We start from the raw sequence: 120,492 nt of genomic DNA, 5'->3' as shown, positions 1-120,492 counted from the left end.
GCTATCTGCACTCACCCAGTGAAGGCTTTGGCTGGGTAGATTGGACCAATGAAGTATTACAAACTGGAAGAAGTGGAATGAAGCAATTTAATATTCAGTATTTGCCTTTTTCACACTGCCGCACACAGGGTTGACATTTTCATTTTTTTAGCTATCTGCTGTGACCCAAAGGTCTTACTCCTTGTCAGTCACTCCCAATTTAGACTTCATGCGCATATATGTGAAATTAATATTTTATGCCCCTTTCTGCAATACTTTACACTTATTTACACTGAATTTGCCATTTTACTGCCCATTCGTTCAGATTGGAGAGGTCCTTTCAGAGCTCTTCAGAATCCTTTTTTTGTTTCAACAACCCCAAACAGTTTAGTATCCTCAGCAAACATGGCTATTTCATTGCTTTCCCCCACTTCACAATTCTAGATACCGTAGTTCATGAACAAGTTTATAAGCACAGGTCCCAATACCACAATAAGGGGAGTTCATGCTCACTGGGCACAATAAGGATTGGAGTCCCATCTACAAAGTTGCAGAGTCCTTATCCATGTGATAAGAGGATGGAGTTTGATGTGAGAGTGCTGAATTGAAAGAGTTTTCAACAAGGTTTTCAATGCATCAATGAGAGATCGACATGTATATCTCAGATTACCACTGCCCCCTTGAAAGTGGGGTGGGAGCATAGGCACCACATATGCTGAGGTCCATTTGCTTCCCTGCTCCCACAGCTTGTTGTTGTTTAGTCATTTAGTCGTGTCCGACTCTTCGTGACTCCATGGACCAGAGCACGCCAGGCACTCCTGTCTTCCACTGCTTCCCGCAGTTTGGTCAAACTTGTGCTGGTAGCTTCGAGAACACTGTCCAACCATCTCGTCCTCTGTCGTCCCCTTCTCCTTGTGCCCTCATTCTTTCCCAACATCAGGGTCTTTTCCAGGGAGTCTTCTCTTCTCATGAGGTGGCCAAAGTATTGGAGCCTCAGCTTCACTATCTGTCCTTCCAGTGAGCACTCAGGGCTGATTTCCTTAAGAATGGATAGGTTTGATCTTCTTGCAGTCCGAGGGACTCTCAAGAGTCTCCTCCAACACCATAATTCAAAAGCATCAATTCTTCAGCCGCCTTTATGGTCCAGCTCTCACTTCCATACATCACTACTGGGAAAAACTCCATCGACAAAGACAACAGGCTCCCACAGCACAGGTACATAATTTCCTATCGGTGTGTAAAATTGTCTTTTAGACTTCACTCCCTCTATCCATGTGTGTAAGGTAAAGGTAAAGGGCCCCCTGACCATTAGGTCCAGTCGTGGCCAACTCTGGGGTTGTGGTGCTCATATCACTTTATTGGCCGAGGGAGCCGGCGTACAGCTTCCGGGTCATCTGGCCAGCATGACTAAGCCGCTTCTGGCGAACCAGAGCAGTGCACGGAAACGCCATTTACCTTCCCGCCGGAGTGGTACCTATTTATCTACTTGTACTTTGATGTGCTTTCGAACTGCTAGGTTGGCAGGAGCAGGGACCGAGCAACGGGAGCTCACCCCGTCGCGGGGATTCGAACCGCCAACCTTCTGATCGGCAAGTCCTAGGCTCTGTGGTTTAACCAGTGCCACCCATGTCCCATCCATGTGTGTAGAGAATTGGAAAATGGTTTGGAGCAGCAGGAGACAGGGCCAGCCCTACCATTAGGCATAGCCAGAGGTGCCAACTTGTGCACAAGATTTTGGGTGGTGGTGATGATGCATGCGTGACATTGGGAGGAGCAAAGGGGTAGAGCCAAATATGGAAGCACAGCTTCAATGGCCATTGGTGGCTCCTCTCTGGGCCACCTACTGCCACTGGCTGAGGGCTGCTTCCCCTGTCTTCCCCTTAATAGGGGGAAGGAGGTGCCGCTGGCCACTGAAGCCGTGCCGCACATGGCTCCAAAATCAACCACCTCATCCTCTGCTGCTGGGGGCAGCTTCTTCCCTCCTGACCCTCTACAGCAGGAGGAGGTGTTGGCCATGGAAGCTGCTCTGCGATTGGCCTCGTCTGCCCCCCTGATGGTTCTAAATATGGGGGGATATTGGGGGCTCCAGAAGAGCTGGTCCCCTAGGAGTTGGCACCTACGGGTGATGGATGCTGGGAGTGATGAAGGGTGCCAGCAGCAGCCCATTGGTTGTTCCTGAGCCCCCTGCACATTCCCCTCTGTTAGAGGAGAGTTGTGCCTGCCCCACACCCTCAGGTGCAACGGAGGATGTTATCTTCAGTGTTGAAGTGAGTTTCAGTTGTTTGTCCAGGCAGCTCCTGTATCTGGAATGGGGTAGGGCGCCATCTTGTCCTTTGCCTCAGGCAGCAAAATGTCTTGGGTGAAAGCTGGTGGTAGAGTGCATTCTTTACTTGCAGAAGGTCTCAGGTTCCATCCTTGCTGTCTCCAGTTAGAAGGAACAGGTAGTGTCTCCAAGCCAGAGCCCACCTTTAATGCCAACCAGGTAACTATTTTAATTGTGCAAGTTTCTCTTCCTCGCTACCACATGTAGCCTAGACAGGCCTTTTGACACAAGTTCCAGCCATTTGGGGTTTACTTGCCCCATTTTTTAAGTATATATTATATATTTGCAACCTTACTCCTCCCTGCCCCAACAATGAGCAGCAAAAGGGGGGGGGGGAATGGCGGCTGCATTACACAGGTGACCTGCCTTAGGTCAGACTTGTCCTCACTTGGGGGTTTCTGGTGTGTCAGTTGAAAAGCATTGTTAAGAGCACGGGTAGGCAAACTAAGGCCCGTGGGCCGGATCCGGCCCAATCACCTTCTAAATCGGGCCTGCGGACGGTCCGGGAATCAGCGTGTTTTTACATGAGTAGAATGTGTCCTTTTATTTAAAATGCATCTCTGGGTTATTTGTGGGGCCTGCCTGGTGTTTTTACATGAGTAGAATGTATGCTTTTATTTAAATTGCATCTCTGGGTTATTTGTGGGGCATAGGAATTCGTTCATTCCCCCCACCCAAAAAAAAATATAGTCCGGCCCCCCACAAGGTCTGAGGGACAGTGGGCCGGCCCCTTGCTGAAAAAGTTTGCTGACCCCTGGTTAAGAGGAATCGGGGGAAGATAGGGAAAAAGCTGGGCTGGAAGCAGGTGCAGAAATTAAGAGCAGCTTGTGATTAGAAAGATGGGAGAGGGGTGGTTTTGTGAGTTTATTCTGGAGGAAGGGAAGCTGGGAGAGGGGAGGTAGATGCACATGGCCACCAAGTGCTGGGCAGGAGGTCTCCCGGTGACAATAAATATTGCTGTTTATGCTAGCGAAAAGCTGGGCTCTGGTAGAAACTGATGCTATTTGTGCCTGAAAAGCAAGAACAGATGCCTTTTTGCACTAAAAAAAAAAAAGTCCCCATCTCCTTAGCAGGGGTGATGGCACGTGTAATTCCAATCACGATTGCTTCCCTTTGAAATCCTTTTTCTTTATTTTTCTTTTCTTCCACAAGTGATGCATTTTATATGAGCAGGGATCTAACGTGATTCTGGACTTCTGCATCGAGCGATACCAGCACTGGCATCGGCACATGCCTCTCGCTTCCCTCTCCGCCCCTCACTCACAAGGCAGTAAATGTGACTGCGGTCTGTCTCACCCACACACTGAGAATTAACATGAGGGAGTGCATGTGACAGGAAGCATCCACTGCAGTTTAAAGCTCTCCTGTGGAAGAGGTCAATAAAGCCTATTGTTGCTCGCTTCCCTGTTGGTGGGAATATATATATATATATTTTAAGCCTTTTGGAGGAGAGGATTTATTCCCTCTCTTTTAGACAAGCAAGTTGCAATCTTGTGGTATCTGTTTGCAGGAAGGAGAGGTTCCAAACAATAGCCAGCAAAGAGAGTCTGCCCACTTCAATGAAATCTGATACTTGCATTTTAGGTCCCCACTTTTCAAACCTTCCTTCTCCTCAGCAAGTACAGCCTAATTCCTTCAAAGTTCACCTTCCACACTCTTAAAGTTGCAAACTCCTATGATGCTAAGGAAAAGAAAAAGTGTGTAACAACAAGTATGAAATTCTACTGAAGAAATGACATGCAAATTCAAACCTCTATTGTTCCATTGCATAAAAACAAACCATATAGTACCGGTATATACTGTGCATGATAAAATTCACTCCGACATCACTGCAACTGAAATGTGCAAAGGACAACAGCTCAAGGAATCATAATCTTCTTATATACCTGGAGTTATAACTAATGATAGTCCTACTCAAAGTAGACCCATTGAAATCAATGGGCACCGCTAACAGGTCCATTAATTTAAATAGATCTACTCTTATTTGAACTATTAATTTGACAAGTTTTTTTAAAAAAAAACAGCACAGCATTACCTCATGTGGTGCATTATACTTTTGGGTTTGTCAGATCAGTTGGTCAACTCTTGAGTAGGACACAAACCTCTGTAGCAATCTCTTAAGAGATCACACACACACACACCCCCCCGGATTTTTTGCAATGCGAAAAGTGATAGGAAAATGCAATGGAAAGTGTGGACTAACAGTTGCTTGACGCAACCTAAACTTTGTACCAGCAAATCAGAATGAATGCTAGCCTGATTCTGAGGTGGCAGAAGAGGGGAGACTATCGTGCCCACACATGGGCAGCTGGGTACACTTGCCCCAGGCCTTGGAGGGCCAGGCTGTCCAACCAGAGACCAGCTGCCTTTTTGTTTTGAGTTTATAACTTTATTCTAGCAAGATTCCCCTCCCTGGGCCTCAGAAAAGCTCTGTCTCCACTCACAGGCAGTGTTCTGTTTGTGCAGAAAACTGATGTATGCCTGGCTTAAACGTAGCTTACTGCTCAAAAGAGTTGCATCCATTTTCCCCTCCCAATTTTGCCTCTGGCTCCACCCACCACTGATTAAAGTGGCCCCTGGAATATTAACCACGAGGGCATGTGGCCCTCAGGCTGGAAAAGTTTCTCCAACCATGACATACGCTGTGTGGTATCTGTGACTGGCAGGGCTTATGCGCCATTGCTAGCAAGGCAAGAACACTATGTAAACAAAATTATCCCCACAGAAATGGCTTGTTATATGGTTTCAGGGCGATCTTAAAGGTGGTTATCTTCTATTTTTTAGTGTAACTATAGAACAGCATCAGGTATATGGACTTTAATAATTTTGGTAACCCGGAGCAGGCCAGGAGTAACGTTAAGTGTTGCTGATGACAGCGGGGGCAGGGCAGGGGGAGTCCACAGAAAATATGCAGTTATTGTCTTAAAGCAGGCAACCTCAGCCCTCCAGATGTTTTTGGCCTACAACTCCCATGATTCCTAGCTAGCAGGACCAGTGGTCAGGGATGATGGGAATTGTAGTCTCAAAACATCTGGAGGGCCGAGGTTGAGGAAGCCTGTCTTAAAGCCTCAGCGGTTTATCTGCCTTTTCCATCCCACCCTCCCCCCATGTTTTGTTCAGGCTCCATCTCATAATATGACACAGGAGGAGTTTGTATGAAGAAGGTTCTGGAAGAATGTGCTTCGGAGGAACTTCAGCCCTTGTGGGAAACGGTGGCTTTGTTCGGATCCGCGCATGTGCTCTGCCACAACAGCTCTCTCTCTCTGATTGCAAACCTTTATCCACCCTGCCAATATTGCACATTCAGAAACCGAGGGATTAAATCGATGGCCCCTTCCCTGCCAGGCCCTGGTCCTGGGGGATGCTCCTGTTATGATTTTTCTGCATCAGATGCCACGTCCCTGCTTTTCCAGAGAGAAGCACAGTTGGGGAAACGATGGAAAAGCAATCTGAAACAATCAGAGAACCACAAGTAAGGCTGAGAACGATTACGATTGGAACGTGGGGGCCCTTTCAGCTGCTTTCAGATGAATGCCTCAGGGTTTCATTCAACTACAGAGTTAGACCCATAGAAATCAATGAACAAAGTTAGCCGTGTCTATTTATTTCAATGGGCCTACGCTGAGTAGGACAAGCCTTGAACCCTCAGCCTTGTAAACCATTGGAGGGACGTGAATAATGTTGAGGGGTATTTTAGTGGGTAAATTAGGCCCAACTTGAAACTTCGGCTTGCTTTTCCAATTTTGGGGGGGGGGTGGAGAGAGCTTTTTACTCATGCATTTACACCTCCTTCTGCTAAGGCTGGTTTTTGTGCTTTTGCTCCCCCTGTTTTGATATAGAAAGCTATTTCTGATTGTGTTCTTTTTTAAAAACAAAACAAAAGCCAGCTTTTAAAAATCTTGCTTCACATGTGCAGCACCCTGTGACTTACTAAAAGAGTGTGTTATTATGATGTGTCTCCTCCCACACCACAGGCCCACACACTGGTGCCTTTAGATAGGGGAGTCTTCCTTTGATGTTTTTTAATCTCCCTTTCATCATTGGAAAAGATGTGGCAAGGAAACTTCTTTGTTTTTAACAAAAAGCCCTCACATAGGAATTTATGGCATAGGAATTGGTGCCTGTAAGGAAAGCCCAAGTTTTTGTCCTGATTGCCCTGGTATCACGCGAACCCCTCATGGGGCATCCAAAATCACAGGACCATCATGTTAAATGTCATGTAAATAAAAACTGGAGGGATCTGTTGTGATTTAGTTACGGGGGCCCGGGGTGCAGCATAGGGGGTGTGTGTGTGTGCCAGTGCGGCCATGGCCCCAGGCACACATTTTTGAGGGGGCATGAACCAAGCACACACCCCACAAGCATCCCCAGCACAGCCCGACCTGGTGCGGCTCTCCACCCGCCAAGGGCTGTGTTAGCTGGCCAGGCTCCCCGCCCCCACCCCTGCATGGATGGACAGGCCCTTCTTTGCTCCGGTGGGGGGGGTCGGGTCGCTCCAGGAAGGGCTGGGCTGGCGCTCCCTGGCCGGCGTGTGTGCACGCACCCTCCGGCACGCTTGCCCTTGCCCACCCTGGGCACCACAAACCAATGCTACACCACTGTATGAGGGAGTACCCCAATGTGAAAAGTGAATGGCATCTGTCCGCTTTCATTAAAATCTTCTGCACCACCAAGCTGTCCTTTAAAAGCCCATGGAGTACTTGCTCATTTTCACATTCAAACTTCTGAATCCAGTTCCCGAACAGACCCCCTTTTGTGCTAGGCCAAGACTGGCATCTTTCAGCATGACATGATATCCCAGCAGACAGAGTCAGTGGCAGTCGGATGCATGCCACTTCTGCCACATCTATTTATTGTCCCAGTCTTGCTACTTAGCATCATGAAGGCTCCTGGCTTGAGAGTCAGGATGTTGCCCGAAACTAACAGCTGAAAACATGAAGAGAAAGTGACTTGGTCACCCAGGAAGTAGATGTTTGAACCTGGGTCACTACATCACCCCTGCTTTCATCAGCCACATTTCTGAACATCACCACATGTACACTGAAGGGTTTTGTTTGACTGTCAATAGGTAGCAAGTGCTGGTGTTGGTTAGGCTTTCCCATGGTATTGACTTGAGGCTGAAGAAGTGTTTTGTGGGAAAGAGGCTGTCATGGGCGTAAATCTCTGCAAGTGATCGTGGCTAATTAAACAATCTATGTCCTTTTAAACTGGGGAGGGGGGAATCATTTTTGTTCCTTATTATGTTATGTATTTTGTGTTTTTATGTTGTAAATTGCTCTAAGAACCTCAGGTGAAGGGCGGTAAAGAAATTTAATTAATAATAACAACAACAACACATGCCCATTGCATACCCCATGCTGGTTCTGTATTCGTTCCGGTAAAGACTTGGAGATCTGTTGCCAGTCAGAGCGGACAACACAAAGCTACATGGACAAATGACTGCCTTGCACCAAATCAGATTTCTATCAGATATAGAATAAAAGTGTGCGAAGTAAGTAAATATATGTTTCTGACAATTTTTGTGTGCATTTTGGCCGCTAATTTCAGCTTTTTCTTTCTAGTACAGAATTCAGATTCTTGTTTTTAAGTGTAATACATACATCCTTTGTAATAAGCATTAAATCATTGGGTCAGCCCCACTGCTTAATGCAGTTTTGTGTTCCTCACTAATGGCTAAGACTGCTAGCAATTTCGGTGGACGCAATGTGCTTCATTGCACTGTCGACTCAGCCTCACTTCCGGTCTGTGCTCAGTCCTTTGCAGTTTTTATCATGTCTTCAGAGTAAATTTGATAGGCACAGGAAGTGTCATTAGACATTGAACCGAGAGTCAACAAAAAGGAACTCTTCTTCTAAGAATGGTACATCACTACCCCCCCTCCCGATTTTATACCATATGAACTAACGCTGGTGGAAAAGATGTTTGCTTGTTTCCTTCTCTACTAGCCTTCTCACGCTGCATTGCAGAAATAACAGCACATACACACACACGTTTTTTCTCAACAGGAAAAAAAATGAATTGCACACATTGGCAGCGTAATTATTGATGTCTTCATCCATTCACTGCCTACCAGAACGTTAAGAATTGCCCCCATCTCTAAAAGTCACATTTTGCATGGCTACTAGTTTAGTGTATTTATGGTGCATGAGTCACTGAGCTTTCTCCTGATTGGCTGGAAATTAAACACCCCTGGGACTGTCAGTCAGTTACAGCCATTCTCAGCTTCATTCACAGATTTATTTCGCTTGCACACAGGGAAATTCATTCAGAAAACTTCATTCATAAAAATTGCAACATTCTCTTTCTTTTAATCTTCCATACAAATAAGCTACCATGACCTGGCTACTGAGGAAAACCTACGGATGACTCGAAAGGCTGCTGGAGATGCTTCGCTGTAATATTTCCACTGACTGATGATGAATCTGAAGTCCAATTGTGCCGGATCATAAATCTACGAGGAGTATTTTGCTTATTGTGGTGCTAAAGGATCTTTCAAGAATTACCAGGGTTTTACTGAGAGAAACTGAGTTTCATCTGCAGAATTATTTTAACATGGGATTTTATCACCTACATTTCTGTGAATTGAGAATTTTTTAAATCGCATTTTTCCCCCGACAGAGAAATTCAGCATTAATATGCTAATGAAAAATCTCCTTTCAATGCTGCTGTTCTAGGAAAGGTAGAAATTTAAACTCTCTTGTGCTGTTTTGGTATGAAATAGTGTTTTCCTTTCTCATTTTGAATATATTTAGATATTTAGATTAATTGCAGCCAGGCTTTGACTATTGCTAAAATGGGGCTATGGTAGTGAGAGGTCAAAGCAGAGCTTGCATGCATGCTTGCAGAGCTCTTCAGAATAAACAGCTGTAGTTTTCTCTGGTTTACCTGCATGCATGTGTTTGTGTAAATTTAATTCAGATTTAATTCCAAATAGCCAGATGTCCAGACAGAGCGAGGCTCAATTTATTAAAAGGGAGAAGTCACCTGGGAACCTGACGAGGACACCAGTGACAACCAAATCTGCTCTTTTCTTCTTTCTTTTCAAAATAGTTCTGGTTTGCCTAATTCCATATTTCTTTCTCTTATTTATAAAAAGGCAGCCGATTTAGAGAAGGGTGGGGTAGGGAAAGAGAACCCAGTTGCAGAACTTTGAAGGCTATGAGAGAACGCATTCCACACAGCCTCGGCGGACACATACTATATGTAGGACTGTTGAGAGACCTAGGAATGCTTCACAGGGCTAAGTACAGTCGTTTTAAAAATGAATCCCTCACATCACTGGAGGAAGATGTGCAGAGCCGTCCTTTGCACCTTAAAGGCTCTTCGTCTTCTCATTCCTCAACGCCTAACATCCCAATTGAAGATGTCACCATAGGGACACCGGACAGCTCTCTTGCTCTGTGCACCTTGATCCCTCGGATGGCTAATATCAAGCTGGCCAACCCTTCCACCTTACCAAGCTTCAAGAACTTCTGCCTACGGACTAAGGAGGTACCAAGAATTAAGCTCACCGAATGCCAAACTGTCCCGAGCAGCCCAACCTTGCCAGAAATCAATTTAACCAGCTGCCTGACTGCTTCTTATTCCCGGGGAAACCCAGACAGGCCAACAAAGGCCAAAATAAATATCCAAGAGGACAGTTTCTTGTCTGGCTCTGAGGAATCGGCTTTCATATCCAAACAGGGAAAAGACTTTAGGCAGAGGGGTGAATCCAGTTTGGAGACTGGGATCTCATACGCCGTCCAAGTAAGTTGCTTCTCAAAATGCCTCTTTTTTCCCTTAGTTTTTGACATGGTAGATTACCTGCTATTAAGAATTTAAAAGCAAGACCTGCTTGGGAATTATGTGGGGTGCTAAAAAGCGTTGAAAGCACTTTAGTTAAAAGGATCCCATTCCTTGCAGCTGTTGTGCAAAACAAAACAAAATGCCAGTATTATTATCCTCATGCAGATGTGAAGACGGAGGCTCACGGTGTAGCTTCTTTAAGACCATTTTGTGATGCGAGTTGGTGATATTTGATTTCAGGATTTCCTGGTTTATGGCTCACTTGCTAGCTTTTATCCTCTGCCAGTACATAACCCACCTCGTCTTAAAGGTCTGGGTTGGATTGCAACAGAAAAGCTAGGCAGAGAACCATGCAATGCTGAAGACATTTCCTCTCTCATATGGTGGTAAAAGAAATTCAGATCTCCCTTTTGGGCTGTGTGTATTCACATGTAGGGAAGCAGACTGGAGTTATTTTTAAACCAGGTATGCATATGTCTCAGCTGCGTACACACTACACAGCATGTGCAAAGCACATTGTCTTTCAGAAAAGACTGGGGGACGGTAGCTTCTTAAGGGTTGTTGGGAATTACAACTCTGTGCATGGTAAAAAAACAACAACAGTGCCCAAATTTCTTTGAGGGGAGGAAAGAATGTGCTTTAAAGGTATAGTGTGAACATTTTACGTATGTTTTATATTTGAGATGTGCGTGGAAATGTGACAAACGGCGTGTCATGTGAGAAAACAGTCTCAAGATGCATGACGACCTAAGCCATGAGCTAGTGCGCTGAGGTAGCTGTTTTAAAGACATAGTACAAGGTGTTCCTGGTGCAGACTAGAGCAGCCTGTCATCTGACTTGACCTCTTTTCTGCATAGTGGTATGGGCTCGGCCCAGAAGAAGAGAATAAATTTGTGGATAGGGATGTGGAACCTCTTGGAGGAGTGCCAGTGCAGAGGGCATGTTACCCAAGGAAATCCCAAAATCTACAACACTACAACCACTGGTCACTCAGCCATAGCTAAAAGGGTTTCCTGGGAAGAGGGGCATAAGCAGGGACGGGGAGCTTCTGCGCCCCCTAGATGTTTTGGACTACAATTCCCATCATCCCTGACCATTGGCCATGCTGCCTAAGGATAATGGGAGATGGAGTTCAACAACATCTGTAGGGCCACAGTTTCCTTATACCCAGCATAAGGGAGGAAGGAAGAAGATTGCAGAGGGGGTTGTATGTTGTTCAAAAATGACTCATGAGTCCAGGACTTTTCAAACATTTTGAAGTGGAACTAAGCTGTAAATTGACTTTATTGGACCCACTTGTATCCCTTGCGAGCCCTACCTTCCCCCTTTATAACACTAAACAGGAATATCGCATAAAATACTTGGTATTGAGAAAGTTTATATTTAATTTTCAATTTTAATAGAGAATGCAGCATGTTCCCCTCTTTGGATGTTTCTAATCGACATTTTTCTTTATCGTTTTTGCGGGGGGCAGGGGGCAAATAATATGGGTATTAGGCAACTAGGTTTTACTCTGAGTAGGCCCATTGAAAGTAGACATGCCTACTTTGAGTATGAGTAAGGCTGATTAGAACCCTATCTATTTAAATAAAATTTAAGGATGGTATTATACATGAAACGAAGGAGGGAGTAAGAGGGTTGCTTCCTTCTGAAAAAAAATTGGAGTAAGACTTTGAGTATAAGTAAGACTGATTAGAACCCTATCTATTTAAATAAAATTTAAGGATGGTATTATACATGAAACGAAGGAGGGAGTAAGAGGGTTGCTTCCTTCTGAAAAAAAAAAAGGAATTGAAATAAGGGAAATATCCTGATTGTGCAGCCTGCTTAGGAGCAGATCGGGACCCACAGCTTAAGAATCACTGTGTTTCTCAGACTGCCAGAGAACTGGCATGTCCAACATTTTATCATTAACCCAGAAGATGAAGCCCTCAGCTCAGATCTCCCAGTATCCTGCCTAGAATAAATGAAAATTACAAAACAAAACATAACATATGCCCCAAAACAACTGTCCCACTTGTGCATGCTTGTATGGTCAAAGATGTACAAGCTTCCATTTTTATTTTTTTCAAGTCAGTTCAGGGCAAATACCTAAAGATCAAATGATCTGGATTGTCACCCCTGTGTTTACCATGCAGTTGGGTTACATTCCATCTTTCTGCATAAAATGCACTCGGGACAGCTTGGGCATGTTATGCAGTTGGTGGCTGCACAGCTTGGGACGTGCTGAGCAAAATGTTGATGTGTGATGCCCTTCCATGTGCTCTGCAAACCCTTATGTTCTTGCAGACCCCAGCTAGCGACAAAAAGCAGGCATATTCACGAGCATAGGGAGCTGCCTTACTGCGTTGGACCACTGGTTCATTGAGCTGAGTAGTATTGTTTGCACGTAATGCCAGTGGCTGTTTAGAATTCCAGATGGGAGTCTTTTCCCAGCCCAACCTGGGGGTGTCAGGGATTGAACTGGCGACCTTCTGCATCCAATACAGAAGTTTCCACCCAAGGTACAGCCTTTCCCTTTCTGTTCCTAGTGGCCCCCCTTAGAATCATAGAATTGTAGAGTTGGAAGGAATTCCAAGGGTCAGGTGGTTCACTCCCTGCAGGTCAGTAATGAACACCTACATATCATATTCCTGCATTGCAGGGGGTTCGTAGATGATCCTCAGGGTCCCTTAAAACTCTATGATTCTGTGTTGCCATCAGTTTAGCAGGAAGTTTGGGCTGACGAGGAAGGATGCCGGCACGGTGTTCCCAAGCAGCATCAACCTCATTGCAAGCCTTTTTGTTGTCAAGAAGATGCTGTTTTGTCTCTTCTTCACCCCCTGTGATTGCCACAAAAACCACTGAATGCTATTGGGACTATCACACATTTGAACATGTTTTCACTTTAGTTCTTAGCCCTCCTTTCATTCTGCTTTATTTTATTTGTAGCAGAGCAAGATTCAGTTTTTAGTAGGTCTGGATTTGGATTTTTGAGGTCTCGCTTTAGATCTCTCTGCTGAGCTCAGACCTTTTTGGCCCTGTCAATATTTCACAGTGCAGTCCTGTACACGTCTACTCAGAAGTGAGTGTCTCTGAATTCAGTGAGGCTTACTTGCAGGTAAATGGGTACAGGACTGCAGCTTTGAAGATTCAATTTCTTTGTTATTTTGTGAAGCAGGAATAGACTCGAAAACAGCTTTTAGGGGAAAAGATTGTAGTGCAATAAAGGCAGCTGGTGCTGTTTTGGCTTCAGAATACAAATCAGGTTAAGACAACAAGATATGCCACTGGGCCGAATTCTGCTGACTAGCCTACAGAGGTTTGCATTTTCTGCTGTGCCTATTTTAGCAATGGCCCCATTCACCACTGAAATGTGGCCCCTGAAAGTTTGCCCAGTAAGGAATGTGGCCCTCAGGCCGAAGTATGCTTGCCACATCTGCAGTAAGGGGTTCACTATGAGTAAACACCCTTCAAAACCTAGAGATGGCACCTTCCAGAACTGCCTGCCATTGTAAAGTACATATCAGACAGAAGGAAACTGCACATATTTCAGAAAGGTGTTTGCAGAGCCAAGCGGTCCTCCTAGCGAGTCAAAATGCACATCACTGGGATTTTTCTTTGAAGTGCCCAGATTAGCTAATCCTGACCTAGCAATAGGTTCTTCCCTTGATGGGGGATAGTTAAGATCCTGAGCAAAGCCTGCCCATCTGACTTAAAGCAAAAAACCAGACTGGAAAATGGATTCCACGCAACATGCTGGCCCCAATCCAGAGATCTTCATGGATTGCCATCCGCTGCATGCCTTCCATGATGGGGGAAGAGCTCCCTTGCAGAACAGCTGGCCCAAACTGTCAGCTTTGATAGCACTGAGCACCTGTTACAGCAGGAAGGGGATGCTAGGCATGAATTCCTGGCCCCTAAACAGGTGTTCGCTGCTGATCAGAGCTGACAGTGTTATCTGTCTGTTTGACAAGTGTGGATAGGGTACACAAAAGCATATTGGGTGCATCAACATTGTGTGCATGTGAGCACCCGTTCAGGTGGGCAACCTGCTGAAGCTCCATTTCTGAATGAATATTTCCTCTCCTGGATTGACCTCCTAGCTTGATCAAGGTGCCCAACTTCCATTGTGGTTGCAGAAGTAAATGGGAAAGGTGATACCAAGAGGTTTGGAGAGAATATTTCCTGGTTTATAGTTTGGCTATAACTTAAGGCAATAGCATAATAGTGAATTCTGTTAGCCTATTCTGCTTTTGAGGCAGATTTTCTGCATTTATGTGTTTGTGTGTGTGTTATGGAGGAAGAGACTAAATCTATTTTTCCTTTGAAGTGAGTGCACACCAAGAAGATGATCGAGAGTCTGTTGATGGGATAGAAAGTGATGCCTTAATATGTTCATTCTCAGTCTCTCATATCAGAGGTTAATTTTGAGGCAGCTCTCTGCTCTGGGAGCATAATAATGCTTAGAATTTAATGCTGCAGAAAACCAACTTAAATAGAACTGATTAGAAAGTTGTGGTAGCATCTGGGGATAATTAAACTAATGAAGGTGAAAAAAGCAGGAGTATCAGGAAACGCAAAGTGGCAGGTGCTTGGTGATCAAATGCGTCAAGGAATAGTTAGGGATTTCACAGATAGAAATCAATGTTTCCCTGGGAGAGGCATGAATTATGTGAGAAAAAAGTAATATATTTATTGTTACTTTCATAATTATTAGATGTCATTCTAGTATTTTCCTTCTTTTTTGGTATTTCTCCCCCCTCCCCAATGTTCTTTTGTATTTTGTGGTAATAAAACTATACATAAAAGAACTTCAAACACATTCTTCCCATATATTATTGCAGTAATCTTTAAAACAACTCTGCATAGTGCTGAGGAACTGGGAGGGATGGAGCACATGCTTTGCATAGACAAATGTCTGCTTGGACCTGACCACGCACCACCTTGTCCACTTCCTCAGCCAAAACTCATGCAACAAAAGTGGGCAAGCCAGTCTCCCAAAAAACCTTGCCAGATTCAGCTGCAGCAATAGCGGAGCCCGAGTCTCTCACAATGCCTCACAAACACATCACCGTGGGCTTCAGAGAGCACATAACAAGACACCAGGCCAACTCAAAAAGCGCCCGCTGGATAATATGCAGAGGATGCAATGGAGACTGAGAAGGAATTATCATGGATAGGAACACAGAAAGTTGCCTTATACTAAATAGGACCATTTGGTGGTGGAATTCCCCATCAAATAATTGCACCTGGTAGGCCAGCTGGTCTTATTTGCATACCCTGTTTTCTTCTCTCTCAGTTCCTGGCAGAGCAAAGCCTTTGCTGCACCAGTGGTTTCTTGAGAACCACATTTTCCACTCCCCACCTCTGCCTTGCTTGCCCACCTCCTGCCTACACTCGCTTTCAACTCTTTCCCAATATGAGAGAAACATTTAATACGGCCATAGGCCCATACAGGTAAAAACAACACATAAGTGACAGCTTGTGCCGTAGGGGAAAAAAAAAAAAAAGCAGTCGCTAAAACACCACTATAACAATAAAATACTATAAGATGGAAAGGCATACTACGCCTTAATTAGCTTGTAGTGCTCCTTCTCGTCGCTTTTGGGAAAGGACAGCGACCAGGAACCTAGCCACCTTCAGGGTTGTGTGGGTGTCCTTGTCCTGCAAGATTTGGGCAAGGTGGAATTTTGGTGGGGTACCCTCTAGTTTCTGAATGATTGATCCCAACAAATTTGCCCGTGGCACATTGAACAAGGGGCAAATGAACATAATGTGCTGGAGCGACTCCGGCGTCACCTTATCACATTCGCACACGGCGGGGGCTTGGCCCTTTGAGAATCTATGTCTCAGGACATTGGAGGGAAAAACGTTGAACCTCGCTTTGGTGAAGGCCAGTCTATGGGCAACAGTCGAAAGGGAGGAGAGGTATGATGGAACGCAGTAAGTTAAAGTGATACCAATGTTCTGGGGCGAGCAAACACCTCCCCCCAGCGTATAATTTCGCTGTAAGTCGATGTCATCCAGTCTTTGGCGGATCAATCTTTGAGCAGTGATTTGGTCTAGTTTTAGGGAATCTGAGGGAGAGATTCCATAACTCAGGAGTTTGGCATGAATTCTACTAGTCCAAAGGCTAGAGAATTCATCTCGCCATAAGCATTGGACAAGGTAATGGTTTGGTAATCTATGCCACAATGATAACCAGTAATTGAAGACTTGCTTCCACAGACAAGTTTCTAAGTTTCTTTCCCAATATGGATTCTGGCAGAATATTCAAGCTAGGTTTTTAAAAAAAAAATGCATCAAATTGCAGCTGATGAACAATAAGAAGCTGCCTTCTACTCAAGTCAGGCTGTTGGTCCATCTAGCTCAGTACAGCCTACACTGACTGGCAGCAGTTCTCCAGTGTTTTAGTCAGGGGATCTCTCCCAGGTCTAGGATTGAACCTGGGATCTCCTGTGCACAAAGAAGGAACTCTACTGCGGAACTATGGCCCTTCCCCATATCAAATTATGGGCATTTGAATTTAAAAGTTCCGCAGGCAACAGCGGCAGCCCTGCATTTAGGCAGAGTGAGGTGTCAGCCTCAGATGGTATGAGGGGTGGGAAAGAGCTGTCACCCATCTTATCCTCCACAATAATAATAATAGTTACAGATAGGTAGCTGGGTTGGTCTGCTGTAGTCGAAACAAAATAAAAAAATTCCTTCCAGTAGCACCTTAGAGACCAACTAAGTTTGTTACTGGTATGAGCTTTCATGTGCATCTGAAGTGTGTATCTGAAGAAGTGTGCATGCACACGAAAGCTCATACCAATAACAAACTTAGTTGGTCTCTAAGGTGCTACTGGAAGGAATAATAATAATAATTTTATTATTTATAACCTGCCCATCTGGCTGGGTTTCCCCAGCCGCTTTGGGCGACTCACAACAGAATATTAAAAACATGATAAAACATCCAACATTAAAAACTTCCCTAAACAACTTAGCCTGGGTAAATGCATAGAATCATGAAGACAGAAGGGACCCTGAGGATCATCTAGTCCAGCTTCCTGCAATGCAGGAATATGCCGCTGTCCCATATGGGGATCGAACCTGCGACCTTGGTGTTATCAACTCCATGCTTTAACCAACTGAGCTATCAGCCCGAGGGCCACATCCCCATATGGACAACCTTCTGGGGTCCATATGCTCGTGATGGGCAGGGCCAGAGGCAAAGTGAAGGGAACAATGAGTTTGAATTTCATCTTTGGGTAGAGTAGGTTTGTTTCTACACACATTTGTGTATCCTCTCCGTCCTCCATCCAGGCCAACAAGAAGCATGATCATCACTTTCTAGCTAGGCATAAACACCTAAAAGGGGTTCAAAGCAGCATTGAAGAGGGAGGTGTCAATTTCTCTGGGTTTAGGTTCTGCCTAAGATCAGAACTGCTCAGTTGGGAAGGCTACATACACAGGCTGGAGGTCAGGGCTCTTGTAATCTTAACAATTGAGCAGAAGAAGGAATTTTGGCACCTGCATCCCTGTAGAGGTGAGAAGAGTCTCTAAAGACTTTTTAATATTGTTTTGCAGATGGATGAGTGTATGTGCAAAACAAGGCACTTTCCAAAATTAGAGTATGTAGGCTTATGCCAAATATATTTTTGTCTCTGCTCTGCCATTAGATTCAATATGGGGAGGGGAATCGCACCCAAAATGCCAGGGAGACTTGGGGTGCTTTTCGGGTGACCTATCTCCTGAGCATCCTGTTTTGTTTGCAAGGGAGATTAGCTGATGTTGGCTATTTAATAAGCATCCATTCTGATGGTTTGTGGGGACATTAGATGTCATTGGGTCAAAGCAAGTGTTATAACACACTGTCCAATGCATTTTCATGTCACTTTCCTTATCACAAAAAGTCTGATATGGGGGTGGGGAGAATGATGGCCAAGGTTTGCCAGTCAACTATAATTCCACAACCTGAATTTGCTGGAATGTGATTCAAAATAACGACAGTCCAGAAGCACTTACAGCTCTTCCCCTCCAATCTGACACTGACAGTCCTGGTGATACTCGTCCAATTGTGTATTTTCATTAAGCTCAGTCAGTTCCACAGGAACAGAGGTGAGGAGTCTCAATCAGTCAGGGGTCAGCAAACATTTTCAGCAGGGGGCCTGTCCACTGTCCCTCAGACCTTGGGGGGTGGGCGGACTATATTTTGGAAAAAAGAAAGAAAAAAGAATGAATTCCTATGCCCCACAAATAACCCAGAGATGCATTTAAAATAAAAGGACACATTCTACTCATGTAATAACACGCTGATTCCCGGACTGTCCACAGGCTGGATTGAGAAGGCGATTGGGCCGGATCCGGATCCGGGGCGTTAGTTTGCCTACCCATACTCAGTAGTGCAGTTCCTGGGATTTCTCATGGTTCAGCTTTCAAAGGCAGGTTTCACCCACCACTGCTTGAACCCTAAGCTGCTATGAAATGATGTAACACATAATAATTCCTAGGATTTGGAAGAAAGGCCTGATGGCATAATTAGTAGAAGACTGGTATAAATTCCAGTTTTCTTGAAAAATGCAAATTAAAAATCACATGCCCCTGGTTTCTATCCCTGGTAAATTGCTGTCCTGATAGTGCCTTGCTTTGGCCTTTTTGAATATCTTCTTAAATTTCCACTGGTGTGATTTGCCAGTGTCTTGGAACATTTGCCAGGGCAGCCAGAAGGCTACTGATGTGCTCATCTGGGAGCCTGTGAGTCCGCTTCTATCATCATGTCTTGTGTGAACCATGCAGTTTTCATTCCTAAGGGTCTGGTGATCTCCCCTGGAGCTCTAGAAATTAAATCTCATTGCGGGGTGGCTTCTGGGCTTGTGTCTCTTAACATGCATACATGAATGCATGTGTAAGCCTGCGCATGTTTAAAGAACTTACTTCCCCCCCAAAGAATCCTAGGAACTGCTGTTTACCCCACACAGAGTTATGATTCCCAGCACTTTTACAGTTTCCAGGATTCTTGGAGGTGGAGCACACATTATGTGCTTTAAATGTGTGTTTAGCGTACCCTAGCATGTCACATTTCACTGGAGTGGCTCATTTTGAACTGTTGGCAACAGATTGCAGGACAAAATCATGTTCCCCACCCCCAAACAATATGTTTAACCTAAGAAACAAAGGCTCTCCTGGCTTTTTAAACTGGGGAGGGCAGAGTAAGTCTTATGTGGTGTTCAGCAGAAGAAGAACCTTCCGCAATGTATCGTATGGGGCAGTGCAGAGTTGGGTGGTACATAAGAAGTTGTCTTATTCAAGGTCAGTTTGTGTTATGTCTACTCTGACGGACAGCAGCTCTCCAGAAACAAAGGCAAAGGTATCTCCCATCACCTGTTCTCTGAGCCTTTGAGCAGATGGTTCCAAGGGTTGAACATGGGACTGAGAATGAAAGGAACAGGGTTAACAATTGCGTCTAGACTGCAAAATGTTGGAGGGTATGCTCTTCTTGGAGACAAATGCCCTATTGCAGGGATGGGGAAGATGCAACCCTCCAGATGTGCTCTTCAGTCCCAGCCAAAATAGCCAACAGCCAGGGATGATGGGAGCTGCTGTGCAGTAACATCTGGAGGGCCACCATCTCCCCATCCTTGCTTTGTCACATACCATCACTTTTAAGGGGTGGAAGAAAATAAACTGACCCCCCTCCTCCACCACATACACACACAGCAAGGTCCATCCTCATGCACCCAGGTTCATGCTGCTTCCATTTAATCTGAACAATTTGTGTGTGGACATCAGTAATGCAAATGTGCCATTGCTTCCAAGACATTGCCCCCCTCGCTTTCATTGGTGTCTTACCTTGGCTCAAGACAGAATGCATAAGGGTCCCCTCAGGGCGCTGTCTGGACCAGACATAATCCTGCATAGCTTCAGTGTGGTTGCTATATTTTTGCCTTTCTATCCACCCAAGACTCCCATGAGGAGGAAATGAACTCCAAGTGACTCAGTATTTCTCAAACTCATCTATGATTCAGGAGCTGGGGAAATATATTTTTAGCTTCTCCCTCTCTTTTAGATCCACTGCACCGGGTGCAAACATTTAATTATAATATCCAAATGTGTGTGTGTGTCGGTATACTTGAGAGCACAGGTGTCTGCCTGAAGACCCTTCAGCTCCAAGCCTTACCAAAGAGATGGGACAAAGAGAGAGTGGGTTGCAGCTGTTCCATCTGCTTCCTTTGTAATTACTCCTGATGAGTTGTGGTTTGGCATCCCGTGGGTGACTGACCTGGCAAAGAAGCCCTCCAGATGCGCTTGCTCTTTGGCATTCATTACTGAGTCCCGTACTGAATGGCAAAGTCGCCTGTTCACTGAGGAAATAGATCAGTTAAGCATCGTAGGAGGATGTGGAATTTCACATCGTGCCTGGCTCCAGGAAGTAGCATGATACAGTAGACGCCAGGGCTTTGAAGCTACCAGGGATCTACTGAGGAGGTCAGCTGGATCTAGACCAGCCTTTCTCAACCTTTGGGTCCCCAGATGTTGTTGAACTACAACTCCCATCACCCCTAGCTGGCAAGGCCAGAGCTCAGGGATTATGGGAGTTGTAGTCCAACACCTGGGGACCCACAGGTTGAGAGCAGCTGATCTAGACAGAAACAAAGGTATTTGGCAGGGGTCAGCAATTTGCTGGCTGTTCCAGGGTCTCCAATGATGTCTCCAAAACGTAGATATTTTCTCAAAAAATCACAGTGCACAAGAATACTGTTTGCTGTTCCCGCTCAGTTCCTGTTTGCACTGGCTCATCTTACCAGCACTTTAGAAAAGCTTGCTGGATCAGGCCAAAGGCCCATCTATTGCAGCAGCCTGTTCACACATAACAGCCTTTTTAAACCTAAAGAAAAAAAGAGGGATGCAAACCCTCAATTCGTTCTCAAACCTAAAAACGTACAGTGGTACCTCGGTTTAAGAACAGCCCTGTTTACAAGCTATTCGGGATAAGAACTCTGCAAAACTGGAAGTAGTGTTCCATTTAGTGAACTTTACCTTGGTCTACGAATGGAAGCCAAATGGTGGAAGGGCACCGGTGGCAGGAGGCCTCATTAGGGAAAACGTGCCTTGGTTTAAGAACAGATTTGGTTTAAGAACAGACTTCTGGAACAGATTAAGTTCATAAACCGAGGTACCACTGTACACCCTTTCTTATCTGCAGTTTTCCAAACTTAAATACAATACGATGGCAAACAGAGCATTTTTAAACCTCTCCTACATTGAACATGCTCACATTTCACTGGATGTCAGGACTGGACACCCACTTTCCCCATCTGTTCTGAACAGAGGAGGTAGAAAGAGGTTCTCTCTGTGGGTGACTTTCCCCCCATGGATGTACCTGCTGAAATGCCTACACCATTTTGTGCTTCTATCTCTTTTTTCAGCTCTTAGAGCAAAACCACACTATAGATGTAAGGCATATTCAATGCATGTTTTAAAGCACATGACCTCTCCCAAAGAAACCTGGGAGATATAGTTTCACCCTCACAGAGCTACAATTCCTAGCACCCTTAACAAAATACAGTTCCCAGGATTCTTCAGGGGAAGCCGTGTGCTCTAAATGTGCACTGAATGTGCTTTAAATGTGTGGCGTGGTCCCACTCATATTTTGGAGAAAGATGTTGGCATATGGCTTGGCTTGCTTGCACTAGTCATTTGTCGGGGGCCTCCTCTGTGCACTCTGTTTGCATGCCATGTCTTCTCTTTGCTTTTTAATATGTCCCGCTAATAGTTTCTTGCTCAGAAACTCTCAAGATCCCAAAGCCAGCCCTGTTATCTGTGGTGAATACAGCAGAATCTCAGCACTACGCACCTCAGAGATACAGCCCTAGGATGAGTCATAACTCAGTGGCAGAGTACATGTTCTGCATGCAGAAAATCACAGGCTGAATCCAAGCATAGCTGTCAACTTTTCCCTTTTCTTGTGAGGAATCCTATTTGGAATAAGGGAATCCAAGTTATCTGTAGCTAAAAGCAGCTGGTGAAAGAGTCAAAATCAACATTACCGGGCTATTCAGACCAGTGATTTTATACATTATAAAGCAGCTTCACAAATAAAAAGGTTTGCTGAGTTACTCCAACTTAGCACAAATGGGATGCCGTTAACATATGTTTTGTGGTATATGATGAACTTCTCAATATAAGTTGCTGCTCCTACTGAAAGATCCTGATAAGTTTAAAACAGCAGAATCTCTTGTTCAGGTACTTAGTAGCGTGTACTAAGATTAATAGAAATTCTATGGATTACATAGTGATCCTGGTTTTCTTCTATGGTGTCGTGATTTGATATTTTTAATTGGGTCTGTAACAACTGTAAAATTTAATGACCGTGCAAGGTTTGTTTCCTTGACATACAACTAAATTTGTATAATGGCAAGTGGCCATATCAGATTAAGTGGGTGATTATGATGATGACGACACATAGAGCCATAGAATCATGGAATTGTAGAGTTGGAAAGGACCACAGGGGTCATCTAGTCCAACCCCCTGCAATGCAGGAATATTTTTGCCCGATATGGGGCTCGAACCCACAACCCTGAGAGCCTCTTGCTCTACCAACTGAACTATCCATGCAAATTACTAACCTAGTATTTGATGCCTGTCACTAGACTAAGCTAACGTGTCACCCCTAGTTTAGAGAAAACAATAATGGCTAACCCCCCCCTTTCTAACTTAAAACCAGAATTTCTCTGTTTTTCATCAACTTCAGTGCGTGCCCCCAAAATATCTGTTAACTAATGTTATGTTCTGGTCCAGTGCTTTTTTTCTGGAGGGATGCAGGGGTACACATACCCCTAAACATTTTGTGAATCTCTGTGCTTTTGTCCATTTACTGTATTTATTTTTCCCAATTTGAACTATAAAATGGTGGTTTTCTTGAGTCAAAATGAGAGTACCCCTAAACATTTTTTTTTAAGAAAAAAAGCACTGGGTCCACACCTCCCTCCTTTTGAAGTGGAAGAATTGAGGCAAGGGAAAACATCAGATAAAATTCATTCTTTCCCCATTGTTATTGATTTTTTAAAAACATTTTCACCCTACTCTTCAGCCAAAAAGCTGTATTTTATAGCTTTCATCCTATGCTGAACACGTACCTCTTTGCCCTGGCCTTTGATACCGGAGAGAATTTTAAGGCCCACCTATTCTTCTGATTGTATTTGTTTTAACTGATTTCAGTACAGTCATACCTTGGGTTGAAGTAGCTTCGGGATAAGTATTTTTGGGTTGCACGCTGCAGCGGCCTGGAAGTAACAGAGCGCATTACTTCCGGGTTTCGCGGCTCGCGCATGCGCAGACGGTCAAAATGATGTCATGAGCAGAAGCGGCAAATTGCGACCCGCGCACGCGCAGACGTGCAGACACAGGTTGCGTTCACTTCTGGATGCGAATGGGGCTCCGGAACGGATCCCGTTTGCATCCAGAGGTACCACTGTACAGTGCTACCTCGAGTTACAAACGCTTCGGGTTACAAACACTTCGGGTTACAAACTCCACTAACCCGGAAGTAGTACCTCGGGTTGATAACTTCTCCCCAGGATGAGAACGGAAATTGCGTGGCGGCAGTGGGAGGCCCCATTAGTGAAAGCGTGCCTCAGGTTAAGAATGGTTTCATGTTAAGAACGGACCTCCGGAATTAATTAAGTTTGTAACCCGAGGTACCACTGTATTTTATTTTTGTACTTTGTTACTCACCTTGGGACCTTATGATGAATAAATAATGCCACTCCTAAAGTGGCTTATAGTAATCAGGCGTAAAATCTAAAAGACACGACACACAAGGAAAAGGGGATGGGGAGGGAAGAGAAAACAAGAAAACTCAAGCACCAGTTCTCAAATTTACAAAGGTCCTATAAGAACGGCCGAGGAGGAGACAAAAAAAGCTGCCATCTCAGCAGAGCAAATGGAGTGGCCCTGCTTCCCATCTTTCCCTGAGCTGCAACAGTCTGGTGATGACTGATAGAAAAGCAAAGGTCAGATAGTGTCTCTGGGATTTTCCCCAGGACCCTCAGACTTCCTCAGGGCCATTGGTGTTCACCCCACCTTGATGCCTTCCAAAACCAGCCCTACACATTTTTCTCAATTCCCTTCCTATTGAAAACTACAGCCATTAATAGTCCCAGGAGCTGGAGTCACCCATTGACGTTTTTTTTTAAAAGCCCAGATCCTAAGAGATGCTCCTGTATTTAATGTATTATCCCTGTTCAAGCTTTTAAGTGAAAGTGGCTTTTGTGAAATGCTGATAAGATTAACTCTGCTCAGGATAATTTATGGCAAAACCCCTGGTATTGATTTCTCTCTCTCACCCTCCCCACCCCAACCTTGCAGTTTTTTGCTCAGCGTAGCTTCCCACACAGATGTGTGCAGCGTGATCTTACTCACAGTCATATGATCTCAAACTGTGACTCACCTACTCCTCCGAATCTTTGGCTTTATCAAGCATGGCGAAGCACAGCCCTGCCAGTTTGCAAGATTTCTGCTCTTAACAGAAAACAGAGCACAGATATAAATATACTGTTGCCTCCCTTTCATAGCATAGATCATACACGTTCTTCAATGGATAAATGATCTCAAGGGGAATTTTTCAAATATTTGATTCGAAAAGCCTCTTCATAAATACCCTCCCCCCCTTAAAATCTACATCTTAGACTTGGGAGCTAATTGCAAAATTATATGAAATGCATTGCAATTTCTTTGTTTTTACATTATATATGATGCCATATTAGGGATGGGAACATTGATTTTGTTTGCATCTAAAGGCGACTCCATCCATATGGAAACTACACACAGCCATCCTTCAGAATTTACGCCAATACAGATTTTGCACTACAATTCTCCCAACTGACTTTTCCCCCTTTTCTTTTCAGAAATGCATATATTAGGGGAAAGTGTGCATAAGAATGAATATATTAGAAAATAATAACATACAAATATGCATTAGATTAGGGAAAATTGCTTACAGAAATGTATGCATTAGTCAACGTTAGGAATGGTGAGGTCTAATTCTGGTTCTCCCACTTTCTCATTTTATGATCCATAAATTCAGTTTTCCACGTTTCTGCAGCAGTTATCCATAGATAGATAAATAGATAGATATAATTCTCAAGAACATGCATCACAATTTTAGTGTGAATTTCTCCTAGCACACACATTTTTGTATGCAGTTTTGACTAATGTACACATTTTTGCAAGCAATTTCCCTTAATATAATGCATTTCTGTATGCTATTTTCACCAATAAATTCATTTTTATGCACACTTTTATGCACTTCTGACAGTCAGGAAAAATGAGAAAACATTTGTATTTACCCAAGCGTTTGATGGCTGAAATACACTGTTCTTGGCAACCCTGAAATCACTGGATAAGGTTATGTTTTCAACTGTAACTGTTTTTAGAATGTTTTAATTGCTTTTAGAATGCTTTTTTATTGTCTTGTTTTGAATGTGTTTGCTACTCTAGGCTCCTTCAGGTGGAAGGGCTGGGTATAAATTCCATAAATAATAAGAAATGGGGAGATTTTGGAATGAGTTATGTATTTCTGTGCTATCATTTTAAATTAAGGAGTATATCTTTTGAACGTTTTCTGATTGAAACTTCTTTCTCTTTATTTTTCTAGATAATTTTTAAACAGCTGTGATTTCTCTCTCTCTCAATATTTACTCTAGTATATGGGCTGTATTGAAGTGTTGCAGTCAATGAGATCTCTGGATTTTGGCACTCGGACACAAGTTACCAGGTAAGTGGTTGAAGTTTGAAAATAGCAGCTTACTAAATAGTAAATCCTTTATTTTGCAGGTGGAAGTGATTGCTTTTCAGTGACTTTTTAACATAGTCCTTTTTGTTCTGTTTGAGGCTACAATATCAGCTCATAGGACCGGCCCTCTCATGAGGCGAGGTGAAGCAGTCACCTCAGGTAGCAGATCTGGCATCTGAGAAGCACACTGCACACCACCCGATTTTATTTAGCCTCCTATTCCCCTGCTGGTTTCCTGGGCTGTCCTGGCAGCTCACAAAGTTTATTTATTTTATCAATAAATAAAAAATGCAGCCACGCGCAAATATTATCACGTGGGAACTTGCACATTCTTATTTCTACTGTAATTTTCAAGAGGGTAAGAAAAGCAATAATCCTTTTGGGAAAAGTGGGAGAACTGGCTTTTAAAAAATCATTACTACAGTCTAAATGAATGAGAAAGGGGGCCTTTTTGTTGGTGGCTCCTGGCTCTGGAATCTCTCCCTAGGGAGGCCTGCCTGGCGCCCAGGTTCAAAATTTTCTGCTTTCACGGGCCTCTCAAGATCTAATTTTAAGTCCCTGTGGTACAGTTGATAGTTGTAATATATGAACGTATCTGATAGCTGTTTTTGTTCCGCACTGTATGCACTATTTTATTGTGCCTATTTTGTATTTAGGTCTTTATGTTGGTCATCTCGAGATTATTGTGGTTGTATCAGAGCATGCTTTTATTTTCTTTTTATTTGCATTACACCTAGAGAAGATATTTTATGAGATATGTCTCATAAGTATATATAAAACACCCTGCTTTCCCTTAAGCCCTCTGGGACACCATTGTGAGTCTCCCTCTTGGGACTAATATCAACTTGGCTGGTGGGGGTGGTGGAAAACTTTCATGCGGTCTATGGGGGAAAAGAGTTTAATCAGCTATTTACATTTTAAAATAAAATAAATTGCACCCTTAATTGCTTCCATGCACTTAACATCACAACTAGCTTGGCCCTTAAAGGGAGGAAGAGAATCAGTGGTAACCACAATTAATAGCTGGCTAGTATGCCGATCCAAGCCTTGGGTAACCTTGAAAATCTCATTAAAAAACTTCTGTTGTACAGATTTCTGATATGCTTAGCCATATTCTGTACAGGCTACATATGGTTCTGCTTCATGCCATGCCATGGAAGATTGTACCAAAATTCTATTTTTTCCCCCCCTCAGACAATTCAACATTAACTTTATGCCATACGTACATCTGATGGATTCCAAATTGTGCTGTAATCTTTGTGACATTGGGCTTATCAGCTCCCCAGAGGTTGTGAATGATGATTTCTGAACACACAAACCTAACCTTATAATAACGCAAACACCTCTTTTTCCAGTGAGACACAGTTTGGGAACATACATCCTACTGCATATCATAGTAGAACATTCAGAATTGATCAGAAAGAATGAGAGTTTTCAACTCTAGATCAGAGATTCTAATCTATCCCACTATATGGGTAGTAAAAACTCACAAATATTGTCTCCTTCAGCCAAATCATCTAATGCTTCCCCATAGTTAAAACTGCATAGCCATGTATTAGATTAATGTTAATAACATTCCATGTTTTATTTAGCTGAAGGGGTTTGTTTCTGGAGTTACCGTATTTTTTGCACCATAGCACTCACCTTTTTCCTCCTAAAAAGTAAGGGGAAATGTCTGTGCGTGTTAAGGAGGGAATGCTTGCGGGTGGCATGCCTACGGATTTTCCTCCTCTAAAAACTACGTGCGTGTTATGGTCGAGTGCGTGTTATAGAGCGAAAAATATGGTAATTTCAGGCTGCCAATAGTTAGCAAGTATCAGGAAATAAAGCAGCACCTCTATTTGTCGTCTTGATGTAGGTTTTATGCATTTCCAGTATATAGTATGGTCACCGGTTATACCACATGGCGTTATGTGGCAGACAGAATGTGTAAAAGAATTCAGGCATGCCCAGAAATCTGATGGAACAGAAACTGCACCAAATGTTTGTGCTCTACTGCATATGTGATGCACAAAAAAGTTCTTTTCCACAAAAAATGCAAGCAACTGATGGGGCAGGATGGGAGGAAAGCAAGTGGATCAGAAGAAAAGGACTTGTTGTCAACATTAGACAACTATCCCAAGAATAGGAATTGAGAGAATCTGTCCGTTTCAGTTTCTCAGTTTTTCATTTTTCCCAATCTTAAATTCAATTTTCATTTCCACATTATTTTGCTTTCTATTTTTTAAGAATTCTGCATGAAAATTCACCAGCATTTTAGTGCAAATTTCTCCTAATATACTCCTAATATACATATATACTCCTAATATACATATATGTATACAATTTTGCCTAATATGCACATTTATACAAAGCATATAGTGCACTAATATAGTACACTTTTGTATGTTATTTGCAGCAGTATATGCATTTTTATTCACACGTTACCCGAGTTACATGCATCTTTGTACACCTCACATGACTGGAGAACTGCATTGCTAAATTCAAAGGAGTGCAGATTTTGAAGGGCGGGTGTGTTTTGGTCCCCATATTGTTTGGAATGTGTGGATGAAGTCTGTTCACTTAAATGGGAAGTGAAGGAAATTTCTACCTCGTCCTTAACCAAGAGGGATCTGTTCAGGCATCAAGACATGTAGCTGATGAAGCTGAGTGTCCACATTGTGATGTTCATATGAACCCCACTGAACAGATACTGAATGCCCCTTTTGATGTAGATGAGGATGTACATCTTCTTCCAAGACTTCTAGTTGTCGTAGATGCCTGGTTGCATGCAACTAGAACTGGCTTCAGAGGCTGACATTTACAATGGGCACCAGGCCATTTGAATCACTGCCCTGTTTTCTTCTGTTTTTGCATGCATGGTCTGAAAAAAAAAACCAGTCTAGAAAATACGTTTGGCTGCCCTTTTGTCTCTCAAGTTGCCACGCAAAACATATTATTGTGTCATGGGCCCTGCTTATATCACTACTATTTATCAAAGTGATATTGGAAGGGAAATGATGTTCAGTGGTTGGTGTTGAATGCATTTCGTTTAATAGGCTAGCAAGTCTCAGGCTTCAGCTTAGAAAGCTGCAAAGAGCCTGTAGCTAGATATTATTTCACTAATATATTGTCCACCACCAATCATACGAATGAATATCATAAAATGTCTCCATTGAGCAGGAAGCAATAAAGACAACCCAGGGTTCCCTGAAGGCTATTTAAGCATGAACTACACTGTTCTGTATGTCATCTTGAGACGTCTATAACTTCCTCTGAAAACAGATTTTCTGCTGTACAGTGCTTACAAGGAAGCACATATGTGGTATTCCTATGTTAAATCTAACATTGGAATTAAGTGCTCCTGTGTTTCACTTCCACATGTTGGAGGGGGATCTTATATGCCTTTCTTCTGAGAACAGGCACGCTTTCCTAGACTCTGGTCAGATAGGAGTGTGTCTTTCAAGATTCTAGTTTTTTCTTTGCTCCCCCCCCCCCAATTGGTGAAATTGATAGTGGCATGAAGGATTCTGAGGCAACAGCTTGTTCATATTTTGACTTTTGTGCCACACAGCACAATTGTAGGAAATTGTCAGAGCAGAGACATCATTCAGAGGATGGCAGAGGGCAAGCAGGTTTCTCTCTCCCCCCTTTTTCAGACCACATGTCATTAACCTATATATCTGATCACTGTGAAGAATATAAAAAACACCACAAAAGCTCTGAAAACAGTTGCTTTAGAAAGTTCATCTTCAATACACCCAGGAGCAGACCTTTGGACCTCTCTGTGAATTTCTTGTTTCTTCTGAAACCTAAAACATTGTGTCTGGGTGAAAACATACACACAAAATAATGAGGGAGCAGGATCAGGAAGAAAAAAGAAAGAGGCAAGACTTCTTAAAAAAAGAATTGCAGACTGATAGGGAACTTAAGATTAGAAAGATACGAAACTGAAATTGACATTCACCCATACCTAACTTAAATCATGCAACGGTGACAAAGGATGCTATTTCACACCGAGGACATAGCACAGCAGTGGAAGGCCCCCGGTGCTTCGTAGGGCACTAAACCCTGCTGGCTCAGCTGCCTTAAGCGCACAGTTTGCTTGTGTCCAAACTTAGGTGCAGGGGCCAGCAGTCTGGCAGGAAAGGGAAGGGTCATCACTGAGTAGCAGAGCATCTTCTTTGTATACAGGATAGTCCCAGGCTCCATACACAAAATCTCTAGGTCTGGCTGGGAAAGATTCTCTCTTTGAAATCCTGGAGGGCTGCAGCGAAGTCTGTGTAGGTCAAGTTGGGTGATGCTTGGTAAGGTTGATGAGAGTTGTAGTTCAGCAATATCTGGAGGCCCAGAGGTTCCCAATACCTGGTGTAAACAATACTCAAGCTAGAGGAACCAATGGTTTGATTCTGTAAGGCAAAGGTAAAGGTACCCCTGCCCGTACGGGCCAGTCTTGACAGACTCTAGGGTTGTGCGCTCATCTCACTCTAGAGGCCGGGAGCCAGCGCTGTCCGCAGACACTTCCGGGTCACGTGGCCAGCGTGACATCGCTGCTCTGGCGAGCCAGAGCCGCACACGGAAATGCCGTTCACCTTCCCGCTAGTAAGCGGTCCCTATTTATCTACTTGCACCCGGGGGTGCTTTCGAACTGCTAGGTTGGCAGGCGCTGGGACCGAGCAACGGGAGCGCACCCCGCCGCGGGGATTCGAACCGCCGACCTTTCGATCGGCAAGCCCTAGGCGCTGAGGCTTTTACCCACAGTGCCACCCGTGTCCCTTGATTCTGTAGGTAAAGGTAAAAGGTAAAGGGACCCCTGACCATTAGGTCCAGTCGTGGCCGACTCTGGGGTTGTGGCGCTCATCTCGCTTTATTGGCTGAGGGAGCCGGCGTACAGCTTCCGGGTCATGTGGCCAGCATGACTAAGGCGCTTCTGGCGAACCAGAGCAGCACACGGAAACGCCGTTTACCTTCCCACCGGAGTGGTACCTATTTATCTACTTGCACTTTGGCGCGGTTTCGAACTGCTAGTTTGGCAGGAGCAGGGACTGAGCAATGGGAGCTCACCCCGTCGCAAGGATTCAAACCACTGACCTTCTGATCTGCAAATCCTAGGCTCTGTGGTTTAAGCTACGTTTTTGCAAGAGTTGCATCTGTTAGAAGGCCTGTGTCCAGGGTTATCCCTTACCACCTGCTAGGAGATATTACATATACAGTGGTACCTCGGGTTAAGAACTTAATTTGTTCTGGAGGTCTGTTCTTAACCTGAAACTGTTCTTAACCTGGAGCACCACTTTAGCTAATGGGGCCTCCTGCTGCCGCCGCGCCACCGTAATACGATTTCTGTTCTCATCCTGAAGCAAAGTTCTTAACCTGAGGTACTATTTCTGGGTTAGCGTGGTCTGTAACCTGAAGCGTATGTAACCACTGTATTTTGGTGTCTGGGGTGCTGGATTAAGGAGGACGAGGTGGGGCAACACCTGTTTGCACATTCCACTGCACTTATGGATACATATCCAATATACACAGGGGTTCCTAGTCATGCCAGTGGTATATCTTGCTTCCAACCAAGGAATCTCCTTTGTCAGATAGGAGCTGGTGCCCAAGGACACATAGTGAAGGATGGCATCCCTAGCAAGAGACAAACAATGGAAAGAAGAATCCAGTGGTTAGGGTGGGCTAGATTTCTTTTTCATTTCCAGCATCAATAAAGAAGATGCAGAAATGGGTTGAAGACTGTGCCTAGTTATTAAAAGAGGCTTCTGCATTAAAGCTGAAGCAATGCCTTTGAAAATGAATTGTTACAAGCTTAAGTCATTAAAGCTCCCATTCAGCCTTAATGGATTGCTCATACTTGGGAGTCGGAAGCTTTTTGCTGTTGCAATTAACTTATGCATATCGTTAAGTTTGCAACAACAACAACAAAGGATTGCATACCCAACACTTAAATAAACATTTCACATTTGCTTTCTACCATACAGTGGTAGAAGCAAGCTCTATCTCATTCTGGAAAGCAAAATGAAGTGAAGGTAAACATTCAGCTGCCGCTTACACATTGGAACAGTCCTAAATAATTTTAAAACTTCTTTGTACCGTAGTATATATTCTTACACTCCACCCCAATCTCCATGAGCGGTGTGAGGTTCCAGGGGTTCCAGGTGCTTACCCAGGGTTGTGCTTCTGTTGGGAAGATCAAGGCACAGCAGTGGCTAGCGTCTTTAAGAAGTATGGTTTATTAACATATTTACACCTAAAGGTAAAGGTAAAGGGACCCCTGACCATTAGGTCCAGTCGTGGTCCACTCTGGGGTTGCGGCGCTCATCTCGCTTTACTGGCTGAGGGAGCCGGCGTACAGCTTCCGGGTCATGTGGCCAGCATGACTAAGCCGTTTCTGGCGAACCAGAGCAGCGCACGGAAACGCCGTTTACCTTCCCGCCGGAGTGGTACCTATTTATCTACTTGCACTTTGATGTGCTTTCGAACTGCTAGGTTGGCAGGAGCAGGGACCGAGCAACGGGAGCTCACCCCCTTGTGGGGATTCAAAACACCGACCTTCTGATCCTAGGCTCTGTGGTTTAACCCACAGCGCCACCTGCGTCCCCCGCGTTACACCTAGACGCTTGCAATTGGGGGGTATGGAGTATCATGGAACAGGGCAAGGCTGGCTGCCTGGAATCCTGAGTAGAAGCACTGTAATATACTATTGCAAGTCTCACTTGTATACAACTGCATGTAAGAAGGGCTGTCTACACACAATGGTGGAGTCAAGAGAGTCAGTGTGTGCATAAACTCTACGTAGATGTTAACCTGATCATCTTTTGCTTGAGGAGAGGGCCTGCCACTACAGTGCCAATTCTCTTTCTTTCCGTTACATGTATATTTCATGCATATAGCTTGAACAGCTGCATAGGACTGCATAGGACTTAATGCACAGACTATCATTGCAACCTGTGGCACTTCTACATTTTAATACCTGCTGTGGATACCCTAGGGCAGGCATAGGCAGACTTGGCCCTCCAGATGTTTTGAGACTACAATTCCCATCATCCCTGACCACTGGTCCTGTTAGCTAGGGATGATAGGATGCCTGCCCTAGGCCTAGTATAATATACACCAGTATTTTTTACAAGTGTCACAGAACCAGATACAATTCAGTATGTGTTCATTGCAGTGCAATTCTATAAATGTCTTCCCGGAAGTGAGCACCATTGATTTCAATGGGGTTTACTCCTGGGTCAGTGTGTTTGGATTACAGCAGTAGAAATGCTTGGACATAGGGCACTACTATAATCCTTTCCGGCTAGTCTCAGGGACATGAGAATACAGTGGTACCTTGGGTTACATACGCTTCAGGTTACATATACTTCAGATTACAGACTCTGCTAACCCAGAAATAGTACCTCAGGTTAAGAACGTTGCTTCAGGATGAGAACAGAAATCGTGCTCCGGCAGCGTGGCGGCAGCAGGAGGCCCCATTAGCTAAAGTGGTGCTTCAGGTTAAGAACAGTTTCAGGTTAAGGATGGACCTCCGGAACGAATTAAGTACTTAACCCAAGGTACCATTGTATCCAATCTATTCCTATTTGGGACAAATCTTTGGGAGCATAACACTTGTAAGCAACAACTCTTGGTTCTATGTTTCGTACTGTGTTGTTTTTGTAATAGAATTTGGAAACCAAAATAAGATTTAAAAGTTAGCGTGCACTCGATCTGGCTGTTATCCTTTTCTTAGTACACAGTTCATGATTTTACTAAATCGTTTGGTTTGGTTTCTCTCATGTTCTGTCTTGCTGATAGTAGTTTTGGGACCTTTACGGGATAACAAAGTTGGGATCTGTACCTTGTTGGATAGCTACATTAAGCCTTGAAAGCAGCTAGACAAAACTGCTAGGGTTAGAAGGCATCTGAAATTGTGGGGCTAACTGGATAAGGCTGATTTTATCTTGATGATTAGCCTTTCTACTTTGTCAATACATACAATCCCTTTCTGTTCTGTGGGTGAAGGAAGGGCCTCAGATGCTTAAAATCGAATCTTCAACAGCATTCTTGTTCACTTACATCAGCCCACCTCCTTGCTCCCAGCCTCATTTGGAGAAACAATAAACAAAGTGGGCCAGTGTTCGTTGCAAGATTGCCTCTCCTCCTCAACAAAATTCTTTTTCTAGATGGTCTAGAAGACCGCAGGCTCCAGGGCTGGCAAGTTCCTTGACACCCAAAAGAACTTCAGATGCTTTTAGCATGAAATGGCTGTTTTCATGCAGTTTCAGGGCAATAAAAGTAACAAATTCCTCATATGCTGGATAAAATCAAATTGGTTTTACGATTTCCACCTCTGTCAGGCTCAGTCCAACACTATATAGACAACACTATATAGACCTCTGTCAGGCTCAGTCCAACACTATATAGACAATTTAAACAGCTGGGGGAGGGCAGAACAGAACTGTGTCAAGGCTTCAAGGCTAATCCATAAATGACTCAGAGAGGATCACAACCCCCACCTGACCTAGAGACAACAGGGTGTGTGTGTGTGTGTGTGTACACATTCAAGGTTTCCCAAAGTAACCAACACATCAGCTTCTATGTATGTATGCATGTGTCTGTTTGTCTGTCTGTCTGTCTAATTTTGTAATTTTGCAATTTTGCAAAATTTTGTAATTTTGCAATTACAAAAAGAAAACAATACAAAACAGTTAGAGTTGCCCTTGGTAATTGCAATATTATTGTTCTTGCCTGAAAGTGATACCAGTTGACACAAAATAGAGCAGTGGTAAAACAAGCTGTGTTTCCTTAGCTGATCAATGGGATACATTGCTATATCTTAATAGAGAAGTACAGAGAGGAATTTAGTGGCAGTTTCTCTTCTTTTCTTTTTTAAAGTTGCTTTTCATGAAGGGCTTATCCACATGTAGTTTTTGCCCCACTCTTTCCAGGCACAGGTCTGGAATGCTTCAAAAGCTGTGTCTGAGCACTCTTCTTTATTTTTTGGTCCTGGAGCTTTCCCTGCGAAAACCAGCACTCTTTACAGCTGAAGGGCAACAGACGACAAGCCCTAAGTCCATATGTGTCAGTAAAGGAATTCCATTTCTCTAGACAATCAGGAGTTTCACATCACCTGAGATCTTTGCACAAAGCTCTGCTCCACATTCTGCCATTCTCTGAGATTAGGGCGGTAGGATGTGGACAGAGCCTTCTTGGTGGTGGTGGGACTTATGTGTTGGAACTGCATTCCCTAAGAGGTGGATTTAGTTATTTTGTTAGATTTCTCACTAAAAAGTCCCAGGGTGAGTTGCAACAATATTAAAATAAATGGTGAAAACTAACCTCTCCTATCAGGCTTTCTGTGAAGACAAAGCTACTGTTTTTATCCCTTGATTGCTGGTGCTTATTCATTTTTACAGTGATATCTTTTGATCACGTTGCTTGTGGGGACAGCTTCAGGGTTTGAGGTGGCCCCTGTGCAAAGTGCCCTCTGGTGGGAACCATCTATATCAGTGGCCCTTTTTTAGTTTACTTTGTGGCACTGCTGGATGACTGGGGCCAGGAGCTACCATTTTGATTTTCTACACTGCCCTAATGTAGGGTTGCCATACGTCCAGAATTTTCCGGACATATATGGAATACTGCAGCCGCCGCAAGCAATGTCTGGCTGGAAATTGACAAAATGTCTGGGGAAATTTGGACATATGGCAGCTGATGTTGGGCAGTGTCGTTTTTGCCAATTTCCCTCAGAAATAGCTCAAAAACGTCCAATTTCTTTGCGATTTTGCAACATCTTTGGATTTTCAATTTTTTGAAACATGGCAACCCTACCCTAATGTAATACCACTTCATGGCATTGTGAACCCAGAAACTTTTTCAAAGGGGTCCACAGGGGCCCTGGCAGTACCCAAGGAACCCAAGTGCTGATGGCAGGATGGCTTGATTGTACTTCTGTTGCCTTTTTTATTGCTTTATGCTGTACTTTTAACTATTCTTTATACAACAACACTTTGGCAGCCAGGCATCCAAAAAGCAACATAAATGTTGACATAGCATCTTTAGTAGATACCTTCTGCATTGTTAGGCGGGCCTTTATGTTAAAAAGCAAATACTTTGGTATTATTGGTGCAGTGCTACGATTCACTACCTGATGACTGGTATACATGGCATTGTGATTGAATGAACTGCTCCCAGGAGGTTAAAGATGAACCAGAGGTTGTGTCTGTGCTGATTTTTTGATTTTCTTTTAAGATCACGGGTACCAAAGCAACTCAGATTCCATGCCAGGAAAAGCAGTACCCTGCAATCTATATAAATTAAACACGTTTGCATATTTTATCTTTATTTTTGGATCACTTGGCTTCTGCTAGTTATAACTGCCTCGGTCCCCTGCAAACCTTATGTAGCCAGCCCTCTGCTTTCTGAAATATCACTGTGCATAGCTTACATTTCTAAGCCTGTAGTTCCTGAAGCCATGAGAGCTAGAAATGGCATAACAGCCCTATAAAATAGGCCAGTATTACCTCAGGATCACAGAAAGGAGAGAGAAAGAGAGAGGCGTCTTACTGAGAGGAGAGATTTGAACTCAAGACTGCCTAGTTCGTGGTTCGGTCTTTACGTTAGGTCTCTTGAGATGGCCAAAATTCCTTAATAGGGTAAAGGTTTTGGGCTATTCAGCAAAGCATTTTCCACTGGACAATATAAATAATGGGGACCACTTGGTAATAAACTTTGACCTCCCACTGGGGGGAAAATTACTGGAGTGGGTAGCTGTTCCTGAAGTCCTGCTATTTTTTTCACATTCAAGAATGAGAACCCTTGTTATTGTATTTGCTTTGGACTTATTCATTCTACCCAGAGGGTCTTTGGGCAAAGCAGCTGAGCATTCATTTATTGCCAAATTTCAGTTTGCCCCTCATTCCCCCCCCCCATTTCATTCATCTTCTCAGTGTGCTTTCCTTACATAAGAGGCCAGTCTGTTTTATTCACTGTTGGCCCCTTGTATATGCTTGGAAGAGGAGTTCCTGCATCCTTATAAAGGCCAATTTAGTAGCTAGGAGCTTGGCAAGAACTTTTTCTCTGATTAATTGTTCGCGAGAAGGGAGTTGAAATGAATTTAAAATAATAATAATTTACTTATATGCTGCTGTCCTGCTGCAAGGACTGAGAATGGCATACAGAACATAACCATAAAATCATACTATACAATCAATTAAAAAATGCAAGTAAAACAGTTTCTAAGAGCAATATCAAAATGCAATCAGCTCTTAAAGCTAAGAAAAACACAAACATAGCAGCAGCAGCAAAGTTAAAAGTTGTTATATAGTAAATCTGCTACAAGCAACAATAGAGTCCACTGAAATAAAAGTGTATTCAGTTTCTGGTAAAAGACAGTGAGGGAGCCTGGTGAATATCATTTTGGAGGACAGTATAATGTCGTGACAGCATCACCAAGAACGCTCTGGTGGAATCTACACAAATATAAAAACCCCTTTCCCCAATTTTATTTGTATTGGTCATTGAAACTCTGGCCAATGTAATTAGAGAAGATGGAAATATAAAAGGAATAAGCAATAAAGGAAAAGAGAAAATGAGCTTATTTGCAGATGACACCTTACTGACAATTGAAAATCTGTGGGAAAATATGCAGGTGTTAGAGGCACATTTGGGAAAAAAATGGAGAAATAACAGGGTTGCAAATTAATTGGTCCAAATCAGAGATGATGATATTTAACTACGATGAAGATGAAAAGTGAATTTTTTTGAAGGAAATAAAAAAAGACATAAAATTAAGAAATATCATAAAGTACTTGGGAATAAATATAACAAGAAATTTAGAACAGAATTTTAACAATTTAAAGAAGGAAATTAAGGAAAAGCTGGATGAATATAAGAAAAAAGCTTTCAAGCTTTTTTTAAAAAAAGAGCGTTTTAAAAAATACATTGAATTTTCCATAAGGCTCACCATTGCCATCTTGTGTCACATTGTATATTGCACTTAAAACGTTTTATTTGCAATTGTATACCTGAATCCTCTGTTTCTTGTGCTCACAAGCAGGGGTTGGACTAGATGACCCATGAGGTCCCTTCCAACTCAACAGTTCTATGATTCTATGCCAAATCTCCTGAGGTGTCACAAAGAGCAGGGCCTCTGACATTTATCCTAATTCCCGGACAAACCTATATGGGAACAAGTAGTTCTCTAGGTTACCTGTTTCTAGCTGCTGAGGGCTTTAAAGGCTAGAGCATGGGTAGGCAAACTAGGGGCTGGATCCAGCCCAGTCGCCTGCTAAATCCGGCCTGTGGACGGTCCAGGAATCAGCGTGTTTTTACAAGAGTAGAATGTGTCCTTTTGTTTAAAATGCACCTCTGGGTTATTTGTGGGGCATAGGAATTCGTTCACCCCCCCCATATAGTCCGCCCCCCCCACATGGTCTGAGGGACAGTGGACCGGCCCCCTGCTGGAAAAGTTTGCTGACCCCTGGGCTAGAGTCAGCACTTTGAACAGCCCAGAAGCATAATGGTAAAGGGACCCCTGACTATTAGGTCCAGTCGTGGCCGACTCTGGAGTTGCGGTGCTCATCTCGCTTTATTGGCCGAGGGAGCCGGCGTACAGCTTCCAGGTCATGTGGCCAGCATGACTAAGCCGCTTCTGGCAAAACCAGAGCAGCGCACGGAAACGCTGTTTACCTTCCCACCAGAGTGGTACCTATTTATCTACTTGTACTTTGATGTGCTTTCGAACTGCTAGGTTGGCAGGAGCAAGGACCGAAAAGCTCTATAACTTTGGAATAATCCCTCACAAAAGCTCAACAACTTTTGGGTAACATCCTAAAAAAAGCTCATCAACTCCAATCCTAAAAAGAAATGTCAGCACTCATGTTCACTTCATCAAATCCGGCCCTCTTTGAAAAAAGTTGGGCACTCCTGATCTACTGCAAATCACTCAGAGATCTACCAAGATATCCCAAACTGGACTGCAAGAAAAGCTATTCCACTCAAACACTCACCCTTTGGATTCACAGAGTCAGTGGCCTTTGGCAAGGCTAACTCCTTTTCTCCTTGCATAACTGTAATGAGGATAATTAAATGGTACATTGCATGCCAAAACAGAGATTCTGACTGATCTTATATCAGTGGTTTCGTTGTTGAACCATGGCGGCATCAAGAAGGGGAATGCAGCTTGTCATTTGACTATATGGTGTGTAATTTGTCTGTCTTTGATGTAGGTCATTAAGCGTGCAAGTGCTTTATTAGCCATCTGCTTCCCTCCCCTCCCTTCCCCCATCTGGACACAGAATCTTTAAAAGAGACATTCACTTAAATTTGGTTGGAAAGGAAATCTTATTAGAAGTTTAGGGTGTTCCCCTCTCCCATTTCTACCCTGCCTTGCAACAAATATTTAAGGCAGCTTGAAATCAATCACATTTTCAAAATCTTCACAGAAACCCTGCAAGGTTGGTTATACAGATAGATTGTGGTTTGTTCTCTAGGCTGTCTATCGAGCTGCTTGATTAAACAAAGATTTGAGGCTGGAGATCCTGCATCCAGTTCTGCCATGCTTGCTACTAAACAACCATGGCTTTGTGAAAAGTAATATACGGTGAAATCCATCCCAAACTGGAAGTATTTTCATAGAATCATAGAACTGTAGAGTCGGAAGGGTCTCAGCCCCCCACAATGCAGGAATCTCAACGAGATCATACATGACAGGTGGCCATCCAACCTCTGCTTAAAAACATCCAAGGAAAGAAAGTTCAGCACCTCCTGTGGGAGTCTCTTCCAGTGTCAAACAAGCTCTTATGGTCAGAAAGTTCTTCCTGATGTTTAGTTGAATTCTCCTTTCTTGTAACTTGAATCCATCTGTTTGGGTCCTAGCCTCCAGAGCAGGAGAAAACAAGCCTATTCCATCCTCCATATGACAGCCCGTAAGATATTTGAAGATGGCTATTATATCTCCTCTCAGTCTCCTCTTTACCAATCTAAACTTACCCAGGTCCTTCAACCATTCCTCATAAGGCTTGGTCTCCTAACCCTTGGTTATCTTGGTCACCCTCCTCTGCATACACTCCAGCTTGTCAATATCCTTCTTAAATTATGGTGCCCAGAAATGGACAAAATATTCCAGGAGTAAGGAAATGAATGCTTATCCCTTTCTTCAGATGGGTGGCTGTTGCTACAAATCATACATTTATGTATTTATTTTTTCATAAACTGTATATGCTGCAGAAAAACATCTCAGAGACGTTTCTAACAAGGAGTGAAATCCCCAGAATTACAACAAAGGTAGCTATGTAGCTTTGATTTTTATATGATAAGCAGAGACAGAGTACAAAGTAAACACACAACTGCTTTAACACCACACTGCGTCACTACAAAAGCGCAACCAGTTTGGGAGAGGATAAAGTTTGCAAAGTGGAGTGGAGGAATTTGTTTTAATGTTCCTTCGCATGACTTGGACCAGCTGTCTTCCTTGTTTCCTTACCCCCTACTGCAGCTCCTGGTTGCTTGCAAGAGGCAGGGGGCAAGCTCAGTGGCTGCAGCGACTAGTTTCTTTAGCACTGGCACTTGGGACAAATGTCCCACTCGCCTGAAGGCCGGCCGGCCATACCCTTGTAAGTTACTAACAATTATTTTCTGAAAGGTGGTTGTGCTGAAGCCAAAAAAAGGGGGACTTAAATATTGAAAATAAGTATTCACTGTCTGAAGCTGAAGCTAAGGCTGCATAAATAAACCACATTGCTCAATCATCAACTGTCTGTGCTATTTGTTCTTTCTCAAAGGGAAGCAATAAGTCGGCTGTGTGAAGCTGTACCAGGAACGCAAGGAGGCATAAAAAAGAGGAAGGTAAATATGAAACTCCTGGAAATTTACCATTTACTAGTACTTGCTTGTTTTAATATATTTAAGTTGAGCAGGCATCGAGCAAGCAGACACAGGCTAATCCCAAAGCAGCAGCATTTCTAAAGCAACAGCAATACACCCAAAGGTGTAAGACTCCTCGTACTTGCTGCTTTCAGAAACTTGTTGTTGTTTAGTCGTGTCCAACTCTTCGTGACCCCATGGACCAGATCACTCCAGGCACTCCTGTCTTCCACTGCCTCCCGCAGTTTGGTCAAACTCATGTTGGTAGCTTTGAGAACACTGTCCAACCATCTCGTCCTCTGTCGTCCCCTTCTCCTTGTGCCCTTAATCTTTCCCAACATCAGGGTCTTTTCCAGGGAGTCTTCTCTTCTCATGAGGTGGCCAAAGTATTGGAGCCTCAGCTTCACAATCTGTCCTTCCAGCGAGCACTCAGGGCCGATTTCCTTAAGAATGGAGAGGTTTGATCTTCTTGCAGACCATGGGACTCTCAAGAGTCTCCTCCAAGCACCATAATTCAAAAGCATCAATTCTTCGGTGATCAGCCTTCTTTATGGTCCAGCTCTCACATCCATACATCACTACTGGGAAAACCCATGGCTTTAACTATACGGACCTTTGTTGGCAAGGTGATGTCTCTGCTTTTTAAGATGCTATTTAGGTTTGTCATTGCTTTTCTCCCAAGAAGCTGGCATCTTTTAATTTCATGACTGCTGTCACCATCTGCAGTCATCATGGAGCCCAAGAAAGTAAAATCTCTCACTGCCTCCATGGCTTATTCTTTTCCTAGCCAATTCAGCTCCCTCTTGGGCAAGTGGATGTGTACATTCTAGCAAATAGGAATAGTTGCTATCAGTGAAAGACGTATTGTTTTATATGCCATGCTGCATACAAACCTAGAGAGAAAGGGCCATTTTCTTTATATTTGTTTATTTATTTTACAAGCAATTAAACACTAAAATATTGTGTAACAATGGCTGTAACTATACGAACATATCTGTGCTTCTAATGAGATGGGCAATTACCGTATTTTTCGCTCTAGAAGACGCACCAGACCACAAGACGCACCTAGTTTTTGGAGGAGGAAAACAAGGAAAAAAATATTCTGAATCTCAGAAGCCAAAACAGCAAGAGGGATCGCTGCGCAGTGAAAGCAGCAATCCCTCTTGCTGTTCTGGCTTTCTGGGATAGCTGCGCAGCCTGCATTCGCTCCATAAGACGCACACACATTTCCCCTTACTTTTTGGGAGGGAAAAAGTGAGTCTTATAGAGCAATAAATACGGTAATCAAGGAACATCCACAATGAAGGTAAACCGTCTTGAACAACAGCGTTTGCATTTACTTTAAAGTGCTTGTTATTTGATTAGCAGCCACTAGCAATGCTGAACTATTTCACCAGCATTTTATGCCAGGCATCCCTGTAGAGGGAAGAAAAAAAGGAGAGTAATACACAGCCTGAGTTTCTTCCCCTACATGCCACTGGCAACTAAATTCAATGTTAATACTAGAAATATCAATGACAACTACATTGGGACTGGACCACTTTGGCTATCCCACGTGTCCTCATTGCAGATGGAAGAGGTTTGTCTGCTCAGCTATCCAGACCTCCCCAGGTAGCTTGGGCCCCAAAAGAAGTCGTCCTCAGCTCTCTCCTCCAACACTATGGCAATCACCTCTTCCATCTTTCACAAACACCCCAGTAGTATTTGTAGCTCGGCTACTTCTAAAGCAAGTGTGGAGAATCTGCCGCCCTCCAGATGTTGTAGGACTACAGCTCCCATCAGCCCCAGCCAGCATAGCCAATGGTCAGCAATGATGGAAGTTGTAGTCCAACAACATCTAAAGGTTTCCCCCCCTCTGTTGTCAAGGAAGGGCAGAACTCTAATTTGTTTCATCTTTATATTTGCATCTTGACCTTTCCTTCATCTGCTGAGCTGGCCTCAGTAGCCTCTACTGCAGTTGAATATGCAGCACTACACAGATTGCGTTTGGCTTTGTAGAGAGGGGGCCACAATACCTTCCATATTGTTGTGCCTTCCCAGTTTGTCCCTGGGTACCACTGAGCCCCTACGTATGTTACAGGCGGCTAGAAATTCTATTTTTGCTACACTGGAATCGCAACGTTTTGAGTACCTTAAAGTCCCCCTTTCCATGTACCATAAACAGCATAGTTGCTACTTGCCACCAACTTCATGGCTGCTTTCATGCTAGTTCAGATCCTTGTAAGTTCCCCCAGTTGTTCCTTTAATGCAGTGGTGGCCAAACTTGGCCCTCCAGCTGTTTTGGGACTACAACTCCCATCATCCCTAGCTAACAGGACTAGTGGTCAGGGATGATGGGAATTGTAGTCCCAAAACAGCTGGAGGTCCAAGTTTGGCCACCACTGCTTTAATGGTATGTCTTGCATCTCCCAAGGGTCCTGGTGTTATAATGAATACCTTGTAATAATTAATTCATTTCATTTCTCCTTGGTTACAAGTGAAATGTGAAGACTAACCTATAGGCATTTTCTTGTCTTTTTAGCCTCCAGCTAAATTTTTATCTCCAGTGCTTGGTAAAAGTAACCTTCAGTTTTCTGGCATGAATACAAAACTGACCATCTCAACAACCAGCCTCACTCTACTGAACATTGAGACCCAGCAGGTAAGCTGGCACATTATTTTACATCAGGGTGGGGAACTTCCAGGCCTCAATATATTTGTGGGCCACATCTCCTCTGCAAGCAGCCCTCCTTTTTCATGCCCTCCTTGAATGTTTTTGCCTGGCCAGAATTTGCCCTTGGGCTATAATCATGCCTCTGAATTACTGGTTGGAAGGCCGGTGCTTTTGTGTGGTTGAAACTAGCCTACTGTTGCTTAGCCCCCAGTCGTGCTACAATTCCCAGCACCAATAACAAACCACAGTTTCCAGGATTATTCTGAGGGGGAGGCATGTGTTTAAATGTATGATGTGTATACAGCCAATGTAACTTAGCCTGTAACTAAGCCTAAATGTGTATTCACTAAAACGACTATAGATTGCTTCTTTGTTCTTTCTATACAATGTAACTCACTGGTGATTTCTAGCTGCGTAGCACCTTAGCATAGTTAATTGTTTTTAATTGCTCCTAACCCCTTCTTTGAATTGTTATACTTACTGTTGTTCATTTGAGATTGTGAGCCACTTGGGACACCATTTGGGAAAGTGGCATACCAATAAACAGATGACGACAATGATGTTGTTGTGTTTTCCCCCCCAGATTATTGCGAATCACCACATGCAGTCCATTTCATTTGCTTCTGGAGGTGATCCTGTAAGTACAAACTTCTAAACTTCAAGAACCTGTTATAACACACTGTCTGTCAGTTGTCTCATTTCATATGTGACCCGTTTCCAAGTTAAATTGTTCCCTATCTTTCTAACTCTTCTGTGATTCTGATTAGGAGAAAAGGCTCATTTTAAATGATAACTGAGGGATTTGTTTCATTTGGAAAAGCTTGCAGTTTGCTTTTCCTTGACCATTAAAAACATAATACTTTGTTGTCACTCTGTTTTAGGCCATTTCCAGATGTTTATTCATTCATCCTGATTTGTTTGTGAGGAGATTAGACTAAGTTGGCTATTTAATGAGCGTTCATTCTGAAATTTTTTTTGCTGGGAGGTTAGATGATGTTGCATCAAAGCAAATGTTATCCTCCACTTGCCAGTGCATTTCCCCTTCACCTTTGTTATTGCAAAAAGCCTAATTTCTTGAAGAAATAGGTTTGTTGAGCAACTGACCGACTATAATTATGCAACCTGATTTTTGTCTCTGTTGAATCCTGCCCGAAAACAGCAACAGTTTGGAAGTATCCTTAAATATCCCTGCTTGCTTTCTTGTAAAGTGGGGTGGGGGGTAGGAGTCTGCTGTAAAATAGAATGACCACATTGTAGTGGCTTAAGCTCATTGAATAAAATTTCTTTCCTTTTTGGCTTCGTGTGTTTTAGGATACAACAGACTATGTCGCCTATGTTGCTAAAGACCCCGTTAATCAAAGAGGTAGGCGCAATCATTTCCAGTAATGCTGCACATATAAAAAATAATAATTTCCACTCACTTTCCATGTACTTCAAAATGCTGCCATGAGACGACCATACTTTGGAGGGAGACCCAGATACAAATGCTAGAATTGAAATGATATATAATAAAAAGTTAAAGGACCTCTGGACGGTTAAGTCAAGTCAAAGGCGACTATGGGGTGCGGCGCTCATCTCACTTTCAGGCCAAGGGAACCAGCATTTGTCCACAGACAGCTTTCCGGGTCATGTGGCCAGCATGACTAAACCACTTCTGGCGCAGCGGTACACCATGACGGAAACCAGAGTGCAGGGAAATGCCATTTACCTTCCCGCCACAGCTGTAGCTATTTATCTACTTGAACTGGCGTGCTTTCAAACTACGAGGTTGGCTGGAGCTGGACAGAGCAACAGGAGCTCACCCCGTTGTGGGGATTCAAACTGCCAACTTCCGATCGGCAAGCCCAAGAGGCTCAGTGATTTAGACCACAGCGCCACCCGCGTCCCAGTATATAATAAAGACATGCTAGTTTGGGGAAACCAGTGACTTTAAAGTTTTGTGATAACTTTAAACAGCAATTTAACACTGTTGTGGCAAACGGCAGGACTCTTTGGGCAACCTCACCCATGATGCCTGGTGATAAGGAGAGACCCCTTCCTCAGAACCAGGCAGAGCATGCCCATGCTGCCACTATGTCAGGAGCATGCAATCGTGAGGCAACAGGGAAGTGGCTGGGGAGGTGAGGGAAGAGGAGTTGTGGTTCAGAGGAGTTGTGAGGGAAGAGGAGTTGTGAGGGAAGGGTTCAGAGAAGGACAACCAAAATGATCAAGGGGATGAAATGACTTCCCCCCAGGAAGAAAGTTTGAGTGTTTTGGATGGTTTTAAAAGAAAATTAGGTCCAGAACCGAGGGCCTTCTAGCGGTTCCCTCACTGCGAGAAGCCAAGTTACAGGGAACCAGGCAGAGGGCCTTCTTGGTAGTGGCACCCACCCTGTGGAACGCCCTCCCACCAGATGTCAAAGAGAACAACAACTACCAGACTTTTAAAAAGACGTCTGAAGGCAGCCCTGTTTAGGGAAGCTTTTAATGTTTGATGCATTACTGTATTTTAATATTTTGTTGGAAGCCGCCCAGAGTGACTGGGGGAGCCCAGCCAGATGGGTGGGGTATAAATAATAAATTATTATTATTATTATTATTATTATTATTAAAGATAAGGCCATCAATGACTATTAGCTTTGATGGCGATGCTCTGCCTCCATAGTCAGAGGCAATAATTCCTCTGAAATCCAGTTGCTGGAAACATCATGAGGGAAGAATGCTCAGGTCCTGCTTGCAAGTTTTCCACAGGCATCTGGTCAGCCCCTGTGAGAACATAATGCTGGGCTAGATGGGCCATTGGCCTGATCCAGCAGGCTCTTCTTATATTGTTATTTATGTTCCTGGAAATTAGCAAGGCAACAGAAAATATAATAAGGTGACTATGCAAATCAATGTTTACATTTGCACCTGGAGTACTGTCTAAATGACTCCAATGATTCCAAATATATCAGACGTGGAAGTGAGACATCCAAAACAGTTTGTCGCATAATACCCAGGACGGAATACCTCCTGTCCTGAAGAAAAGCTAAAAGAATTAAAAGAGGGGAAAATACCAAACACGTGGAAAGAAGCTTACATCACTTTAATTCCAAAAAAAGACACTGACGGCTTTGAGGTTAAAAATTACAGACCCATTTCATTATTGAACAATGATTATAAGTTATTCGCAGATGTGTTGGCTGAGAGATTAAAAAGACTCTTAAACAAAATAATTCATAAAGACCAAGCCGGGTTTTTACTGGGAAGGCAGCTAAAGGATAATGTTAGAAATGTAGTAGACATTATCAAATATCTAGAAAACAGAATTGACAAACTAGCTGCATTGATTTTCATCGATGCAGAAAAAGCGTTCGATAATGTCTCCTGGCGATTTATGAAAGAAATTTTTTTAAAAATGGGAATTGGAGAAGGGTTTATAAAAGGTACAGAAGCCATTTATCATAAAAGAATTAACAGTGCAATTCTATGCAAGCTAACTCAGAAGTCACTCTGTATTCAATGGTGCTAACTTCCGGATGAGTGTGCACAGCACTGTGGCTTAAATCTTGAACATAGTAGAATTTACTCCCGAAAGTCTGAAGTAACGATTAAAACCCTTATCTCCCTAAAAGTATTCTCCAGTATACCTCCAGAGCCAATGTCTGTACTTGGCCTGAGGAAAGATGAACTATGAAATTCACAAGGAAACCACTGCCTCAAAGAATTAAGCAAGCTCTAAAGAGCAAACAGATATCAGTAGAGAATGATGTTTGCAATTGCCAGCTGATTATTCCAAGCTCCACTTCCATCTTCTGCCATTTTGTTAGTGGCTCCACCTCTGCACTGCTATTTTGTAATTGGTGGGCTTAAGGAAATTTCAACCCTCTCAACAGATTCCCGTTGGAAAGTTTGAGAACTTAGGTTAGATTTGATTCCTTTGTTGTACTACTCTGGAAACTGTTCTAGATAGATAGATAGATAGATAGATAGATTCTTTATTGTCATTACACACGTGCAACATTGCACAAGTGCAACGAAATTGGATGCCATCCCTTAAAAACAACAAAAGCAAAACAACAACAACAACCAACTAACCACATTCCAGCCACACCCACACCCATCAATCTCCCAGGTCACACTATCGAGTTACAGCATTCAAAAGGGCCACAGCTCTCGGGTAAAAACTGTTTTTCAGTCTATTTGTCCTTGACTTGATGTTTCTATATCTCCTGCCAGAAGGCAGTAGTGCAAACAGACTGTATCCCGGGTGAGATGAATCCTGCAGGATGTTGTTTGCTTTCCTAAGACAACGGGAACCGTACAATTCTTCCAAAGATGGGAGAGGTTGACCAATAATCCTTTGTGCTGTGGTTATGACCTTCTGGAGCACCTTCCTCTCCCTAGCTGTACAACTGGAGAACCAAGCACAAATACAGTATGTAAGAATGCTCTCTATGGAGCCTCGGTAGAAGGACACCAGCAGTCTCTCACTCAGATTGTTCTTCTTTAAAAGTCTGAGGAAATAAATTCTCTGCTGGGCCTTCTTCACCAGAGCAGTGGTATTTGCGCTCCAAGTCATGCCCTGATCGATAGTTACTCCCAAAAACCTGAATTCCGCCACCCTCTCCACCCGTTCCCCATTGATATGCAAGGGCTGAATGTCCGCCTTTTTTTTCCTGTAATCCACCACTAATTCCTTGGTCTTAGCCGTATTAAGAGCCAGATTGTTCTCTCCACACCAAACACAGAGCCGCTCCACCTCGTCCCGATAGGCGGACTCATCCCCTCCTGAAATGAGCCCTACCACCGTAGTGTCATCAGCAAACTTGATGATTTTGTTGCTGGAATAGGTGGCTGTACAGTCATGCGTATAGAGAGCATAGAGCAGGGGACTCAACACACAACCCTGTGGTGAGCCGGTGTTAAGGCTAAGGGCTGTGGACATATGTGACCCTACTCTAACCCTCTGAGAACGTTCTGACAAAAAATCCAAAACCCAGAGACAGGTGGAGTTGGAGAGTCCAATCGCCTCTAGCTTGGACACCAGTCTATGGGGGAGGATAGTGTTAAAAGCTGAGCTAAAGTCCACAAACAGCAGCCTCACATAACTCCCCTTCTAACCTTCACTTCAATGGAACTTTTACCTGCACAGCACTCTTGATAATCAGACTCCTAAGCCTTTTAATATATGACAATGATTTATTTGTTTTCCACAACTTTTCTCTGTTTTTTTTTTTTTTAGCCTGCCATATACTGGAATGTCCCAGCGGAATAGCCCAGGAAGTCATAAATACCATAGGGCAAGCTTTTGAGCTCCGTTTCAAACAGTACTTGAAGAATCCATCCACTTTGATTGCTTCCAATGAAAGGTCAGCATGGTGCTGGGAAATAATGTGAATATACCTGCTATTTGCATGCTGATTTCAAGGGCCTTGCAGTGTATCTCTTTCTCTCTACATCTCTACTGTCCCATACCTTGTCATTCACCAAGAGAGCATTATGTCAGGGCTGGGAACACTCAGGCCTGGGAGCCAAATGAAGCTCTTCTCATTATCTTTTTTTTTTATATATAAATTTTTATTGGTTTTCCAACATAAATTAAACACATTACAATTCACAATACATAAACAAACAAACATATAAACACGTATAATTTCATAACCTCTTTTTCATAAACCTTATTTCACTGACTTCCCCATGCCTCCCTTTTCTGCATCCCTATTTTAAAATTTTCTTCAGCAACCCCTCACTTCAATTAACTTGTAACTCACTTTCTTTAATCCTTCTTCTCTTACCCAGTCATTTACAGCTGTAATTCTGTTTTTTTTCATTACCCTTGACATCTTAGCACTCATTAATTTTATAACAGTTCTTAAGGTAAACTTTGTATTTCTTCCAATCTTCTTCCACCGTCTCTTTTCCTTGGTCACGGATTCTGCCAGTCATCTCAGCCAGTCCCATGTAGTCTATCACCTTCGTCTGCCATTCTTCCAGCGTGGGTAGTTCTTGTGTCTTCCAATACTTCGCTAAAAGAACTCTTGCTGCTGTTGTAGCATACATAAAGAACATCCTATCTTTCCTTGACACCAATTGGCCTACCATGCCCAGGAGAAAAGCTTCTGGTTTCTTATGAAAGGTGCACTTAAGAACCTTCTTAATTTCATTATAGATCATTTCCCAGAAGACCTTAATCCTTGGGCACGTCCACCAAAGGTGGTAGAAAGTACCTTCAGTTTCATTACATTTCCAGCATTTATTATTGGGCAGATGATAGATTTTTGCAAGCTTGACTGGGGTCATGTACCACCTATAAATCATTTTCATAATATTCTCTCTTAAGGCATTACATGCCGTAAACTTTATACCGGTGGTCCATAACTGTTCCCAGTCAGCAAACATAATGTCATGACCAGAAGCTCTTCTCATTATCTAGCCCCAGGACACACTGCTTCCTATAACCAAGATGCAGTCCTAAAGGTAACCTAAAATAAAATCCCATAGAAAATAAAACTCCGAGGAAAAATCACAAATAGATTGTAAATTGTGCAGAAGAGCACACAGTTTAGTGGCAGAGTCCATGCTCAGTGTGTGGGTTCTAGGTTTGTGCAGGTTCTAGATTCAAGCCCAACATACTCCTGGTAATAGGATGTCCAGCAGCGCTGCTTTGAAACACTCCAGCCTGTAGACCTGATGCCAGTCACAGTAGCTAACACTGTGTTTGTTGGATTAGTGGTCTGGCTCTGTATAAGGCAGCATTTGCCAAAGTAGTGCCCTTCGCATGTTTGGGACTATTACCATCATGTTGGCTGGGGCTAATGAGAATTGTAGTCCAAAATATCTGGAGGACAACAGCTTGAGAAAGGCTGGTGGTATAAGGCATGACTTATGAATAAGTTGAGTGCTCCGCACTTATAGGTGAACAGATGTGAAATGTTGTCCATCTATTGCTCTGCAAATTGAATGGCTGCTTCTCCAGCCACGGTGAATTATATAATTAAATTCTTGAATTATATACCGGTACTCCTAACCAGACTACTTGAACTCTGTCTCTTTCCTGTTCCCGGCCGTTTATAAAATTATATTCTCATTATAAATTAAAAAGCAGGATTCAAGATTAGCTGCATTGCATTTTTACAGAAAAGACACAGCAAAGTTTGTTTGTTTTTTTTGCCCCTGGGGGGAGGGGGGTATCCAAACGGACGATTTTTCAGATTTCTTGGTTGCAATTACGATGTAATTCATTAATATTTTGCTGCAGTTCCAACTGCAGCAAAATGCTACATTTATTTATTTAAGATGTTTATCTGCCACTTTCAGAAGGACCTCACAAAGCAGTTCATAAAAGATTGTTTAAAACTTTGATTTAAAAAAATGTTACCATGACATTGAAAGACATGAATGGGGAACCATTGTCATCTTAAGGGCCACTTTCACTTCTGGGCAAACTTCCAAGAGCTACATGCCAGTGGTGGGAGGGGCAATGGATGCAAATTTTATTATTGTACAGTAAGCTACAGACATTGACACAAACCTCTCTGTCCTCCATCAGAACAAAAAGAGGCATTATTAGAATACCATATTTTCACCAGGCTAAAACACTTAGAGTAAAAAGCAGGTTGAGTGAAGGGTGTGGTCAGAGTGGGGATAGAGAGGCATAGTGGGCCATATTTGGCTCCCAGACCTGAGCTACACCACTCCTTTTGAAAGACTCCACCACAGAAAAGGCCCACTTAGAAGCTCTACAGTCTCAATTAAAAATTGCTGTATAGACCTGACTGAACTTTAAGAAAAGCCTGGGGAATCGCACCCTCTGTGCCATCATCTCAGACCACTCGGTGAGTGAGCATAACAGGGGCTTTTGGGTGGTGGTGCCAGATGTTTGGAATAACTTTCCTACGAAGTTCCCACGAAGCTATGATGTATATCTGTCATCACATTAAAACTTTTCCTTTCGGGGGGAGTTCTTTAAGGTTTAATTTTATGGCTGCTTGGCTTCTTTGTTTTAGATGTATTTCTTGCCTTTGTTTCTGTTGTGAAGCCATTCTGGGAGTTCCATTAGCAGAAGAGCAGAATCTATATAATAAATACATTGTCAATGCATTCACTGGTTGATTTAATTTAATGTAGTTTGAAACTACTTGCAGCTCATTTTATGAGACACATTCGAAAGTTGTGCATTTTGTAATGTTGATTAATTTTGAACAGAGAAGTGCTTAATCTTGGTGGATCCACGTGGAATATTCAGGATAAGGAAGATCATGAATACTATAATGAAATCCCAGGGAAAGAGCCTCCTGCGGGTGGACTATTAGATGCCAGGCTGAAAGTACCCACAGAACAAAGAACTAAGTGCCCTGTGCACTATGAACAGCAATATTGTCCAGTAAGTGTGTTTATTATTGATAGGACATTATTATTATTTAACATTATTTAGACTTCTTGATTGCTTGTTACTCAGAGTTTTCCAGGCAGCTTACAACACACTGAAAACATAGATGCATAATACCATAAAAAACAGAACAAGCAACTGCTGTAACAGTGAAAGGAAGCTTGGCAGCACACTAACAATAATGACACCATTTCAGTCTATCACATTCCTGGGGGGGAATGCAAGTATTCCCCTGGTGCTGAAAATAGGTCAATGATGGTACCAGGTGGACCATACTGGGGAGAGCATTCTGCAGATGGGGAGCCACAACTGAAAAGGCCCTTAACAACACACCTTGCACTGAAATTTGACTGTATGAGAAGAGATTTCTTTAATTCCCTAGAAATAACTAGAACAGACTTTCCCAAGTTGGTGTCACCCAAATGTTTTGGCTTATAGCTCCTCATTATCTCTGGCCATTGACCATACTGGCCGGGGCTGATGGGAGTTGTAGTTCAACAAGCTGGGGAAGGCTGCACTATGTCAAGAGTGACATTTGAGCTGAGCAAGACAGGTAAACTGTGAGACATTGCTCAGATAGAGAGATAGGACTTGGGAGGCTGTCTGAGGCCCAAGCGTTAACCTAGATAAGGAGAAATGCAGGTGTTGCAGTCCATATCATCTGGAGGGCACCCGATTGGAGAAGTCTGGGCTGGAGTCTCAAGCCAAGAAATCAGCAACGGGGGGAACCTTCTAGAGCAAGCCAGCAAAGATAAAAATGTCAGACTCTTGATATTTATACCTTACTTGACCAACCCAGAATCCAGTGGCGGACCTATATTTTTTGGGTCCTGAAGCTTGAACTGTCATGGGGCCACCTTCACAACCAGCCACAAGGTCTGGATAACCACTGTTGCCTTCTTCAGTGAGGTTGTTCCATGACAGATCACCACACCTTTACAACATCTGTGCTGCTGACTGTCCAACTTTGGGATTTTTGAAATATAAAGGTAAAGGAACCCCTGACCATTAGGTCCAGTTGTGGCCGACTCTGGGGTTGCGGCGCTCATCTCGCTTTATTGGCCAAGGGAGCCGGTGTACAGCTTCCGGGTCATGTGGCCAGCATGACTAAGCCGCTCTGGCGAACCAGAGCAGTGCACGGAAACGCCATTTACCTTCCCGCCGGAGTGGTACCTATTTATCTACTTGCACTTTGACGTGCTTTCGAACTGCTAGGTTGGCAGGAGCAGGGACCGAGCAACGGGAGCTCACCCCGTCGCGGGGATTCGAACCGCCAACCTTCTGATCGGCAAGTCCTAGGCTCTGTGGTTTAACCACAGCACCACAAAAAGTCCGTTTCAGTCCTGCCACTCCAGTTAGGTCTACAAGATCCAAAGTTTTTAAGCCATGTGGACTGAAGTTGCTTCTGGGGCCCTTCTAGGATTAGGGGCCCTGAAAGCTTAAGCTTCATTAGCTTTGTAGTAGATCCAACTGTTGCACTGTCTAAAGAAGTACCATACTTTCTTTCATCTTTCTTGGAACTTACAGCAGTCAGCCACTTTGGATGAGACTTTCTCTACTCCGTGCATAATTTTACAAACCATCCTCGAGTCCTCCCTGACCTTTTTTCATAAACTAAAAAGCCCCAAATGTTATACCCTTTCCTCATAAGGGAGTTGTTTCAACCACTTGATCAAATTGGTCGCCCTTTCCTGAACCTTTTCCAGCTTTTGCCGTGAGGACAGCACCAAAGATAGGTGACATGTAATTTGTTAGGCAAAACTATGTGTGTGTGTTTTCTACAAATGAGCTTCATAGGATTGGATTTGACTGGACATTAAAAAAGCAATGAACACCCTATATGATTAATTTCTGCTTCTTTCAGACTGGGAGCCCCAAATCCACAAATATTTATGAAAACTGCCCAGAGGAGAACAAGGCAGTAGGTAAGCCACCTGTGGATTCCCAAGACCTAAGTCACAAACTGCCCTCTTCATGGGGGAATGGAAAATGTAGAATCAAGCTCTGTTCTGCCTTTGGTCAAGCCTGCCTCTGCCTCTTCTTCTCCTTTGCTGAGGGTGTTTCAGAATTCCATTAGAAACAGGGGTGGAAATTGCCACAATTCACATGTCTGTCTGAGGTCAGTAATTGAGATAATGCAAGCAAATACGAGACATGATTCTTTGGGGGAAGTAATGAGCTTTTAATGTGTGCTTTACAGACAGAGAAACACTGCCTGGTTAACAGAGTGCTTCAGGATGGAGTGGGGAGGGGGGAAAGAGAGTTTCTTCAGCCTTCCACCTAGGTTGAATGAATGAGTGGTTGGCAAAGGGAACCGGGAGGGCTCTTTAGCTATGTCTTTCTGCATTAACTGTTGAGTGAAGTGGGGTGGAAAACTGAGGCAGGTACAGGCAGAAGAGGATGTATACTCATAGCTGTCAACCGTCCCTTATTTGGCAGGAAACTCCCTTATCCCAGTGCCGTGTCCCGCTGCTGTCCCTTATTGATGATGTCCCTTAAATTTCCCGGGTTTAAAAGGTAGCAGCTCCTCTCCCTCCCTCCCTGCCCGCCAGGGAGGCTCCATCTGTGTTGCTTGGCTGCATTGCTCACCCAATAAGGAGTCTAAGAACGACTGGGGGGTGGAGCTTGCATGCCTTGCGCCGATCAAATTGGCCGCATTGCCTGGGGACTCGCCTTTGCTCAGCACTTCCCAGCGGAGAGGTGAAGGTGGTTTTCCTTGCTGCATCCCCTTTGCCGGGTTGCTGCGCTGTGGGAACCACCACCTGAGGCTTCGTTTGGCTGCTGGCTGGGCTTTCTGCCTTTGGCTTGGAGGGGCTCAGAAGTTGAACATACCTGTGCTGGGAAAATCCCTTATTTTGGCTGCTGATCCCTTATTTTCGAGGCTGCTTGTCCCTTATTTTCAAATCTTTAAGTTGACAGCTATGTTTACACTCCTTGCCAAGAATGTGGCATGTGAACTAGGCGTTTGTTTCAAAGTGCCCTGGAGCACTTTTCTACACAATCACCATCACAGGGAAATGTCCTGAGAGAACCATAACACTCCTTTGCGTTACATTCCCAGAGCCGTCCGTAGGCATCAAATGTTTCAAAGGACACAATGCAGTTCTTCTTAAGTTTCCAGTATGATATTTCATAGATAGGTCTCAATGGGCCCCCATTTCCAAGGGAGCCCACCTTGGCCACTGTTACCGCTGCTCGTTCACTTGCACTCTCTCTAGGCACAGTCCTCACAGCCACCCAGAAGGAAAGCGAAAGGCAACAGAGGGTGCTGCTTCACCTCCTCACTCTTGTTTGCATACTGAGAAGGAGCAGGTGAACCAAGGAGGAACAACAACATGAGAAAGTAGTAGTGGGGAGCCATCGGAGTCGGTGCCATCGGCAATGGCGGATTCCCTCTAACTCGGAGGGAGATAGCTCTACGGAAATCGGGTCTTGCCGCTGCGGTGAAGCGGGGACCCTTCAAAAAACCACAGGCGGGTGAAGCCTGTGACCGTGGGACTCGGCGGGCACCTTCAGCGCCCCCCCAATTTGCAAAGGAACCCAGTTACGGGCTCCGGAGCGAAACGGGGTGAGCGGCGCGGTGCTGAGAGTCAATTGCTTCTTCTGTGGAGTGAAGCCGCACAGCTGTTGTCGGAGAGCGCTGACTTTTTTCCTGTGACAATTCGGCCAGCAAAACAACTACCGTGAGGAGGTTGAATTTAAAGATTTGAAAATAAGGGAAGAAAAAGCACTAATTTGGTACCGAAAACGGGAAGGTGTAAACAGGAAGTCCGCCTTCTGTTTCTTGTAAACAGATCAAAGCAAAGACTATTTAAACTAAGACCTGGAAAATCGCTTTAAAAGGACTTAAATCCTAACATCAAGACAAAAGATCTCCCTCCCTGAATTGCAGGAGAGGGGAGGGAAGAGGGAGAAGTATTTTTGCCTGCAAAAAGAGAGGAAAAAGAAACAAAGACCACCGCTTAATGTTTGGGAACGGGCTGTCAAGTGCTAATAAGATTGCCGTACTGTGAATCGCGCTGTTTATGGACATTGTAACCTTTTGACAGTTAACTCTGCAAGAGAGATACTTTTGATTCTGACTGGCTTCTCCGGACTTTAAGGAACTGTAAAGTAACTGAAATTGAAATTGAAATTGAAACGGTTGTTTACTTTGTTAAATGGGGGATTTGGAAAAGTTACTTTAATGCAACAAGAATTGACTGTTACTGTGTCCCCCTAGAGGAACTTTGCAATTTACAACTGGCCAGGGAAGTTACAACTGGCCAGGGAATTTTCCACTCCAAATTGGCCAGGGGAATTTTCCACAGCAAAACAAACTCCGGCCGTGGGACTGACCTTGAGCTTCAGATAAGGTGTTATGGCAAACTTGCCTCAGGAAAAAACAACAAGATATGGGAAAATTCGGCAGTAGCGAAGAGCATCAGCATCTGGCCCTTCTGCACCATCAGGGGCAGCACCTGTTCAAGTTGATCCAAAAGGAATGGCATCTGAAGATGTTTTAGCTGTGGCATTAGGCAAAATTAATGAATCTCTGGAAAAACTGAGTAAACAAGTAGCTGAAGCATCAACTATAATTGATCAGAATACTACAAGCATCAATAATTTGGGACAGAAGATGAATTCTAACACAGAATCTATTGAGAAATTGCTGCAGGAATCTACTTTGACCCGAAAGACAGCTGAAGAAGCAAAGGAAAAAGCACTGGCCGTAGAGGAAAAGATACCACCAATATGTAGGCAACTTGAGGACCACAGATCAATGTTTTCTATGATTGAACTGAAGGAAAGACAGACAAATTTAAGGATCAGGGCGGTACCTGAACTTGAGAAAGATAACCTAAGTGACTTTCTTATGCATGAATTTGCAGACTTTTGGAACTTAGATTCAGAGAGAATATTAATACTAAAGCAGTCTTAATATTTGTAGATGCGGAGAAAGCCTTCGACAATATTTCTTGGAGTTTTATGAAGAAAAATCTTCAGGGGATGGGGGGGTTGGTCAAGGTTTTGAAAACGGTATAGGTGCAATTTACTCAGAACAAAAGGCCAAACTAATTGTTAACAATGTGGTGACAGAGGAATTTAAGACAGAGAAAGGGACACGACAAGGCTGCCCAATTTCCCCATTGCTCTTTATTTCGGTCCTGGAGGTTTTGCTAAATATGATCAGAAGGGACCCTTTGATTAAAGGTATACAGGTCGGAGCTAAACAGTACAAATTGAAAGCTTTTGCAGATGACTTAGTACTGACGTTACAGGAGCCAGAATCTAGTACTAAAAGAGTATTAGAATTGATTCAAGAATTTGGTCATGTGGCAGGATTTAAGTTGAACAAGTTAAAAACTAAGGTTCTTGAGAAAAACTTAACACCGATTGAGAAAGAGAGGTTTCAGAAGGAGACAGGTTTAACATTGGTTAAGAAAGTAAAATACCTGGGGGTTAACATGACCGCTAAGAACTTGAATTTATTTAAAGACAATTATGAGAAATGTTGGTCAGAAGTGAAAAAGGATCTAGAAATGGTCAAATTTGAAGCTTTCCTTGTTAGGTCGAATTGCTGTTATAAAGATGAATATATTGCCAAGAATGTTATTTTTGTTTCAATCATTGCAAATTTTGGACAAAATGGACTGTTTCAAGAAGTGGCAGAGAGACATTTCTAGATTTGTCTGGCAGGGCAAGAAGCCCAGAATAAAATTTAAAATATTAACTGATGTAAAGGAAAGAGGTGGATTCGCCCTGCCAGACCTTAAACTCTATTATGAATCAGCAGCATTGTACTGGTTGAAAGAATGGCTGCTTCTTGAGAACACAGACATTTTGGATTTAGAAGGTTTTAATAACGTTTTTGGGTGGCATGCATATTTGTGGTATGACAAGGTTAAAGCACACAAAGCATTTAAAAACTATATTGTCAGGAAAGCATTGTTTAATGTCTGGATAAGATATAAGGACCTACTTGAAAATAAAACCCCAAGGTGGTTGTCACCGATGGAAGCAAAGGCCCAGAAAAAGCTCAATATGGAGGCCAAATGGCCAAAATATTGGGAAATTCTGGAACAAGAAGGAGACAAACTGAAATTGCAGAGTTTTGAGAAACTAAAAGATAAAGTGCAAGATTGGCTTCATTATTATCGAATAAGGGAGGCTTACAATTTGGATAAAAAAATTGGCTTCCAGGTGGAAAAATCAAAATTGGAAACAGAACTGCTAGATCCAAAAACTAAGATACTTTCAAGAATGTATAACTTGCTGTTGAAATGGAACACTCAGGATGAAACAGTTAAATCTGCTATGATTAAATGGGCACAAGATGTTGGACATAACATTATGTTTGCTGACTGGGAACAGTTGTGGACCACAGGTATGAAATTCACAGCGTGTAATGCCTTAAGAGAGAATATTATGAAAATGATATACAGGTGGTACATGACACCAGTCAAGCTTGCAAAAATCTATCATTTGCCCGTTAATAAATGTTGGAAATGTAAAGACAATGAAGGTACATTCTTTCACCTTTGGTGGACATGCCCAAGGATTAAGGCTTTCTGGGAGATGATATATAATGAAATGAAAAAGGTATTTAAATATACCTTCTTAAAGAAACCAGAGGCCTTTCTCCTGGGCATGGTCGGCCAATTGGTGTTAAAGAAGGATAGAACTCTTTTTATGTACGCCATAACAGCAGCAAGAATACTTATTGCAAAGTATTGGAAGGCACAAGATTTACCCACTCTGGAAGAATGGCAGATGAAAGTGATGGACTATATGGAATTGGCGGAAATGACTGGCAGAATCCGAGACCAGGGAGAAGAGTCGGTGGAAGAAGATTGGAAGAAATTTAAGGACTATTTACAGAAACACTGCAAAATTAATGAATGTTAAAATGTTGTCGGAATGAAATGAAGCGGTTTTAGCAACAATGTTAAAAAGGAGTATGTAAAAATGATTTGTTAATAGATGAAAATATAAGGTTATAATATGTTAAGATAAAGAACTAAGATAAAAACAAAGAGGGAAAGGATTTGCTGAATTAACTACTCGAAATGGAATACAAAAAAGGGAGGTGTGAGGAGGTCAGGGAAACAAGTGAATGAAAGGCAAGATATTGAAAGATGGACTTATTTTTTACTGATTTTTCTTTTTTCTTTTTTTTTCTACTCTGTATTTTGTATTATTTGCTTTCTTTTTTATTTTCTTATTATTTTTGTAATCTTTTTTTGAAATTTGAATAAAATATCATTTTTAAAAAAAGAGAAAGTAGTAGTGGGTCTGCTGCAGGGACGTGGGCCTCAGCAGATTATATCTGACGCCACCCTTGGCTTGCTCTACTTGTAAAGGCCAGCAGCTGTCAGGCAACATATAACGCTTATAACACTAAGGCCACAACTTCCACATTTCACACAAATTCAGGCAACAAAATTCAGCTGATTTTCCTAGATAGGAGAGGGAGATCTGGAGCAGAGATGGAGATGAGACGCTTAACCCTTTCCCCATTCATGATCTTATCGTTATATCCCCTTCCAGAAGCTGCTTTGCTTTAGAAAATGTAAGCATCAGGGGCTTTTTAGATCTGTGTGTGTATGTAACGTAAGGGAGCCAGTGTGGTGTAGTGGTTAGGAGTGGTGGACTTGTAATCTGGTGAACCGTGTTCACTTCCCCACTCCTCCACATGCAGTGCTGGGTGACCTTGGGCTAGTCACACTTCTCTGAAGTTCCTCAGCATCACTCACCTCACAGAGTGTTTGTTGTGGGGGAGGAAGGGGAAGGAGAATGTTAGCCGCTTTGAGACTCCTTAGGCTAGTGATAAAGCGGGATATCAAATCCAAACTCCTCCTCTTCTTCCGCCCTAAACGATGATGTGTGCCGTGCTTGTTACAGACTTTCTAAATTTTGTAATAGATGCTGTAATTTTAATATTGCTATGTGAGCCACCTGGAGGATTTCACTCAGTGACGGGCCTTGGGGTTTCAAATTTCCGCAGCGTACTTTGTGACACCAAAATTTGGCACCCCCACCTTCCGTTCTACCTAAGTTGCAGAGCCCCCAAGGTTCTATGCAATCAAACAAGTTGTGCTACCCTAAATCTGTCTCTGTTCCACAGGGATCATAAGATGATAAATGCATTTATATGCAAACTTTACCCCAGTATATGTATCTTTGTACATACTGCTTGGCTGGTGAATTGCATTTCAAAAATCAGAGAAGTGCTAATTTCAAAGGAAGGTGGATTTCAGTTACAGAATATTTCAGAAAGTACAAATTATGGTTCACCTCTAAATGCAAACTGAATCAAATGTCTTCCTCATCCCTACTGAGTCTGGGACATTATACATTCTCTTCCCTATTGTGGTTCTGAGCTGATGGGATTATAGTGGTAGAAATCAGTTCACAACATCATAGTTCGATATTGGTGTTTATGTAGGATAGCCTTGTATGCTAGAAATTCATTTTTTCATATGTGCTGAAAATATTATATAAGTAGGCCCACGATTTTTTTTGAACATGTCTTGGAAGAACGCATTTGGAAAATGTCAAGTGTTTTACTAATGTTTATTGTGAAATAAAGGAAGTCTCTTTCTATTGCAATTAACTGCAGATGGCTGCACTGAACAAGGGCAGGGAGGAAAGAGAGATGCTTCACTGCTGAAAAATGCAAGCAAAATGGATCTTTTTGACGACCCTCGATATATCAACACTCAGAATTTGCAGACCATGCCTAGTACTACCAGAAGCTGCAGTGCGGAACAGACCTGTGGCAGCCCTGTTCACCATTCAAGTACGTTCATATTCCTACAGTACATGCCATGAGGCTTTAAAAGAAATGTGAATCCTTGCAAGCCTTTCAGGCTTTTTGAAACCTGCTAAGCATCTGTTCTTGATATGAGACTCAAGATGAGCAATGCCAAATTTAGCATTAATGAAAACAATGAGCAGTAACAGATGACCATTATTACTCAACACACAGTGTACATATACCCTCTTCATAAGCTGGTGCTTCCACTTCCCTGCTTCTCTGGATTTCTGCCCTTCTACACACAGGAAGCTGCCTCATATCACATCCATCTACTATTTGTTCTATTTATATCCCATCTTTCCTCCAAGGAGAAACTGAGTACCTGGTTCTTCCCATCATGTGATAAAACAATCCCATGACTGCAAGCACGGGGCAAGAATCCTAACAACCACGACCCCTGGCTTCGCATTACATCTGAGCCATGGATTGTGGTTTATTTCACACCAAGCAAACCTTGATTGGTAAGCTAATAATAAGCTTGATCTTATTATTGAGGTTTGTTGGGAGTGAAACAAACCACTGTGGTTTGGATGTCAGGAATAATGGTTTGTTTCTCCCCAGTACAAGCAGGGAACAGTGAAAAAGGTGCCCTCCATTTACTGTGGCCAGTCTCCTGTCCACACTCCTTACGTTTACTAGTTACGGTAACTGTTTAAATAATAACAATTGTGCAAGCCGCTACACTACCCTACAATTTAAAAATCCTTTTCTCATTGTTGAAACTATTCCCCAGTGAACTGCAGTGCAATAACCTTTTCCCAGTTGGTTGATAGGCAAATATTCACAACAGTCAATAATAAAACTTGTGCATTTTCTTTTGGTTTCCATTGAGTTTTACAGCAGGGATGGGCAGAAGAATGTAGGCTGTGGATCACTGGTGAATTTCTGGTGGATTACTGTCACCTGCTGATTGACGGCATTCTTCCAAATCATGCAGCCTAGACCAGGTGTATCTTAGCTGGATCGAGTAACACATATTTTAAAGCAAGAGTGCTTGGGGACATTTTACACAAGTTTGTTGTGTCTTCAAAGCTAAAGTGTCTTAAGTTTGCTTTGTAAAGACATCACTGAATGATGGGAATCCTTGTTCAAAAAAGCTAAGTGACACGGAAGTCTTTTTTTTTAATAAATATTTATTGGTATTTTCAGCATACATCAAAAACAAAAATAAACAAAATAAAGACAATACAAAAAATTCAAAAATTAACAACAATTAAAAACACATAAAGTTTCAATTACTTATTTTCTTTAACCTTATTTCTCAGACCTCCTCACACCTCCCCTTCTTGTATTCCAATTTAGATTGTCAGTTCAGCAAATCCTTAACTTATTTCTCCACTTTAACTTAAAAATTTGTTCTAACATGCTGTTATTTTACTTTTCTTCTTTCTTCCATTTCCTCAATTTATTTTTACAAACCTTATTTCTATTTATTTTAAAAACCAATTTTACCTTGTCCAAATTTACACATCAATACTTATACCTCATTAATTATTCTTAAACCTTTTTCCTAAAGTCGACCAAAATTTCCCTTCCACGATTTTCCCAATTTCCATACAACTAGCAAAAATATAAAAGCAAAGCAGATTATATTTGTATACCCTTTGGATTCCCAAACTCCACCCACCCTTTTCCCGGTTCCAGTCCCCAACCAATATCCATCAGTCTTTATGTTATTTAGCCTGGAGATCTCACGTCCGAGGCCCTTATATCTCTCTCAGTTCCTTTCTGCCGGTCTTTTTGATAGTCCTTGGTACTAAACCCCAAATCTCGGAGAGGCTCCGGCCCAACAGGATCCATATTGCTTCCAGCCAGACCTCCATACTTAAAAACAAAGCCTGTGGGGTACTCCAACTCTTGTTTCATACTCCTTTCAAATCCAAATGTCCCCAAAGCTCCAACTTTCACCTTCAGCAAATTTGTAATCCTCAGGTCTTCAGATCTCCAGCAAAGGAGATCTCTCCATTTTTCAGTCTCCAATTCAGGCCGGGCTTTCCACATCAAATTTTTATTTTCCTTATTTGTCATCATGTCAGGCCTCAAATTGCAACTCTCCTTTGGCTTCTGCAGAATTCCAGCTCCTTCTTCATTTTCTTCTAGAGCAACATATTGCTCCATCTTGTCAAAACTTTCAGTTTCATCTATTTGTTCAGTTAAATGGGCTTCCTGTTTCAAGTCCTTATCAGGTTCAACACTGTTATTCACTGTCAAGCATAGTACTGAAACCTCTGTAGCCAAAACATTGAATTGATCTTGTAACTTTCCCAAGAGAACAAATGCTCTGTCCAACTCTGCTTGGAATTTCCGTCCTCCAGCCATTCTTGTAATGTAATGTCACTAAAACCCCTCTAGGGGGATTTTAGTTCCTTAATATTCCTTTCAGCTCAAAACCAAAAGTCCAGTTATTTTGTATCAGCCCTTCCTTATTTTCAGCAAGTTATAACAAATAAACCAGCAGAAGCAACAGAAACAAAGTTCTCTTTTTCTGGCTGACAACTAACTGTCTGACAGCTAACTTGACAGCTGTCAAACTCTTCAGTGTTTCATCAGCAGGCTTTCTCGCGGGACGCTCCCGGGTCTAGGGGAGGGTGAAATTTCAACTCCCAAAATTTATCTTTTATCCTCCAGTAAATCTTCTTATAATGTCAGAACCGTGAAGTTAAAAACTTATACTAAAAAGCAAAAACAAATTCTCTCGACCTTAGCTAACCGGTCCTTTGCTTTAGATTGTTTACAAAGAGGGGGGGTGGACTTCCTTTTTAACCCTTCCCCGCTCGTTCCTGATCCAAAAAAGAAATTTTAAGGTCCCAATCTCCGTATTACTCACGGGTTGATGTTTTAAAGTCCAATTGATCCAAGGAAAAAGTCAGCACTCTCCGTCAATGGCTTGCGGCTTCACTCCGTAGACGAGGGAGTACTCTCAGCACCACGCCTCACCCCGTCCCCGTTCCGAAGCCTTTAAAAAGGCTCCTTCACGGATTGGGGGGGCGCAAATGGTGCCCGCCGAGTCTCTGTGTTCACAGGCTTTCGCGCCTGTGATTTTAGGGGTCCCCGCTTCGCCGCAGCGGCCAGACCCAAACTCTACGGAGCCGGAGGGAATCGGAGCTCGGAGGGAATCCGCCATTAAGCGATGGCGCCAACCCGGAAGTCAATTCATTCTTGTAGGTTTGGGAAGGGCTGTTAGAGGCAATAGGCCTCTGAGTGTCAGTCGCTGGGAATCCCAAGAGGGGACAGTGCTCTGGCACTCAGGTCCCGCTTTCAGGCTGTCCATAGGCTAGCCTCTGTGAGAACAGGATTCTGCACCGCATGCTGCCTGATGCAGCAGGACTTTTCTTATGTTCTCATGATCATGTCTCTTTACTGGTAGTTTATTGCATGCCAATGGTGCTAGTTTGAAGCACTATCTAATGCAGACCTGTACATTTCCTTCGCTGCTTTTTTTTAAACTTTATTCCAAAACCGAAAAAGAATTACAAACATCAAATTCAAAATCCATATTCGTTTTGTAACCTAAGCCTATTACATAGTTGACTAGATTAAAATATACCTAATTGCTATAGACTTCCCTTTGCTATATATAAATTCTATGCAATTAGAAATATTATATTAGAATTTTTTATAAATTCCCCTATACTCCCCACTACCCTTCACCCATGTGTGATCTCAATATTTATTTTTTTTGCTTCTTCCATCTTGTTGTGTTGTTGTAGTTTGATAATTATTCAATTGATTCTTTTATTATTCCCTTGCACATTATCTATTAATATTTTACACATTATCTATTAATATTCCAGTTCCGGTGCTAGTTTGAAGCACTGTCTAATGCAGACCTGTGCATTTCCTTCGCTTTAATTTCAGAATCATTGGAAGAGGTTGAGCAGAACCTGGCAAGTCTTGGAAGCATTGCAGGCATACAGCAGCAGCTATGGAATGAAGAATGCTACCATGGAAAGTTAACCAGGAAAGCAGCAGAGAGCCTCTTAGTGAACGATGGGGATTTTTTGGTGCGTGAAAGTACGACGTCACCTGGCCAGTATGTTTTGAGTGGGCTACAAGGAGGACAAGCGAAGCATCTGTTGTTGGTGGATCCTGAAGGCAAGGTAGGAACATTTAAGAAAATGGATGTAGTAATAATCACTAGGAGGATCACTGGGCAGGTGCAGAATGCCAGAAATAGCATTGTCTGGTTTTGTTCCCTGGCAACTGGTATTTAGAGGCATGCTGCCTTGGATCCAGGATAATAATAATAATTTATTATTTGTACCCCGCCCATCTGGCTGGGTTTCCCCAGCCACTCTGGGCGGCTTCCAACAAAGACCAAAAATACACTAAGATGTCACACTTAGTGTATTTTCCCTGAAAGCTTCCCTGAACAGGACTGCCTTCAGATGTCTTCTGAATGTCAGGTAGTTTATCTCTTTGACATCTGATGGGAAGGCGTTCCACAGGGCGGGTGCCACTACTGAGAAGGCCCTCTGCCTGGTTCCCTGTAGTTTTGCTTCTTGCAGTGAGGGAACTGCCAGAAGGCCCTCGGCGCTGGACCTCAGCGTCCGGGCAGAACGATGGGGGTGGAGATGCTCCTTCAGGTATACCGGGCCGAGGCCATTTAGGGCTTTAAAGGACAACACCAACACTTTGAATTGTGCTTGGCAACGTACTGGGAGCCAATGTAGGTCTTTCGAGTAGAACATGGGTAGGAAACATGGGTAGAACATGGGTAGGAAAACTAAGGCCCAGGGACTGGATCTGGCCCAATCGCCTTCTAAACCGGGCCCACGGACGGTCCGGGAATCAGCGTGTTTTTACATGAGTAGAATGTGTCGTTTTATTTAAAATGCATCTCTGGGTTATTTGTGGCACATAGGAATTCGTTCATCCCCCCCCCCCCCCGCAAAAAAAAATATAGTCCGACCCCCTACAAGGTCTGAGGGACAGTAGACCAGACCCCTGCTGAAAAAGTTTGCTGATCCCTGCAGTAGAAGCAGACAGCAGGATGTAACAAGGTTGGGTGACATTGCTCACCTAGCTTCCCAGTGCAGAGGTTCCTGCCAGTAACTGAGAGGGGAGAGGCAAGGTGGCAGGGAGGGTGGTGCAACGGAATAGCAATAGCGTGAGCATCTGATTGGCTCCGCTGCTGCACCCACACTGCACCAACCTCCTTGCCATCTAGCCCCTTGCCCGCTCAGTGCCCAGCAGCGACCACTGTGTTGAGAAGCTGGGTTAACAAAGCTGCTCCAGCACCACAAGGCACACACCAGCTGCTACTGGCATGTAGCATACAGCAATCAAAACTCCGGCTTTTAATATTTTGCAAGTGGAAGAAAAGCTGGGGAGAAGGCAGGTGCAATATGGTGGTTTGAGATGCAGAACCACCTTAAAGGTAAAGGTAAAGGGACCCCTGACCATTAGGTCCAGTCGTGGCCGACTCTGGGGTTGCGACGCTCATCTCGCTTTATTGGTCGAGGGAGCCAGCGTACAGCTTCCGGGTCATGTGGCCAGCATGACTAGGCCGCTTCTAGCGAACCAGAGCAGCGCACGGAAACGCCGTTTACCTTCCTGCCAGAGCGGTACCTATTTATCTACTTGCACTTTGAAGTGATTTCGAACTGCTAGGTTGGCAGGAGCGGGGACCGAGCAACGGGAGCTCACTCCATCGCGGGGATTTGAACCACTGACCTTCTGATCGGCAAGTCCTAGGCTCTGTGGTTTAACCCACAGCGCCACCCGCGTCCCTGTAGAGCCACCTTATTGACACACAATTGAAAAACTAACGTTTGCCTTTAATTTTTTTGCTGTCTTTTCTAGGTTAGAACCAAAGATCATGTGTTTGACAGTGTGGATCATCTTATTCGTTACCACATGGAAAATAAATTGCCAATAATCTCTTCTGGAAGTGAATTAAATCTGAAGCAGCCTCTGAGGAAGGGGACCGGACACCCGCAATATAACAAATAATTAGGTTGGCTTACGCCATCCTCAAGACAATTCCTGCTTTCTTTTTCCTAACAAAACTTCAAGTGACTATTCTGAAACATGGATCCTAGGAATCCAGCTCTGCAAAGAATAGATGATGCCTCTAGATGCTGTTACACAAGACTTTGTGCGTGTGTGTTATTTACTTGCCAGTGTGTTTATCTACTTTACATCTATACAGTCCCATCTGGACAGCTATAACAGTTTTACCTTACGGAAATAAAACCCTGGAGAGCAAGAGAGAGAGGAGATACCAAGCACCAGAATCACTTTCTAATGATTTTTAGAATCAGTATGAAATATAAAAGCACAAGCAAACGATCACAAGCAAAAGCAAAACTGACTCGAAGAAACTGGCTGGAATGATAGAAATATGTGCCTTTTAACCAAGGAGGTGTGGGGAAATAAATAATCTTTATACTGGATTCTAAAAAATTTAGTTGATTAATTTGTCTAGGTATACAAGATATGATTGCCAAAAAACAGAGAGATAAAAGAACCCACAGGTCAATTTGAATAGAACGATAAAACAACAACAACGACTTCCATTATGATACTGATCTTTCTTTGAGGGCTACTCCAAAATTCACAGTTTCGTTAATCAATTTCAGTGAAATGTAAGTATGCTTTGGAGAAAGACTACAGCTTAAGAAAGGTATCAGATTCATTCATTAGTAGTAATAAATAATAATATCCCTAAACTTTTTAATGTTTGTGCAACGTTTGCTAAATCTAAGTATGTAAATTAAGCATAATTTTGAAATGGAAGCTGACACTGGGTTAAACTTAGGTTTGCTTACTTTTCAAAAAGCCCTTCTATGCCTTTAGCAGCAGCACTACATGTTAAGCGATAGCTGAAGCTTCATTTGCAGGTCATGCTGCTGTTTAAGAAAAGAAGAGATGGACTTAATGGATGGTAAGCCTAGTTAGATGCTAATATTTTTGAGAGTCTCAAATATGATTTTACTAATAACGCCAACAAGTATCAGAAATAACTTTCACTCTCAAATTCCATTGTACGTTTACAATATAGAGAAGCTACAGGAAACAGATTATATGTTATTTTGCAGGGGGACCTTTTTAAACTGGCTACTTTCCTTTCCTCTTTTTAAATTTTGCATGCTCTGTATTTCCCCTTCCCTCTGCTCTTTTTCAGCTCCACTAGATTTCTTTTGTTCCTAAAAGTTAAGAAACTAAGTTTCTTAGAAATAAATATTCACCCCGCATTGTCTCTGTACCCGTTGTCAATCTGAAGTATTATGTAAATTAGCATATACTGGAGCAATTCTGTACTTTATAACAGAGAGACCAAGTAGTGTGTTTGGAGTTTTGAAAAAGAAGACTACACTCTTAAGCACACACATCTAGGGAGTAATATTTACTGAACTCAGCGGCCACACTCAGATGTTCTAATCCTGACTTGATAAACCACTGCATGCTTGTCCATGGCACTCGTATATATGCTGGTTTATTAAGCCAGGATTTGATTGTTATGAACCTGGTCACTGGAACTTACTTCCAAGTGCACATACTCAAGACCACACTGCACATGGAAAGGATAGTTTTCTCAGGGTATATTCCTTTTTATATATTAGCACAATGCCACCAAAATCATATTTGTAAGAGCTGAACAAGTTGGCAGAGCAATAGATGGTGATTCTCTCCTAGGATGCCCAACAATGGATATATGAAAGTCTTAAATAAGGTTAGCTTTTAAAATAATGACATTTAAAAATAAACTTTGTCTGTGCAAATATAGTCTACATGTTTTGTTTCTGTTCTTTTTACTCAAACTCAAAATCCATTTATTGTGAGGACCATGCCTGTGTACAAACATCAACACACTGTTCACTCAGTTTGTCACAATGCCAAGCTGAGAATCCCAACATTTTACCAAAAGGCTTGCAGCATAAGATAGCTTGTTGGTGACTACACTGCTCATGGCAGTTTTGGTGTATAAAGCCTTATACAGCTTGGGACCAAGATACATGAAAGATCATACCATCCCTTACAAACCCAGCCAATCACTATGTTCTGAAGCTGAGGGCCTCCTGAATGTCACCAGGAGGTCTGTTCTGCACAATTTGGGAATCAGACCTCTTGTATTCTGGCAACTACACTCTGGAATGTTCTCCCATTAAATATTAGACAGGTGTCACCTTTCTGGCACCCAATGATGCTTGGGGAGTGCTGTTTGGCCCAATGGAGCCTTCAATGCAGGGTTCCTCAGGGTTAAATTTTAATCCCTCATGCTGTTTAGCATCTACATGAAACTGCTGTGTGGGGTCATCTGAAGTTTTGGAGTACGTTGTCAGCAATGTGCTGTTGAGACACAGCTCCCTTACATCTGTAGGTGTGGCATGGGATGTGCTGGACCATCGTCTTGCCTCTGTAATGGACTGGATGAGAGCCAATAAACTGAAGCTCAATCCAGATAAAACAGAGGCACTGTTAGTGCGCAGTTCCTTAGACCAGATGGGTGGGGGGAGGTTTGCTCTTGATGGACTTACACTCCATCTACAGGAACAGTATATAGCTTGAGAATACTTCTTGATCCTTTGCTGTCACTTGAGGCTCAGGAGGTCTCAATGGTGCAGAATGCCTTCCATCAGCTTGAGCTGGTGACCCAACTGTATCCCTATCTGGACAGATATAGCTTAACTAATGTCATCTATGCTCTGGAAACCTCTAGGTTAGATTGCTGCAATGCATTATAAATGGGGCTGCCTCTGAAGACGGTTTGAAAACTTCAGCAGGTGCAGAAATCAGTGGCCAGGTTGTTCACTGTGGCAAGACTGTTTGAACACATAATCCTGGCCCAAATGTACTGGCTGCCAATTAATTTCCGGGCCTAAATCGGAGTGGTTTTTACATATAAAACCTTAAAACAGCTCAGGACCACAACACCTTAAGCCCACGTCTCCCCATATGAACCGCCTCAGACCTTGCAATCATTATCCGAAGCCATTATTTTTGTGTTCCGTCCACAAGAGGTCCAGAGAGCAGCAACTGAGCCTTTTCTGTGGTGGCCATGGGCAAATAAATAAAAATACTTAACTAACTGACCAATTGTATCACAGATAGCTCAGTTCTGCCCTCGCCCATGGTGTTGGCTCCCCATTTGTGGCATGCTCTTCCCTAGAAGGATGGCCTGCCACTTTCGTTGCATATCTTTAGGCACCAGGCAAAAACATTTCTCCTCTCCTAGACCTTTGGCTAATCAAAACCATCTACGGCCTTTTAATATGGGGGGGGGGCTTTATTTTTGCTCGTTACTGTGTTATGTATTTTTTGTCTTGTTATAGTGTAAACTGCTCTGTGATCCTTGGATGAAGGGTGGTGTATAGAAATATAACAATTATTATTATTATGATTGCTGGTCCTGATCCAACAACGCGCTCCTTCTGTGTCAGATGAGCAGGTGAATGGGTCCTGAAGGCAGAACAGAGGATGCCCCCCGCCCCACCTCCAGCCCCGGAATAATTCCTATTTGGAAGACAGCCGAAATCCTCCCATTTGCCAAAACCACACACTCAGCTCCCCTTCCAACAGGCAGCCTGCAATGTGCTTAGAGCGCAGCCGCAGCCGGCTCTGAAACTGTCTGGTCCTTTGCGCTCCTCCCGATTGGCTGAGACCTCCATCCAACCGCCGAGCAGGTTCCTTTTCCCGCCGCCAGCCGCGCCAGCTTTCAAACAAGGAAAGGCTTCGCGGCGCAACCGAGCTTGGAGCAGAAAGAAAGGAAAAACAAAAAGCAAAGCCCGCCTCTTCGCCCACCGCCTACCGGCTTCTCTCAAACTCCCCCGCCTTGTGGAAAGGCTGTCTCCTTGCCTATTGGTCGGCCTTTCTTTCAATCATCCAAAGAACGGCGGACAGGTTCGGTCGTCACGCGGAAGAGAGAAGGGGTCGCTTTTAGCGGCGTGGGGACGGGGGAACAGGTGAGGCGTCTCGGCTGCCCGTTGAGTGGGGGGGGGAGAAAAAGTGGGGGGGTCGCTGCTCGCTCGCTCGTGTAGGAACCCGGGGCGGGGTTCAGCGCGGCGGCGGCGCCCAGGGAGGGGTGGTGGTGGTTGGGCGTCGCCATGGAAACGGGGCGCCTCGGGCCTAGACGTCGAATTCGCAACTCGCACCCCGTTTTCTGACGAAGTTTTTTTTAGAAACAAAATGTTTTAAATAGGCACCTGTGTCCTTCGCTGTGGTAAAGAGGGACGCTCTTGTGCTAAAACTGAGGAAGCTTGACTTGGCCGCTTACCTTGACTAGCTCCCCTGTCTAGGGTTGCCACCTTTGTGGCAAAATGGGGGGCGGTTTTTATTTTCTCATCTGGTGCTGAAGCGACTTCAAAGCAGTCCAATGTGATCTGTTGCAGCCTATTCTCTGGAATACATGTCACACACGCGCGCACACACACATGGATTTTTAAATCTGTGCTTGGCTACTCGGAGCTTAAATACAGTGGTACCTCGGATTACATACGCTTCAGGTTACATACGCTTCAGGTTACAGACTCCGCTAACCCAGAAATAGTACCTTGGGTTAAGAACTTTGCTTCAGGATGAGAACAGAAATTGTGTTCTGGCGGCGCGGCAGCAGCAGGAGGCCCCATTAGCTAAAGTGGTGCTTCAGGTTAAGAACAGTTTCAGGTTCAGTACGGACCTACGGAATGAATTAAGTACTTAACCCGAGGTACCACTGTACATGACTTTTCACACACCCTTTCAAACACAGGCATTTGGAGAGGATCCCTAACTTGGCAGAGAGAAGACCTGAAATACAGGGCAAAACTGTATCAATATAAGACGCACTGGACAGGTGGCAATCGTACCATTGACCTGCCTAAATAGATGTGGGGTTGCAGCTTCGCAGCATAACCTGAGATGCTCCAATGGCAGAATTCTAATTCGCCTCAATAAGGCACACTTTTGAGCAATACTCATTTACAGGGTTGTGCTGCATAAAGGTGCCGTTCTATGTAGTGCTTTAGAAGTAGTTCTTGATACGTTTTCAAAAGAACTTCACACATACATTGCTTGTTAACGTTTTGGGCTGCTTTTCTGATCGTTCAAAGTGGCTTGCAAAACAAAAATGGCGACCAGGGATTGCAGAAGATGCTTGACAAAAGCCCAGTTGGAAGTAAGGAAGTATATATAATTCTGAAGTTAATGGAGAAGGCTTTCCCAGAGATGGTTAAGAGGATTGGTCAAATGCATGGAGGATACAATAATAATAATAATAATAATAATAATAATAATAATAATAATTTATTATTTATACCCCGCCCATCTGGCTGGGTTTCCCCAGCCACTCTGGGCGGCTTCCAAAAGAATATTAAAATACTGTGATACATCAAACATTAAAAGCTTCCCTAAACAGGGCTGCCTTCAGATGTCTTCTAAAAGTCTGGTAGTTGTTGTTCTCTTTGACATCTGGTGGGAGGGCGTTCCACAGGGAGGGTGCCACTACTGAGAAGGCCATGATGGCTCTGTTTTTACCTCCACTGTTGGAGATGGTATGCCTCTGAATACCAGCCGCTGGGAATCACAAGTGGGAAGGGTGTTGTTAAGCTTTTGGGTACTCCTTGCTGGCTTTCCCTGGGCATCTGGCTGGCCACTCACAGGCTGCTGGAATATAATGGACCTATGGCCTCATCCAGAAGAGCTGTTCTTATGTTGTTATAATTTGAAGGAATAGTGGGAGCGTCACAAAATATTTCCCGCTACCTTATTCACTCAGCAAGGTTTCAGTCACTCAACACACAATACATTTCCCAAGCTAATCTTTCTGAACTTAGGCTGAGTAGGGCTGTCCATTCTTTGAATTTAGGTTCATGGATTCTAGCCTCTCTCAGGGTCTTCAGGGAAAGGAATTTTATTTCAGTTTGGAGGGTCAGAACCAAAAAGGTTGGCTAACTTCTCCTGGTCCCGTCTCCTGCTAGTGTAACAGGTAAACTCTGCAAGCCATCAATTTACACATTCTTTTGCAAACATTGCTATGCAAAGCAACTATAAAATAAAATAGCGTTTTATATTCATAGGTTGGATGCTTGAGGCTAGCTTTTTTAGACTGAAGAGTGGAAGAGTCTGGGTTGGATCTATAAAAATGCAGCAATCAAACATCAAGGCATTTCTCAATCTCTCAAGTACCAATTGAGTTTCACAGAACTCATCAAAAGCATAACAGATGGGGCAAAATAATAATTTTGTTAGCAAATCTTGAGATTAATTTTTAAAGAATAATATGCAGAGAATAAATTTAGAGGTGACTGGAAGGTTTAGTGAGGTGTTTATTTGAGACTAAATTGGTCTGTTTTCAAGGTTATATAGGGAGTTGCTATTTGTATCTGTCTGGTGATGAATTACAGTACCACAACCATATTCTACTTCAGAATACCAAACCTCCTAAGCATAGTAATGTAACTGAACAAACTTGGCACTTGAACTGCAAGTAGGGAATGTTATATGAAAAATTTGGGATGGGGTAGGATGGAGGGGGTTAGTCTTTAGGAAATAATAATAATAATAATAATAATAAATTTTATTTATATCCCGCCCTCCCCAGCCGAAGCCGGGCTCAGGGCGGCTAACAACAATCAAATAATCAAACAATCAAATAAACCAACATTCTAAAAATATTTCATTATAAAAATTAATTAAAATCAAGTTAATGGCAACCATTCAACAAAACTCTGTGCAGGTTGCCAGAGGAGGGAGTCAGGCTGCGCCCTGACCAAAGGCCTGGTGGAACAACTCTGTCTTGCAGGCCCTGCGGAAAGATGTCAAGTCCCGCAGGGCCCTAGTCTCTTCTGACAGAGCGTTCCACCAGATTGGAGCCGCAGCCGAGAAGGCCCTGGCTCTAGTTGAGGCCAGCCTAACCTCTCTGAGGCCTGGGACCTTCAGGATGTTTTTATTTGCAGACCGTAGGTTTCTTTGTGGGGCATACCAGGAGAGGCGGTCCCGTAGGTACGAGGGTCCTAGGCCGTATAGGGCTTTAAAGGTTAAAACCAGCACCTTAAACCTGATCCTGTACTCCACCGGGAGCCAGTGCAGCTGATATAGCACCGGATGAATGTGGTCTCGCAGCGAAGACCCCATAAGGAGTCTCGCCGCGGCATTCTGCACCCGCTGGAGTTTCTGGGTCAGTCTCAAGGGCAGCCCCACGTAGAGCGAGTTACAATAATCCAGTCTGGAGGTGACCGTCGCATGGATCACAGTGGCTAGGTCAGGGCGAGAGAGATAAGGGGCCAACTGCTTAGCTTGGCGGAGATGAAAAAATGCCGCCTTTGTTATAGCTGTAATCTGCGCCTCCATAGAGAGGGAGGTATCGAAGATTACACCCAAACTCTTAACGGACGGTGCTGGCACTAACTGCACCCCCGCAAGAGATGGGAGTTGCCCCCTCAATCCCATATCGTCCCGTCCCAGCCAGAGGACCTCTGTCTTCGAAGGATTTAACTTCAACCGGCTACCACGTAACCATCCAGCCACAGCCTCCAGGCATCTGGTCAGTGTGTCTGGGGCCGAGTCAGGATGGCCATCCATCAACAGATAGAGTTGGGTGTCATCGGCATACTGATGGCAACCCAGCCCAAAACTCCGAACAAGCTGGGCGAGGGGGCGCATAAAGATGTTAAAAAGGTGTAACATAGGCCAAATGGCTGCTTATGAGCAGGCAACCAAACATTAACTCCTGTTATGTTACTATGCTGTTATGTGCCTTTTGAAAGCTTTTAGGGGTTGCGTTGCGTCCACGTTGCCCCAGAAATCCCCTCCAACAACCACTCCTTCACGGAAAACCCGTGGAGCGTGTCCGTCTTGGTGAAGTCAGTATCGAAGAATTTTTAAGTAACAAGGCTCTAACAAATTCTGGCTATAATGGCAACGTCGCTTTAGGATCGGTGTCTGTATGTTTGAGGGCTCTTTTCCTCTTTCACTAAAGATTATTATTATTATTATTAATTGCAGTTGTGTAATTTTTGTTTTCCCCACCACAGGTGAAACAAGAAACATTATTGCAAACATGTCACTTGACTTTGACAGCGCAGCTTTGCAAGTACAACATGAAGATGAAGAATATGACCAGGAGGACTATGCTAGGGAGCAAGAGGTGAAAACTAAGAGTTGCCAAAACTTCATGTTTCTTATTCTCTCCCCGCCCCCAACTTTCCTTTTTTCTTATGCTGGGGTAGATGACTTGTTCAGCACTAAGGACCACATTGGAAATGATTTAGAACATATTAAGAGCCTGATGTACCAGGCCGATGACCCATCTGGCCCAGCAGTATATCATAAACAGTTCATTATATAATTCACGAGGAAGCCTGATATATATAGAGAGAAATTTTCCCATCTCTCATGAAATTAAACTTGTGGGCATTCAATGAAACTGAATGTTGAAAGATTCAGAACAGACGAAAGAAAAGTACTTCCTCACACAGAGCACAGTTAATTCTGAAATTCACTTCCACAAGAAATAGCAACAGTCACCAACTTGGGTGGCTTTAAGAGAGGATCAGACAACTTCATGAAGAACAGGTCAGCTACTAGCCAAAATAGCTCTATAGCTGGTGAACGTATTTACATCAGCCAGCAGCTATCTTGTCTTAAAATCATCTGGTTGAACTTTTAAGAAAGTTTGAAAGGGAAGAACATAATATTGAAAGGAAAGAATAGCCTCGGCCCTCCAGATGTTTTTTGGCCTACAACTCCCATGATCCCTAGCTAGGAGGACCAGTGGTCAGGGATGATGGGAATTGTAGTCTCAAAATGTCTGGAGGGCCAAGGTTGAGGAAACCTGCTATATATGTACTTTCTCTAAGCCATGCATAATCTTTACACTTCTAGCATGCCCAAATGTTGTAGCCTTTCCTCATAGAAGAGTTGCTCTATGCTCTTGATCATTATGGTTGTCCTCTTCTGAACCTTTTCCAGCTCTACAATATGACTGACCTAGCATGTCTGCTATACAGCTATAATGGCAGGTCCAACTTGTATAGTTGTTGAGCTTTTTCTGTGACTTTCTTATTCTGGGATTGGGCTCCACCTCAGAAATCTATTTTCTGTTAAGACTAATACTGTTGTCTTGGAAAGACATTTCTAGTGACATCATAATCTTCTTGAAATTACACCTGAGTGTCTCATGATGTCACCGAAACAGCTCCTTATTAGTGTGGCTGGCTGTTTAAAAAAACACCTTTAAATAAAGTGCTTTTGTCATTTGCTATTTCTTAAGCTTCTGTACATGTTGGAGTCAGCTGTTGTAACAGAACTGTGAATTATGCCTTCTCTTATCTGGAGTATTTAGGAATGTGGGTGCCTCTCTTGGTTATGAAGAGAGATTCTGCTGTTCTATGCAGCACTTCAGTATGTGTTTCTTATACATTTAGTTTAATTTATTTAGTGTTTTAGGGTGCCTGTTGCACATGTAACTGATTTTGCTGTGTATCAGTTTTCCCTGAGAGTTCTGTATATTTTGTGGAGAGAGAGAAAACACACAAATCTGCTAATTTCTAAATGGAGTTGTGTCAAGAGGGCTTATAGGAGAACTATTGCTGGTTAATTGTATTGCAGCAAGATACTTGTATTGATTTGGTCCTAGAGAACCAGAGTGGCTCTTACACCACCATCAGCTGACCAGTACAATCTCCTGTCATTGTTGCATTAATGCTAAATAATCAGCATAGAATTTGTTTTGCTTCTTGTCTAGTTTGGTCATTAAAGGGGGAAAGTATTCCTTGCTGGATATGCTTCCTGTCCCACTTAATACACCTTGCAATTGGCTTTCACAGTATCACAGCTACAGTATTTATCTCAAACTAGTAAGCTAGGATAATTTGCCAGAATGCATTCGTGTTCAGATATCAAATGGAATTCACCAGACCCTTGATTTTTGTTTTTTTGAAGCCACCTTCTATGGCTTTAAAAACTCCCAACTTTCCCTCCTTTAGGTATGCTGATTACTAACTGAATTAATTCCCTGCCTTCCACCGGGATGGTGACATGCTTCCCTAATTTTTGCAGAGGTGTAAACATGTTTATGGGCTGTACTACCACTTCATACTGCAAATGGGGACTGACTTGGTTGGACATTTTTCTGTATACCCCCTATCCCAAACCTGTGATATAAGCATGCCAGGAAGAAGGGGACCATATGGCAGTGGTGAGCAAGTCTAGAGGCAAAAGCGGGCATGACCAGTGGGTGTGATTTGTTAGCTTAATGTAGCAGACTATTTTCCAGCCACAGCAAAGTGAGAGGTATACACACACACTGTGTATTTATCAATCTATATTTATATCTTCATTCAGGAGGGATTATAATAGTAAAGGGCACATTCCAGCCAGGCAACATGCTTGATGGTGGGGAACAGGGCCAGGAAGAGACTGCTGCTTACAAATAGTCCTGAGGGCCAGAAGGAGAGAGCTGCATTTGGTCTCTGGCTTTGAGATTCTCCATCCCTCGTCTAATCCATAGAGCAGGGTTTCCCAAACTTTTGTCTCCAGCTGTTGTTGGACTACAACTCCCATCATCCTTAGCTAGCAGGACCAGTGGTCAGGGATGATGGGAACAATAGTCCCAAAACAGCAGGAGATCAAAGTTTGGGAAACCCTGCATAGAGATGATCTGAAATCCTTGTACAACAGGCGCAATCTTTTCTCCTTTACAACAGTATAAAAATGCAGCCCTTCCTCTCTCCCTGCCCCTCCCCCAGCAAAAATTAATCAATGTCTTAGGCATCTTTTGTATTCCCACTTCTGGCCTTCTGTTGTCTCACGTTGGTCAACTCACATTTTGCTACTAAAATTATTCACCTCTCTTGTCATCATATTCCTTAAATCCCCACACTGACTTCCTATCAGTTCCCAAATCCTGTGCAAGATCCTCAGTTTTGCTTTCAAAACCTTCCATGGCCTTGCTCACCCTTCTCTCTCTGTTCTTATACCTTGACTTATCCAGTTCCAGCATTCTCCGCTCTCCAAAGGTTTCCTGCTCCCCTCCAGGTGCCTCTTGTGAGAGGATCTTTAGAAGAAACTCATCGACTTCACTTCAGTTCTGTGCAGTACTGAATCCCTAGTCAATATAGAAATAGTAATTGTAAACATTGAACAAAAAGGTGTTGATAGTGTATAGCTTGGAACGTCTGAGAACATTTAGATGACAATTTGATAACTTTAGAATCTTGATTCCCATGCCAAAAAGAAGAAGTATAGTTTCCCTGGTGGTTTTGGTGCAGTCTTACTTATGTGGTTACCCCTTGATTTGTAATATAGTAATCACACTCTAAAATATGAGAGAGGCATTTCTCCTATTTGCCTGTTATTCTTTTTGTGGGCTGATGCTTTCCTCTAATAAACAAACGTGTATAGTTTTAGGATGAAGTTTGCTAGTTTTAGGATGAAGAAAAATTGGGTATTTAATTTAAAACACCATAATCGCTTATGTTGTGTACAGTTTTCTAGTAACGTGAAAAAAAGAAAATGTACTGCACAGATGTATCAGTTGAGATCCATTCTAAGTACCAAAACCTCACTGAAGGTTTGGAAGAACAGGTGCACTCTATACAGGATTCCTTGCTCCAAGTAAGTAAAGAAAGTTTATTTTAGTTAGTTGCTGAAAAGTAACTTCCTCAACAAAGAAATACTGGGGAAGGGTGTTGCCATTCTTGTAACGCAGTTATATAGTTCTGTCTAGACAGATTCTGTCTAGAAGAGCAGCGACTCCTTTCTGAAGTCAGCAGCAGTTGTGGGTGTTCCTTTACCTTTGATAAAACCCCACCCTCCATCAATTCCGGGAGCAGAGCAGGAGGCAGTATTCAGGCCAGGAGGATAGGATAGCTTTTGTCACACACCTCTTCCCTCAGGCAGGCTTGCATATCAATATAATGTCATGTCAAGACAAACAGTGCAACATTCAAATCAGCTACCTGTCTTGGCTTCTCTAAGTCATCAAGGAGTTGAGGTGGAGAACTCTGTGTGTGGGTGTGAGAGACAGACAGAGGGCTGGGGGAGAGTTTCGCACCCTGTATTCTGAGAAATGTGAGGAATGGAGTGCTAGAATAGAGGAGGGATAAGCTCATACAAATGGGACGCGGGTGGCGCTGTGGGTTAAACCACAGAGTCTAGGACTTGCCGATCAGAAGGTCGGCGGTTCGAATCCCCACAATGGGGTGAGCTCCCGTTGCTCAGTCCCTGCTCCTGCCAACCTAGCAGTTTGAAAGCACGTCAAAGTGCAAGTAGATAAATAGGTACCGCTCCAGTGGGAAGGTAAACGGCGTTTCCGTGCGCTGCTCTGGTTCGCCAGAAGCGGCTTAGTCATGGTGGCCACATGACCCGGAAGCTGTATAAAGCGAGATGAGCGCCGCAACCCCAGAGTCGGTCACGACTGGACCTAATGGTCAGGGGTCCCTTTACCTTTACCTTTAAGCTCATACAAAGAAACTGGTGATTGGGTAACCTATCGCTCCTGATTATTTTCAAGTAGTCACTTACAGGCATTGGGTCCAGAGTGTCCAATCTGAAGACAGTCTTTCTATTCCCCCAAGGGACTCTGATCCAACAGAGACATCTGCTGCATCCCACAGCACTATCTCCCACACTTTCATAGGGTCCCCAAACCTTCCAGAGCAGATTCTTGCAGTCATGGGGGTGTAGTATAAGGAGATGCAGGGGCAACTAGTAGCAACAACGACAATAGCTTCCTTCTCTGAATTCTGCCTACGAAGCATCCATTTAGCAGAGTTCTGCTGCAGCCACGTCTGTATCCAACCTAATTGTCTGAACTACAATCTTACAGATATATTTCCGATGTGCAACTTTGTGCTGAACAAGTTGATGAATTCTAATCTTGCTTACTGTTTTAGGTAGCAGCAAAGCATGCCCCTCAAGGGCATCTATGTGTAGGTTGTGCAATAGGTCAGCTCCCATAAATGAATGTGTTACTATGGTTCTATTCCATCTTACCTGCCTTGTTTATGAGAATGAATATCTTTCATACTTTTTGTGCAAATGTTCATGGCCCAGCAGAGAAAGAATAATATGTGCTGTGGTGGCAATATTATAATGGTATGGCGTTTTCAGAACAATGTAGCATGCCTTCTCCTCAGTTTAATTCCTTTGATATTGAAGGCGCCAAAACCTCTTTCGCTTAAGCACAAGTCGAGTTAGTGGATATGTGCTCCATAGAATCAAATAAATATAGAATTGTAGAGTTGGAAGGGACCCTGAGGATCATCTAGTCCAACCTTCTGCATGTTTAAGTAACTATAATAAGTTTTATTTCAGTTGCAGCAGCTATTAACAGACCTTCCCCATGATATGCTAGAAGACAGCGGAGATCACCTCTCTGATTACAGTACACCCGAGGACCATGAACAGTAAGAAACTTGACTCTCTTTATTATCCTCCACCCACTCCTGACAGTGTTGAAATTTTCAAATGTCACTCAAAGTAACTGTATGAGCAACATCAACTGCCTGAGTAGGAGGCCAGGTGAAGAAAAAAGTTCAGCTAATAATATATATATCACAATAATGCTACATATGCTCATGTGTTTCCTATGGCTCCACGTGCTTTCTTTATAGAGTGCAGAAACCCTGGGATCAGGATGCCAACAGATGGAACGATCATCCAGTTGCAACAAATCCACCAAGTGTAAGTTAATACGACGTATAGTAGACCAGATTGGCATGCTTGCTTGCCTGTTTATCTCTGCTCAGATTTGCAAAATAATAATTTATTCATGTTGTCTTTCAAACTTTTCTAGCTGTAACATAGCTAGTACCCAGTTGTGCTAACTAACTTTATTCACAGGACTATGAACAGGGTCAGAATTTGTATGCTGAGCGCTTTTTATATGACCAAGGCAACTTCCAAGGTGAAATGCATGGCAGTGACTGGTCAGAGCATCACAATGAAGATGAAGATAAAAGCATGTATGAGATTTCTGGCAGAGCTAGTGAGGATGGATCTGATGAAGTGTATCTGGGAGGAGATGGGTTTAAAGCATCTAGCCACTACCAACAAGACAATATATATCACCTTCCAGAAAACTTTAGGCCATACACAAATGGTCACCAGCAAGAGTTCAGTAAGCAACACAGCAAAGCAGACAATTTCATTGATGCTAAGAAGGAAAACTTGAAGGTATGTAGACTCTTTGAAGCTGCTATTTTGTTTTCTCATTTCCTGATACTCATCTTCCAAAGTTGTAAAAACTAGTGGCATTGCAAGAAAACTACAACCTCAAGATTAAGTCAGTTTGTAACTTTCAAACAGCAAATCTGGCACTTCTGAGTTGGGTCTAAGCTCTGTTGAAATCGTTAGGGCTTATTTCCAAGTAATGGTTTCCAAATTAAGGTCTTGGGGTACTACATTTCACATAGTGTTTGAGCCTGGTATCAGAAACAAATAGAAAATACAGGAAGTGTTTTCTTTTAAGTTCATGGGTGTATAAAGAGGTGTGGGATATAGCTATTAATGATAAAGTAACATTTATCATTAAGGTAAGACAAGGAATACGCAGGAGAAATAATTTTGAGGAGATATCAAAGGTGTTTGTAGAATTTGTACTTTTAAAATGGAAAGGGGTCAAACCATTGCAAGAGGTGTAGAAATTTTGGGAGGTTGGATAGTTACAATGGAATGGCCTCGGTGGTGGGGTGCATACTTTTATTCTTATTTATTTATGATTATTACTTTGTAAAAAACAACAACAGAAAAAAACAAATAGAATAAAAAATAAAGTACATGGGTGATGAGAGGCAAGGAGTATGAATTTAGTCATATGTATTAAAGGGAAAAGTGGGACTTATATATGCTTCCTTTATATGTGGCACTATACAGTACATGTATATTTCATAATTGGGTATTGGAAGTCTGATAACAAATGTAAGAAGCAACTTTTAAAAGAAATTATGTTTTTCTGTTGTAGTTGCAATGTGGCACTTCAGAAACAACTGTGGAGCCTTACAAAGTAGTATATAAGCCATACCAGAATAACATCCAGCAATCAGTCCCTATTTCTCCAGATGCAACAAGAAGAAATGACGTATTTGAAGAGATGCAACAAGAATTTTTGGGTACTGGTGAGGGTAAGTTGTTAATTACTCTAAGAGTTGATGTTCTGAGGGTTGCAGATGAGATATCCTTATAGACGGTGGTGCCCTGTGATTTGCCTAAGTCAGGGACATGTGACTAGTTGATCTATATGTGCTTTCCCCTTTAGGCTTCTTCAGTTTAGTCTCTGCCTTCTCCTAAAGTGGTTGTATTTCCTCTGCTCTGCTCTCTTTGTCTGTGTTCTGTGCTGGCTTCCTTTCCTGCTACCTATCTTTGCCCTTTTCTCTTTATTGCTCTTTTTCTGAAGTATATTCTAAAAAACAACAACCCTAACTTCATTTCCTTCTTTACTGTCTTCTTTGGCTCCCAACTGGAAAAACCTTTGCAGCGATGAAGTTGCACACACAAGCTGGTGAAACAGTCTCTGAGCTGGTGGCTGGATCCATCCTAGCTAACCAAATGCACACTGCCAATAGTAAGGGGCGCAAACAACTTGGTCAAGCAGTGAAGCGACACACACCATAAACTGGCTAGTGCTCAGGGCAGTCAGTCTAGCACGAAGACACTTCACAGTCACCATTTGCCACAAAAGTGTTGGTCCTGACAGAAGACACAACCACAAAAGCACACCTAGAATACCAAGGGGTTGGCAGATCACACTTGCTCCTAAAAGAGGCACAAGCTTTCCTTATCTTTGCAGAAGAAAACCTGGCCTTGATTGTAGCACAGCACAGTACAACAGACTACCTCATCAGACTATATCTAGCCAGCAGAGTGAAGACTGAACAGGCATGCCTTTTCCAAAATCCAGGCCAATATTGGACCTCTCTCAGGTTGAGAGGCAAAGACTCCAGAAGACTGGACGAGCTACACAGGTGATTGACACAATTCTGGCCTCCAGAAGGCGTCAACTAACTGGATTTATGAGGCCTTTTGTGGGGAGCCTTTTCCAGATGGTGCCATAGAAAGCGGATGAGCAAACTGGAACCTGGATTCAGAGTTCTTGCAGTTCCTATAATCTGGCATGGAACAGAACCTCAAGCCCAACACACTGAGACACCAAGTTTCTGCACTAACTTCAGTGCTATCCCAGGTGAGCCACAGGTCTGTTGGCCACACCTACAAGTGAAAAGGTTCCTCAGAAGGGCAGCACTCCTTCGCTGACCAACAGTTCACAGATTTCTGACTTGGAGACTACACATGGACCTGAAGGTGCTAGGTCAGCCTCCTTTTGAACCCACCAGATTGGTTTCTCTGCGCCTACTCTCCTTAAAAGTAGCATTCCAGGTAGCATTACCTCTGCCAGGCGTTCAGGGCTCTCTCAGTGAAAAAAGAACTGTTTCACAAGGACAATGTGATTCTTCATACAGACCCTACATTTCACACAAAAACCAACACCACTTTCCACGGTACCTAGGAATTTATATTTCTATCCTTTTTCCTGTACGTCTCCCACCCTATAGAGCAATCTTGGCACATGCTAGATTTCAGAAGGGCAGTTAGGACACACATCGAAAAAACAAAGCGCTTTGTATCATTTCATCCTATCATAGCAGGGTGAATTAAGGGTGGGTGTGGGTGTATAATATGTGGGAGTGAGTGAGTGTGTGTGTGTGTGTGTGTGTGTGTGTATATATATATATATATATATATATATATATATATATATGTGTGTGTGTGTGTGTGGGTGGGGGGTGTGGGGGGTGTGTGTATACACACACACACACACACACATACACATATTCATTCTAGTCTATGAATCACAACACCTGTAGGCACCCAGGCGTGTTACTGCCCACTTGACAAGAGTAACAGCTATTTCAGCAGCCCTGCATACTCAGGCCAGCATTTACGTTTGCTCATCCCTACAAAATAGAGCTTTGCACCTTGGCAGAGGTAGCCCTTTTATTAGGTGTGTATTGCAAGGTGTACTGCCTTCACAGTGAGCAGCTTTCAGACATTTCCTACCCATAATAAACACAGGCTCTGATAGTTGCTGCAGTGATTGGCTCACTATTTGCCAGCAGAACAAAAAATTGGTTACACCCTGAAGGAGCCTTCTCTGGCAGATAAACCAGCCAGCCATGAACACACCCTTCAAGCAACATGCTCACAACAAGCCTCACAAGACACGTGCTCAGACCGCCCCGCCCTTGATCTTGTGGAAGGCGCTCTGCCTTTCCATCATATGATTTGTGTAAGATTCATAAACAAAAACTAAATGGGAACTAGGAAGGAAGAAGTCTATATGAATGGTCAAATTGCAGACAGCCACAGAGCTATTGCCTGGTGGGTTGAGTTCCCTCAATTTATTTTAGTAATTAATATACCACTTAAATGCCAGAATGTTGTAGGTAAAGTTGCTTGTCCAGCAGCTGTGGGACAGCAAAGACTTCATTTGTGGGGTTTTTGGAGTTTAAATATTCGGATCCCTGCATATAAGCTTCATAGTTGGCTCTGCCATCTAATCGGGGTGGGGGGTGGGGATCAAAAGGAGAAGCAAAGATGCATTTGGCAAAACTTCTGATATTTTTATCAAGATATAATTATCCCCCATTAAAAAAAATATGGCCATATTTCTATTAGTTGAGGAAAGCATACATATTTTAATATCTGATGTTTGGAAGTTGTATCTGAATTGACAGATTCTCCAGACAACATGCAGATTCTGCAACTTCAGGTTCTTAATAAAGCAAAAGGAAGAAAACTGGAAGAACTTAATAAGCAGCTGGAAGAAAGAGCCCAGCAGATTAGGTATCTGTCTCATCAGCTTGCAGTTGTAAAAGGTAAATCTCTTTGCCTTGGGGAGGAACCTGCAGAGTTTTGGTTTGGTTTGTGAGGATTCTAGCTCCCTTAGAAATAAAATATTTTCTTCTCTGGCAGTGGTGGGGAGCCCCCTGCCCTTAGGCCAGATTAGATCCAGAAGGAATCCTGATTTGGAATTTGAGGCTCTTTTCCCCAATTCACTCCCACTTGAGATTATTGACCGAGATCAATTGCATTCTTGGCAGAGATGTGTTAGAAATTTGGGAAATAACAAAGATAAAATGCCAAAAGGGGACCAGATATGCAAGAGTTAGTATTGAAGTGCCTATTACAAATAATAAACAAGGCAGCACACTGTTATTTTGCTATCATTTATTGTCCGAACTGTAATTTGTGTGTTCATTAAACTACACCAATCTGGACCCTAAAATTAAATTACTTCATTAGAGACAAATTGTGTGTTCATTCTTTCCATGCTGATCACTGCATTTGTATTAATGTTTACAATTGCGTGTGAGCAGGGACTGACTATTTCAGGGGGAGGGAACAGGATTCAACCAGTGGGCAAGATCGTTTGGTCTCCCCACCACCCATGGGCCATTTTGTCAGGTAGACATTGTAGTCCTTTCCCCCACCCTCTCAAACTTAATCTAGCAGTTTTAAATATTTTTCTTTCTTTTTTAAAAAAGATGAAAAAGATGGCATGTGTCTCAGTCTCCAGGAAAGTCAAAAACTCCATCAAAATGCCAAAGAAAGGGAAATTCAGCTTGAAGGCCAAATAAAAGCTTTAGAAACACAAATTCAGACGCTAGCTGCCAACGAGGAGCAGGTACGGTAACTATTACAATTCTCATAGTTATTAAAAGATTTGCCAAAGTACTGCAACATTTCAGAATTTTGTTGGTGATGTCATAAAGAAAAGAGCCGTCACTCATATATAGTAGGACTCAACTGGATTAGGATTGTTTGGAAAGATATCAGAGATACTAAAAGGGGAATTGTAGGATACAGTCTGCAACTAAATCCAATTATAATGTTGTTAGATCATATTAAGCAGCATACAAAGAACAATCAAAGGGTTCTTGTATCTCATTGTTGATAGCATCTCAGATAAATCTTGGAGAAACAGTAATCATCCAGAAATTAATCAGTGACTAAGAAAAGTGTGTGACATCATGGTCTTGAACAAAACTACATGCTAAATTGCTTTGGGAAAGAAGTATGCAAACAGTCCAAATTTTCAAGCAAAACTGGCCTTTTATTATGTATTAGCATTTTTAAAAACTTGATTATTATGGATATTCTTAGCCGAATATAGTTGCACAATACTTGCTTCGTAACATAATATGGCATTCTATTTAAGAAGTTGAATACTTTGTAACCAGAGAGTTTATGTCAATAATTTTATTTTTTTTAAGGTGGCTAGAGAATCATTTTGAACTAACACATGTTCCTGTTTGATTTTTGTTTGTTTTTGTAGCTGATCAAACAGTCTAAAGTTGCAGAAGTTGCAATGGAAACCATGCAGCAGCAGCTCTTGGAACTTCGACGCTCTGACACCCTCCAGCGTGCAAGAGAGCAGCATGAGGCGATTGTTACAGCACTCAAACAGAAACATGAAGAACAAGCCTTGTCTTTGCAGCAGAAACTGGATGCTAGGAATATAGCATTCCAGGAGCAGGTCAGATTGAGGTTTACAATATTGAAAATATCACACAGTGGGCATGAAAAGTTGCGATGTTCTGCTTTTCCCATCTGACAAAGATTCTAAATACCAACTCTCCATTTGAAAATACACTTGGAAGGGAAGCATACAGAATGCATGGGAACTACAAAACCACAGAGCTCAGTTGTCTTCAGTGGCTTTCTCCTTTATTTTAGAAATTGAAACAGATGGTGGTAACTATCCTCACTCCTTTGACTTCCAGTCATGGACCTGCTTTGACAAGATTCTGTAATGCTGAAGATCTAATTCAGCAAATCATTCTTAAAAAATTGGGGATCACTTGACTTCAAATTGTTTATACTCCAGCTTTCTTTCCTGCCCCACTGCAATTAGAAGCACAGCCTTTTTTCTTTTTAAATTGGGCTGCAGTTTCCCAGGGTCACCACCAGAGGCCCCTGAAGGACATTGTTCTTAACGTTGATAAATGTCAAATTATCAAAAGCATCCATCTTTGGGACTGGTTCATACTTCCCCACCTTCATTTTTATTTACTAAAGAAGCGATTTAAAACCTTAAAGAGACTTTACCGACTGACATAACAAAAGATATGAAATCTGAGAAGGGGGTGGTCTAAACTTAAAAAAAAAGCTTTAGGCATTCCTTTAAATTTTTTTCTGTTCCTGCCTCTTTCTACACCCACATGAGGAAAAAAGCCACCCTCCTGGCTGAGTGCTGGAGGCACCATTTTGAAGGATGTGGCTAAAAAGAAAGTTGATTCATCCCACAAAAAGTTCAAGAGGCAATAGCAATAACTCTTAAGAGTAGCTTCATATATCAAGCCAGGAGCAAGCTGTCCTTGCAACAGCTCATTTAAGAAACCAGTTTATTGGACTAAGTTTGTGATACCTGAACCATCCTAAAGCCTTGTTTCAATTTTTCTTTTCCTTCCTCCTCCCTTAAAAAAAATATATCACTAGCGAAGCAGATTATATGATGTATAGGTAAAGGTAAAGGGAACCCTGACCATTAGGTCCAGTCGTGACCGACTCTGGGGTTGCGACGCTCATCTCGCTTTATTGGCTGAGGGAGCCGGCATTCAGCTTCCGGGTCATGTGGCCAGCATGACTAAGCCGCTTCTGGCGAACCAGAGCAGCGCACGGAAACGTCGTTTACCTTCCCGCCGGAGCGGTACCTATTTATCTACTTGCACTTTGACGTGCTTTTGAACTGCTAGGTTGGCAGGAGCATATGATGTATAATCCTATGCAAAAGATATTCTGGAAAATATGTAAAATATGATTGGATATAATATACCATTGTGTCTGTTACCCAAAAAAGAATTTACATCTTAAAATAATAATAACAATCAGAACATGGTAGTTTGGTGGTGAATTGCTAATTGAAGCAAAAATGTTATTAGCAGCCAAATGACATACTTAAGGAATCTCAACTGAAGGAGAGTGGATTAATTAAAAAAAAAAAAAGGTAACTGGTCATGATGTCTACGCTTACTGTGATGTACTGTTTAAAGAAAAAGTGAGAGCAAAAACCAGCTTGAGAGAACTTGGTTCCCCTTAAAATAAATTATGAAGAACTATAGTTTGGAACTATTTAAACTTTTCCACTGCTGGTATAAATCTGAGATCCAGAAGATGAATTAAATGGCTTACAATGGAATGAAAAAAACAAAATGTCTATACATTTTTTCAATTGTTGTGTTATTTAATTGAGAATATGTAAATAGTTTTATGTTTCTGTGTTCCACACACCCACCCACACCCAAACCCAGTTGTGAAGTATGGATGATTTTAATATTAAACTTGATTGGGAACAATGTAGCCTATATGGACACCCATTCTGGTGTGTGTCTGTGTTGCTTGCTATTTGTGTTCAAAGACATTTCTCTTTAAATAAGCTTTTGATTCTATTGCATAGCTGTTTTGCCTCTTATATTCTTGTTCTGTGATGCTGCTTTTAGTTTGGTAATTGTGTTTTAATGTAAGCTTATTTGACTCCATTTTGGAGGGGGAAAGTGGCATATTTTTTTGTATAGGTATTGATTGGAAACTTTTTATACAATTCTTTTATCAGTCAGAACTTTGCTGCCATCTAAAGGAACATGTGAAACAACTTGAAAGAACTCTTGAGGAAAGCAAAATGGAAAAAAATGAAATTATCAGTCGGCTCTCAAGAAGTCTAGAAGAAAGCCAAAACCAGTGTGCAAATCTGCTGCAGACAGGTTTGTCATATTTGCATTGTTTTGGCGGCAAACATGAATGAAGATCTGCTCAAGTTTTGAATAGGTATTTGCCTGAAAAATCACAATAGTCTCAAAACAGTAACCTTTAGAGTAAAGCTAGGTGCAGATGAAGAAACCATTTGTCAGTTCCTTCAGGACAATAGCTTAATGCTATTCTTAAGTATCGGCTGAGCATGATAGTTATTGGTTTTTCAATTTGTTTCTGAGGAACTCCAGGTTTTCTCAATGGAAACAGCAACTATAACAGAGCTCTGGTAACTTGTGTATTTGACATCGCAGAAAGCTATTGAGTCACAGCTGCAGGTGATTAATGGGCACATTCTAGGAATGCATTCTTGGTTTGTGTAGGGCAGGGGTAGTCAACCTTTTTATACCTACCGCCCACTAATGCATCTTTCTTGATGGTAAAATTTCCTTACCGCCCACCAGTGCTTGATGGAAGGAGGATTCAGCTTGTGCTGTAGAACCCCCTGCCACCCACCTAGAATCCTGAAACACCCACTAGTGGGTGGTAGGGACCAGGTTGACAACCCCTGGTGTAGGGTGAAAAGTTGGCCCAACAAGCTTACCTAGCGAATCCTACAAACACCATACATGCTGCGCCCTAGAATCCTCTGAAAAACACCTAGGATTCCATGGCAAATGTACAGGTATTCCTTGGCCAACAAATCAGTGGTAAAAAGAGTTATTTGAGAGGTAGGAATTAAGAAAGCCCCTCATAATACGTAAGTAATCCTGGATTGCTCATACATTATGACGGAGCTCATACGGCACTTTATTTGATTAGGGTGCCATCCTAAAAAAGACTAGATCGGATACCTAGGTGGTGAGAGGCCTCTTGCAAGGAGAAAGATGGAAAGTTTCAGCAGAATAAAACTTCCTTTTAAGCGAACCTTGCGTAACAAGGTAAATAAATGATGATGAGTGTGGCAGGTGATACTTAAGTGACATAAGCCCTGCCAACTCTACACTGAAAAATATTCCTGCTGGCTGAAGAAATACTGTGAAATGCCTCTGTAAGTGACATTAAAGATACCACTGTATACATTTAGACATCTTGTTCCTTTAAAAAAAACCCCAAAAACTTAACTATTTTACCAAGCCAGCCTTGTTCATCCTGTTTTTTTTGGCAGAGTTTCACAGTTTCCTTCAGCTTCGGGCAAGCTAAAGAAAAGCAAACATTGGACATGTCTTATGTACTCATCATTACTTTTATTTTAAAGTGCAAGGAAAAACTCAAAGGAAATAAAGCTGCCACAGTCTCAAAGGCTGGAAAAGATATTTTTTTTTACAAAACCACACCGAGAACTTGAGTAACTTCTATTCACATAGGGCCATAATGTCCACATCCTCTCTGTAGTAGAAAAATCCAGCGTTTCAGTGCATCTTTAAAAGGGTACATTTAAAAATGCTGCTACCTGATTATTGTTTCTAATTTGAGTTATTAATGTATATTCTTCTTAATGCCAAAATAGACCTTAGTCAAGGTCACTTGACAAACCCCTCCCCCCCCCGCCGTTCTTACTGTATACTCACGATATATTAATTCCAGCTCTTTCTTTTCAGGTTTGGTGAAGGAGACAAATCAGTTACGTATGCAGCTTCAGCAAGCCCAGTCTGTCCAGTTGATAAGCAATGAAATGAATAAGGCTCTGCAGGTTGGTTTATTATCCTGTTTAAATACTTTACGATTTTGGCCTGGGCACTATTTCAAGGTGCTTACCTACTAAGCTCTAAGCAGCATGGGGTCCAAATACCTGAAAAAAACACTTTACCCTATACCAGCCTAGCTATGTCTTCAGGTGTCCAGGGGAGGCTCTTCTCAAAACTATCTTTACTGGATATGTGACAACAGGGGAAAGAGCCTTCTCTCTTATGGTGCCTTGTTTGTGGAACATTCTCTCCATGGTAGTGCACCTGCCAGTAGCCTTGAAATGCTTTTGTTACCTTCACTGATTTCCCAAGCTTTTTATGCTGCATTCTATGCTTGTATGCCCATATGTTGCAGTTTGCTGCCCTGATATTTTTTAATGGTTTATAAACATTCTAAAGAATAGTATGTTGGTGTATACCGAGATCATTGTGATGTTGGAGACTAGACTGAACGGTTTATTTTTACTGTCACTAATTTCAGCAGTCCTAAATTCATTTACTATGGAGCTTGCTGTTGAACCCATTGAGGATTACAACGGAGTAAATATGCGTGGGATTCCCCCCCCCCCCGCCCAGTGTGCAAAATACAGGGTAATCCTTATCCCATGTGTTCTTTCATCACACCATAAGATTGTTTCATTTTATTGGTGGAGGATGATGTAAGCAGACATGACAAAAGCCCCCCCCCCCGTGCATTCATTGTTGAACTGGAGCTTTAGCTTACTTTAAAATTTCCTTTATATTTATTTCCTAGCGGAAAAATGGCACTTAATGACACATCTGTAGTGAGAAGTGTGCTGCCATTAAGAATATGAATGAATGAAGTTTTATTACCCATCAAAGATATCTGTGCGTACTATAGGGTCACCTCTTGCATTCAACCCATCTTCTTGAAATCCAGGAATCAAAGGAGTCTTTCCACCAGGCATTTGCCCTGAATTCTTGGAGACAGTGTCATTGAGTGTCATATCTGGATTCTTCCAGTAATCAGTCGGTTGTAATAGACAGCACTCAGACACTTCCAGAGTAAAGTGGCCCAATGAATGTCTGTCAGTCCCTGAAGCTGTTTCATTGATAAATTCCTTTGATCAGATACTACATGGTGCCCAACATAGGGGAAGGGTATGACAATAATATATATATCTTACCAGTTTCACTTTATTTGGCCCACAGATCATCATTGTCACATATAGGTATTTTAAGAAATTAAGCAGATGCTTAACTGCACACTCAGCTATGACTACAGTCAACAACCATTTTGCCAGGGGCTTCTGTTCCTGGCCCCTGTGCGCATTGTAGTGTGTATAAGCGAGTCTCACTCCCGCTCCACCCTTTTAGTGACGTGTTTCATGACATTTTTTGTTATTTCTGGGTTTGGTGCTGTGCGCAATTGCACATCTTTTGGACTCACATTAATTGGTCATAATAATTGGTTAAATGTTAGCAGGCCTATATTCCTAACCTATTCTGGATTTGTTTATCTTCCACCCCTCACCCCTGTGTTTTAGGAAGAGTTAAAGGAACTTAAAGAAGAATTGGTTTTATATGAATCTGCTGCGAAACATGGTGTGTTTCTCAGTGACCCAGGTGGAGAATTGAATGTAGACATGACTGAGTCTTATGTAGATTTGGGTATTAAAAAGAAAACTGGACTTAACAGGTACTGGGTGAACAGCTTTCTAATCTGAAAATGACTAATAATGAAATATTGTCCAAATAATATCATATTTCCCTATTATGTTTTAAATTTTAAAATTTTAAATCTCACTTTCACATGGGGCTTGCAGTAGTCTGCTATCCAAGGGACTGTTCAAGTCCATATCTACTTAGCTTTAGTAATTCTGAAGAATTAGTTGTTGCCTTCCCATTTCCTGGACCCCTAAAATTATTCCTCTTATTAATGTACCTGTGTGATACATGTTTTCGTTACATATTTAAATTGTACTTTTAGGTAAAATACAACTGTTACTGCTTTCTTTCTATTCGTTTTTCTTCTGTAGATTATTACCAAAGTAGCAGTGGTTTTCATAAGAAAAGAATGGACTTGTAATAGTTGTGTTTAAGATTGATGTAAAGATACAGTGTAAACCTTCATTAGTAAATTTAAGGCTGCAATGTAGTGTGGTGTTAAGTCTTTGTTTTTAAGCCAGCATAAAAATATGCAAGCTGAAGGTGTACAGCTTGAGCTATATTTGTGGTGGTAGAACCAAAAATTTAGGGCATGTTTATTGGGTAGAACCAAAAATTTAGGGCAAGTTTATTTGGTCTTGTTTATTTTGCAATTTATAAGCCACGATAAAATAAAAATAACAGTAAAACAATGAAAATGTTCAATAAAATAATAGCACTATAGCAAAACAAGATGCCAGATAGCTACATGATAATCTCTAAATGGTACTCCATTTAGGAGGAGAACTATGTACCCCACCCTGTGATCCCTGGAAGATAAAAGGTGGTATATAAATGCAATAAATAACTAAAATAAACTGGATGGTTATTACTCTCCTTAGGTAAAAAACTGAATGGCTAGCACTGCTATAATCAGTTATGGGGAAAGTTGAAATAAGGCCCCAATGACAAAAGCCAACTGGAAGGGTAATCCGCATATCCTATAATATCTACATGCAAAAGTGAATTTGTGAGCTCTTCATTTGTCGTTTCAGTAAGCAGGTGCCTTAAACTCTTTGATAGTGAGTCCATTTTAAACTACTCTGTTGCCAGTTATAGCATCCTAGAATTGCAAGGCTAGAGCTCTCTGCAATGAATAGAATACACAGTCCAAGAACCAGATACCAGGTCAACTTCTATTGCCGCTTCAAAGCAAACCTGAAAGGCAAAGGATACATACAGATAAAACTGTTTGCCTCATCCTACTTGTTTATTTGGGAGCAAGTCTCACTGAAATGGAACTTTAGGATGCAGCCTTAGTACATAAAATAATTCCAAGTGGCTCAGAATCTCAAAGTCTCCCAATAATTATAGGCTACTAATGCAACTATCCCCCCCCCCTTTGGTAATGTTCAACAGCGCTGCACTGACTAAAGAAGCAGCTAAAGAATTTTCTAAAGATGAGATCATCTTACAGCTGAAGATTGAACTAGAACGTTTACTGAATAGTAACAAAACAAAGAGGAACCGCATTTCTCGGTTACAGAGTGACCTTGATGATTACCAGAGAACAGTTGAAGACCTGAAGGCGCAACTAGTGAAAACAAATGTGCATGAGGTTTGTTTTAATTGTGGGGTGCGTTTTGAAATATTGATATACTTTTAAGTTTTCTCTTTTCAATTGGAGTAACGAAACATCCTATAACTACCAATTGCCCAGGAAGTCAAGAAACATGTGATAAACTTCTGGGTAATTCCTATGACCCCAGGTTCCTCCTTTTCCTGTCTTCAGCCAGGACTGAGCCTTTTCTCATACATCCTTTCTTTCAGCATTTCCACCATGCCCATATTCTTCTCTCTATTATTACCTGTTTGAAGATGGCTGCTATTGTAGTTGGAGGCAATGCCCTAGGTCAGAGCTTTCCAAACTGTGTCGTGACACATTAGTGTGTTGGCTGCAGTGTGTAGGTGTGTCGCATGAATTGCTCCCTGGGCCTTGAAAGGGGTTAGTTTAACCCCCAGTTTGCTAGTAAAACTGAATTACTGTGTTGTGAAATGATGCATGTCTTAAAAGTGTCAACAGCATGAAAAGTTTGGAAAGCTCTGTCCTAGATAATATTACACAAAGAATAAAACAGGTGATTTTCTTCATAAGAAACTGATGTCTGCCCTTTTGGTAGGAGCCAAGTTTTATTACAGCTATATGCACTGACCCTTTTGTTATTTTAATTTCCTGTGCTTAGCTTAAAGCACACTCTTCGTGCTGAACAAGTGTATGAGATGTTTTTGCTTACATGAGAGAGTTGCTTAAGAATAAGATGGAGTACTGTAATTTTAAGTTCTATAACTTGGTTTACTGGCCTAGGATAAAATGGCTAGAATATGATAGTGCTGGCTGATGGGCTGTGCTGGATATGTTGAAACCTTTGCCTTGATGCTGAAACATATTTACTTGGAAGTACAGTTATGTGAATCATTTAGTTGCTTCTTGTGCTGCTTGGACAGTTCTTGGACCTGGAAAGTCATGTGGGAAACACTGACAATAGTTATTCTTCTGCCAAAATTGCCCAGCTGGCCCTAATATTTAAAACTCCACAAGTGTGCCCTACTTGCTATAGCATCCATGTTGCATTACCTGCCATACCAAATAAAACACAGACACTTACATCAGGTTTTTGGATAACTGTGTTAGGACATAATTTGACGGCTTTGTGCTGTGCTCTGCAATCATGGCTTTGTTCCACTTAGCATAAACCTATTGTGCACCAGCCAGCAAAAAGAGGCACGTATATAACACACAATCCTATCTGGATCTAGTTCCAAGTGAGCTGTGTTTTGGTACTCTCTGTGCTTTGTATTTTCTTTTTCTTTTTTTGCCAACAACTTGCATCAGGGATGGTTAGCATGGCGATCCAGATGTTGTTGGACTAGTTTCCATCAGCCCTGGCCAGCACGACCGGGGATGCTGGGAGTTGTAACCCAACAAAATCTGGGGGTCCACAGGTTAGCAACCCTGGTATGCATAATTGACAAATTCACCTTGTGAGAGGTAAGTGTTGCATGTTGGGGTTACATTTTTACTTTTTCACTTTTGGAAAGTGTTGGGCTTCATGTCTGATTCATTTCAAATGTTCCAGTGTTAGCTTTCGTCCAGATGACATGTACTGAGTGGCTTCACAAATGGCTGTATGAAAAGTTTATCTTTGGCATCTCTCACAAAGTTTTTCATTACCTGACAATTTAGCAGTCCCTAGTCCCTCCCTCCCTTTTTTCTTTCTGGTATTGGTACTTTAAACTGTTGTGTCATCTAGGAAAGGGCAGTCTTACCTCTGATTGGGGCAGCACAGAGCTATTTTGCTGTATATGTATGTGTATATGTCTGGACTCATTTTCCCCTCCTTTATTAGCCCAGAGGAAGAAATATAGAGAATCTACTTGATCCCGTACAGTCTAATGTCTCTGAAGAAATGCTGAAGCTCAAAAAGGGAAATCAGGATTTGAAACAAGAAACTGAGGTGGGTTTTCACCATGTCAGTTTTCTTTCCATCTAAGGATAGGATGCAATGGGATCACTCAGAAAATGGCTTACATATGTTGGAGACCTGAGAGTGGGAACACATACTGTTGCATATATATCTTGATATTGAGAGTAAAGGGATCCTTATAAAAAGTCTAGACAAAAGTGAGCATGGTAATTTGCTACAGTACCCACACTAAAGTAAAATGAGGGAGGGGAGGATATACCTATCCTGAAGGAAGCAGAACCTAAGTTAGGGGTCCTTGCATTTTGTTTGAGAGTTATGCTCTCCCCGTCAATAACCTGTACCAGCAAGGCAACAGCATCTTTCACCCATTCTTTGGTCCATGACATCATTGAGGAGCAAAGAACTCCTGTTGGAGCTTTGAGCTGCTCAGCTTGAAAATCTGAGGTTTTAAGTACTATTTTGAGCCCATGTATCCTCATGGAGAAGGAAGAGGTCTTTTTCAACATGTGAGTGCTGCAACAGCTTTATTCCTTTGTGCCATTGTCCCATCCTACAAGTTCCTTGCCCATTTTGTAGTTGAAAGGACACAGTCCTCATGAGAAATGACTAGCTGGTTATCTGTATGTTTCCTGAATCATGGCTTTATCATTGGAAGAAGACTATTGTCTGTAGAAAACTTTCGCACAGGAAGTGATAATGTATGCTGGTAACACAGGATTAGTCTGCTGATCTTACTATGAGGTCAGAATATTTATTGATGCCTTCCAGGTTACATTTAAGATAAGAACTATTCATTGAGGAGACCCCTTTTTATATAAATTTATGCCAACTGCACGGATACTATGATCTACAGAAATAAACCATAGTCAGAGTTCAGATTGACACCCATTGTTACATTACTTTGTGATGTCACTGCAGTATATGTTTTCTACCCCACATCATTGGCTGCCACTGGCAAAAGGAAAGATGCACACAGTGTTAGAACACACATGTTCATACCTGTTTTGGGAGAGAAAAGAACTTTACACAGGGATGCCACTTTCGGCAGTGTTACCCATAAAATGTTTCTCTGTAAAGGCAGGACATGTTAATAAGATGTGAGCATTATTCAAATTTAAATTGACCTTTTATCATTATTCCTTTCTTATTTTTTGTTTGGACAGAGCCTTAATGCACGTATTCGGGAATTAATAGAAAACCAAGAAAAACTGAAAAATGCAAATCAGGAGCTATGTAGTCAAATGAGACAGATGATTCAGGAGTCTGATCGGGATAAGCAAGAAGCTCTTGACAGGTAATGTGGGGGAGTGGGGAGCTAACATAATGTCCTTTATGTGCCTATAAATGTTACTTTTTGATTTTCTCTGTTTAGGAGATAAAGAAGTAGAAAACAGGTTGGCTCGGATTCTGTATTTATTAGGACTTGTCCGTACTAGTAGTAGCCAAGGAGGTGAGGATTAGCTTTCCATCTCCAGCTGCAACCACCAGGAAGATCACTCCTTTCTCCAAACAAGCAGCCTTGAAAATAACTTTCTGTTAGAGCTAAGAGAATGCTTTTTCAAGTCTAATTGTGACATGTAATTAAGCTTGAAAGGAACCTACTACTGTAGCCAATGGAAGCCTTCCTTGAAGCCTGATCGTGACATCAGACACAGTTGAGGAGAGGAGAGTTAATTCTTACCCCCTGAGCTTTAACCACCCCAGAAATTGCGCGCGCGCTCTCTCTCTCTCTCTCTCTCTCTCTCTCTCTCTCTGTGTGTGTGTGTGTGTGTATGCATGCATGCATATGCTTGATGGGTTGCAGGCTTTGTTTGTTTTGCTCTTTGTACGTGTGTACAAAATCATTTCTTAGGCTTTTTCCTCTTCCTGTCTCCTATCCCCAGATGTGAAAGAACCTATCAGCAACATTATGAAAACATGAAGAAAAAGCTTTGTGAAGAGCTTGAAGAAAGGCATGCTGCAGAGAAAGAAAAACTCACCTATGATTATGAAATGAAGATTACACAGTTAAAGTGAGATTTGGTTTTGCCCTGCTAAGTTAGACTGCCCGAAACTGTTTCACTTTCAGGCTCACTGTTTTATTAGAAAAGAACTGGGATTTTTTTTATCTTTTAAAATGCAACTTGTATGTGTTTCCAGGACTGTCATTGATGAGTTGAACAAAGAGATGCTCTCAGTGAAGGAATGTTATGTCACTGTCTGCAGAGAGAGAGATGAGCAGGAGGCCACTCTGAAGGCAGAATTTGAACAAAAGCAGCAACTGAAGGAAGAGAAGGTAGAAGCCGAAATAATCCTAAGAAAAAAATACTCCAGAGATGGTGATTGCATAGCAACTATACCAGATTTGGTTCCCGAACAAAGGCAAATTCTCTCAGCAATTTGTGTTAAGTAAAATGTTTGGGAATGCCTGAATTGATGCAGAACAGACATAACACTGGCTGCTCCTTAAGCATAATTAAACTATGGAAGATAGGCCACATAGGAATGTGTACTCTTTCCCACCTGTCCCTTCCTCCTCAAGCATGAATCACCCCTATCCTTCTCTTGTTGGCATTTACTGTGACATTATATCTGCATCTGTCTAAATATGGTAGCATATTAATTAAAGTTAGAAAGCACTTATTGAGGTGAGCTATATTTCACTCGGACGCGGGTGGCGCTGTGGGTAAAAGCCTCAGCGCCTAGGGCTTGCCGATCGAAAGGTCGGCAGTTCGAATCCCCGCGGTGGGGTGCGCTCCCATTGCTCGGTCCCAGCGCCTGCCAACCTAGCAGTTCGAAAGCACCCCCAGGTGCAAGTAGATAAATAGGGACCGCTTACTGGCGGGAAGGTAAACGGCGTTTCCGTGTGCTGCGCTGGCTCGCCAGATACAGCTTTGTCATGCTGCCCACGTGACCCGGAAGTGTCTCCGGACAGCGCTGGCCCCTGGCCTCTTGAGTGAGATGGGCGCACAACCCCAGAGTCTGTCAAGACTGGCCCGTACGGGCAGGGGTACCTTTACCTTTATATTTCACTCACCTTAAGTGCTTTCCAGTTTTAAAGATGTTAGAGTTTTGCATACATATAATGATTGTGTGAACATATTACCAAGTTAATGTATTGGGTGCTTGCAGGATCCAATCCTTAAAATATATAATGACGACTAAAGGCTCATTTGTGGACCAAATGGAAACCCTAAGTTAAATAGTTTTATTTCTCTTTTCCAATACAAATTTTATATGTTTCGGATTGTGAAATCATATATAGCCCCTTACTCACATTTAATCGTTGTATATCAATCGTGTTCAGTTCCTGATTTCTGACTCTGGCAGAAACTCTGGTTCCATAGCTTTTGTATTTTGTATCTGAAGATGCTCTTCTCCATCAGAAATGTAAATATGAAAGATGGATTTTGTTGTACTGAATAACAGTGAATGGAATTTTTTTTTGGCCTTCATCCTACTTTCATACGGAAGTTGTCTATAAAGGCATTTTGATTTGTGATCTTTCTTTATGGTAGTATTTGATTCCAAAGCACTATCAATGACCATTTCTTTGCAGAATAATAAAAGTGTGTACACACTTCAGACAGCTCCAAGGTGCTTAGAAACTTTGACAGTGGTGTTTCAACAACAGAGAAAACTAAAGGCAGGGTTAACAAGTTAAGGGCAGGCAGGCAGGGTGGATTTGATTTAGATCAAATCGATTTAAATCACGATTTAAATCACTAGTCAGTAAGACTTGATTTAAATCACTAGTCAGTAAGACTTGATTGAAATCATTTTTTAATTTTTATTTATTTATTTTTAGTTATTTACTAATCTTGTTAAATTTTTCCTAGCTCAAGAAACAGTTATTGAAGGAAAAAGAAGACTCTTTGAGCAGGCTGAGGGCTGAACTAGAGGAAGAACACAGGAATTCCATTGTAACAGCCAAGAGCCAATGGCTGAAAGAAAAAGAATCTGATGTGAAGCAGCACATTGAAAATGAAGTGATGATAATCAAGACCCTCTGGGAGAAAGAACAGAAAGAGGTGTGCTGGGGTTTCTACTAATACAGTCATACCTCCGGTTGAAGTAGCTTTGGGATGAATATTTTCAGGTTGCGCTCTGCAGCGACCTGGAAGTAACGGAGCGCATTACTTCCGGGTTTCGCCGCTCGTGCATGCGCAGACGCTCAAAATGACATCATGCGCGGAAGCGGCGAAACGCGCGCACATGCAGTCACGTTTTACATTCGCTTCAGGATGCGAACAGGTCTCCGGAACGAATCCCGTTCGCATCCAGAGGTACCACTGTATACAGTGAACTGCTTCTGGGATGCTATTTATGCAGACACTGAATAATTCTTTGGCTTTTGCAGAAGCTTGCCATTTGTTCCTTGCATTTAAAAGGATAGTGCTAAAATAGATTTGTTTCTTTGTTGTAGTTGGTGGCAACATCCTTTTCTAGTACGTATTCATTTCTGCGTTCATTTCCAGCTTATTTTTTCTTAAGTGATCAAGGATCTTACACACTGTTCTGCTGTTACATTTGCTCTCAGAAAACATTGGCTTAATCATTTCACACGTGGCAAGTGAATTTTTTTGAAGGCGAGGTGCTCTTCTTTCTGCTTCTAATGAAAGAAAGAAAAACCTAAGCCTTGATTTCACTTTGATTCTTTTGGAGATTGACAGTATGAAATTTAGCTTTTATGTTTGATAGTTGATTTAGATGTTTCTTAGTGTGCTCTAAAAAAATCCACGTCATTTGTTCCATGTAGATCAAAGACAGAGCTATTCAGGAAGTTGAAAAAGAGTGGCAACATAGACTCGATCAAGCTTTAGAAGAAGCAAAGAGGCCTGCAGTGGAACTCAATGATTATTGCGGCCAAACAGAGTTGTTAACCATCACAGATGAATCACTGGACCAAATGATTGCCGAAGCAGTTGAAAAACAGACACTACTAATTCAGGAGGCACTGCAAGAAAAGGAAAAGGCCCTGAGAGATTGTGAAGCAAGGCATCATGAGAGCATTGCTAGTCAGGTAACAAGCAAACACAACATACTGCTTTGCCCCAAATATGGCCAAAGCATGTGCAAGAAAAATTATAGTTATCATAATACACATTTTCTTAATATTGCCACGCTAGAGTTGAATCAGTGTATACTAGGCACTGATTAATAAGCAGTTCTAAATCATGTATTTTTAAGCATGTTCTTAAGATGAATCTGACTGTATACACTTTCATTACCTCAGAGTTCAAAACCTTTATATGATAGCTGGTTGTCTAGCTTTTAATGTGCAAATTAGACCATAACACTAAACAATCAGATTGATCTAGATTGAATCTGTGTGAAGCCTCAGGCTTGCATTCTCCCATTTTCTGGTTCTCTCTCCTGATTTTGAAGTTGGCTTGTATTGAAACCAACCACATCTTACATGGGGAAAGGGTCAATATCTGTTGCTTTAATCCTGGGCACAGTTGGGCTACTTTATATCTCATTGATTTCAGTGAGTTTAAGCACCTGCACAGACAGATTTGTAGCTGAAGTCCTTTCTCTTCATTCTGTGATTAGTTGAACATGGACTGAAGCTCCACTTACCCATTTGTAGGTGGAACTGGCTCTGACCAAAGCTCGTGTCAGGTGGCTGCAAGAACTGACTGAGCTTGAGGAATACAAAGCTCACCTGAAGGTAGCCAAGGAAAAATGGGAGAAGGAATGTGAAATCAGCACAGCAAAACAGGTAGTGGAGAATGACTTGCTTGTGATGGGCAAAACTTGGTTTATTTTTCACAGTAGGTTCAAACTGGAAAAGTTGCAGATTTGAGCCCACTTGATCAGAAATGTACGTTTGGTGGCCTTTGGGCACCAAAACTTTCTGCTTTTAGCTTAGCATATGTCCATGCCATAGGTGAATCATGAGACACAACCAATCACATAGATATATCCCTATGCCAACCTTGGAGGTCCATTCATGGTAAGTGACCAATGTTCCATTCTGCTTTCAAAAAGAGAGATATGATAAATTTGTTAGTACAGCTAATGAAATTTTCCAAATTATTATTTTTTTCTTTTCCAAATCATCTAGTTTTTTTTAAAAAAATCCAGTACAAGTTCTGCTTACATTATTTAATTATACTGAATTCAAGCTTGAGTGCCACTGACAATAAGAGTGGCATTCGCCTTGGTACAAGTGCTAGTATTCTCAAATAGGTTAATTTTGACTGGTGCACAGGTAAAGCTGTCCAATCTCCTAATGATGTCTATGTGATCTAGAGGACCATTCAATCTGCTGCTCCCTCGATATCAGAGATGGGCTTGCATTGTGCCTACACCTATATTAAAACACTAAGCATAGTTCTACCTCTAACCATGACTTTGTTTTGACACTTAACTATGGTTTGGGAGCATGCCTGTGCAAATATAATCGTAATGCTAACAATAGTTACCAGAACTGAATGAGGGCGGAGAAAAGAGAGGAGCATGCAAGCTTGTGTGCACTCCTGAGTTCCTAGCCATCATTAGGACACAAGGCAGGGTTCTGTCTGCACCAAGCCACCTGTAACCTTTAGAACTCTCAGATAAATTTGTCAGGATATCACTGACGGGCCATCATGTGTTGCATTCTTTAGGTGTCACTGGCTCTTTCAGCTGCTGAAGAAAAGTGGAAGAAGGAACATGAGAACACTGATATAGCTAGAGTAAGGACCAAAGAACTTGAAGATAAGGTATTTTCCCTTAAAAGGGAACTAGAACTCAAAAGAGAAGAAATCCCTGCCATCATTAAAGCAGAAGTGGCAAAATCTCGGACTCAGTGGAACAAGGAAAAGCAAGAGGAGATTCTGAGGATTCAAGACCAAAATGAAAAAGATTACCACTCTTTTTTATACGACCATAGGAATAAAATCAATGAGGTGCTTGCCAAAGCAAAAGAAGACTTTGCAAAGCAGAAGAAAGAACTTCTAGATCAAAAAGAGGCAGAACTGAATATGTGTCTGGGCAGAAAGCAACAAGAATGGGCAGCCGGAGAAGCCAAGAGATTCCAAAATGAGATTCGCCAGTATGAAGAAAGGATTCTGGTTCAGGTGGAACTCCTCTTAGATGACATGCACAAGAACTTGGTCAAATGTTCAAGCGAAGAACGTGCTCAGCAACTTAAGTGGACTGCTTCTCCTACCATTCAGATCAATTCCCAGTTCAAAGAGAAACTGACATTTTGTCTGCAAAAAGCATACAGAGCCACTGTCAGCGCCGTTCTGGAAAAAGCCAAGCAAGAATGGAATGAGGTAACATTTATGCAACTTTAAATGAAAACATGTGGGGTTTCATTTAAAAACAAGCTACATTTTGGCTTTCACACTCTGATTATGGACAAGTTTAAGCAAAATAGGGAGCCATGTATTTTTTTCAGAGTTGGGGGTGGGGAAGGATGAGGACCAATTGATGTGGAAATGTTGTAGATAATATAGAATTTGTTAACTATACACATAAAGGGGGAGGATAAAATAGATTTGTGCAAGTATAGCCTTGCCAGACTTGACTCAATTTGTTTATTTGTATTTAGTCATCACACTATTACAAAACAGGTTTCACAGAATGAAAGTAACACAAGATAAGCAATAGAAGTTTAATTCAGACTTGGATAAACTTTAACATAAGCAAGTTTAAAGTGCTGAATTTCTCGTAGTTTACTGCTTGCCCCTTTAAAAAGGGGGGAAATGTTTCTCTTGTTAAAAACATTCCATTTTAATACTGCATTTTATAAAAAATGGGTTTAAAGAAAATGAATCTGTGCAAATCTGGAAAAAGTAAAACTTAAATGAATAAAATCCAAAAACATACTTAAAATTTTGAATTTCCCAGGCAGGATACAGAATTCTCTCCTAAAAACCCCCCCTCTCATTACTGTCTTCACAGTTGTATATTTATTTTGTCCATCTAGTGGATGAATTATTGACTCATGGTCAAACCTCTTCACATCTCTCCCTAAAATTTGTCACAAGTATTTCTCTCTCAGTGCATTATATAATGATACAAGATCTTCAACCCACAATAAACTACAAGGACAGGTATGTTCAGAATATGGCATGTTTCTGAACCTTCCTTGAAAAACAGGAAGACATCAGATTTAACTGGGCTTTACAAATTAGATATTTCACCCGTCACCATTTATATCAACACTTGTAAAACGCCTGATTTTATGGTGAGTGGGGTATATGTATGTATGGAGGGGTGAGCCTGTAGAGACTCCTAGGGGCTTGAGGTACATCTTTTCACTCAGACACATTTGTATCCTAACCACCACACACCCACCCCATGGAACCCTGAAGTGGGGCACAAAATGCTCAATTGTGGGTGGCAAGTTTGGTTCTCAGAGCAAGTGAATGGTTGCGATTTGCTCCATTAAAGACAAAGTAAAGGATTCCTTCAGGAGTACCATTTGGTGTCGAGACTAAACCCGTTTCCCCCCTTGACAACCCCAGCTTTTGGAAATGCCCATGGGTCCCATTGAGGCTTGGCCACCTTTTGAGAGCTGCATGCTAGTGTGGACACATGTCACTCTCACTGTATGTCATTGGTGTGCATTCATAAACACTTGCCACACGTACAGCAGAGCACTTCTCCAGCACACATCTAGATGCAAGGTACACCACACCACACCCCCCCCCCGATACAGACATACAGTTGGCTACTCTCACTTTCCTGTCCTTAATTGGTGAGCTCATTGATGAACTAATTCAGGTGGTCCTGACACCACAAAACAACCATTTCACTAGGAGGAAAAACAACACACACTTCAGACAAAGAAAGCACAGACAAAAAAGGCAAGGAAAAATGGCAATTCCTCCCCAGCTCCCATCAGTTCTGCAAAAATTGGAAGGACAGGTACCCTGGGGGGGGCACCACAGGGTTTGTGGTGTCTTGGGGTACTGCGGTCCCCATAGGCACTACAAAGGGGACTCTCACATTAATTACTCACCCCATTTGAATAACAGTTTTATTCAGTTATTACCAATTTGTTGATCTTTATTGAGGAAGCACTTTCGAATAATTTTTCCATTGCACGCATTAGATTTAATTGCTTTTTGTATTTTTAATTATGCATGCTGCTTGTGGCAAGCCCTTATAACCACTCCACAAGTATAAATTGCTGTCTTATTCCTTAGTGAATTGGATAAGTGAATTTAATGAGCATCCCCACCCCCTTTCCTCCTCTTACTCATTGTTAAATTCATTAAACACCCCTCATTTAATGAAAAGAGCAACTGCACCATAAATTCCTTATACAATTCTCCCCATTATTCATTATTGAATTCGTGTTTACGTCAAATAGGTGGTGATGGTGGTTGTTTTAAGTTGCCACTCTGGCCTGCTTTCCATCATTTGCTCTCTTGGCTGCTCCCTGAATAGATTGTATTTATCCATCAGGAAAGGGATGCAGGGGTGGCGCTGTGGGTTAAAGCCTCAGCGCCTAGGGCTTGCCGATCGAAAGGTCGGCACTTCGAATCCCCGCAGCGGGGTGCGCTCCCGTTGCTCGGTCCCAGCGCCTGCCAACCTAGCAGTTCGAAAGCACCCCCAGGGCAAGTAGATAAATAGGGACCGCTTACTGGTGGGAAGGTAAACGGCGTTTCCGTGTGCGGCTCTGGCTCACCAGATGCAGCTTGTCACGCTGGCCACGTGACCCGGAATTGTCTCCGGACAGCGCTGGCCCCCGGCCTCTTGAGTGAGATGGGCGCACAACCCCAGAGTCTGTCAAGACTGGCCCGTACGGGCAGGGGTACCTTTACCTTTACCTTTTTATCCATCAGGAAAGTTATAGCCAAGTTCTTCAGTCTTCCTATAACTGGCTCCCAGCTGCTCCCAGAAGAGATTGTCTCTCTTTCACAGCAAAGCTATGTGAAGGCTGTAGCAAAGTTTTCGGAGTACAGTGGTACCTCGGGTTAAGAACTTAATTCATTCTGGAGGTCCGTTCTTAACCTGAAACTGTTCTTAACCTGAAGCACCACTTTAGCCAATGGCCTCCTGCTGCCGCTGCACCGCCGCTGCATGATTTCGGTTCTCATCCTGAATCAAAGTTCTTAACCTGAGGTAATATTTCTGGCTTAGCAGAGTCTGTAACCTGAAGCGTATGTAACCCGAGGTACCACTGTACTGCAGAAGTGTTCTCAATAAGGAAGCTGAAGGAGCTACCGTATTTTTTGCTCTATAAGATGCACCAGACAACAAGACGCACCAAGTTTTTGGAGGAGGAAAACAAGAAAAAAAAATATTCTGAATCTCAGAAGCCAGAACAGCAAGAGGGAGTGAAGGCAGCAATCCCTCTTGCTCTTCTGGCTTTCTAGGATAGCTGCGCAGCCTGCATTTGCTCCATAAGACGCACACACATTTCCCCTTACTTTTTAGGAGGGAAAAAGCGGGTCTTATAGAGCAAAAACTATGGTACTTTGGGGTGGAGTTTTTGGAGCTTTTGGACATTGTAGCCACACTGAAACTGACCTTAAAAGTTACGTGTTTGCTGGCCCACATTGAGTGGTCTACCTAATAAGGTCTTATACCCTGTTTTGAAAAGCACCATGATACAGAAAGATATAACAAAAAAGGGATTATTATTGTTCTCTTTCCATCTAAAGAAAATATAAAGTGAGTACTACATCTACCATTGAACTCACAACAAGAACTTTAAATAGATTTTATACATATATACACTTTTCATCCTATTTCCCATCATGCCCCAGAGAAACAAAAGTTTAACACAGTTTAAGAGTGGTTGAATATTGAATAATATAAACACCAGTGGAAAGACAGAAATTAAAAGCTTGATTGAGCCATTCTGTAGAGTTACATTGATTTGCCTGATGTCACTGAATTCCGCGCACTGTCATTGCATTCCAAACCTCTTTTGTTGTTGCTAGGATGAGTCCACCGATGCTGTTACATATGAATGTAATCTCAAGTTTAACCTGTGCTGCTCTTTTTAGTTTGGGGAAAAAACGCAGTGGTGGCAGTTAATGATATATTCTGTTGTGGGGGTGTGGATTATACTTTACTATAGTCCCTCACTGTAAAACCTCATTCCACCTGTTCCCTGATCAATGATGATCAGATAGTATTTGGCAAAACCAAGAAGAACAGAATATCAGCTTTAAAAGAAAAGGGGGTGGGGGGAGAATGGAGCACCAGGATTTTTTACAGAGATGAGGAATGTGGGGGCCTTTTTCAGTGCATCATTACAGAGAAGATTCAAGAGTGGGTCACCCTTAATCACACTCCCCTCTTCATTATTCCGACTCCTGTGACAGCCATGACTTTGTATTTAGCTGTTAGTCTTTCTCCTCTCTGCAAGGTGAGGGATTCTTCAAAATGCTGTGGAAATTAAAAATTGTTGAACTATGTCTATATGAAGAGCCTGCTCTGTTCTGCAGTAGTGAGACAATATTTGGACTGTTTTCTTTCATTTGTTGTCATGAAGCCTTGCAAACAAGTTTTATTTCCTTGCATATACTGTTTTTTCTCTCTCTATAAGACTCACTTTTTCCCTCCTAAAAAGTAAGGGGAAATGTGTGTACGTCTTATGGGGCGAATGCAGGCTGCGCAGCTATCACAGAAGCCAGAACAGCAAGAGGGATTGCTGCTTTCACTGCGCAGCGATCCCTCTTGCTGTTCTGGCTTCTGAGATTCAGAATATTTTTTTTCTTGTTTTCCTCCTCCAAAACTAGGTGCGTCTTGTGGTCTGGTGCGTCTTATAGAGCGAAAAATACGGTACATGAATATAAATCTGTCTATATATAAAGACAGATATAAAAACTCCACAAAGGGTTTCTTTTCTTGCTAGAAATATTTTTAAAGCTGAAGAGGAGCATTTAAGCTGAGTCTAAGAATATTGCCCAATCTTTGAATGAATATAAATATACCATTTAATATGCTTCTTTTAAACAGTGTGGTGCAATAGATACTTCATGGTCTAGCCCTTAGAAAGCTAGGTCCACATTCCTGCATAGCCATGGAGCATGTTAGGTGGTCTTGACGACTAACTTTACCCTAGTCTTTTACAGGCTTGTGAAGATAGAGAATTGCAAAATACTTTGTACACCTAAATAGAAATTGTTATTAGTGGCTCTCATTTGGAACTTGAATTTGTGATATCTTTTCAGAAACATGAGGTTCTGGACTATAATTTCAAAGACAGCAGTGAAGGAGAGACAGGAGACAAAGCAAGACCTTCCATGTACAGCGTTGGACAGCAAGTAGAACTACAAAGGATGTTAAGGAAGCAGACACCTTTGCAGGAATCTGAAATGGGTATTGATATTATTTCCTTCTGCCTTGCTTTAATCTTGATATTGGTTTGTTTCTTTGTAAAATAACATTTTTATAGTAGCAACTGGATATAACTGGATATAAACAGCATTGTACAAATACTGTAATACTGTAATCCTGACAGCCACCTGCTGTTGCCCTTCCCTCTATTTCAGGCATAGGCAACCTTCGGCCCTCCAGATGTTTTGGCCTACAATTCCCATGATCCCTAGCTAACAGGATCAGTGATCAGGGATGATGGGAATAGTAGTCAAAAACATCTGGAGGGCTGAAGGTTGTCTATTCCTGCTCTTATTTCCTTATCTGATGGCATCACGCAAATCCTCTGATTTCCAGAGACGGGAGTATTCCATGCACAGACCGGGCTTTCAAACCAAAGATTATTCCATGTTTCAAAGGAACCATGATTCTTCTCCCTCAAACCCTCTCACCCTCTGAGAGGATTTGACAGAAGTTGATAGGCTCTCAAAATCTACAACAAGCGGACAAAGACATTTAGATAGCCTGACTCATTGTTTGTCTCTTTTCATCCCAGATTTCAGGGGGATTCTAGCACTTCCAAAGCCAAATTGTTTAAAGCCTGCATTTCTGTGGCCTATGACACTTACCTAAACCACACAGCATGAGAACACTCTCTTGTAGAGCAACAGCTACATCTTTTGCTTTCTTCAAAGCTGTCATGTGGAAATTGCGTACCATGTTCACCATACTAGACATTGATGCATCAGTGGAGGCCGCTTTTTAGAAGAAATTTCTGATCTATTTTATTTTTTTTCTGAAAGGGAATTCTTGATCCTTCTTATTTACAAAATAGGAATCAAGGATCAGCAAAAAGAGAGCCAAAATCCACGAATGTGGTTTTCCCCCTAACATAGCATTTAGTAAACTTTCATACTCTTTTAAAAAAGCAAACCCCTGCTATTTGATCCTTAATTATTTTCAAAAACTTTAACGCTTCATATTCCTACTGTGTATGATAATTTCCTCCAACATTTCCAAAGTTTGTATGCATGAATGTTTTGAAATTTGTTTTATCGATCACCATTTTAGTTATATACCACCTGCGGATTAATTTGCAACAATTCTGCTAAACAGCCTTATTTTAAAAGAACTAGCAGCCTCTTATGTGGTATTGCTTCAGAATTCTAAAGCGTGGGGGTGGAATCAGTGCAGCTTTGAAATCAGTGGTTAAAATCACTACTATTTTGAAAGGTTTATCAGCTATCTTGATTCAAAATGGCACCTAATTGTATCCAAACATAAATTGAAAAACTTCTCTTTAATCTCAGGAACCATCATGCAAAATTTGATTTGACAAGAGGTGTCCAAATGTAGAAGCATAGTTCTCAAGATACATGCTTGTTCTGTAAAAGTGCAAAACACTTCCAATATTACTTCCTTTATCTTTTTACCAAATTCTAGTTTTACCGCCCTATCCCTTTTCTTTTCCTCCTTTCTTTCAGAAGTTTTCATCGCTTCAGCTAAGGTCCCTTTTATATCCTCTCCATGGAACAGAAGTAGGGAGGAACCTTTAAGTGACCAGGCTTAACTGAAAGATTGGTGAAGTGTTCTCTGTGTATTAGATACTTCATTCACCTCAGAACAGAAAGAACCTTCACAGTAAATGTCAAAAAATCATTTTTCCTTCAACAAGGAATCTATGCTCCTCCAGATGCTGTTGGATTCCAATTCTGATCAGCCCTAGCCAACATGGCCAGTGGCCAGGGATGATGGAAGCTGCACTCCTACAACATCTGGAGGGCCATAAATTCCACATAGCAAGACCCCAAGAAGCTGGGAAGCATAGAATAAACGTGACTCTGGTTGGTCTATTTCCTTCAACTAAGTAAGATATATAGGTGCTAGAAATCTGTTGTAACCACACAGAGGTTCCAGAAAAATATAAGAAAACAGTAGTTTCTGGCCTCAAATACAATGACTACCAATCCACGTTTTCTAGTTTTCTTAACTTTTTGTGTTGATTAACTGCAGATTTGAAATACAGGAAAAGAGATCCCTTGTCCCGAGAAGACATTTGTTGTGAGCACTGTCGCCAGCAGCTGGAAAGAAAGGAAAAAGAATGTCAGGATTTGAAAAAGAAACTTGATAAAGCTTGCAAGCACCTCCAGCTTGCAGTCAAAGCAAAGTCAGAGCAGTTCCAAGGTTTGTGTTCTTATTTGTCAAGGTAGAATTATTATTGGACTATACCAGTGATGGCCAAACTTGGCCCTCCAGCTGTTTTTGGACTACAACTTCCATCACCCCTAGCTAACGGGACCAGTGGTCAGGGATGATGGGAATTGTAGTCCCAAAACAGCTGGAGGGCCTAGTTTGGCCATCACTGGACTATACCATCTCCAGCCAACACTGGGTATAATAGGAGTTGCAATTCACTGGAGTCATTTTCATAGAAGTGTACATCCCCAGGTGGATGAGGTCCTTTCTCGGGTGCCACAATCCAAATCAAATAAGTTCTAAGACTATGAAAGAGAAGACACAAGTTGATAATGTTGCAGTGTCTTTTTAGAGTGAAGTGTTCAAATCTTCTTCCCTCACATTCCCACTGCATGTTCCTTCTGTAGTATACCAATGGTTCTATTTGACATAAATTTGAAATTCCTGGGCTGTATGTTTCTATAGGGTTTCCGTAAGTTTTTACTCACTTCTATATAGAATTCTGGCAATGGTGCCAAATTAAGATAACAGAAAAATTCCACACTGATTCCTATTTAGATACCCAGTTAAATTAACAATTTGTAATATTTTTGTTCTGTACTTTTAGAAAATGAAAAAATTGTAGAGGCATTAATGGAACAAAACTCCACAATGAAGGACAAACTTGATGATTTGAAGTTGGCCAACGGTCCCCCAAGGTAGTTAAGAAAAAAAGAGTGAACTATTTATGGGTGCTTGAAACTTCATACTCAGTTTGTGTACTGTGTTTTTGTGTGCTTATAGATCATCGTCGGAGGGGAGTGTCTCAGGCCCTTGTTCCTGTGATGGAAAAGCCTTGGAAGAAATGCGTTGTCAGTATATTAAAGCAGTGGGCAAAATTAAGAGTAAGTGCTAAAGAAGTTCCTAGTATTTCAGTAACTAGTTTCCCCCATCTGCATGCTTTACAACACAGTAACTGAGGCAAAGGAACACGGGTGGCGCTGTGGGTTAAACCAGAGAGCCTAGGACTTGCCGATCAGAAGGTCGGCGGTTTGAATCCCTGCGACGGGGTGAGCTCCCTTTACTCTGTCCCTGCTCCTGCCAACCTAGCAGTTCGAAAGCACCTCAAAGTACAAGTAGATAAATAGGTACCGCTCCGGCGGGAAGGTAAATGGCGTTTGCGTGCGCTGCTTTGGTTTGCCAGAAGCGGCTTAGTCATGCTGGCCACATGACCCGGAAGCTTCCTCGGCCAATAAAGTGAGATGAGTACCGCAACCCCAGAGTCGGCCACGACTGGACCTAATGGACCCTTTACCTTTAACTGAGGCAAATTACCAGTAAGATTGAATGGCTGCAGTGTGGGTCCCATGATCCCCTGTCTTTTCTGCACAATGTGTTTCATAAACATTGATCTTTTGTTTGTATTATTGAATATTCACTTCTGAAACTCCAGTTGCATATCTCTGGAGCATACATTCTTTATTTAATTTATACCTTGCTGTTTATAGGTGACATGCTTCGTTACATACATGAAAGTAAAGAGAGAGCCGCAGAAATTATTAAAGCAGAAGTTTTAAGAGAACGTCAAGAGACAGCCCGGAAAATGCGCAAATATTACCTCATTTGTCTTCAGCAGCTTTTGATTGATGATGGGAAGCCTGATGGGTGAGGTATTTCTAATTGTATTAGTTGAGTAGACAACATTTTTCATGGACTTGTGCTTGAGATCCAACACTGAGTGAGTCGGCTTGTGCTCATTTAGCAGGACTTTCTCTTCCTTTCCTCTTGCCTGCACCGCTTGGCCTCAGCCTCAACCCCCACTCCTATCTGCTTTGGAGATACGCGGTTTGTGCAGGGAATGCAGTTGAAAGGGAAGTCTTGCTATGCCAGTGGAAGACCATTCTGTTTGCAGATGGACCCCATTGATTGCCAGCCTATATTAGCATGAGCTACAGAGGAAGCGAGTTAGAGGTCTGCACAGCCTAACTTTATGGGAAATACCGTATTTTTCCGTGTATAGCACGCCCACCATGTATAATATGACCCCTATTTTTTTTGGACTGCAACAAAAATGGGGGGGGGAATTGCCCAAAGTTGTTGAGCTTCTTTTGGGGGGAAATTGCCCAGAGACGTTCAGCTGGGGGGGGGGGCGCCAATCACTCTGCAGCCTTGCAGCAGCAATCAATCACACATCCAATCGCTGTGGCCAATCTCCTGCTGGCTGCTGACACCAATTGCCCCCCGTCTCCACTCTGCTATCTGTGTATAAGATGACCCGCAATTTTTGCCTATTAGTTCTAAGGAAAAAATATAATCTTATACATAGAGAAATACAGTATTTTTAATCTTGCTTATCAAGAATGGTATTATCAATGGCAATGCTCTCCAACCAGAAAATTCTGCCAAGCAGAAATAGGTAGCTCAAAGCGCCTGTGGGATTTACCAAAGTCACTATCTTCCTTGCTCTGCACGAGAAATCCTCTACTTTCTGCTTTTTGGCTCATTGATTATATATAGTGCTCAAAGCCTCACTCTCTTTCTTTTTGTCCTAACCTCAGATGGCTGGAATGGCCCTTGTAATTTGCTACTCTAAAACAGTTGTCAATCAGATTAGTCCTGGAAAGGGTGGACTTTTAAGACCTCTTACTGGTTTTCCTGCAGGCCTGAAAAGAAAATAATACGTGCTGCTGGCAAACTTGCTACAATGGCTAAAATATTAGAAACACCTGTTCGTAATGCATCCCAGAGCAAAGTTACCCACTCAGGTACAGTAACATGAAGAATGCCTATCTCCTGGTTTTTTATACATGTCATTTGCTTATGTAGTGAGAGAAGATGTTTGTGGTCTATAGTACCTTCAACTGTGCCTTCCATATATGTGAAGCACTTTAAACTCATTGAGGGAATTCTTTTTAAAATATATGTGTTTGTTGATTTTTTGAGGATACAGCTGTAAAAACTTAATAAGATGTAGAACATCTTCGATGTTAAGAAATAAATATGGACCGATGGGTCAGAGTTTACATAAAATCAAATCAGATCAGAAGCCATTATTGGCAACAACAACAAAATCAGTTGATTGGGGAAGGGGATAGTCTGAGATGTGTCTAGGCCAAGCAAAAAGAGTCTGGCGGTGGAGGCAAATACCTGCCCTGCATAGTGATGCACGAGTCGTTGGAGGTTTCTACAATACACTGTTGTTGGTTATAAAGAAACAATTCCTCCTAAACAATTACATGCTTGATTTTAATTTCTTTTTACTTTCCATTCCACCTTCTGTAGCCCAGTCACAAAATTCCAAGCTGCTCTCTGAGGTTGAGAAACCTCAAAGAAATTATATGCAACAAGCCTCGCCAACCCTAGTAGAAAACCAAGTTCATGTCAAAAAAACCAGTAACCCAGCTACCCAGAAACGTATACCTTGCAGCTTACAACAGCAGCTCGATGCTGAAACCCACTCAGTTGCAAATTCCCATACCCAAGTTGGTGGGAGAGCTTTTAAACAGCTGGATGATGCATCACTTGGTGCTGTATCAGTGGTGGCATTCAATGAAGGCGAAAACGTAGACAGAGGTCAGTGCCATGCAGTCAGTGATGCTGCGTTCCAGAATCGTTCCTCACGGATTTCTCAAGCAAAGCTCCAAAACATTCATCCAACTAGCGGAACAGGAGATAGCTCTGACTCCAGAGCAGCTTGTGTAAGATTTAAGAACCTAAATGAAAGACCAGTTGTTACAGAACTTGGATGCACTCAGTCTTCTAGGCATCAGAAGTCAACTTCTCAGAAAACTCAAGTCTTTGACATTCAGGAAACTCCAGAACGGGATGAAGGATGCTCTTCTGATTGGAGCTTGGTCAGTGAGACTTTACACATGGATGTGTCTCTGTATCCTCTTCAGAAAGCACATTCCAGTGCACCAGGAGAATCCCACCCCAAGGAAGATAGTTCTGGTTTTTGTCTACAACCTGGTGGCCACAAAGACAAGACAGGTGTTACAAAGAGCCGAGACATGGGCTGCAATGAAGGCCATCTGGCTATGAATCCTAGCTGTGTACCATCTTTGAATGTGAGCAAATTAAGCCCTGCCGATCCCTATCTGAGTGGTGCAATGTGTTCAACAGCTGGGAAAAGCTATAGCCTTCTGAATTCAAGGAAACAGAAGCAAGATGTTTTGGCTTTTCAACAAGATAGTGGCTTTGACAGCCCACAAATCAACTTTGATTAAGCATCATGGACTCTCTGGACAGTCTCACAAAAGAGATACTTAAAAATATTTAAATGAAAGCTGTGGAGGAAGCCTGTTGTGACAGTCTTGTGAGTGTTTTTTTCCAATTCTTAACTTTCCCTTTTCGACTGTTACATGAACAGACCGATCATAAATATTTATGCAGGTTTGGGATATGTCTTAGCTATCTGTCTTAGACTGTGTATAGTGTGTGTGTGTGTGTGTTGTGTTTTGCATATGAAATCATCTATTTTTATACCTCAATATTAGTGTGCAGTACAGTGCAAACTTTTTTAATTTATATGGCAATAAAACTGACACCTTGTGATCCGTATGCACAATTGTCATAGAACTTTCTTCAAAGTTGGGGGTACCTTTCATTTATTTAGTACATTCATCACCCTTTTCTCCAGAGAACTGGCAGACATAGAGTTCCAGGGCAGTCTTCCAGCTGGCCAGTAGCCAGACCCAAACCCACTTAGCTTCAGCAAAGTTAACTATGTTATACACCTTCAGACCATGCCTTGTATGTGTGAAATGCCAGGACATGGAATCTTAAACATTTCCTTTCAAATATGTAATGTAAAAAAACACCTGACATTAGGAAACTCCAATACCTAGAGGCACGTGAGTGCTATTGGGTTTCTCTTTCCAGAAACAGCACTGCTATGATGTACATGGAGGAAACTTCCTCAGGAAGCAGATCCTGGCCATCAATTAAGCGTTGAGGAGATGCCCAAAGTTCTTGTGATGAGATTTCATTTACGGTATACCTAAGGTCCAGTTTATGTGTCTGTGTTTTTGTCACAAAATGCCCAGCAGTCAGCACCAAGCTGCTTTATCATATAAACAACAGGGTGCTTAATGGGAAGGCAATGTGTTTAGTTAGCTGGTTTGCACAGAACATTAAACCATTGTGTGTGTGTGTGTGTGTGTTTTTAAAAAAACTGATTTAATGTGACTATGAGTGTGGTGGTGCACAATATACAGTGCTCACTTTACTCCTCCCCTACTCCTACTTATGCCATACCAGTGGGAAACAAGGCAAAACCAAGTGGTATGCTAAGGGAAAAACCTGGGCTTATTGCTTGGAGAGTTCAAGCATCACGATAAGCTTGTTTCCCAGTGACTCAGCAGAAGCAGGGGAAGAGCACAGCATTAACTACATGCATCAGCACACTGCTAATTTATGCTAAACCATAGTTCATTGTAAATCTGTTATATTGCTAGGTGCTAAGTGCCTCTAGCGGGACGGGTGTGGTGCTGTGAATTAAACCACAGAGCCTAGGACTTGCCGATCAGAAGGTCGGCGGTTTGAATCCCCGCGACGAGGTGAGCTCCTGTTGCTTGGTCCCAGCTCCTGCCCACCTAGCAGTTCGAGAGCATGTCAAAGTGCAAGTAGATAAATAGGTACTGCTCCAGCAGGAAGGTAAACGGCGTTTCCGTGTGCTGCTCTGGTTCGCCAGAAGCGGCTTAGTCATGCTGGCCACATGACCTGGAAGCTGTACGCCGGCTCCCTCGGCCAATAAAGCGAGATGAGCGCCGCAACCCCAGAGTCGGCCACGATTGGACCTAATGGTCAGGGGTCCCTTTACCTTTAAGTGCCTCTAGCATCATATCAAAAACCTTTTGAATGGGACTTTTTCTTCCAGGTGTTTTTCACAGAACAGTAATTTATGTGTTTCATCTCATACAACGCCACTTTTCCAGGTACTTCCAGCATGAAATAAGTGGCATAGAAACCTATTTTTTATGTGCCTTTAAGCAAATTTGATCACTCAGAGTTGATTCCTCTCACCCAGTGTTGCAATGAGGACTACCATTGAAGTTTGTGGTGTCAAGTGTGTAGTTAAGGATCCAGAAATTATGGTGTATCTGAGCTTTGCTCCCGCCGTGCAAAGAAGGAAGGGCCAATGAACTAGTCTGTGTCAGTTGTTGACATTCCTCTGTAACTATAATGGAAAAGAATCTGCAATAACCCTTATCAAATTCCTAAGCAGCAGAATGGTTTCTTTAACAGAAGTTGACACACAACCAGTCTTAAGGAGGAAACTACATTATAAAGATCTAAACCAGTTTCCAGGTTCCATGGTACAGATGTACCTGTAGAAATTAGTCGCATCTGGTTATTACAGGTATATGCTTCAGTAAGAGGAAAGACATTCACAGCAATGCTGCCATTATTCAATCAGTGTTTCTTTTTTATATTAAAAAACCCAACTGCAGTTCTCTCTCAATCGTTTGGTGCTACTAAAGCCACTAACTGGTGTGAATATAGTTTGTTCAGTTAAACTAAAATGTGTGAGGTTTTAAAAAATGTTCATGGTTTAATGGTACTCTGCTCCCACCTAGTGGTTTCTTGTGTGGATTCTTTGAAACATAATTCCTGAAAACGTTTGAACAGTGCAAGTAAGTGATGGTGCATAACCAATTTCAAAATTTGAATGCTGCAGGAAAAGGAAATAATCTGGGGCACCATCCACCCCATCACATGTGTCTGCAACTCCATCTGACTTTTCCACAGCCCCTTTGCTGTTGTGAGAGAAAAGGTGTGCATTTAAGGACTCTGTATATAGAAAACATTTGCCTACAAAATGCCCCCCCCCAATGCCCCTTTCCATCAGGTACATTACAGAGCATGGCATGCCTGCAAGCAATTTGCCACTCCTTTTTTATATCTTTTTTTAAAAGAAAATCTGTATCCTGCCTTTCCATGATAAACAGTGCTCAGTGCAGCTTCCTGTATTAATAAAAACAATTCAGTGTAGAACAATACATTAAAAACCATAAAAATGCAACAGAGTCAGACACACAAACTTATATCTTCAGTTAGGAGCTAACCCCCAATAAAGCTTGCCCTAACTGTAGAAAATAGAGAGCAAGGGGGCCAAATAAACCCCCAGGAAAGGGGAGTTCGGCAACAAGGGTGTGACCATAGAGGAGGTCCTCTTAGCTAGTTTTGGAACAGTCATTATTAAGTCTGAGAAGGGCCTCACCATCAGATACTAGGAAGAAGGCACAGATGGTATGGGAGAAGGTAGTTCTTTATATCATTTAGGCCTTTTATAGGTAATCACAGCACTTTGAAACCCTCCCAGAAAGGTACTGGCATTCCAGAGCCACCATGAGAACATAAATTTATGTGATGCAAGATATAAAGTTTGTAAATGAATAATGACACATGCAAGATTCCCAGCAGAAAGTGGCTACTCTCCATCTCACCCTTGTGCATTCTTACTTGTGTTTCTGTAAATTGTATGGGCTTTCCTCAAGCTTCTTTCCATACCCCGTGGCTCCCTGTGCAAAAGTATTGTCCTTTAGCTGCAGCTTCCATTTCTGTGGAGGAAGCCACCATTACTGGATGCTGCTGGAAGGACTTTGCTGTAACCCACAACCTTCTGATGATGTCTTCAACTGAACTCCTTCCTTACTGTTATCCTTATAGCCAAGAAAGCCTTCCTTTTAGCTGTTGCCCTTGCCCAATTGATATGGTGCTCCCACAGTAGTCTGGGTCATGTGATTCCTCTGGCAATTGTTTCTCTCTTGCATGACGCTCTAGGCACACGGTCAAGGAATTGATGTTGGCTGAAGCCTTTAAAACCCCACTCAGCAACTACTTTACCAAATAGTCATTTAGAGAAGTTGGACGGCCTCCCAGCAAGTACCATCACCAATGCCGCCACTCCTGCTATGGGTTGGCAACCAAATCAGAGGTGCCTGATTTGGTTTTGGGTCCCACAGTTGCTGATTCTTACTTGGCATGGATTTAGAGCAGAGTGGGAGCTACTAGAGCTGAGGGTACATTTAAAGGGGCCTTAAGATGAGAACTAGCATATATCAACACATATGCACAATCGAATGCTACTAATGCTGTTTGTTTACTTTGTTGAGTCTAAAATCTACCAATTTTAGGTTTCCTTTTTCATAGCTTTACTCTTGAGAATCAAGAATTGGTGCAAAGAGCCTTGTGTAAAGAGATCACCGTGTAAAACTGCTATACATGTGGCAGCATAAAAGCTGTTTTCTCTGGTGTACCTTTTGTGCAGGAAAGTCAGTCTGCAGAGTGAAGCATTAGATGCGTCTAGCGGTTATAGCTAATCAGGTGTATTGTTCGCATTCTGGGCATGAATTCTTTACCACCCAGTTAGTGGAATCTGTGGCCATGCTCCACAAACATTTTGCTGGTTCACCTGAAGAAAAATGGCTGGAAGTGGGGCAGGGCTGCAGAGAGAAAGAGGCAGGTGAGCGAAGGGGTAAACAGCACCCCCAACCTGAGAGAGGGTGTGTCAGAAGGAAGATGAAATAATATTGATTTATATAGATTAGTAATTTTGTATTAATGTATATGTAACTATTTTTGGTAATACAGTGGTACCTCAGTTTAAGTACTTAATTCATTCCGGAGGTCCGTTCTTAACCTGAAACTGTTCTTAACCTGAAGCACCACTTTAGCTAATGGGGCCTCCTGCTGCTGCCACACCACCGGAGCACGATTTCTGTTCTCATCCTGAAGCAAAGTTCTTAACCTGAAGCACTATTTCTGGGTTAGTGGCGTCTGTAACCTGAAGCGTATGTAACCTGAGGTACCGCTGTATTTTGTTTAAGTTGTGTGTTGTTCAGTTTTTTTGTACGCTGCTTAGAGTTATTTTAATATTAAGCACTATAGAAATTAAATAATCAATAATCCATTTCTCCCACAAATGTGCCTTTCTCCATCACCACTTTGCCTGACTCTTCGCTGTTGAACATGTAGGATGGTAAAGTTTTTCTCAGAGTGGATTTGTTGAAACTAATGAGCATGACTTAAGTTTAGTCCATTATTTTCAGAGGAGCTCCTCCAGAACTTAGCTGAATACCAGGTGCAGTTCCTCCCTCAACTTCTGTTAGTTTTAAAAATAAAATGTGTTTCTAGTCCCTCACGTGTTATGTAATAAGGAGATTAAACGTATGCATAGTTAATTGATAAAAGTTTTAAGGTGGCTGTCTTCTAGCTAGATCTTCTCTTCTTAGCTTTAATTCTTCTGGTTGTGATTGAGTGTTTTTCTCCCATGTTGAGAAGCTGCAGCCGCTGGCCATTTGCCACCTTTTCTGTTATTGCATGGTTCTTTTCATGAACCACATAGAAGTTGAGTGGGAGTAGAGCTGGGAGTAGAGCAGGTGCTCTGCTTTGCTGCAGCCTCATGAGGAACACAAAGTAAATCTGCTCGTCTAAGCTACAGAAAACTTAACACTTATTTAGAAGTGTGTGTGTAAGACTGCAGTCTTAGAGTGTTTAGCAGTAATTGGAAGTCTCAGTGGGTAAGAGGGGCCCTCTCTCAGCCCCACATTCAGAGATGGGTAACCTGTAGCCGTCCAGATGTTTTTGGACTCCCAACTCCCAGAATCTTTTACCATTGACCATACTGGTAAGGGCTGATGGGAATTAGAGTCCAGTAGTCAAGATTCATGGAAGTTGAAGTCCAGGAATCTGGAGGGCTGCAGGTTCCTCATCTCTGCCTTAATTGGTCATATTCAAGGCCCTTTCTCTTCCTTCCCCCACAGAATACTTTTAACATAAAAATCCAGCATGGAGGTGGTAGGGTAGAGAACCTGATTAGGTTTACCTCTGAGTATATTTGGACCAATGTTGTGGCAGGGTATGTTTCCCATTGCATATTTCAAGTGCTGGTTGCTGTAATCCTCTTCCATGCCAAATTATAATGTTGTTTAGTCATTTAGTCATGTCCGACTCTTCGTGACCTCATGGACCAGAGCACGCCAGGTACTTCTGTCTTCCACTGCCTCCTGCAGTTTGGTCAAACTCATGCTGATAGCTTCGAGAACACTGTCCAACCATCTCGTCCTCTGTCGTCCCCTTCTCCTTGTGCTCTCAATCTTTCCCAACATCAGGGTCTTTTCCAGGGAGTCTTCTCTTCTCATGAGGTGGCCAAAGTATTGGAGCCTCAGCTTCAGGATCTGTCCTTCCAGTGAGCACTCAGGGCTCCTTCAGAATGGATAGGTTTGATTTTCTTGCAGTCCATGGGACTCTCAAGAGTCTCCTCCAAGCACCATAATTCAAAAGCATCAATTCTTTGGCAATCAGCCTTCTTTATGGTCCAGCTCTTACTTCTATACATCACTACTGGGAAAACCATAGCTTTAAGTATATGGACCTTAAATTATAATATATTGATGTCTAATAGGCAAAGCTCTTGCAGCTGAAGCACAACATCCAAAGCTATGAATAGGTTTGGAAGGCACATAAAATGGAATGTGACCCTTCATATTGGAGGTGATAACATTTGAAAGTGGTGTGCACCATGGAGAGTCTCTGCTCCAGAACCGCTTTTTAGTGTTGTAACTACTAGAATGAAAAAAAATCTCCATGTGATCAGTCCACACTGGGTTGCAAATGAAGGTTTACATCAACTATTGCCACTGCAAAAAATGCCACCTTGGACACATGTGGAGTTTGGGGGGTGTCTATAGCCTATGAAGTGGTCTTCCACAGGAACGTGTTTTGAAACGATATGTGTTGACAAAAATTGTTCCTCAGCTCTATTACACATGACCTATAGAACTGGAGCAGTACAACTCACAAAAAAATGTTCACGTTCATGGAATGGAGTGGACGTGAACAAGAGCTGTTCCCAGAGCGAGGTGGGTCCATTGTAATTCCTATCCTCCGAGACCATGGATATTACTTAAGCTGCATCAGTGGGACACTCCCTTTGAACTGAAACATCTCATTAGCAGGGGACTGATTGGGGCAGAGGAGAGAGACAGCAACGCCTATTCCCACAACTACATGTTTTAAGGAATGCGAGCTTTGATTCTGCAGCTGCCGCTCCTCCAACCATCAAGGGGTTTTGCAAGAATGAAACCGAAGGAACTCCCGAGTTCATAGCTCCAACTTGGCTGACCCACATTTTATTTG

General features: G+C 42.4%; 2 protein-coding genes across 5 annotated transcripts; both read left to right on the top strand.

Moving 5' to 3' along the window:
• The first annotated feature begins 7,809 nt into the window (after nt 1–7,809).
• On the top strand, nt 7,810–68,198 carry SHC4 (SHC adaptor protein 4). Of its 3 annotated transcripts, XM_053364908.1 has the most exons (13): nt 7,810–8,981; nt 9,399–10,048; nt 25,756–25,826; nt 40,583–40,646; nt 43,186–43,305; nt 43,901–43,954; nt 44,629–44,680; nt 48,521–48,647; nt 51,484–51,661; nt 53,532–53,592; nt 60,270–60,449; nt 64,326–64,567; nt 66,273–68,198. In XM_053364908.1, the coding sequence occupies exons 2-13, from the start codon at nt 9,461–9,463 to the stop codon at nt 66,420–66,422; spliced, it is 1,887 nt and encodes a 628-aa protein (XP_053220883.1). In that variant the 5' UTR covers nt 7,810–8,981; nt 9,399–9,460; the 3' UTR covers nt 66,423–68,198. The 3 variants fall into 3 exon arrangements, with proteins under 3 accessions (XP_053220883.1, XP_053220881.1, XP_053220884.1); XM_053364906.1 differs by having other exon boundaries at nt 7,810–10,048; XM_053364909.1 differs by lacking the exon at nt 7,810–8,981 and having other exon boundaries at nt 9,943–10,048; nt 25,707–25,826.
• A 6,228-nt stretch (nt 68,199–74,426) lies between these two features.
• On the top strand, nt 74,427–113,910 carry CEP152 (centrosomal protein 152). 2 transcript variants are annotated; one of them, XM_053364619.1, is made up of 28 exons: nt 74,427–74,535; nt 77,878–78,005; nt 79,707–79,798; nt 80,006–80,075; nt 80,235–80,567; nt 81,355–81,514; nt 84,125–84,265; nt 84,935–85,074; nt 85,726–85,926; nt 88,003–88,150; nt 89,738–89,829; nt 91,333–91,484; nt 92,852–93,050; nt 94,840–94,947; nt 96,081–96,211; nt 96,801–96,929; nt 97,057–97,192; nt 98,736–98,927; nt 99,656–99,919; nt 100,490–100,621; nt 101,511–102,164; nt 107,031–107,178; nt 109,189–109,359; nt 109,979–110,069; nt 110,155–110,255; nt 110,859–111,015; nt 112,012–112,115; nt 112,633–113,910. In XM_053364619.1, the coding sequence occupies exons 2-28, from the start codon at nt 77,904–77,906 to the stop codon at nt 113,574–113,576; spliced, it is 5,292 nt and encodes a 1,763-aa protein (XP_053220594.1). In that variant the 5' UTR covers nt 74,427–74,535; nt 77,878–77,903; the 3' UTR covers nt 113,577–113,910. The 2 variants fall into 2 exon arrangements, with proteins under 2 accessions (XP_053220594.1, XP_053220593.1); XM_053364618.1 differs by lacking the exon at nt 74,427–74,535 and adding an exon at nt 75,629–75,791.
• The last annotated feature ends 6,582 nt before the right edge of the window (nt 113,911–120,492 follow it).

The sequence above is a fragment of the Podarcis raffonei genome, chromosome 14 (genome assembly GCF_027172205.1).
Source record: "Podarcis raffonei isolate rPodRaf1 chromosome 14, rPodRaf1.pri, whole genome shotgun sequence".
Taxonomy (NCBI): domain Eukaryota; kingdom Metazoa; phylum Chordata; class Lepidosauria; order Squamata; family Lacertidae; genus Podarcis; species Podarcis raffonei.
The sequence above is the reverse complement of the archived record's forward strand: the minus strand, read 5'-3'. Positions and strand labels throughout refer to the sequence as shown.

Bases quoted from the DNA above. Each gene is read 5' to 3' on its own strand.
- SHC4 (XM_053364908.1), top strand. From the start codon at position 9,461: ATGAGAGAACGCATTCCACACAGCCTCGGCGGACACATACTATATGTA. The intron at 43,306-43,900 runs GTAAGCTGGCAC...TTTCCCCCCCAG, and splicing joins TGAACATTGAGACCCAGCAG to ATTATTGCGAATCACCACAT. The intron at 64,568-66,272 runs GTAGGAACATTT...TGTCTTTTCTAG, and splicing joins TGGTGGATCCTGAAGGCAAG to GTTAGAACCAAAGATCATGT.
- CEP152 (XM_053364619.1), top strand. From the start codon at position 77,904: ATGTACTGCACAGATGTATCAGTTGAGATCCATTCTAAGTACCAAAAC. The intron at 89,830-91,332 runs GTTGGTTTATTA...CCTGTGTTTTAG, and splicing joins AAATGAATAAGGCTCTGCAG to GAAGAGTTAAAGGAACTTAA. The intron at 107,179-109,188 runs GTATTGATATTA...GATTAACTGCAG, and splicing joins TTTGCAGGAATCTGAAATGG to ATTTGAAATACAGGAAAAGA.